The 143,484-nt window shown below is 46.5% G+C and overlaps 8 protein-coding genes across 8 annotated transcripts in view; 2 read left to right on the top strand and 6 right to left on the bottom strand.

Moving 5' to 3' along the window:
• The window catches only part of LOC123065811 (probable F-box protein At5g04010), a 1,391-nt gene extending 87 nt beyond the window's left edge, over positions 1-1,304 (bottom strand). Inside the window, exon 1 of the mRNA XM_044489023.1 lies at positions 1-1,304. This exon is cut by the window's left edge and continues 87 nt beyond it. Within this exon, the coding sequence (XP_044344958.1) occupies positions 65-871 (807 nt within the window). The 5' untranslated portion in view covers positions 872-1,304 and the 3' untranslated portion in view covers positions 1-64.
• A 71,687-nt stretch (positions 1,305-72,991) lies between these two features.
• LOC123065810 (protein LIM3-like) lies at positions 72,992-73,651 on the bottom strand. Its single transcript, XM_044489022.1, has 2 exons — positions 73,301-73,651; positions 72,992-73,208 (listed from the first exon to the last, which is right to left on the bottom strand). The coding sequence occupies exons 1-2, from the start codon at positions 73,593-73,595 to the stop codon at positions 73,180-73,182; spliced, it is 324 nt and encodes a 107-aa protein (XP_044344957.1). The 5' UTR covers positions 73,596-73,651; the 3' UTR covers positions 72,992-73,179.
• A 1,256-nt stretch (positions 73,652-74,907) lies between these two features.
• Positions 74,908-75,747, bottom strand: LOC123065809 (uncharacterized). Its single transcript, XM_044489021.1, has 2 exons — positions 75,255-75,747; positions 74,908-75,111 (listed from the first exon to the last, which is right to left on the bottom strand). The coding sequence occupies exons 1-2, from the start codon at positions 75,667-75,669 to the stop codon at positions 75,083-75,085; spliced, it is 444 nt and encodes a 147-aa protein (XP_044344956.1). The 5' UTR covers positions 75,670-75,747; the 3' UTR covers positions 74,908-75,082.
• Positions 75,748-84,160: 8,413 nt separating this feature from the next.
• Positions 84,161-88,353, bottom strand: LOC123065808 (nucleotide pyrophosphatase/phosphodiesterase). Its single transcript, XM_044489020.1, has 13 exons — positions 87,826-88,353; positions 87,496-87,583; positions 86,626-86,895; positions 86,423-86,531; positions 86,216-86,333; positions 85,974-86,106; positions 85,688-85,875; positions 85,397-85,583; positions 85,223-85,290; positions 85,028-85,121; positions 84,763-84,951; positions 84,533-84,613; positions 84,161-84,420 (listed from the first exon to the last, which is right to left on the bottom strand). The coding sequence occupies exons 1-13, from the start codon at positions 88,134-88,136 to the stop codon at positions 84,358-84,360; spliced, it is 1,899 nt and encodes a 632-aa protein (XP_044344955.1). The 5' UTR covers positions 88,137-88,353; the 3' UTR covers positions 84,161-84,357.
• Positions 88,354-88,997: 644 nt separating this feature from the next.
• LOC123071082 (pentatricopeptide repeat-containing protein At1g33350) lies at positions 88,998-91,261 on the bottom strand. The gene is made up of 2 exons (XM_044494560.1): positions 89,628-91,261; positions 88,998-89,448 (listed from the first exon to the last, which is right to left on the bottom strand). The coding sequence occupies exon 1, from the start codon at positions 91,136-91,138 to the stop codon at positions 89,819-89,821; it is 1,320 nt and encodes a 439-aa protein (XP_044350495.1). The 5' UTR covers positions 91,139-91,261; the 3' UTR covers positions 88,998-89,448; positions 89,628-89,818.
• Positions 91,262-118,314: 27,053 nt separating this feature from the next.
• Positions 118,315-123,157, top strand: LOC123065807 (protein MICRORCHIDIA 6). The gene is made up of 17 exons (XM_044489019.1): positions 118,315-118,845; positions 118,941-119,015; positions 119,119-119,153; positions 119,259-119,337; positions 119,594-119,683; positions 119,773-119,848; positions 119,945-120,023; positions 120,107-120,241; positions 120,525-120,623; positions 120,727-120,828; positions 120,907-121,056; positions 121,224-121,316; positions 121,501-121,664; positions 121,755-122,112; positions 122,280-122,356; positions 122,438-122,480; positions 122,574-123,157. Exons 1-17 carry the CDS (start codon positions 118,488-118,490, stop codon positions 122,673-122,675), a joined length of 2,115 nt encoding a protein of 704 aa, XP_044344954.1. The 5' UTR covers positions 118,315-118,487; the 3' UTR covers positions 122,676-123,157.
• A 2,948-nt stretch (positions 123,158-126,105) lies between these two features.
• LOC123071081 (uncharacterized) lies at positions 126,106-127,549 on the top strand. The gene has a single exon (XM_044494559.1). It carries the CDS (start codon positions 126,336-126,338, stop codon positions 127,317-127,319), a length of 984 nt encoding a protein of 327 aa, XP_044350494.1. The 5' UTR covers positions 126,106-126,335; the 3' UTR covers positions 127,320-127,549.
• A 3,072-nt stretch (positions 127,550-130,621) lies between these two features.
• LOC123071080 (serine carboxypeptidase-like 18) lies at positions 130,622-134,721 on the bottom strand. The gene is made up of 11 exons (XM_044494558.1): positions 134,439-134,721; positions 134,199-134,338; positions 134,029-134,105; positions 133,695-133,920; positions 133,502-133,539; positions 133,305-133,406; positions 133,125-133,208; positions 132,898-133,059; positions 132,032-132,342; positions 131,897-131,942; positions 130,622-131,825 (listed from the first exon to the last, which is right to left on the bottom strand). The coding sequence occupies exons 1-11, from the start codon at positions 134,576-134,578 to the stop codon at positions 131,742-131,744; spliced, it is 1,410 nt and encodes a 469-aa protein (XP_044350493.1). The 5' UTR covers positions 134,579-134,721; the 3' UTR covers positions 130,622-131,741.
• Between the last annotated feature and the right edge of the window lie 8,763 nt (positions 134,722-143,484).

Here is a 143,484-nt window from a genome sequence, read left to right as displayed (position 1 = left end):
CTAAAACAAAACCATGGCCAGCAGCCCATCTTCACGAAGTACTCTTCCGCAGCACATACACGCATTACAAGAGGAAATGCTGCAAGTATCGTAGCCCCTCGTCGACGCTCACGTACCTGCAATCCAACAACACCCCGAGCCTAACCTTCTCCACCAGCCTCTCCTCTCCGCTCACCTCGACCACGACCTCAGCCTCCAGCTTCCCCCCGCCACATCCCGGCGCGGGCAGCGCCTCGGTGGCCCAAGCCTCCCCCCTCACGCCAGAGCCGAGCGCTCCGGCCCTCGATGCCGGCACCTTGGCGTCCATCATCACGATCGCCGCAGGCGCGACCCCGAGCCCCGTCCGAACGGCCGTCCACCGCACGCTCCAGTGCTCGCCCGGCCCGGCCACAGCGTTACGGTCACTCACGTCCACCGCGAACTGGAACACGCCGCCGGTGGCCTTCTTGACGCCGGCGTCGCACGCAGCGACGGCGAACGAGAGCGTGTTCTTTCCGCCTGCCGCGAAGAGGTCGATGGCGAATGTGACGTCCGCGAGGGACAGGCGAGGCGCTGGGAGCGAGCGGCCACGGGAGGCGGCGGAGTGGAACAGCGCGAAGAAGCCGCGGTGCGGCGAGGAGCATCGGTCGCCGGCATTGACGCTGCTGTCGGACAAGGGGAGGAGGCCGATGGCGGAGGGGTATTGGCAGCGGCAGAGCCGCGCCCAGAGGTGGTCGTCGGAGAAGGCGGCGTGCCAGGAGGTGGAGACGCAGGAAGCCGCGGCAAGGGACGCGGCATCAAGGAAGTTGGCCACGAGGGAGAGCGCCTCCCACGGAGGAGGCCGAGATGGCGCCGGCCGTGGCGGCATTGTCGTCGCTCCGTCGTCGCGCATGTGTTCGACGTTGTCGTTATGGGTATAGAGATTCAAGGTCGGAGATCGATGCGTGCACGACAGTCCGCGCTCGAACGCTTATATCGATCGGGGCGCGCGTACGATTCAGGAGAGGGAGAGGACTCCAGAGTTTGCTATTGGGGGGAGACGCTGCCACGCTGGGCGGTGTGTGGGCGCGAGCGGAGCCCACGTGGTTGGGGAGGACTGCTGTGGCGGGGCGTGAGCATGGCGCGTGGCCACCGAGGGACAGAGCGTGCCGAGACGGCCCCGTGCGCGCGCCGCGGCACGGGTTGCCCTCGAGCAGTGCGCGTGTCCGAGAGGGACACACGGTGGTCATCTGTACCTACGTTTCGGCGAACACCAGATGGCGCGCGTCGCAACGTGCGAGCAGGACCCAGCTTGACACGTGGCGATGGACCGACTCGACCGTACGCCGGTTTCAGTTTTCTTTCAGGAGTACGCGAATGGCGGAACATATATTTATAGGAGACTTGTAACTGTGGATTTGGGGTACTTATCCCCTTTCTTCTATAATAAATGACACGTGCGTATTTGAGAAAGAAAAATATTTATAAAAGACAGAAAGTTTAATTACAAGATGCCTGACCAAAATGTGAACATCTCGACTCGCATAAACCAGACACCAACATCAGCTAAGCAAGGCTAAGTCACTCTCTCACGAAAGAATCTAATCCTTCTACTTCGAAGCCAGCAAGCCTCCAGTCCCAAACATCCAGAAACACCTGCTCAACAAGTTGTGGAGGTGATCTCTTCTCATGAACTCTATTAAACATCCTACCATTCCTCTGCTTCCACAACGAGCAAGCGGTACTAATCACAAACGAGTCGAATCCACACTTGATACGTCCGGTGAAACTTCTTCTCTTGTCAAACCACCAATCTCTGAACATGTGCGTTTGAGTAGATGCCTGGATGTTGATCCGCAGGGTCTCGAAGCATCGATCCCACACTTCTCTAGCATACGAACATTGTGTGAGGATGTGGTCCACGTTATCCTCGTCCTGTAAGCAGGTGAAACAAGGCGATGGCTCATCTTGAAGTCTGTGTCCGTCCCTCCGATCCGGGGTCCACAGTCGATATTGAACGGTGAGCCACGCAAAGATTTTACACCACAAAGGCGCCTAGCTCCTCCAAATGCAACCCGCCGTCGAAGATCTGGTCAAGCCCAGGCATAACCTTGAGTTGACGGACTTCATCGTGTAGGTCCCTTTTTCATCCGCAGGCCAATGAAACAGGTCAGGTTGTTCTTCATTCCTATACATTGTGTTGATCGCATGGCACAGATTGGCCACTTAGATGTGTGCTATAAATGAAATATCTCCGCGAACGTCCTCGGCCCAGGCATTATTGATGAGGCCCTGCTGCACTGTCCTGGTGTTATGGACATGAGTGGTGACAAGCTCAATGATAGCTGGAGTGATCTCTCTGACCGTGAATCCATGTATCCACCTACCTTCCAAAAGAGAATCCTCTCGCCATTTCCCACTTCAATCTTCACCATGCTGCTAAACACTATCCTTGCCTCGCTATCTTCGATCATCGGGATTCCTTGCCATGGCCTACTGGGATCCACCCTTCTCGGCCATTCCCACCTGACCCGTAGGGCCAGCGCTTGTAGCTGTAAATTCTTCACTCCTAGTCCACCGAAGCAAATTGGGCGAGCTATAGTGTCCCACGCGACGAGGCACTGACCACTATTGATTCTCTCCTTCCCAGCCCAAAAGAATGAGCGCATCCACTTCTCTATCTCATCAAAGACCCAATTAAGTGCGTTAAGGACCATGAGCTGATGAATTGGCCTAGCTGCTATCACTGTTTTGGCCAAGATCAATCTCATCGACCTTTGAATAAGTCCTCGTTGCCAAGCTGGGAGTGATTTCCTCGTCTGATCCAACAATGGCTGCCAATCAGCACGGCGTAGCTTCTTGATTGCGAGGGGAATGGCAAGATAACGACAAGGGAATGCTCCCATCCAACAGTGCAATGTGTCCAAGACCCTCTGCATGTCTGCATCCGTACCCTCGATAAGTATCGCTTCTGATTTCGCATAATTTATTCTCAGACTAGAAGCTACTCCAAATAGATGGAGCACCTCTCTAACACATCGCAAATCTTGCTCCGAAGGGTGGATGAAGATTGCACCATCGTCAGCATAGATTGATAATCGTTGCATGGAAGAGATACCACAGAAAGAACTCAGAACCCCAACCTTCGTAGCTCTGCCGATGAGCGTCGTGAGCGCGTACATTGTGATGACGAACAACAATAGGGAGACCGGGTCCCCCTGCCTTGGTCCTTTGGCATGAAAGATTGGCCGTCTGGATACACTGTTGATAATGACTTCGGTACTGGCCATGCCTAGAATTGAAGCAATCCATTTAAACCATCTATGCCCAAATCCCTTTGCTCTCAGTACTTCAAATAAGAACTGCCATGAAAGCGAGTCGAAGGCTCGGGAGATGTCGAGCTTCAGGAAGAGGCCCGACTGCTTAGTGGCATGAATCTTACGGGCCACTTGACAGACCAGGAGGTAGTTATCATGGATGTTCCTCCCTTTGATGAAAGCGGACTGGTTGATAGAGACAATCTCTGGCATCCTCCTATGCACACGGTTGGCCAGCATCTTAGAGAACAACTTGGAGAAACTACGGGTAAGTTGATGGGCCTGTAGTCCCCCACCTCAACCATGTCGGCCTTCTTGGGAATCAGCACGATGTGAGCTTTGTTCAACTTGGCAAACCCTTTGTTGTCACCAATGAAAAGTTTGAGCAGAGCCGCCATGATTTCGTGCTTGATAATAGGCCATGCTTTGTGGTAAAACACTCCGATAAAACCATCTGGTCAGGGCGCACGTTCGGTGGAATCGTCTTAATCACATTCCAAAACCTCCTCCTCAGAGAACATCTCCTCCATATCCGACAGCTCGAGTTGTGCCATGCCGAGCGACTGAAAATTCATTGACAATTCTCTTGCGTGCACTGTACCTACAGGTTGTTGAAAGTCTGATAGAATACATCCTCTTTACGCTGCTGGTCGGTGATGATCTCCGGGTCATGGAAGATGCGAGGAATGAAGTGTTTTGATCTTCTCCCATTTGCCACAGACTGGAATAATTTTTTATTCGCATCTCCTTCTCTTAACCGTCTGATGCAAGATTGTTGACGATCAATTGTTCTCTCCAAGGATGCCAATCCGAGCAAGGCTAACTTCAGAGTTCTCGTAAGCCAAAGTTCCAACTCCGAGAGCCGTCTCATTTCTTGCACTTGATCAAACTTAAATATAACCCAGTTAGCCACTGCCATGAGCACCTTGATATTGCCCGTTTCCGTTGTCCCCAAGCTTGCATGAAGGTCATCGTGTTCCTAAGTAAGGCGTCTAGTCTCTTGAAAGGATCCACAATAGAGTCATCACACACCCAAGCCTCTCGCAGTGCATCATCAAAGCCTACCAACTTCGTCCAGTAAGTCTCGAACCGAAAAAGTTTCTCTAGGTAGAAGTGTGTGTTCGTCGAGAGGTGCAACGGTGCATGGTCCGAGATGTTCGTAGACAGAGCTTGGAGCATGTGGTCAGGGCATGAGAGCTCCCAATCCACTGACGCCAAGACCCTATCAATTTTGGTAAGGGTGGGGGCATCTCTTTCATTGGACCCTGTATACAAATTCCCATGCATATGAGGAGTACAAACATGTTTAAAATCGGAGTACAATATATAGGAGGAGTACAAACATCGATTTTAACATGTTATACATGAAACTTGATTAGAAAAATGTGTAGAATCTAAATATGATGATATTTTTAGCTGTTAAATATTTCTAAAATATTACTTTGGAGTGAACTTAATCTGTAATGTATGATATGTTTTTCTTTCTTACTGATAATGAGGAAAGAAAACATCGGTAACCACGCATGCACACATGTGAAAAACCTCGCGGGGAAAAAAGAACATATTTCTCATTTTATTTTAAGCGAGTGTGCGCGAGACAGAGACGCCTTAGAACTGATCATCCTCAAACATGCTTTCGTTGTGTGAGCACTAAGACCACCATCAACAACACAAATGTGATGCCATGTGAAAATAAAGGACGTGAACACATTAGGGTCTTGAGTCATGGTTATTGGGTTAAGAACGTGTGTTATTTACTCTCCCGTTACAACGCACGGGCTCTTTTGCTAGTACGCGCTATTCGTCACCCTGGGTGAGGAATTCTTATTCCTCACCCCAGCTGAACCACACACTTTAGGGAAGAAACAAAGGTTGTGACATAAATTTACCTCCTGCATGGCCCTGGCAAAAAAAAGACCGGACTTGCAAGGTAAATTTACCTCGCGCGTCTATGTACTGCTAAAATAATCAGGAGAAACCCCACTATGGATCATGGGTCGTGGGACGGTGGGAGGTCTCTGTCATTTTCCAAACCGTCTCCGTCAGACAACATGTCCACCGCCGCTACCCCCGACCTGCTCCGCACTAGCCATGGCGGCTCCTCTTCCCCGGAGTCCAGCAGAGCAGGCCACTCTATCCATGCGGCGGCGAACTAGGAACTGTGATTTTGCATAAGGAGAATAGGTCGCCCGCCAGCGAGATCCAATTCAGCGGATGCGGCGGCGCCAAGTCTGACCTCGACCTCAACGCCAGGGCAACACTCGCCCGTGTCGACGCGCTCTGGGAGCTCAGAGTGTCGGAGTAAATGACCACGGGTAGCCTTATCGGCTCCCCCTGGCTTTTCAAGACATCGGACCGACTGTGCCCCTCAAGCATCCAAGACGAAGGGCCGCCTTCTCGTGGCTGGCTGGTCCAGTGGCCGGCTGCGGGAAGGCGGCGAGGTTTAGTAAGCCGTCCCGAAGTGGGCCGACTCCTAGCAGGCGGCCACCAGAGTGGCTGACTATTAGCAAGCGGCCCGCCATGCACCATCAAAGTTTGCACCCACATAACGGTGATAAGATGGGGCGTGGCTATAGTGAAGCCTGCCGCCCCCGAATCCCGGAGCGAGCGTGGCCACAGTGCAATGTACCGGGCGGTCATCCACCGCTCGGCGCGACACTGTTGCCATGTTGACCATGACACCACCCATGGCAGAACGACCATGCCGCCCACGACGAGCTGTGATGTAGACTCGACTAGATGGCGAGTCGTTCGTCGGCCCGAACTTTCACGGTACTAGCAGCAACAAGAAATTCCGATCGAGCAAAGATACAAGACCGTAATATCAAAAACTGGCGTCGAGTAGATGAATCAACTCCACGCGTAGCAGCGAAAAAATCCGTCACGGATCAGCAAAAGCAAACACGATATTTGGTGTCCCCCGACATGGGACTTTTCTGACTTTTATTCAACTCACGATCTAAACAAAACTTCTCAAATAAAACCTGACCCTGTACACGGCCGTAGCCGGCCCCTTATATAGGCGCACACAACCGACTCTCTAGCTAGCTTAAACTGACTTGGACTCCTACTCTTATCCCAACTAACAAATTAACAAACTTAATTATCCAGCACCGTTGATCACATAGCAACCTATGAAAAACTAGGACTCTTCTTTATTAGACCAAAAGAAATCAACGTGACATATCCTTAAATAAACTAAATCTTGATTTTCATGGTGCCTACCATCACGTATTGGCTTGGTGTTCTAAACCGTGGCTCAACCTTGTCTTGTACTGGTATTTTAATTACCATGTCCCCTATTCGTAACATATGCCCTGCGCTACCTGAAGCTTGCTCCGTCGTTAGCTTGACTGCCCTGCAATCTTTTGGTCCATTGTTCTGCTGCATATCAAGCTCGTGATTTATAGTAACGACAGCACCAGTACACCGTTGAGCCGGAAACATAGCAATGGCACTAGTGGCCACATCAAGCTGTCGGTACAGCATGAAGGCTGTGGGCCCTACCTGTCAGTGAGCTACCAGAAGGTGGCATGACCAAACCAGTCGGCACGAGGAGAGGCTGGCTCCCAACAGCCAGCCTACCCTCATCGTGGAAGTTTGTGCACCATTAACCAGATAAGACAGGGTGATGCTACAATGATCGCCCGCTAGGCAGCAGCACTATAGCCACGCCCGCCCCGACAAAGCCATCATCATCAAGGGCAAGGCTACAGTAATGAGCAGCCGACAGGGCCCACAGGCGGTGGGCCTAGCCTATCGGCCAAGAGGCCGGCAGCCGGCGGGACCCACCAGTCGGCGGGCCGCAGCAGCCAGCGGAGAAGCCGGCGTCTATAGACACTGATGGTCTGGGTCGACACCCAGTCGGATTACCATTGTACCCCTGGAGGATAGGCCTATATAAACCCTCCAGGGCACCCATGCAAAGGGTTGATCTCTTAAAATCACACACACCATATAGAAAGAAGAGGAGATCTAGCCTTGTCCTCCGTCTTCCTCTAGCCAAATAGCTCAAGGAGCCACTTGTAGCTATTTATTGATTTAGTGATCATGCGGAGACCCCGCAGAGCAGGACTAGGGGTGTTATCTTCTAGGAGAGCCCCAAACTTGGGTAAGATTCGCCGGCGTGCATGTCTTTGCCTCATCCCGTTTCCAGGCACCGGTGATGTCTTACTGGCTCCCATTATGATTAGCCATCCTTTGGCATATGTAGCACCTACCACCCGACATTTGGCGCCCACCATGGGGCCAGGTGCACCGTTGTCCGGAGACCTGCTCTGGACAGGAACCCTGTTCCTTCCCGGCGAGCGTAGTCAGCCCGGCACGCCCGATAGCACTTGCCCCGATGCACTGCATGGCGTCGTCGACGCCGCCTGTGCAGCGATCTGCCTTGCGAATCTTCTCGGTGAGGACCGCCTCTCCGACGAGCCCTCGCCAGAGGCGGGTGCGGCTGATGTCTACTACACAACCTTCTTATTGTAGACGTTGTTGGGCCTTCAAGTGTAGAGGTTTGTAGGACAGTAGCAAATTTCTCTCAAGTGGATGACCTAAGGTTTATCAATCCGTGGGGGGCATAGGATGAAGATGGTCTCTCTCAAACAACCCTGCAACCAAATAACAAAGAGTCTCTTGTGTCCCCAACACACCCAATACACAATGATAAATTGTATAGGTGCACTAGTTCAGCGAAGAGATGGTGATACAAGTGCAATATGGATGATAGATATAGGTTTTTGTAATCTGAAAATATAAAAACAGCAAGGTAACTAATGATAAAAGTGAGCGTAAACGGTATTGCAATGGTAGGAAACAAGGCATAGGGTTCATACTTTCACTAGTGCAAGTTCTCTTAACAATAATAACATATTTGGATCATATAACTATCCCTCAACATGCAACAAAGAGTCACTCCAAAGCCACTAATAGCGGAGAACAAACGAAAAGATTATGGTAGGGTACGAAACCACCTCAAAGTTATCCTTTCTGTTCTATCTATTCAAGAGTCCGTAGTAAAATAACATGAAGCTATTCTTTTCGTTCAATCTATCATAGAGTTCATACTAGAATAACACCTTAAGACACAAATCAACCAAAACCCTAATGTCACCTAGATACTCCATTGTCACCTCAAGTATCCGTGGGCATGATTATACGATATGCATCACACAATCTCTGATTCATCTATTCAACCAACACAAAGTACTTCAAAGAGTGCCCCAAAGTTTCTACCGGAGAGTCAAGACGAAAACGTGTGCCAACCCCTATGCATAGGTTCATGGGCGGAACCCGCAAGTTGATCACCAAAACATACATCAAGTGAATCACGTGAATATCCCATTGTCACCATAGATAAACACGGATAAGACATACATCAAGTGTTCTCAAATCCTTAAAGACTCAATCCGATAAGATAACTTCAAAGGGAAAACTCAATTCATTACAAGAGAGTAGAGGGGGCAGAAACATCATAGGATCCAACTATAATAGCAAAGCTCGCGATACATCAAGATCGTGCCATAGAGAGAACACGAGAGAGAGAGAGAGAGAGAGATCAAACACATAGCTACTGGTACATACCCTTAGCCCCGAGGGTGAACTACTCCCTACTCGTCATGGAGAGCGCCGGGATGATGAAGATGGCCACCGGTGAGGGATCCCCCCTCCGGCAGGGTGCCAGAAAGGGCTCTCAAGAGGTTTTTGGTGGCTACAGAGGCTTGCGGCGGCGGAACTCCCGATCTATTGTTTGCTTCGATGTTTTTAGGGTATATGGGAATATATAGGCGAAAGAAATCGGCCGGGGGAGCCACGAGGGGCCCACGAGACAGGGGCGAACCCAGTAGGGGGGGCGCCCCCACCCTCGTGGCCACCTCAAAGCTTCCTTGACTTCAACTCCAAGTCTCCTAGATCACATTCGTTCCAAAAATCACAATCCCGAAGGTTTCATTCCATTTGGACTCCGTTTGATATTCCTTTTCTTCGAAACACTGAAATAGGCAAGAAAACAACAATATGGGTTGGGCCTCCGGTTAATAGGTTAGTCCCAAAAATAATATAAAAGTGTATAATAAAGCCCATAAACATCCAAAATAGATAATAATATAGCATGAATGCTTCATAAATTATAGATACATTGGAGACGTATCAACATCCCCAAGCTTAATTCCTTCTCGTCCTCGAGTACCTAAATGATAAAAGAAAGAATTTATGAAGTGTGAATGCTATAAGGTGCACAAGTTTGATCAATGATAATTTCAATCACCTTTTCTAGCATGATTATATGTCATAACAATAGTTCATCTCATAAAACTCCTCAAGATCAAGTAACAAGCTATTCACATGTTAAAGCATAGACCATAAACTTTTTTGAAAACTAGCAAACTTCATTCTCAGTCATCAAACAATTACAATTCATCTTATTTTTAGGAAGGGTCTATGTCAAAGCTTTGATTTAGCAAACTCCACATACTCAACCATCATATAGTCTTCTACAATTGCTAACACCCACGCAATACTTATGGTTATGGAGTTTTAATCGGACACTAAGAAAGATAGGGGCTTATAGTGTTGCCTCCCGACGTATTTACCTTTGGGTGATGTCAACAATAATAGTTCATGCTAACTTACATCCAATTGGATATATATATCAGGATCTTTCCAACACGAGGTTCTTGCCAAAGGATAAAATGAAAAAGGGAAAGGTGAAGATCACCTTGACTCTTGCATAAAATAAAAGACATAAAGTAAAAGATAGGCCCTTCGCAGAGGGAAGCAGGGATTTGCAGAGGTGCCAGAGCTCGGTTTTTAAATAGAGATAAATAATTTTGAGAGGTATGATCTCATTGTCAACATAACAACCAAGAGTTCCCAATATCTTCCATACTACACACATTATAGGCGGTTCCCAAACAGAATGGTAAAGATTTTACTCCCCCTCCACCAACAATCACACTCCACGGCCATCCGAAACAACGGGGTACCGTCCATACCAACAACAGTCCTGGGGGAGTTTTGTTTGCAATTATTTTGATTTGATTTTGATCTTTTGATCATGGGACTGGGCATCCCGGTTACCAGCCATATTCTCGTGAATGATGAGCGGAGTCCACTCATCTTGAGAATAACCCACCTAGCATGGAAGATACTGACAGCCCCTAGTCACTACATGAGCGATTCGGGCATACAAAACAGATTATTATTTGAAGGTTTGGAGTTTGGCACATGCAAATTTACTTGGAACGGCAAGTAAATACCGCATATAGGTAGGTATGGTGGACACTCATGGCAAAAACTGGGTTTAAGGATATTTGGAAGCACAAGTAGTATCTCTACTTGGTGCAAGGAATTTTGGCTAGCATGAGGGGGAAAGGCAAGCTCAACATGTTTGAATGATCCATGACAATATACTTTAACTGAGATGAGAGAAAACATAACCCATTACGTTGTCTTCCTTGTCCAACATCAACTTTTTAGCATGTCATACTTAATAAGTGCTCACAATTATAAAAGATGTCTAGGATAGTATATTTATATGTGAAATCTCTCTTCCTTCAATATTCTTTCATGAATTGTTTAAATAACCAATACAATGCTTGCTAACCTTCAATAAATTTACAACCTCTACTTCTTGGATATGAAGTCATTACTCCCCGTGGGATAAGCAAATGAAACATATATAATTTCAGATTTATGACATTCAACTCATTCAACCATTTACTCATAGGATATAAGTGAAGCACACGAGTAAATGACAAACTACTCCAAAAAGATATAAGTGAATATCAATGAGTAGCTAAAGAATTGTGTAACTATGTGAAGACTCTTTCTCATTTAGGAATTTCAGATCTTAGTATTTTATTCAAACAGCAAGCAAAACAAAATAAAATGACATTGCAAGGATAGCACAACTCATGCGAAGAAGCAAAAACTTAGGTTCAACCGATACTAACCGATAGTTGTTGAAGAAGAAAGGTGGGATGCCTAACGGGGCATCCCCAAGCTTAGATGCTTCAGACTTCTTGAAATATTATCTTGGGGTGCCTTGGGCATCCCCTAGCTTAAACTTTTGTGTCTCCTTAATTCCTCTCATATCATGGTTTCTCTTTTTATCAAAAGCTTCATCCACACCAAACTCAACAAGAACTCGTGAGATAGGTTAGTATAAACCAATGCAAAACCTTATCATTTTCTACTGTAACAAATCACTAAAATTATTATTCAAAATTGCATACTAAATGCCTCTGCATATTTAATACTCCTATCCTCAAATAGAATCATTAAACAAGCAAACATATGCAAACAATGCAAACATAACAGCAATCTGCCAAAACAGTACAGTCTGTAGAGAATGCAAGATTCATCATACTTCCCTAACTCCAAAAATTATGAGAAAAATACTATGCTATAGAAGATTTATCAGAGCTCATTATGCAAAAAGTTTCAACATATACCATTTTCTGACTTTTCTAGGGAATTTTTGCAACAGCGGTGAACTTTATGTTTTCAAACAGCAACATGTATACTAGCAAAATAAGCAAGGTAAGGGCTATCCTTGACATTTTTATTGAAACTAAAGATGCAAAATATTAATACAAATAACATCAAGCAAATACTAACAAGAGAAAATGACGCTCCAAGAAAAACACATATCATGTGGTGAATAAAAATATAGCTTCAAGTAAAGTTACCGATAAACGAAGATGAAAGAGGGGATGCCTTCCGGGGCATCCCCAAGCTTAGGCTCTTGGTTGTCCTTGAATATTGCCTTGGGGTGCCTTGAGCATCCCCAAGCTTAGGCTCTTGCCACTCCTTATTCCATACTCCATCAAATCTTTACCCAAAACTTGAAAACTTCACAACACAAAACTCAACAGAAAACTCGTAAGCTCCGTTCGTATAAGAAAATAAAACAACCACTTAGGTATTGTAATGAACTCATTATAAATTCATATTGGTGTAATATCTACTGTATTCCAACTTATCTATGGTTCATACACTCTGATACGACTCATAGATTCATCAAAATAAGCAAACAACACATAGAAAACAGAATCTGTCAAAAACAGAACAGTCTGTAGTAATCTATAACAAACGTATACTTCTGGAACTCCACAAATTCTAACAAATTAGGAAGACCTAAGAAATTTGTGTACCAATCCAGAGAAAAACGAATAAGATCAAAATCACGTTTCTGTGAATTATCAAAACTAATTTACTGGATGCAAAAGTTTCTGATTTTCAGCAGGATCAACACAATTATCACCGTAAGCTATCCTAAAGGTCTTACTTGGCACTTTATTGAAATAAAAACTATAAAACATGATTACTACAGTAGAATAATCATGTGGGAACACATAAACAGTAAGGGTAAATATTGGGTTGTCTCCCAACAAGCGCTTTTCTTTAATGCCTTTCTGGCTAGGTATGATGATGACAATGATGCTCACATAAAAGATAAGAATTGAAACATAACGGGAGCATCATGAAGCATGAGACTAGCACATTTAAGCCTAACCCACTTCCTATGCATATGGATTTTGTGAGCAAACAACTTATGGGAACAATAATCAACTAGCATAGGAAGGCAAAACAAGCATAACTTCAAAACTTTAAGCACATCGAGAGGAAACTTGATATTATTGTAATTCCTACAAGCATATGTTCCTCCCTCATAATAATTTTCAGTAGCATCATGAATGAATTCAACAATAAAACCATCACATAAAGCATTATTTTCATGATGCACAAGCATAGAAATTTTACTACTCTCCAAATAAGAAATTTATTCTTATGAATAGAAGTGGGAGCAAACTCAACGAAATAACTATCATGTGATACTTTATTCACATAATCAATTTGATCATTAAAATCATGATGACAAGTTTCATGGATATCATTACTCTTTATAGCATAAATTTCATCACAATAATCACAATTGATAGGAGGCATGCTATCATCATAATATATTTTCTCATCCAAACTTGGGGGACTAAAAATATCATCTTCATCAAACATAGCATCCCCAAGCTTGTAGCTTTGCATATCATTAGCATCATGGATATTCAAGGAATTCATACTAACAACATTGCAATCATGCTCATCATTCAAAGATTTAGTGCCAAACATTTTAATGCATTCTTCCTCTAGCAATTGAGCACAATTATCGGAATCCTTATTTTCACGGAAGACATTAAAAAGATGAAGCATACGAGGCACCCTCAATTCCATTTTTAATTTTATTTCATAGACTAAACTAGTGATAAAACAAGAAACAAAAAGATTCGATTGAAAGATCTAAAGATATACCTTCAAGCACTCACCTCCCCGGCAACGGCGCCAGAAAAGAGCTTGATGTCTACGACACAACCTTCTTCTTGTAGACGTTGTTGGGCCTCCAAGTGCAGAGGATTGTAGGACGGTAGCAAATTTCCCTCAAGTGGATGACCTAAGGTTTATCAATCCATGGGAGGCGTATGATGAAGATGGTCTCTCTCAAAAAACCTTGCAACCAAATAACAAAGAGTCTCTTGTGTCCCCAACACACCCAATACAATGGTAAATTGTATAGGTGCACTAGTTCAGCGAAGAGATGGTGATACAAGTGCAATATGGATGATAGATATAGGTTTTTGAAATCTGAAAATATAAAAACAGCAAGGTAACTAATGATAAAAGTGAGTGTAAACGGTATTGCAATGGTAGGAAACAAGGCATATGGTTCATACTTTCACTAGTGCAAGTTCTCTCAACAATAATAACATACTTGGATAATATAACTATCCCTCAACATGCAACAAAGAGTCACTCCAAAAGCCACTAATAGCGGAGAACAAACAAAGATATTATGGTAGGGTACGAAACCACCTCAAAGTTATCCTTTCTGTTCTATCTATTCAAGAGTCCGTAGTAAAATAACATGAAGCTATTCTTTCCGTTCAATCTATCATAGAGTTCATACTAGAATAACACCTTAAGACACAAATCAACCAAAACCGTAATGTCACCTAGATACTCCATTGTCACCTCAAGTATCCGTGGGCATGATTATACGATATGCATCACACAATCTCAGATTCATCTATTCAACCAACACAAAGTACTTCAAAGATTGCCCCAAAGTTTCTAAGGGAGAGTCGAGACGCAAACGTGTGACAACCCCTATGCATAGGTTCATGGGCGGAACCCGCAAGTTGATCACCAAAACATACATCAAGTGAATCACGTGAATATCCCATTGTCACCACAGATAAACACGGCAAGACATACATCAAGTGTTCTCAAATCCTTAAAGACTCAATCCGATAAGATAACTTCAAAGGGAAAACTCAATCCATTACAAGAGAGTAGAGGGGGGAGAAACATCATAAGATCCAACTATAAAGGCAAAGCTCGCTATACATCAAGATCGTGCCATAGAGAGAACACGAGAGAGAGAGATCAAACACATAGCTACTGGTACATACCCTCAGCCCCGAGGGTGAACTACTCCCTACTCGTCATGGAGAGCGCCGGGATGATGAAGATGGCCACCGGTGAGGGATCCCCCCTCCGGCAGGGTGCCAGAAAGGGCTCTCAAGAGGTTTTTGGTGGCTACAGAGGCTTGCGGCGGTTGAACTCCCGATCTATTGTTCGCTTTGATGTTTTTAGGCTATATGGGAATATATAGGTGAAAGAAGTCGGTCGGGGGAGCCATGAGGGGCCCACGAGACAGGGGGCGCGCCCAGTAGGCGGGGCACCCTCGTGGCCACCTCGAAGCTTCCTTGACTTCAAGTCCAAGTCTCCTGGATCACGTTCATTCCAAAAATCACGCTCCTGAAGGTTTCATTCCGTTTGGACTCCGTTTGATATTCCTTTTCTTCGAAACACTGAAATAGGCAAGAAAACAACAATATGGGCTGGTGTTGGTGTCAAAACCGGAAGATCTCGGGTAGGGGGTCCCGAACTGTGCGTGTAAGGCTAATGGTAACAAGAGACGAGAGACACGATGTTTACCTAGGTTCGGGCCCTCTCGATGGAGGTAATACCCTACTTCCTGCTTGATTGATCTTGATGATATGAGTATTACAAGAGTCGATCTACCACGAGATCGTAGAGGCTAAACCCTAGAAGCTAGCCTATGATTATGACTGTTGTTGTCCTACGGACTAAACCCTCCGGTTTATATAAACACCAGAGGGGGCTAGGGTTACACAGAGTCGGTTACAGAGAAGGAGATATACACATCCGAATTTCCTAGCTTGCCTTCCACGCAAAGGAGAGTCCCATCCGGACACGGGATGAAGTCTTCAATCTTGTATCTTCATAGTCCAACAGTCCAACCAAAGTATATAGTCCGGCTGTCCGAGGACCCCTTAATCCAGGACTCCCTCAGTAGCCCCTGAACCAGGCTTCAATGACGATGAGTCCAGCGCGCAGATTGCCTTCGGCATTGCAAGGCAGGTTCCTTCTCCGAATACTCCATAGAAGATTTTGAACACAAGAATCGTGTCCGACTCTGCAAAACAAACTCCACATACCACCATAGAGAGCACGGTATTCCATGAATCCAATCTGCTGACAGCTTTTTATGACATCACGCCATGGTTCGGTTATTATTCGAACCGTTTTTCACAACCAGCCACCGCACATGTCGCGAGGCAGTTTTATTGGCACGTCTTGTCAAAGCAGAGATCGTGTCCCCTTATCACGGGATTCTCAACCGTGCCATCAATCGTGGCGTTTGGGGAATAAGCGATTTTAGAGGGCAAGTGGGGAGGCGCGGGATCTCCGCTGCCTTTATAAGGGGATAAGAACTTCCTTTTTCACCCACGCCTTCCTCTGCTCATCCATTCCTTTTCGCTTGAGCCCTAGTGCCCAAGCGCTCCTCTTCTCAGCCCAAAAAGGCTTCCCGAAAATGTCCGGATCCGGAGCAGGAGGCAAGTGGATGGCCTCTACCGTTCGGGAGAAGGATATCAAAAAGCTTCGGGGGGGGCAGGTATTTGGCCAAGAGAATTGGCCACCGTCTTCCGACGGCGGGACAGATCATCCCCACCCCGGATCCCCACGAGAGGGTGGTATTCCTCCCTCATTTTGTCCGTGGGCTAGGGTTTCCCCTTCATCCATTCGTTCGCGGCATCATGTATTATTACGGGATTGATTTTCATGATCTATCCCCAAATTCCTTCCTCAACATCTCGACATTCATCGTCGTGTGTGAGGCCTTTCTCCACATCCCGCCACACTTTGGCTTATGGCTGAAAGTTTTTAACGTGAAGCCCAAGGTAGTGAGCGGCGAGCACGCCGAGTGCAGAGGCGCCATGGTGAGCAAGATGCCCAACGTTACATGGCCAACGGGTACTTTTAGTGATTCCGTCAAGGAGTGGCAACAATAGTGGTTTTACATCACTGAGCCACGCGGCAAAGAATGGGCCGCGGCTCCGGAATTCAGATCTGGAGCCCCTCTACGACTCATGTCCTGGCCCAAGAAGGGCCTGAACTGGGCTTCGTCTGACGAACTACCGGTGCTCCAGACGCGTGTCCAAGATATGGAAGACAAAAATATCAAGCTAGTTAATGTAGTCCAGGTGGTGCTAGTTCGCCGGATTCTACCTTGTCAACACCGGGCTTGCAATCTATGGGAGTTTGACCCGGCCAAGCACCAGACCCTGCTAGAGCTCTTTGGCTCCATGCATAAGGATATCTGGAAGGTGCTTTTCAAGTCCGGCAAACCGTGGCCGGACTCCGCCGAGGATCGCGGGTACCAATTGCCCCGCCCTGCAAGTTCGGTGAGTAACTATACATTGACAATTCATATGTTTCATTTGCATATCCTTGGGAAAATGCTTAACGTATTTCCCTTTAATTTCCCAGGGCTTGGCAAAGAAGGCAGGGCGGATCTACTGTCCGGCCCCGCTGCCAGAAGAACCGGCCGGCCCACTGCCCATTCTTCCTCCGAAGAGGACGAGGAGGAGGAGGAGGAAAACAAATCCCCCGCGGGGGGAAGAAAGAAAAGGACGGCCTCCATCTCCTTGGAGGCCGAGTCGCCTAAAAGGGGAAAAACTCCCCTTTTAGAGGAGTCCACTGCCGCCGCCGATAGCAGCCCGGAGTGGGATCCCAGGGCCCAGCCCCTGGTGAACTTGTGAGTATAAAATCCGAACATACTTATGCGTCCATACTTGTCGTGGCATAACATTTTAATCTGAGCCATATTTTTTTAGTCCTGCGAGGCCGAACAGCCCTTGTCAGAGGATTTGCTGGGTTTGGATGCTATGGAGAGCGAGACACCCCCGAAGGCCCCCTCCCCCGGACATGTGAATGACACCGAGGTTTCATCCCAGAAGGGCCCGGGCCACGAAGGGGGAGGGGAGATCGCAAAGGAGACGCCAGGAGGCCACACTTCAGGGTCTGGACACACGGGAGAGAAGGCTCCCGTGGATGCTGACGGCAGGGTTCGTCTTGAATCCGGCCCCCAGCCGGACACGATGCTGGAGATCAATAAGGCCCCAGAATCAGACAAGCCGCCTCTGTCAGCTGAAGGAGGTGAATCTGTTCCACCGACTTCCTCTGTCCAACCAGAGTTGTCGAATACTTTGTTAGCGGCGCTGAGGGGCGCCTCCATCATTGATGAGCACCGTGACCTTATGGGTGCGGTGATTGAGAAGATTCAGTCTACCGAGAGTGGACTGGATAAATCCTGTATCAGCCTCATGAGAGGCTTTGAGGTATGTTTTATGAGGTTTGGAAGAGTGTCATGGTATAGATAGCAGCCCCTGATACACTATTCAGTGAAGGAAAAGACCGGACAGAGGATTAAATTTATGTTCACAGGAGACTTACTTGATGACCTCTACCTCTTTTTTTAATAAGCAGGCGTCTGCCGCGTCCGCCGCTTCTCATGTTGTGGAAGTATCCGGACTGAGTAGGGATGGCAACGGGGCCCCATACGCGCCAAACCCATGAGGATTTCATCTATTAGGGGGTGGGGATGGGCAAAAAACATCCCCGTGGGGGTATTTACCAAACTAGTTTATTCCCCATAGGGTACAATGGGGATGGGGACGATATCTTATTCCCCAGACCCAATACCCATCGGGGACCCGGTTAGTAACCGTGACACTGCGGTCAACCTTAAAATATTCACAAACAAACTTGCGAAAACAAAAAAAGCTATGAAAAAACCTTAAACATGTCTCGCATCCTCACCTCAGCTGCCACCATGACCAAGAAGTCAATACGACCTAGATAGGCATTAGCAGGACAAGGACAACACCATGAATGTATGTTGATTATAGGGTGTCATATTATGTACATGAGTATTTGTTTATGGGGATGGGGACCCTAATGGGGCCCCGTTCCCCAGTGGGGCATGGGTATGGGGAAATTTCATCCCCAGTCATGTAAACAGGGATGGGGATGGGATGATAGGGAATAGATGGGGATGGGGATGTTGTAGGTATCCCCATAGGGGATTGTCCCCATTGCCATTCCTAGGACCGAGGCATAGTCTGGAGCAGGCCGAAGGAGAACTTGGCCGAGTGCAGAAGCAGCTGGAGGATAACCAAGGTATGCAAAAACCTTGTTTTTTTGGGCACAGATGAATAAGTGTGCGTGATGAAAATATTTTTATAATGTGCTCTAGGGGCGACGATCGAAATTGAGGCTCTTAAAAAGGCTGTGGCCGAAGCCGAGAAGAAGGCCGCCGTAGAGCAGGCTCTCCGCGAGAAGCATGAGGCCAAAGTTATTGAAGCTGAGCGAGAGCTTCAAGAGGCTGTGGAGAAATGCGAGACCTTGGAGCAGAGTTTATCAGGGAAAGAATCCGAACTCTCCCAGGCTCGCCAAGCCGCAAGTGATGCCCCGGGGGAAGCCCAAGGTGCCTTGAAGGAAATCCAGGAGGCGAGGAAGATTGCGGCTGGTAAGGCTTTTTATATACAAAGCGGGTAATTTAAAGGAGAAAATCATGTTGATAGTTTAAATTCTAATTTCCCTAGGGGTATTTGCGGAGCTACCACACAGCATCTCTGATGCTGCCCAATTCTACCGAGCCGAAGAGGGGAATACTGCGGATAAGCTCTTCTGGATGCAGTATCTGGCGCCGAATTATCCTGTGCCTTTCTCCGACCAACTGAAGCAGCTGGTCGAACTGCATAAGGCGGTCGAACTAGCCATGAAGGATTTGATTATCCGGCTGTGGCCCGCCGAGCCGATTCCAAGCAGTTACTTTGGGCTCGTGAAGCGGCTTGTGAGTGCCTGCCCTCGACTCGAAGTCATCAAGCGGTCGGTATGCATAGAAGGCGCGCGAATGGCCTTCGCCCATGCAAAGGTGCATTGGGGGAAGATGGATGCGGAAAAGTTGATGACCGAGGGACCGCCAGAGGGAAAGGAGCACCGCAAGCCCGAGTTGTATTATGAGGGTGTCTTGAAAGGAGCCCACCTTGCGGCGGAGCAATGCACCAAGGACGTTATATTTCCATGAATACGGTCATGTTTGTCCTTTGTAATGTCTGAACAAGGTTATTTACATTATTTATGGCTTGTCGTTTGAAAGTTTTTCCTCCTGTGCGGCCGTTTTATATACTAATCCTGAGAGTTGGCCAGTCGTCGGCTTCCGCCCCCACGTAGTAAGTACGGGGGTGTTTGGGATAAACCTGAGCACTCTTTATCCCAGTGTTGGGTCCCTAAAGGAGGTGTTTAGCACAGCGAACCAGGCAATCAGACTATAGGGCTTTATCACTCTCACTTAGCCATAGGAGTGTTTTAAAAGGAAGGTAGGCGCAGCCCCTAGTGTTCGGAAGACCGCACAAGGGGCTCTATAAGCGCCTGATCAGAAAAAAGCTGATCCATCGCACGCTGCATTGGTTATGGCATTATGCGGAAGAAATCCTTAAAGATTTTAGAACCTCTCGAACAACTGCCAGCTCTCGCTGCATCATGACAGTTAGTTTTCGGCTTTCTCTACTGAGGTGCTCGTCCGGAAGAACCGGGACACAATCGCAGTAGTTCTCCCAGTGCTACCTTAGCCGATATAGTGGAACATAAGGTACCAAAACATAGGAGCCGGGCAAACGCAACTATTGACCCAAGACATGATTTGGAGCTGATGCATATAATGCTATAAGTTCGGGGTGCCGAACTGCCGTGAAGGTGTTCGGACTTCTGCGCCGTAGTATGGGTATGATAAAGCCCCTGGCATATTAAGGCATATCGGGAATAGCAGTTGCCTTTTAACAAAAGAGTTGTAAATAAGAAATAGCAACAGATGAGCATCATATAAATCCACATGTTGTATTTGAGTAATGCGTTAATGCGTATGAGTACAGATAATGTGATAAAAAAGAAATATGATTGCGGAACCTGCTGAGGCCAGGCGGGGGGAAGTTGTATTCGGATCCGGAGTGTAGTCGGATTATCATAGAGGGGAATATCTAGATATTCCCTTACGCACTCGAACTGTTTCCGCGTCATCCATCCCTGCCTACGTAATGGTGAACCTGCAAAGAAAATGCAAGAAATGGTTTTGCGCCACAGAGTGGTTGAGCCGCGGTATGTGGCTTGTCTTATCATATTCCAAAGTGTTTTTAATTAAGCTCCCGGCGAGCCGGGCTATCCTGCCGCGCAGTGGTTCGAACTCCTTTGCCGGCGTCCAAAAGCTTGGCCGTCGACTCGAGGTTTGACTGGAAGGTGCCATGCGTTGCTCTTGCTGTTAAAGCGGTGGTAGACTCCTCGGCAGTAAGGGGGAGTTCGGACCTGCCATTAACCGCGATGACGCCGCGTAGACCGGGCATCTTGAATTTACGGTAGGCATAATGTGGCACCGCGTTGAACCGAGCGAATGCGGTTCGTCCGAGCAGTGCCTGATGGTCACTGCTAAATGGGACGATGTTGAAGACTAACTCTTTGGTACGGTGATTTTTCAGAGATCCGAAGACCACGTCCAGTGTGATTGAGCTCGTGCAACAAGCCTCTATACCTGGTATGACACCTTTGAAGGTGGTTTTTGTGGGCTTGATCCTTCAGGGGTCGAGGCCCATTTTGCGCACTGTATCCTGGTATAGCAGGTTCAGGCTACTGCCTCCGTCCTTAAGGACTCGTGTGAGGCGAAATCCGTCAATGATGGGATCGAGGACCAGTGCGGCCGAACTGCCATGACGGATACTGGTAGGATGGTCCCTGTGATCGAAAGTGATCGGGCAAGAGGACCATAGGTTAAACTTTGGGTCGACTGGCTCCATCGCATAGATGTCCCTTAGTGCACGCTTCCACTTGGGAATGTGGCTTGCGTATATCATATTCACCGTTTTCACCTGGGGAGGGAATTTCTTCTGTCCTCCTGTATTCGGTGATCGGGGCTCCTCGTTGTCATCGTCGCTTTGAGACCCCTTCCCCTTGTTTTCGGCATCTGACCAGCCGGCTTGTTTGAAGACCCAGCATTCTCTGTTTGTATGATTGGCTGGTGTTCCCGGGGTGCCATGGATTTGGCATGGACGGTCAAGTATGCCGTCCAAACTGGACGGGCCTGAATTGTTTTTGTTGAATGGCCCTTTCCACTGATCGGACTTGGAGCCACTGAATCCGGCATTGACTGACGTGTCTTTGGCACTATCACCATTTTTGTGGCGCTTGTGTTTGTTGCACCGTGGTTTGTCGTTGCTATCCTTGGCTTTTGATGTGCCATGATTGCTTGTTGTGTTGTTGCTACGAGCCAACCAGCTATCCTTGCTCGCGCAAAAGTGGGTCATGAGTGTTGTGAGGGCTGCCATGGACTTTGGATTTTCTTGGCCGAGATGTCGGGCAAGCCACTCGTCGCGGATGTTATGCTTAAAGGCCGCTAGGGCTTCTGCATCTGGACAGTCAACAATTTGGTTCTTTTTGGTTAGGAACCGGGTCCAAAATTTCCTGGCTGACTCTCCGGGCTGTTGGGTTATGGGACTTAGGTCATCAGCATTCGGTGGACGCACATAGGTGCCCTAGAAGTTGTCAAGGAACGCGTGTCCGTGGTTTTCCCAACTCCCGATGGAGATTGCCGGCAAGCTATTCAGCCAATGCCGAGCCGGTCCATTGAGTTTTAGTGGGAGGTACTTGATAGTGTGTAGATCATCTCCGCGGGTAGGAAAAAATCTTCTATCCATATTGCAGGGTCTGTAGCAGCATCATATGATTCAATGTTCACGGGTTTGAACCCTTCTGGGAATTCATGATCCATTACTTCATCAGTGAAGCATAGGGGGTGTGCGGCCTCTATGCCGGGCTACATTGTATTCGGTCCGGCCGGATTTGTTAGTGTATCTGCTATGACAGTCCTCGTCATGGGTTGGGGCGTGCCCCCGTGATCCGTAGATCGATCTTGGCTGTCCTGCTTTGTTTTTCAATTTGTCTCGCAGGTCATGTGTGGAGCCTCGGGCCTTTGTGTTTTTGCTTGTTTGGCGTCGGGGTGCGGGCTGGACTTCGGGCTGGTATGCCGCTTTGTCGCGGCCACGGGGTAGCCGGTCAGCCGCATCATGCGCTGGTAGCGTGGGCTTTAATGCCTCCTCCTCGAGTTGAGGTAGCAACCTGCACTTTGGGTAACTTTTTGTAGGGCGCTCGAGTCCGTATTCCTCGGCAGCCAGGACCTCGGTCCATCTGTCAGTTAGCAGAACTTGATCAGCTTGAAGCTGTTGCTGCTTTTTCTTCCGGCTTTTGCAGTGTCTATAAGCCGGCGCTTGAAGCGCTCCTGCTCGACGGGATCCTCAGGCACGATGAATTCTTCATTGCCAAGGCTCACTTCGTCTTCGGAGAGAGGCATGTAGTTATCATCCTCTGATTCTCCATCTGTTGCATGTTCTTTAGGGCTACCTTGCCCATCTTCTTGCTCGGCCTGCTTGAAGCCTGGCTGGGCAGGATTGTTTTCGTCTTCGGCACCATCCGGATTGTTATCATCTCTTGTGCCGGTATCGCTATTTTTTCTATGGCGGGGCTTGGAGCGGCGCCTATGACGTCGGTGTCTAGGTTGCTTATCCAAAGGATTATCTTCGATTGCCTCATCGCCATTGCTTTCTTTGGGGGTGTCCACCATATATATATCATACAATGAGGTGGCTGTCCAGCGCCTTATAGGCGGTGGTTCTTGTTCTTCTCCTGCATCGTCGTCCATACCGTCGACGTCTTCGGAGTTGAAGTCAAGCACGTCGGTTAAGTCATCGACAGTGGCTATTAAGTGGGTGGTGGGTGGGTAACGAATTTCTTCGTCGTCCGTTTCCCACTCAAGCCGGACATAGTTTGGCCAAGGATCTCCCGACAAGGAAAGAGACCTTAATGAATTTAGCACATCACCCAAGGGCGAGTGCTGAAAAATATCCGTGGAGGTGAACTCCATGACCGGTGCCCAATCAGATTCGATAGGCACGGATGCACGCGGTTCAGATCCTGTAGCCAGAGATGAGTCCGGGGGTCCGACAACACCGACCTCATAGGAGGTGGGAGCAGTGTTCGGCTCTAAGGCCGATGAGTATGCGGCCTCCGCGGCAGGGTCCATCCACCCGTCCTTGGAGGGCGCGACCTGCTCCGGATTGATTCCTGGCGCTGCCGCAGGCGTGATCTCCCGAATACTGTCCGACGGCAGATCTAAGTCATGCTCGTCGGGACCGTTCGACGCACCTGACATGGGCTCGAATCCGTCGAAGATCAAGTCTCCGCGGATGTCGGTAGTATAGTTCAAGATTCCAAACCTGATCCGATGGCCAGGGGCGTAGCTATCGATCTGCTCCAGATGGCCATTTGAGTTGGCCCGCAGTATGAAGCCGCCGAATACGAAGATCTGTCTGGGGAGGAAAACCTCCCCCTGGACCGCGTCATTGAAGATGATTGAAGGAGCCATCAGGCCTTATCGCGACAGCATAGTGGAACTCTCAATGAAAGCACCAATGTCGGTGTCAAAACCGGTGGATCTCAGGTAGGGGGTCCCGAACTGTGCGTCTAAGGCTAATGGTAACATGAGACAAGGGACACGATGTTTACCCAGGTTCGGGCCCTCTCGATGGAGGTAATACCCTACTTCCTTCTTGATTGATCTTGATGATATGAGTATTACAAGAGTTGATCTACCACGAGATCGTAGAGGCTAAACCCTAGAAGCTAGCCTATGATTATGATTGTTCTTGTCCTACGGACTAAACCCTCCGGTTTATATAGACATCGGAGGGGGCTAGGGTTACACAGAGTCGGTTACAGAGAAGGAGATCTACACATCCGAATTTCCTAGCTTGCCTTCCATGCAAAGGAGAGTCCCATTCGGACATGGGACGAAGTCTTCAATCTTGTATCTTCATAGTCCAATAGTCCGGCCAAAGTATAGTCTGGCTGTCTGAGGACCCCTTAATCCAGGACTCCCTCAGCTGGGCCTCCGGTTAATAGGTCAGTCCCAAAAATAATATAAAAGTGTATAATAAAGCCCATAAACATCCAAAACAGATAATAATATAGGATGAATGCTTCATAAATTATAGATACGTTGGAGACGTATCAGCAGCCAACTCCGAGAGCTGCCTCATTGACCTCCTTGGCAAGCTCGACATCGCTAGCGAGCCCACCTCCGACCTGGAGTCGATCGGCTTCACCGACCCGATGCTTGTCGACTTCGACACGGCATCCCTCGACGCCTTCCCCACCAATGTGGTGGTCATCGACGACCCTCTCCCTCGAGCCGACAGTGACGGCAGTATCGTCACCGAGGTGCTGGTCATCAGCCATGGCGCCGCATCCGGCACGGACGCCCATGACACTCTGCAGGCAGCGATACACGATCTATCTGCACCCATCCCTGCCGACATCGACGCTGGAGGCCCACCGCCTTGCCCTCATTGAGAACGTCAAGAAGATAGCCTCCATGAGACGCCTCACCGAGGCGTATCAACGTGAGGTTGATCGTGTCGCCTCCGGCACGCCGGCTGCTGCCGGGCCTAACAGCATGGCCATCGCTAGTATGTTGGGGGTCGACCGCCCAGTCTACGCCACACCCCTCGAGAACCTGCGAGCTGCCCAGGAGGCAGCAGACGAACTAGAAGGCTTGGACGGTGACGAGCTATGCTGCATGACGAGACGTGTCCAACAGCTCATCGACGCGGCCGCAGAACGGCAAGAAGCCCGCGCTCGCGCAGAGAGTCCCCCCCCCCCCCGCCGAGAGCACGGCCGGACCTCTCGGACGCCAACAGCAGGTGGCGCCTGCGAGCGAAGAGATAAGGAGCCGGCTGCTAGCCGCAGTCGGACGCGCCTCACCATTGAGCACGACGAAGAAGGTCACCCACGAGCCATGGAGCGGTGAGGTGACCACCCGCCTCCTCCTCTGCCCCGCAGGGAGAGATATCCCTCCCCGCTGCCTGTTGAGCACCCAATGCTCAGCGGCCGGCTGGGCCGCCGCGAAGGAATCAACGAGAACGATGCCCGCCACCAGATCAACTGCCTGGCGTGATCCCTAGCGCTAGAAGAGGAGGATGCTGTCGGCCCGCCTTGTTTCGGCCCCCGCATTCGCGACGAGCCATTTTCCAAAGGATTTTTGCTCCCAAGAGACACGCCCAAATACAACGGCTCGGTGAAGCCGGAAGACTGGCTGATAGACTACTCCACTGCAGTCAGCATAGCAAACGGCAACAGGCGCGTTTCCATGAAGTACGTCCCCCTCATGCTTCAAGGCACAACACACACCTGGCTAAACAACCTCAAGCCCTACAACATCAACAGTTGGGTGGATTTCACCGAGGTCTTCATCTGCAACTTCACCAGCACATACAAGCGGGCGCCCAAGCCATGCCAACTCTCTCTGTGCGTCCAAGGCCCAACCGAGTCCAGTCGTGACTACCTGACGCGCTGGGCCGAGCTCCGCAATTCCTGTGAAGGGGTGCACGAGGTGCAAGCTATAGAGTATTTCACCGCCGGGTGTAGAGAAGGAACCCTCCTCAAGCACCGACTCCTCTGCGACAAGCTGGCCACACTCGACGAGCTGCTGATCATAGCGGTCAACTACGCTACTGCCGACTCAATGAAGTCGGAGCTTCGGGTGGACGCCTCTGGAAAGGTGCTCCCACCGGATCCTAGAACGCCGGCTGGCGACACCAATCGGCGCCCGCATCGCGACAACAAGGGCAAGGCCCCGATTCCGACTTCCACCAGCCGGCAAGTGGCAACAGTTGAAGATCAGCAGCCGAAAGGGCAGCCCATACCCAAACGTCAAAAAGGCGGCAAGCCGGCTTGGCAGCCCGCTTTCTCCTACGAGCAAACCCTTGATGCCCCTTGCAAGTTCCATAGCGGCGCGAAGCCGTCCAACCACACAACCCGGAAGTGCCATTGGCTCACCCGAATCTCTAAAGGCAAAGGGCTGCTGCCTCCTCCGCCTGTTGGCCAGCCGCCTCCGGCTCCTCAGTAGCCGGCGGCCCGCCCAGCAGTCAGAGCCATTCGAGACGAGTTCCTCGAAGAGCACGCAGCCTATGTCATCTTCACGAGCCAAGCTGACGACAGGCGCAGCCGACGTCGGCATCACCAAGAGGTCAATGCTGTCGCCTGCAAAGTTCTAGAGTTCCTGCACTGTTTTGAGAAGCCCATCAGCTGGAGCCGAGCTGATCACCCAGAGGTGATGCCTTCTCCGGGCTCTTATGCCATGGTGTTGGATGCCACCTTTGCAACTGAGAGGCAGGCTGCTCGTTTCTCCTGAGTCCTGATTGATGGCGGAAGCAGCATCAACATCCTGTACCGTGACACCGTGGAGAAGCTGAACATCAAGACGAAGCAACTCCTGCCCAGTCAGACCGTCTTCCATGGCATTGTACCCAGCCTTTCATGCTCACCAATCGGCTGTTGGGTTATGTAGTAATTTCAAAAAAAATTCCTACGCGCACACAGGATCATGTGATGCATAGCAACGAGAGGAGAGTGTTGTCTACGTACCCAACGCAGACCGACTGCGGAAGCGATGACACGACGTAGAGGAAGTAGTCGTACGTCTTCACGATCCAACCGATCAAGCACCGAAACTACGGCACCTCCGAGTTCGAGCACACGTTCAGCTCGATGACGATCCCCGGACTCCGATCCAGCAAAGTGTCGGGGAAGAGTTCCGTCAGCACGACGGCGTGGTGACGATCTTGATGAACTACAGCAGCAGGGCTTCGCCTAAACTCCGCTACAGTATTATCGAGGAATATGGTGGCAGGGGGCACCGCACACGGCTAAGGAACAGATCACGTGGATCAACTTGTGTCAACTTGTGTGTTTAGAGGTGCCCCTGCCTCCGTATATAAAGGAGGAGAGGAGGGGAGGCTGGCCGGCCAAGGGGGGGAGGCGCAGGAGAGTCCTACTCCTTCTGGGAGTAGGATTCCCCCTCCAATCCTAGTCCAACTAGGATTCCTCGGAGGGGAAAAGAGGAGGAGGGGGTCGGCCACCTCTCCTAGTCCTAATAGGACTAGGGGAAGGGGGGGCGCGCAGCCCATCTAGGGCAGCCCCTTCTCTTTTCCACTAAGGCCCACTATGGCCCAAATAGCTCCCGGGGGGTTCCGGTAACCCTCTCGGTAACCCGGTAAAATCCCGATTTCACCCGGAACACTTCCGATGTCCAAACATAGGCTTCCAATATATCAATCTTTATGTCTCGGCCATTTCGAGACTCCTCGTCATGTTCGTGATCACATCCGGTACTCCGAACAACCTTCGGTACATCAAAATGCATAAACTCATAATATAACTGTCATCGTAACAACATACGTTGTTCCCTTTGTCATCGGTGTGTTACTTGCCCGAGATTCGATCGTCGGTATCCAATACCTAGTTCAATCTCGTTACCGGCAAGTCTCTTTACTCGTTCCGTAATACATCATCTCACAACTAACATATTAGTTGTAATGCTTGCAAGGCTTATGTGATGTGTATTACCGAGAGGGCCCAGAGATACCTCTCCGACAATCGGAGTGACAAATCCTAATCTCGAAATACGCCAACCCAACATCGACCATTGGAGACACCTGTAGTACTCCTTTATAATCACCCAGTTACGTTGTGACGTTTGGTAGTACCCAAAGTGTTCCTCCGGTAAACGGGAGTTGCATAATCTCATAGTCATAGGAACATGTATAAGTCATGAAGAAAGCAATAGCAACATACTAAACGATCGGGTGCTAAGCTAATGGAATGGGTCATGTGATGGGGTTATGTACCTAGGGTAGGGTCATGGACCTGATCCAAGTAACTTACCCTAGGACATCCTTAGAAGAGGTCGCCTTCCAGTCGACCAACGAGGATTCACTCGACTGGCCTGAAGGACTCGACCACGAAGACTCACTCGACCACCAGGAGGTCAAGAGGCACTCTGCACTGCAACGGCCTGTAATCAAGTAGACTTTATGATAGTAAAGGCACTTTATGTGGGGCGTTACCAGTAACGCCCCAGACTTAACTCATCTTAAACCCTCTCCTACGTGGGCTGGTTGGGGTCCTGGCGCACTCTATATAAGCCACCCCCCTCCACAGGCAGAGGGGTTCGGCACCTTGTAATTCATACATTCATAATCCACTCGACCGCCTCCGGGCTCCGAGACGTAGGGCTGTTACTTCTTCCGAGAAGGGCCTGAACTCGTACATCCTTTGTGCTTACAACCTCTCCATAGCTAGGACCTTGCCTCTCCATACCTACCCCCCACTCTACTGTCAGGCTTAGAACCACGACAGTTGGCGCCCACCGTGGGGCCGGTGTTTTAGCGATTTTGTGGAGAAGTTGCGATTCTTCCGAGTACTTTCATCATGGTGTCTGCTGGAGTTTTGGTCGAGGGTCAAGAGATCCGTCTCGGCACTCTCACCTTCATCGCCGACGACTCCGCATGGCTCCAGGAGGCTCCACTCGACGTAGATGCGCTCCCCGTCCGCGGTGCGACGCATTTTCGCGCATGTGTCCGCGGCGTTCTGCTGCGGCAACCGTCGACCCAGTATCGGTCGGCTCCTCCATCGTCCACCCTCCCGGTCTCCCGCCAGCGCAAGCGCTCAGGCCGGTCGAGGCTTCAGCGATGGGTGAGTCACGCGGTGGCTCGCCAATCGGCCACTACACAAGTTGCGGCAATCGAGCCCAACGAATCTCTCTACGGCTTGTTCGATCAGTCGACTGGCTCCGGAGAGACTGCATCCGAGTGCGGAAGCAGTGATCCAGCGGCGGAAATCTTGATGGTCGACGGGCCCCACAGCCCTCCTGGCTTCGCCCGTGGTGGTGGAGCAGGTGACGGCGGCGACCCTGCACGAGGCTACGAAGAGTACCAGCCCGAGCCACTCGACTCTCTGCAAAGAGAAGAGCTTCGCCGCAGGAACGAGGATCCCCTGCGTATTCCCATCGCAGGAGAAACCCCCGAGGCTCGTGCCTTGGAGGAGGCGCGTCTGGCCAATTTGGCCGAGCGCACTCGACTGGAGAACCTTCAGCGAGCACTCGACGAGCGCGCGCGGCAACGAGTTCCCGACACCAGTCGACGTCAACTCTTCCCGCCGACTCAGGTATATCGAACCCCAATTCAGAATTTAGCAGCTGCGACCCGTATAGCAGAGTCCATTCAGCCTTCGCAGTCGGAAGCTGGCAGAGGTTTGCTGCAGATCAGGGATCTGCTCCGGGCAGCAGGAGATCAGAATTCAGCCGTGTCTCAGTCGCGCAACAGAATTCACAGTCGATCTGTCACTGTGAATACGGTTCAGTCGGCTCACAGCCCCAGATCGCCTCCGCGGCGCGAAGGGCGTGAGAATCGGCGAGATCAATATGGCGACAGACTCGACCGAGATGATAGGCGTCGAGTGCCCTATTCCCCTCCGAGGGGTGGGTCTTACGCTCCTCGGCAGCCAGATGATAGGCGTCAGTACAGTACAGGGCGTAGGGTTCCAGTTGACCCCAGAGAGCCAGGCTTCGACGCGCGATCCATTATCGTGCAAGGGTTGGTCGACCGGAACAGAGCCCATCGAGGCGCACTCGACAGAGATGTACCCACGAGCAGTCGAGTACATGTTTCTGGTCCTGAATGTTTCAGCAGAGCTATCAGAGCCGCAGTTATCCCCCCCAATTTCAGGTTGGCAACAGGAGTCAGCAAGTTCACTGGTGAGTCTAAGCCTGAAACTTGGCTTGAAGACTACCGAGTGGCAGTTCAGATCGGTGGTGGGAACGACGAGGTGGCCATGAAGCATTTGCCCCTCATGTTGGAAGGTTCTGCCAGGGCATGGTTGACTCAATTACCTCCTAGCAGCATTTACACTTGGGAAGATCTGTCCCGAGTGTTCGTCAGAACGTTTGAAGGGACTTGCAAGCGACCAGCGGGATTGACAGAGTTGCAAGTCTGCGTGCAGAAAACTAATGAGACTCTCAGAGAGTATATTCAGAGGTGGATCACTTTGCACCACACTGTGGAAAATGTCTCTGATCATCAGGCAGTATGCGCCTTCAAAGACGGCGTCAAGAACAGAGAACTGAGTTTGAAATTTGGTCGAACCGGTGACATGACCTTGAGTCGGATGATGGAGATTGCTACCAAGTACGCCAACGGCGAAGAAGAAGACCGACTCCGAAGCGGCAAGCACAAGCCGAGTCAGTCGGAAAAAGGAAACACCAGTCGGAAACAGAAGCGGAAGGCTGAACCGGCAGCTCCTGGAGAGGCTCTGGCCGTGACTCAAGGAAAGTTTAAGGGGAAACCAAAAGGATCCTGGAACCCCAAGAAGGTAAAGGATAAAGAAGGGAACGACGTGATGGATATGCCGTGTCACATTCACACGAAGAAAGATGAAGAGGGGAATATCATTTACCCAAAGCACACCACTCGCCAATGTCGACTCCTGATCCAGCAGTTTCAGGGAAAACAGTCTAAGGACAAGGAGAAGGAGTCGGACAAGGCCGAAGACAAAGAGGACAGTGAGGGAGGATATCCGCATATCAACTCCACTCTGATGATCTTTGCAGATGTGGAAAGCAGAAGTCGACTGAAAGTGATTAACCGAGAGGTGAACATGGTTGCCCCAGCAAAGGCAAATTATCTGAAGTGGTCTCAAACACCCATCACATTCGACCAATCTGATCACCCGACTCATATTGCCACCCCCGGGAGGCAAGCTTTGGTGGTCGATCCAGTTGTCGAAGGCACTCGACTGACAAAGGTGCTGATGGATGGTGGAAGTGGGCTGAACTTATTGTATGCAGACACATTGAAAGGTATGGGCATTCCGATGTCCCGACTGAGCACTAGTAACATGAGCTTCCATGGAGTTATACCAGGGAAGAAGGCCGAGTCACTCGGCCAGATAGCTTTGGACGTAGTGTTTGGTGATTCGAAGCATTTTCGCAAAGAAAAGTTGACGTTTGAGGTCGTGGATTTTCAAAGTGCATATCATGCCATTTTGGGGAGACCAGCCTATGCACGGTTCATGGCTCGACCATGTTACGTGTACCTCAAATTGAAGATGCCCGGTCCCAAAGGTGTGATCACTGTCACCGGTGATAGGAAAAAGGCAGAGGAGTGCTTTCAGAAGGGCTCCAAGATTGCCGATTCCCAAGTGACAGCGGTCGAGTTCGAAGAATACAAGCAAAACGCAGATCCGAGTGACTTGCTGCGATCCAAGAAGCCCGCCACAGAGTCTGCATTCCAGTCGTCCGGTGAGACGAAGCCTGTTCACATTCACCCGACCGACCCCGAAGCAGCTCCGACCCGCATCTCCACAACACTCGACCCAAAATAGGAAGAAGCGCTCATCCAGTTCCTCCGTGAGAACTGGGACATTTTTGCATGGAAGCCCGCTGACATGCCAGGTGTTCCCAGGGGACTGGCTGAGCATCGCCTAAGAGTCGACTCGTCTGCAAAACCAGTCAAAGAGCATCTTCGGCGGTCCGCCGTCCAGAAGAGAAAGGCCATCGGTGAAGAAGTGGCTCGACTGTTGGCGGCAGGATTTATCCGAGAGATATACCACTCCGAGTGGCTCGCTAATGTCGTCATGGTTCCTAAGAAGGACAAGTCGCTCCGAATGTGCATTGATTTCAAGCACATCAACCGGGCCTGCCCGAAAGATCACTTTCCTCTCCCTCGCATAGATCAAATTGTTGACTCGACCGCGGGATGCGAGAGGTTGTCTTTTTTAGATGCTTACTCCGGGTACCACCAGATCCGTCTGTACGGGCCCGATGAGGTAAAAACAGCTTTCATCACTCCATTCGGGTGCTTCTGCTATATCACCATGCCATTCGGCCTCAAGAATGCCGGAGCCACATTTATGCGAATGATTCAGAAGTGTCTACTCACCCAAATCAGTCGGAATGTGGAAGCTTATATGGATGATATTGTTGTCAAGTCACGAAAAGGTTCCGACCTGCTCGCTGACCTCGCCGAAACATTTGCCAACCTCAGAAGGTATGATATCAAGCTCAATCCATCAAAGTGCACATTTGGAGTTCCTGGTGGCAAGTTACTCGGTTTTCTCGTTTCCGAACGGGGAATCGACGCTAACCCAGAGAAGATTGGCACTATTCTCCGAATGAAACGCCCTGTGCGAGTGCACGATGTCCAGAAGCTTACTGGATGCTTGGCCGCATTAAGTCGATTCATCTCACGACTCGGTGAAAAGGCACTGCCTCTTTACCGACTGATGAAGAAGGCTGACAAGTTCGAGTGGACTCCAGAAGCTGATGCAGCGTTTGCCGAGCTAAAAGCTCTGCTCTCCACCCAGCCGGTGCTTGCTGCTCCAATCAGCAAAGAGCCTCTGTTGCTCTACATCGCAGCCACAGGACAAGTCGTCAGTACTGTGCTAACGGTCGAGCGGGAAGAAGAAGGAAAAGCTCTCAAAGTTCAGCGCCCAGTGTATTATTTGTCTGAAGTCTTGACTCCATCCAAGCAGAGATATCCTCATTATCAGAAGCTTGTGTATGGAATATACATGACCACAAAGAAGGTTGCTCATTATTTCTCTGACCATTCCATCACAGTCGTCAGCGACGCTCCACTATCAGAGATTTTGCACAACAGAGATGCAACTGGTCGAGTGGCCAAATGGGCGATTGAACTTCTTCCCCTTGATATCAAGTTTGAGGCAAAGAAAGCCATTAAGTCCCAGGCGATAGCAGATTTCCTCGCCGAGTGGATTGAACAACAGCAGCCGACTGAAGTTCACTCGGAGCATTGGACCATGTTTTTCGATGGCTCTAAGATGTTGAATGGTTCCGGTGCTGGGGTTGTCCTGGTTTCCCCCAGAGGAGATAAGCTCAGATATGTGCTCCAGATTCACTTTGATTCCTCCAACAATGAGGCAGAATATGAGGCCCTCCTATATGGGTTGCGCATGGCCATTTCACTCGGCGTCCGTCGCCTAATGGTCTATGGCGACTCGGATTTAGTGGTCAATCAGGTGATGAAAGAGTGGGACGTGAGAAGCCCAGCCATGACTGGATACTGCAGTGCAGTGAGGAAGCTGGAGAAGAAGTTCGAGGGGTTGGAGCTCCATCATATACCCCGACTGAAAAATCAAGCAGCTGATGATCTAGCAAAGATAGGTTCCAAGAGAGAAGCCATTCCGAGTGGTGTGTTCTTGGAGCATATACACACTCCGTCAGTCAAAGAAGATCCTTTCACCGAAGAAACTCCGCAGCCCAAGAGCGCCACAGATCCGACTGAAGTTGAAGTCCCAGCGGTGGTCGACTTGATCATGGAGGTTTTGGTGGTCATTCCCGACTGGACGATTCCGTATGTCGCATATATCTTGAGGAAAGAGCTTCCGGAGGATGAGGAAGAGGCTCGACAGATCGTCCGTCGATCTAAGGCCTTTACCGTAATCAAAGGACAATTATACAGAGAAAGCGCGACTGGAGTCGGTCAGAAGTGCATAACACCAGAAGAAGGTCGACTCATCCTCAATGATATTCACTCGGGGACCTGTGGTCATCATGCGTCCTCTCGGACCATCGTGGCCAAAGCATACCGAGCCGGATTTTACTGGCCCAAGGCGAATGAGATGGCAAAAGAGATAGTAGATAAGTGCGAGGGATGTCAGTTCTACTCGAATATGTCGCACAAGCCTGCGTCAGCTTTGAAGACCATCCCACTCGTCTGGCCTTTTGCAGTTTGGGGGCTGGACATGATCGGTCCTTTGAGAACAGGACGAAGTGGCTTCACGCATGTACTGGTGGCAGTCGACAAGTTCACCAAGTGGATCGAGGCTAAACCAATCAAGAGCCTTGACACCGGTACTGCTGTTAGCTTCATCAGGGAACTAATATTCAGATATGGAGTCCCGCACAGCATCATTACGGATAATGGGTCGAACTTTGACTCAGAGGAATTCAGAGCTTTCTGCGACTCCCAGGGCACACGGGTCGACTACGCATCAGTCGCCCATCCGCAGTCGAATGGACAAGCAGAGCGAGCTAATGGACTGATTCTTAAGGGATTGAAGCCTCGACTGATGCGTGATCTCAAACACGCGGCTGGAGCTTGGGTCGACGAACTTCCATCTGTACTCTGGGGACTGCGGACCACGCCTAATCGGTCGACCGGAAGAACTCCATTCTTCTTGGTCTATGGAGCTGAAGCAGTCTTGCCGAGTGATCTTCTCCACAATGCTCCTCGAGTTGAAATCTACAACGAAGCAGAAGCTGAACAAGCGCGGCAGGACGCAGTCGACCTTTTAGAGGAAGAAAGGGAGATGGCTCTGATCCGGTCGACCATCTACCAACAAGATCTGCGCCGTTTCCACGCCCGAAATGTGAGAGGTCGAGCCTTCCAGGAAGGGGATTTGGTTCTCCGAGTGGATCAGCACAAACCACACAAGCTTGCTCCTTCTTGGGAAGGCCCCTTCATCGTCACCAAGGTTCTCCACAACGGGGCGTACCGTCTTTACAACGTCGAGCATAATATCGACGAGCCCCGAGCTTGGAACGCGGAGCTACTCCGCCCATTTTACACTTAAGTTTTATCACTCGGATGAGTTGCAATAAAGTACTTCTGTAGTTCATGGACCTCAAAATAATAGTGTCATAGTTCCTCCATAATTCTGTCACTTTTTATTTTTGTCCAATAAAATTCCCCTCAGTGGGTGACTTAGCCGCGAATCCGTTTCGCCTAAGTTTGTAAAAATCCTACCGAGTGGTGAGCCAGACTCCCACTCGGAGGCTTAGCCGCGAATCCGTTTCGCCTAAGTTATCAAAATCCTACCGAGTGGTGAGCCAGACTCCCACTCGGAGGCTTAGCTGCGAATCCGTTTCGCCTAAGTTATCAAAATCCTACCAAGTGGTAAGCCAGCCTTCCACTCGGAGGCTTAGCTGCAGTCCAAGCACTCGCCTAAGTTATAAAAATCCTACCGAGTGAAGAGCAACCCTCTCACCCGGAGGCTTAGCTGCAATCCAAGCACTCGCCTAAGGTATAAAAATCCTACCGAGTGAAGAGCAACCCTCTCACTCGGGGGCTTAGCTGCAGTCCAAGCACTCGCCTAAGTTGTGAAAATCCTACCGAGTGAAGAGCAATCCTCTCACTCGGAGGCTTAGCTGCAGCCTCGTGCTCGCCTAAGTTATCAAAATCCTACCGAGTGGTAAGCCAGCCTTCCACTCGGAGGCTTAGCTGCAGCCGCGCGCTCGCCTAAGTTATAAAAATCCTACCGAGTGAAGAGCAACCCTCTCACTCGGGGGCTTAGCTGCAGTCCAAGCACTCGCCTAAGTTGTGAAAATCCTACCGAGTGAAGAGCAATCCTCTCACTCGGAGGCTTAGCTGCAGCCTCGTGCTCGCCTAAGTTATCAAAATCCTACCGAGTGGTAAGCCAGCCTTCCACTCGGAGGCTTAGCTGCAGCCGCGTGCTCGCCTAAGTTATAAAAATCCTACCGAGTGAAGAGCAACCCTCTCACTCGGGGGCTTAGCTGCAGTCCAAGCACTCGCCTAAGTTGTGAAAATCCTACCGAGTGAAGAGCAATCCTCTCACTCGGAGGCTTAGCTGCAGCCTCGTGCTCGCCTAAGTTATCAAAATCCTACCGAGTGGTAAGCCAGCCTTCCACTCGGAGGCTTAGCTGCAGCCGCGTGCTCGCCTAAGTTATAAAAATCCTACCGAGTGAAGAGCAACCCTCTCACTCGGGGGCTTAGCTGCAGTCCAAGCACTCGCCTAAGTTGTGAAAATCCTACCGAGTGAAGAGCAATCCTCTCACTCGGAGGCTTAGCTGCAGCCTCGTGCTCGCCTAAGTTATCAAAATCCTACCGAGTGGTAAGCCAGCCTTCCACTCGGAGGCTTAGCTGCAGCCGCGCGCTCGCCTAAGTTATAAAAATCCTACCGAGTGAAGAGCAACCCTCTCACTCGGGGGCTTAGCTGCAGTCCAAGCACTCGCCTAAGTTGTGAAAATCCTACCGAGTGAAGAGCAATCCTCTCACTCGGAGGCTTAGCTGCAGCCTCGTACTCGCCTAAGTTATCAAAATCCTACCGAGTGGTAAGCCAGCCTTCCACTCGGAGGCTTAGCTGCAGCCGCGTGCTCGCCTAAGTTATAAAAATCCTACCGAGTGAAGAGCAACCCTCTCACTCGGGGGCTTAGCTGCAGTCCAAGCACTCGCCTAAGTTGTGAAAATCCTACCGAGTGAAGAGCAACCCTCTCACTCGGGGGCTTAGCTGCAGCCCTGTGCTCGCCTAAGTTACAAAAATCCTACCGAGTGAAGAGCAACCCTCTCACTCGGGGGCTTAGCTGCAGCCCAGTGCTCGCCTAAGTGGACTAAAGAATAAGTCGATTGCAGCACAGGCACCTTGCTTTGAACCTGCAAAAGACATTCCGAGCCGAAGGCAATCGTATTCAAGCACCAAATCCAAGTTTGAATCGACATCTAAAGGAACCGAAAGTGCTCAGGCGTCAAGCCTGTTAAGGTTTGTCGGTTACAATTTCACTCGGCATACCGAGGCAAATTTAAAGCGTCGAGCCAGAAGAAGTTTTTTACCCCTCCTGTGGAGGGCTGGAAGGTGCAACAAATTCATCAAGGTCAATCCCGTCGGCGATCCGAGTGGCAGCTGCAAGGAAAGTTTCCATAAAGGATCTGAAGTCGTGCTTCTTGGTATTGGCCACCCGAAGGGCCGCCAGCTTCTCTTCTCGCGCATCTTTGCAGTGGACTCGGGCCAGACACAGAGCGACATCTGCACCACACCGAGCCGAGGACTTCTTCCACTCCTGCACTCGACCAGGGATCGTGTTCAAGCGGGCCATCAGCGACTCAAGGTCATTCTGAAGTGTCTCCTCAGGCCAGAGCGTCGAGTCGATGCGAGATGTGGCGGCCTTCAGCCTTGCGAGATAGTCCACGACAGCTGCAACACGAGACTCCAGTCGGAAAACATCCATGGCAACTTCGTCGTTCACCGGAGAATTGACGGGGTCAAGGTTTGGCTCCAGTCGGCTGGTTTCTTCTTCAAAGTTTTGACAAAATTCTGCAAGGGTGATCACTAAGTCAAGGAGATAGTCGAATGGAAAAAGCCACAATTGGAAATATTTGCCAAACATGGAGGTTTACCTTCAAGCATAAGGAACAGCTTCTTGGCAAGGCCACTCAGGAAGGCCTCCAGTTCAGTTTTCTTCTCAGTCAATTTGCTGACTTGGTCGGTCAGGGCAGCTTTGTCAGTTTTCAGTCGACTGACCTCCTTGTTGGCAATCCCAAGAGCAGCTTTCAGATTGGTATTGTCTTGTTCGAGCTTGGTGACTGAAGCTAACTTCTCGTCAGCAAGCTTGATCTTCTCAGCTAGCTCAAGGTCTTTCTTCTGCTGGGCCTCCCTTACCTTACCTGCAAGTTACAGCAAGATCAGATGCTGAAACAAGCAAGGGGAAAAGCAGTCGTCAGGGTCTCACCAAACATACCTTCGGTCTCCTCCTTTGCCTTTGTCAGCTTCTCCTGAACCAGCTTCAAGCTCAGCTCGACTTGAGTATGTTTTTGTTCCAGCTCTGAGTAGCGAGCCACAAGATCACAAGAGTTCTGCGAAGAACCAATCGACTAAATGTCAAATATAATTCACTTCCGAGTGAAAAAGGGAAAAACACACGTTTCTAAGACTACAGCCGAATACAAGCATTCGACCGTAGTCTCGGGGACTACACCCAGTGGGTGCACTCAGCGTGCCCCCACTAATCCTGTTGAAGACAAAGTCGACCAGTCGACCTCAAAAAAAAAGTGGAGATGCATTCTCTAAGACTGTGATCAACTGCAAGCAGTCGACCACAGTCTCGGGGACTACACCCAGTGGGTGCACTCAGCGTGCCCCCACCGGTTTGTGAAATCCAGTCGACCAGTCGACTGACAGAAAGATTGACATCATAAAGCCTAAGGCCGACTGCCAGCAGTCGACCTTAGCCTTGGGGACTACACCCAGCGGGTGCACTCAGCGTGCCCCCGCTAACACGGAGTTTATTCGACACACCCAGTGGGTGACTACTATAAATTCCGGAAAAGAAAAGTTTTTGGTAGCATATCCAACAGAACAAACAGCGGTCGACTGACCTGGACATTGCTTTGGAGGGCAGAGCTGGCGTCATAAGCTGCCTGGCTCGCGTCCCGGATGGTCTTCAGCTGCTCCATCATGAGTCCCGCCTGGCGTATTGCCTCCTTCGCTGCGCCAGCTTGGTCCTCTGGGACGTGGTGCGTCGTGAAGAGGGAGGGCTGCTGAGCACTCGTCAGTGGATTTGCGAAGGACACCGTGTGTCGAGTGGTGTTCTCTTCCTCCACAGTCAGAATCTCAGGCGCCGTCACATCCTGAGGCACCTTACTGGCGGACGCTTTCCGACTCCTCCTGCGTGTCAGTGGTTCTTCATCCTCGTCGTCGTCAGGGAGATTGATAACAGTGTTGGGTGGAGCTGCGGAGAAGGATCAGGATCAGAGATCGCGAGTCAGTCGACTAAGAACGGTGTTAAGAACACAGTACCTGGATTCGAAGTTGCTGCATCCTCCATCTCGTGGTCATCAGCCCGGGCCGAGGTCTCAGAAGTAGCAGCACTGCAACTCCAAAGGATCAGTCGACTAACTTCAGCGTCGACCAGAGATAAAGTTCACACAGAATAAGAAAATATGAGCAGCACGGTTACCCTGATATGGTAGGGATGGACACCTTCATCTTCGGCAAGAGTTTGATCGGCTTCGACGAGGCCGCCCTGGGCTGCTTCGGCGCCTTTTCAGTCGGCGCTGGAGAGGTGGTCCTAGGGCGCTTGGTCGACTGCGTCGCAACCCCCTTGCCACGTTCAGTCGAAGGGTCGTGGACGAGCTTCGACCGCCTTTCCGAGCGCGGTGGCACGACCTCCTCCTCCTTCCTTCCTCGTCCTCGACGTCGTCTTCATCACCGTCATCATCATCATCGTCGTCATCGTCCCCTGCAACATCCGAGTCCCATTCCTCCTCTTCCTGGCTCTCGCCCCCACTCGCCTCACCCTCCTCAGTCGGAGTTTGTGCCCCATTGGGCATCGAGTACAGCTCGGTGAGGGCCTAGCAGATATCAAGACAATGATCAGTCGACCAGTCGGCAGAGTAAACAGAGATGAATGCGACAAGAATGCAGTGGAGAGCAGGGCAAGTGTACCTTATTTGGATCACTGTTGTGGTCGAGTGGAGGAATCCTTCTGGCTCCGCGTGGGTTGTCCTTGTTTCCGGTGACGGCTACCATCCATCTTTCCAGAGTGACATCGTCGACTGCTTCTGGATGGACTCTAGTCTCGTCTTCGGTCCCACAGTACAACCACATGCAGTGGCTCCGGAACTGGAGAGGCTGGATGCGACGCCTGAGGAAAACCTCCAGAGGTCCATGCCTGTCACTCCCTCCCGAACCAACTGCACCACGCGCTCCATCAACATCTTCACGTCGGCTCTCTCCTCCGGAATCAGCTTCAGAGGGGAAGGCTTGCTCACTCGGTCCATGGTGAACGGAGGGAGTCCACTCGACTGCCCTGGCGTCGACTGGACCTGGCAGTAGAACCAAGTCGACTGCCAGCCTCTAACGGACTCGGGAAAGGTCATGGGCGGGAAGGTGCTCTTATTCCTCACCTGAATCCCCAGGCCCCCGCACATTTGGACGACTCGGGTTCTCTCATCACCGGGGCTCGCCTTCTTCACGGTCTGAGATCGACACGTGAATATATGTTTGAACAAACCCCAGTGCGGTCGACAGCCCAAGAAACCCTCACACATGGACACGAACGCAGCAAGATAGGCAATGGAGTTTGGGGTAAAGTGGTGGAGCTGCGCTCCGAAGAAATTCAAGAAGCCACGAAAGAAAATACTCGGCGGCAAGGAAAACCCACGATCAACATGAGTGGCCAAAAGCACACACTCACCCTCTTCTGGCTGTGGCTGCCACTCCTTCCCCGGCAAGCCTCGCAGCTCCGTGAGGGATCAAGCCCTCGTTGGCCATGTCGAGGAGGTCCTTCTCTGTGATGGTCGACTGGATCCAGTCTCCTTGGACCCAGCCTTCGGCAGGCGGGATCTGGACGAGGACCCTCCGCGGCTGGTGGATCTCCCCTTCGCCTTCTCCGACGCCGACGCCTTCTTTGCACGCTCCAGCGCCGCCGTCTTCTCCTTGGCCATGGTCGCCGGCGAGATGCGCGAAGGGAAGTGGTGCGGGGGCGAGAGCGAGCACGCTGAGCAGGGAGGAAGGAAGCAGAGAGAGGGGGAGAATGCTAAGGCGCAGCACAGAAATCCTCGCCGGGCACATTTATAAGGTCCCTTCCGAGTGGATGACAGGTGGGCCCGGTCGATCTAATCATATCTGGAACAGTTATGCAGACGGGATACGTGGCGAAAAAGGCGGCGCGGAGATCGAGGCGTCCATGCCCCGTCCCATCCGAACGCCGCGGTCCGCCCCGCTTCGCGCGCGCCCCAAAATTTCGCATCCCGCGGAATCCGCGAGCAACAAATCAGTCTGTCAGGCGCGGTGTTTCCGGCGATCCGTCGCTCGGAGATCGTCGAAGCCTGAAAGATCACTCGACGCAAAAACAGAATGGATCAAGTCGACTGAAGGCAAGTTGTTTCCTGTCGACAAAGGGATTCTTTGGTCCAGAACAGCGCACAACCGGAGCACAAAGATTAATCGGAAACGACATCAACTCCTTCTTCACTCGAAGCCTCAATCCATTCGGGGGCTAATGATGGGGTTATGTACCTAGGGTAGGGTCATGGACCTGATCCAAGTAACTTACCCCAGGACATCCTTAGAAGAGGTCGCCTTCCAGTCGACCAACGAGGATTCACTCGACTGGCCTGAAGGACTCGACCACGAAGACTCACTCGACCACCAGGAGGTCAAGAGGCACTCTGCACTGCAACGGCCTGTAATCAAGTAGACTTTATGATAGTAAAGGCCTTTATGTGGGGCGTTACCAGTAACGCCCCAGACTTAACTCACCTTAAACCCTCTCCTACGTGGGCTGGCTGGGGTCCTGGCGCACTCTATATAAGCCACCCCCCTCCACAGGCAGAGGGGTTCGGCACCTTGTAATTCATACATTCATAATCCACTCGACCGCCTCCGGGCTCCGAGACGTAGGGCTGTTACTTCTTCCGAGAAGGGCCTGAACTCGTACATCCTTTGTGCTTACAACCTCTCCATAGCTAGGACCTTGCCTCTCCATACCTACCCCCCACTCTACTGTCAGGCTTAGAACCACGACATCATGTCAATCAGATCATTCTACTAATGATGTGACCTCGTTAATCAAATAACAACTCATTGTTCATGGTTAGGAAACATAACCATCTTTGATTAACGAGCTAGTCAAGTAGAGGCATAACAGGGACACTCTGTTTGTCTATGTATTCACACATGTACTAAAGTTTCTGATTTGATACAATCCTAGCATGAATAATAAACACTTATCATGATATAAGGAAATATAAATAACTAACTTTATTATTGCCTCTAGCATATTTCCTTCAGTCTCCCACTTGCACTAGAGTCAATAATCTAGATTGCATAGTAATGATTCTAACACCCATGGAGTAATTGGTGTTGATCATGTTTTGCTCGTGAGAGAGGCTTAGTCAATGGGTCTGCAACATTCAGATCCATATGTATCTTGCAAATCTCTATGTCTCCCTCCTTGACTTGATCACGGATGAATTGAAGCGTCTTTTGATGTGCTTGGTTCTCTTGTGAAATCTGTATTCCTTTGCCAAGGCAATTGCACCAGTATTGTCACAAAAGATTTTCATTAGACCCGATGCACTAGGTATGACACCTAGATCGGATATGAACTCCTTCATCCAGACTCCTTCATTTGCTGCTTCCGAAGCAGCTATGTATTCCGCTTCACATGTAGATCCCGCTTCGACGCTTTGTTTAGAACTGCACCAACTGACAGCTCCACCGTTTAATGTAAACACGTATCCGGTTTGCGATTTAGAATCGTCCGGATCAGTGTCAAAGCTTGCATCAACGTAACCTTTTACGATGAGCTCTTTGTCACTTCCATATACGAGAAACATATCCTTAGTCCTTTTCAGGTATTTCAGGATGTTCTTGACCGCTGTCCAGTGATCCATTCCTGGATTACTTTGGTACCTCCCTGCTAAACTTATAGCAAGGCACACATCAGGTCTGGTCCACAGCATTGCATACATGATAGAGCCTATGGCTGATGCATAGGGAACATCTTTCATATTCTCTCTATCTTCTGCAGTGGTCGGGCATTGAGTCTTACTCAATTTCACACCTTGTAACACAGGCAAGAACCCTTTCTTTGCTTGATCCATTTTGAATTTCTTCAAAATTTTGTCAAGGTATGTGCTTTGTGAAAGTCCAATTAAGCGTCTTGATCTATCTCTATAGATCTTAATGCCTAATATGTAAGCAGCTTCACCGAGATCTTTCATTGAAAAAACTTTTATTCAAGTATCCCTTTATGCTATCCAGAAATTCTATATCATTTCCAATCAGTAATATGTCATCCACATATAATATCAGAAATGCTACAGAGCTCCCACTCACTTTCTTGTAAATACAGGCTTCTCCGAAAGTCTGTATAAAACCAAATGCTTTGATCACACTATCAAAACGTTTATTCCAACTCCGAGAGGCTTGCACCAGTCCATAAATGGATCGCTGGAGCTTGCACACTTTGTTAGCTCCCTTTGGATCGACAAAACCTTCTGGTTGCATCATATACAACTCTTCTTCCAGAAATCCATTCAGGAATGCAGTTTTGACATCCATTTGCCAAATTTCATAATCATAAAATGCGGCAATTGCTAACATGATTCGGACGGACTTAAGCATCGCTACGGGTGAGAAGGTCTCATCGTAGTCAATCCCTTGAACTTGCCGAAAACCTTTTGCGACAAGTCGAGCTTTGTAGACAGTAACATTACCATCAACGTCAGTCTTCTTCTTAAAGATCCATTTATTCTCAATTGCTTGCCGATCATCGGGCAAGTCAACCAAAGTCCATACTTTGTTCTCATACATGGATCCCATCTCAGATTTCATGGCTTCAAGCCACTTTGCGGAATCTGGGCTCACCATCGCTTCTTCATAGTTCGTAGGTTCATCATGATCTAGTAGCATGACCTCCAGAACAGGATTACCGTACCACTCTGGTGCGGATCTTACTCTGGTTGATCTACGAGGTTCAGTAGTATCTTGATCTGAAGTTTCATGATCATTATCATTGGCTTCCTCACTAACCGGTGTAAGTGTCACTGAAACAGTTTTCTGTGATGAACTACTCTCCAGTAAGGGAGCAGGTACAGTTACCTCGTCAAGTTCTACTTTCCTCCCACTCGCTTCTTTCGAGAGAAACTCCTTCTCTAGAAATGATCCATTCTTAGCAACGAATGTCTTGCCTTCGGATCTGTGATAGAAGGTGTACCCAATTGTCTCCTTTGGGTATCCTATGAAGACGCACTTCTCCGATTTGAGTTTGAGCTTATCAGGATGAAACTTTTTCATATAAGCATCGCAACCCCAAATTTAAGAAATGACAGCTTAGGTTTCTTGCCAAACCATAATTCACACGGTGTCGTCTCAACGGATTTAGATGGTGCCCTATTTAACGTGAATGCAGCTGTCTCTAATGCATAACCCCAAAACGATAGTGGTAGATCGGTATAGATCGCACCATATCTAATAAAGTATGGTTATGACGTTCGGACACACCATTACATTGTGGTGTTCTAGGTGGCATGAGTAGTGAAACTATTTTACATTGCTTTTAACTGAAGGCCAAACTCGTAACTCAAATACTCTTCTCTACGATCAGATCGTAGAAACTTTATTTTCTTGTTACGATGATTTTTCACTTCACTCTGAAATTCTTTGAACTTTTCAAATGTTTCAGACTTATGTTTCATCAAGTAGATATACTCATATTTGCTCAAATCATCTTGTGAAGATCAGAAAATAATGATACCTGTCGCGAGCCTCAATATTCATCGGACCACATACATCAGTATGTATGATTTCCAACAAATCTATTGCTCGCTTCATTGTTCCGAAGAACAGAGTCTTAGTCATCTTGCCCATGAGGCATGGTTCGCAAGCATCAACTGATTCATAATCAAGTGATTCCAAAAGCCCATCAGTATGGAGTTTCTTCATGCGCTTTACACCAATATGACCTAAACGGCAGTGCTACAAACAAGTTGCACTTATCATTATTAACTTTGCATCTTTTGGTTTCAATATTGTGATTAATGTGTATCACTACGATCGAGATCCAACGAAACTATTTTCATTGGGTGTGTAACCATATAAGGTTTCATTCATGTAAACAGAACAACAATTTATTCTCTTACTTAAATGAATAACCGTATTACAATAAACATGATCAAATCATATTCATGCTCAACGCAAACACCGAATAACACTTATTCAGGTTCAACACTAATCCCGAAAGTATAGGGAGTGTGCGATGATGATCATATCAATCTTGGAACCACTTCCAACACACATCGTCACTTCACCCTTAACTAGTCTCTGTTTATTCTGCAACTCCCGTTTCGAGTTACTAATCTTAGCAATTGAACTAGTATCAAATACTTAGGGTTTGCTATAAACACTAGTAAAGTATACATCAATAACATGTATATCAAATATACTTATGTTCACTTTGCCATCCTTCTTATCCGCCAATCACTTGGGGTGATTCCGTTTCCGGTGACCAGTCCCTTTGCAGTAGAAGTACTTAGTCTCAGGCTTAGGACCAGACTTGGGCTTCTTCACTTGAGCAGCAACTTTCTTGCCATTCTTCTTGAAGTTCCCCTTCTTCCCTTTGCCTTTTTTTTTGAAACTAGTGGTCTTATCAACCATCAACACTTGATGTTTTTCTTGATTTCTACCTTCATTGATTTCATCATCACGAAGAGCTTGGGAGTTGTTTCCGTTATCCCTTGCATATTATAGTTCATCACGAAGTTCTACTAACTTGGTGATGGTGACTAGAGAATTCTGTCAATCACTATCTTATCTGGAAGATTAACTCCCACTTGATTCAAGCGATTGAAGTACCCAGACAATCTAAGTACATGCTCACTAGTTGAGCGATTCTCCTCCATCTTTTAGCTATAGAACTTGTTGGGGACTTCATATCTCTCAACTCGGGTATTTGCTTGAAATATTAACTTCAATTCCTGGAACATCTTATATGGTCCATGACGTTCAAAACGTCTTTGAAGTCCCGATTCTAAGCCAAAGAGCATGGTGCACAAAACTATCAAGTAGTCATCATATTGAGCTAGCCAAACGTTCATAACGTCTGCATCTGCTCCTGCAATAGGTCTGTCACCTAGCGGTGCATTAAGGACATAATTCTTCTGTGCAGCAATGAGGATTAACCTCAGATCACGGATCAAATCCGCAACATTGCTACTAACATTTTTCAACACAGTTTTCTCTAGGAACATATCAAAATAAACATATGAAAGCAACAACGCGAGCTATTGATCTACAACATAATTTGCAAACTACTACTAGGACTAAGTTCATGATAAATTAAAGTTCAATTAATCATATTACTTAAGAACTCCCACTTAGATAGACATCCCTCTAATCCTCTAAGTGATTACGTGATCCAAATCAACTAAACCATAACCGATCATCACGTGAGATGGAGTAGTTTTCAATGGTGAACATCGTTATGTTGATCATATCTACTATATGATTCACGCTCGACCTTTCGGTCTCCGTGTTCCGAGGCCATATCTGCATATGCTAGGCTCGTCAAGTTTAACCTGAGTATTCTGCGTGTGCAAAACTGGCTTGCACCCGTTGTAGATGGACGTAGAGCTTATCACACCCGATCATCACGTGGTGTCTGGGCACGACGAACTTTGGCAACGGTGCATACTCAGGGAGAATACTTCTTGATAATTTAGTGAGAGATCATCTTATAATGCTACCGTCAATCAAAGCAAGATAAGATGCATAAAAAGATAAACATCACATGCAATCAATATAAGTGATATGATATGGCCATCATCATCTTGTGCTTGTGATCTCCATCTCCGAAGCACCGTCATGATTACCATCGTCACCGGCGCGACACCTTGATCTCCATCGTAGCATCGTTGTCGTCTCGCCAATCTTATGCTTCCACGACTATCACTACCGTTTAGTAATAAAGTAAAGCATTACATCGCGATTGCATTGCATACAATAAAGCGACAACCATATGGCTCCAGCCAGTTGCCGATAACTCGGTAACAAAACATGATCATCTCATACAATAAAATTCAGCATCATGCCTTGACCATATCACATCACAACATGCCCTGCAAAAACAAGTTAGACGTCCTCTACTTTGTTGTTGCATGTTTTACGTGGCTGCTACGGGCTTAAGTAAGAACCAATCTCACCTACGCATCAAAACCACAACGATAGTTTGTCAAATAGACTCCGTTTTAACCTTCGCAAGGACCGGGCGTAGCCATACTTGGTTCAACTAAAGTTGGAGAGGCAGTCGCCCGCAAGCCATCTCTGTGCAAAGCACGTCGAGGGAACTGGTCTCGCGTAAGCGTACGCGTAAGGTTGGTCCGGGTCGTCTCGTCCAACAATACCGCCAAACCAAAATATGACATGCTGGTAGGCAGTATGACTTGTATCGTCCACAACTCACTTGTGTTCTACTCGTGCAGATAACATCAACATCAATAACCTAGGCTCGGATGCCACTGTTGGGTTATGTAGTAATTTCAAAAAAAATTCCTACGCGCACACAGGATCATGTGATGCATAGCAACGAGAGGAGAGTGTTGTCTACGTACCCAACGTAGACCGACTGCGGAAGCGATGACACGACGTAGAGGAAGTAGTCGTACGTCTTCACGATCCAACCGATCAAGCACCGAAACTATGGCACCTCCGAGTTCGAGCACACGTTCAGCTCGATGACGATCCCCGGACTCCGATCCAGCAAAGTGTCGGGGAAGAGTTCCGTCAGCACGACGGCGTGGTGACGATCTTGATGAACTACAGCAGCAGGGCTTCGCCTAAACTCCGCTACAGTATTATCGAGGAATATGGTGGCAGGGGGCACCGCACACGGCTAAGGAACAGATCACGTGGATCAACTTGTGTCAACTTGTGTGTTTAGAGGTGCCCCTGCCTCCGTATATAAAGGAGGAGAGGAGGGGAGGCTGGCCGGCCAAGGGGGGGAGGCGCAGGAGAGTCCTACTCCTTCTGGGAGTAGGATTCCCCCTCCAATCCTAGTCCAACTAGGATTCCTCGGAGGGGAAAAGAGGAGGAGGGGGCCGGCCACCTCTCCTAGTCCTAATAGGACTAGGGGAAGGGGGGGGGGCGCGCAGCCCATCTAGGGCAGCCCCTTCTCTTTTCCACTAAGGCCCACTATGGCCCAAATAGCTCCCGGGGGGTTCCGGTAACCCTCTCGGTAACCCGGTAAAATCCCGATTTCACCCGGAACACTTCCGATGTCCAAACATAGGCTTCCAATATATCAATCTTTATGTCTCGACCATTTCGAGACTCCTCGTCATGTCCGTGATCACATCCGGGACTCCGAACAACCTTCGGTACATCAAAATGCATAAACTCATAATATAACTGTCATCGTAACCTTAAGCGTGCGGACCCTACGGGTTCGAGAACAATGTAGACATGACCGAGACACGTCTCCGGTCAATAACCAATAGCGGGACCTGGATGCCCATATTGGCTCCTACATATTCTACGAAGATCTTTATCGGTCAGACCGCATAACAACATACGTTGTTCCCTTTGTCATCGGTATGTTACTTGCCCGAGATTCGATCGTCGGTATCCAATACCTAGTTCAATCTCGTTACCGGCAAGTCTCTTTACTCGTTCCGTAATACATCATCTCACAACTAACATATTAGTTGTAATGCTTGCAAGGCTTATGTGATGTGTATTACCGAGAGGGCCCAGAGATACCTCTCCGACAATCGGAGTGACAAATCCTAATCTCGAAATACGCCAACCCAACATCGACCATTGGAGACACCTGTAGTACTCCTTTATAATCACCCAGTTACGTTGTGACGTTTGGTAGTACCCAAAGTGTTCCTCCGGTAAGCGGGAGTTGCATAATCTCATAGTCATAGGAACATGTATAAGTCATGAAGAAAGCAATAGCAACATACTAAACGATCGGGTGCTAAGCTAATGGAATGGGTCATGTCAATCAGATCATTCTACTAATGATGTGACCTCGTTAATCAAATAACAACTCATTGTTCATGGTTAGGAAACATAACCATCTTTGATTAACGAGCTAGTCAAGTAGAGGCATACTAGTGACACTCTGTTTGTCTATGTATTCACACATGTATTATGTTTCCGGTAAATACAATTCTAGCATGAATAATAAACATTTATCATGATTATAAGGAAATAAATAATAACTTTATTATTGCCTCTAGGGCATATTTCCTTCATCGGCAAGATCAAGATAGACGTTCTCTTCGGAGACAAAGACCACTTCCGCCGTGGAGCAGTTTGGTTTGAGGTGTTGGATCTGGAGAGCCCCTATCACGCTTTACTTGGCCGGCCCGCTCTGGCCAAGTTCATGGTTGTACCCCACTATGCCTACCTCAAGATGAAGATGCCAAGCACCAAGGGCATCATCACCATAGTCGGAGACTACAAGAATCATCCGCCTGCGCTGCAGCCAGTAGTCGGCTGGCCGAGTCCCTCGTTATTGCTGCTGAGAAAAAGATCCTTGACCGGGTTGTGGCCATGGCTGGCAAGCAGCCGGACCTGTCGCCCGATCCCAAGGAGTTGGAAGCTCAGGGCCCTTTCCAGCCGGCCAAGGAAACAAAGAAGATACCTCTGGATCCGGAGCACCCGGAGAGGTTCGTCCTTGTGGGAACAAACCTGGACAGTAAATAAGAAAGCGAGCTCGTCGATTTCCTCCGTGAGAATCGGGATATCTTTGCATGGTCCCCCAAGGACATGTCAGGTGTTCCGACGGATTTCGCCGAGCACAAGCTACATGTCCGAGCAGATGCAAAACCAGTCAAGCAACCCCTCCGCCGACTGTCGGAGGAGAAGAGAAGAACTGTTGGTGAAGAGATAGCCCGGCTTCTGGCAGTCGGCTTATTATGGAAGTGTTCTTTCCAGAGTGGCTTGCCAACCCAGTCCTTGTACTAAAGAAGAACAAGAAGTGGTGCATGTGTATACCGGCTTCATTATGGAAGTGTTCTTTCTAGAATGGCTTCATTATGGAAGTACTAAGCAGCCGGCCGGTCGGCTTCCCACTTACCTTGCCACGACCTGAGAAGGCTAAAGTACTTGCCCTCCCAAACAGCTAAGTGTTTTTCCCAGCCACAGACTGCAAAGCAGCTGTTCGGCTGGGAAGGTGGCAGCCAAGGGAGGGCAGCAAAGGAAAAAGACTGAAAGGATCAAAAGCAAGAAAATTCGGAACCCGACACAAGCATAGCACATGCGAGATAATATTTACATGAAGAAAGGCTTTTTAAATCCGGAATTTGACATAGTTTGAATACACCCCCAGTGGGTGGAACTGCGCAAATTTAACAAATATTGTTCAAAAGATTACTGGGCAGGAAGATAAAGATAAAAGTGGCTACTTAGGCCAAGGGAGAAACAGGTGAGCCCGGTAGGTCGGTGGAGATGGCAACGCTGGCTGGTGGAGTGTCCGGGTGGCGAGTCTCGGCTTGGTCATCGCCAGCAGCAGTCGGCGTTTTCGCATGTGCCTTGTTGCTGGAGGCACGGTCAGGTCGAGGTTGGCCGTCTTCTCCACCGTCGGGCGTAGCATCTTCATTGTCCTCGTCCTCCTCGTCCTCGCCCTCGTCGCTGGAGTTGATCTCCTCCGCCGAGTCCTTGCCGTCCTCCAGGTTCAGCCTGAACCAGTCCACCAGCACCTCGACATCGTCTTCATTCAAGTCAGGGATGAAGACGCTGGTGTCAGTGTAGTCGGCGATCACCGTTGCGCGATGAACGATAGCGGGCCTCACCGCCACCAACTCCTCATTGGCCTCCTGCCGAAACGTGGCCAACTGGGCTAGATCCAGCCCAGGGTACCACACCCTAACAAACTCCAACGCCCGCCTGGCGCCTGCCCGAGCCGAAGAAGCCTTCCACGCCTCGAAGTGGCCGACTGCCATTTCCAGCCAGTTGACAGTTTGACTTGGGGTACGCGTCGCCGGCATGTCGGGCTAGAGGGCGGAAAGCACCTGGGCTCTGACATGTTGAAGGCGGTGGAGCATCCGGTCGGCCGGCTGGAGACGGGCCTAGATGGCCAGGAGCTGCTCCTCAAGTGCCCGGCGAGCATTCGGTTCAATCTTAGCACCAGCCTGCTTCCGCGCTTCACGGTGGGCCTCGATGGCCTGGCTGGCGGCGGCGAAGTAGCCAGGGAAGTACTCTGCGCAAAGAAGCAAAAGGGAACATGAAGTCAGAGACCGGACCAGATAACAGGCGGCAGGCGAAAGAAAGAGGAGGAAGGCAACTTACCGTCGACCATGTCCTCAACTTGGCCGTAGCCATCACTCAGCGCTTGCTCCGACTCGGCCCAGTTTGCCGCCTGGGTCTCGTACTCGGCTTGAAAGGCGGTCTCGCTGTCCTTCACCACCTGGAGGGCTGCCTGGTGATGCTTCTCTTGGTCAGCTAGCTGCTTGGCCAGGCGGTCGCGCTCCTGGGCCACCGTGCTGCACTCCACCTCCTTGGCGCGCAGCGCGGTTTGGACCTCACCCAGTTGCTGCTGCAAGGCGGCTTTAGCCTCTGCAAAGACAACAAAGAAGAATGATCGATAAGCAAGAAGTCGCCAGAAGAGATCTTGCCCAACTGCTTAGCAGTCGGCCCGAATCTCGGGGACTACACCCAGTGGGTGCACTAACGCACCCCCACGAGAGAAAGAAGGTGGAATACTTACTTCCGCTTTCAGGCAAGTCGGCGGTCCGTTGAGTCAGCTCCCGCACTTGGGAATTGAAGGCGGCCGCATGGATGTTATGATAGTCCTGCAAAAAGGACAAGAAAAAACAAGTCAACACCCGAGCCTACTTAGAAGTTCCAGGCCGCCTGCTCAGCAGCCGAGCCGGAACTCGGGGATTACACCCAGTGGGTGTGCTGGCGCGCCCCCATAGAAGAATCCAAGAATAAAAAAGCAAGGGGATTACCTGGATGGCCGTCCGCATCGCCAGGAACTCCTGGTTGTAGCTGCAGAGGGCGGTGGCCTGAGCCTGGCGCGGGGCTCGGACGCCGTGTGCTGCTTCGTTCAACATGGCCGTCCCGCCCCCAGGCGTCCAGTCCGACAAGTTGATGCTGGTCACCTCCAACTCCTAGGTCGATGAGCCGGCACACCTGGCCCCCTACGGATGCGGCGCCGAGGCCGCCGTCCTCGCACGCTGGCGTGCCGGAGATAAGACCACGAGGTCCGCTCCTGCCGCCGGCCCACCACCAGCCGGCGATGTGGGTGGCGCGTTGGGTTGGCCGCCTTGGTCTGCCGCAGTCGGCGCCGATGGAGTCACCTCTGTCCCCGGGGCAATGCCATCGCCCCCTCCCTCTCCATGACCGGCTAGTCGCCGCCGGCTCCTTCAGGCGGCACCACCGAGGCTTTGGGCGCGGGCGCCACGGCACGAAAGGGGATGAAGAGCTGTGGGGGTTAGCCGCGTGTGGCCTCTCCCGCCTGCGCTTCGGCTACAGCGTCCGCCTGGGCCTTGGCAGCGGCGTCGGCTTGAGCCTTCGCGGCCTCGTCCGCCTCCTCCAGCGCCGCCTTCTGCCGCTCTGCCTCTTGTTCCTCGCGTGCCTCCCACGCGTTCCTCTCCGTCGCCGCCTGGAACTCGGCACGTGGGTCCACGCGGTGGGCGCTGGCGGAGCCCCCCCCCCCGTCCCAACTATGGAGGTGGCGGCCGACCGCTCAAGAGAGAGCGGGGCCCTGTTTAAGCAAGAAGAAGAAAACTCAGAAGAGCATTTGCAAGAAAAGTAGAAAGAATGCGTTAAGGAGCCAGCACTCACGCAGAAACCATTTGGGTCTCCTTCATAACCTTGCGGAAGCGGTTCGCCTTCCGCCTCCTCCCGCTTGGTCGCCGCGGCCGAGCTCTTAGGCTTCTTCGGTCGGCTGCCGTACATCGATGGCGCGGCCCGACGCTTTTGCGCACTGCCTCGGGCAGCTGGCGCGGCAGATGAGCTCGCGCCCACTTGGTCGGACGCCGGCTGGCGGCGCGGGACAGCCTCTTCGTCATCATCATCAGGCAAGTCCTCGAGGCCGCCTCCAGCTCTAGAGCCGCCTGCCTCGCCGCCTCCGCCTGCGGCGTCGTCCTCCAGGGCGGCTGCCCCCAAGTCCGGGTCGTCCATGACGCTCTCTGACCGGTCGGGGAGAAACTCGCAGGCCGGCCCCGAGGTGCCGGCTGCCGGCTGGGCGAGGGAGCCCTGTTTCATAGATGATTGGTCAAGACGGCCAAAGAGAACCCGACAACTAAAAAGAAGGTAAAAGAAGAAATGAAGACTTACCGCATGCCGTGGATGCGCACGCGAGTACAACTCCTTGCCAAACCGCCACTCCGCCTCCGGGAGCTTGCAGTTTGAGATGTAGTTCACCAAGTGAGCCACCTCCGCATGCGGCATCTCCTTGGTGCACATCCAGCTTGGGTCCCGGTGCCCGCTCATTTGGCATATCAGGTGCGTCGGCCTTGGAAGGGGAGCACCCGGCGTGCCACAAAGGCGGTCAGCAAGTCAGGCCCGGTGAGGCCCTCCGACTTCACCATTACCTTGAGCCACGTAATGGCAGCAACACCGGCGACCGACAGCGTCCTGGGCTGGTACGACCAGTTGGCCCGCGTTCCAGTCGGCGGGCCAGCTGCGTAAGCCGGCAGGTTGACCCAGTCGCCCTCCGAGTGGACGCTCTTCACATAGAAGTACGACTCCTGCCACTCCGTCACCGACTGTATCAGCGTGATGGGCAGGAACGGGTTGTCGGCAGCCGGCCTCCGCACTGCGACGAAGGCACCGCTCTGTGCCGCCACTCTCTTGACGACTGTGCCGAGTTTCGAGTAAAAGAACTCGCCCCAGAGTTCAAGGATGGGGAGGACGCCGAGAAAGCCTTTGCAGAGGGTGACGAAGGCAGATAGCAGCACCACCATGCTCGGCGTAAGGTGGTGCGGCTGGAGGCCGTAGAAGTCGAGGAAGGAGCAGAGGAAGCCACTCGCCGGCAGGCCGAAGCCACACAGGCAGTGCGACCGGAAGATGACGCGCTCGCCCTCCTCCGGCGCCGGCGAGATCTCCCTTTCGGGCGCTAGGCGAATCTTCACGTAGTCCTCGTCGGGCAGCCGCAGCATCCGGCGGAGGAAATTGATGTGGTCTTCATGGACAATTGATCCGTCCCAGGCTATGGCACGCGCCATGGGCCCGAGAAGCTTGACGGAGGGGCGGCGCGGCGACGTGTGCACGGCTCTACGGCGACGAGCTGCGGCGCAGTAGGTTGGCTAGAAACGCGGTGCAGCGGTGGACAACAGCAACAGAAGGAGGAAGAAGAAGAGAATGGCGAAGGAGGAGGTAAGCGTGCGTGCGTCTGCCACTCCCCTTCTCCCCCTATTTATAGCCCCAAAACGGCGAAGCCGAGGGGACGGGGGGTGGGGGACGTGGGATTAACTGCGCCCACTCACCCATGACCAACTGCGACAGGAATGCCAACCGCCCGCCTCGGCCGCAGTGGATCTGCGCATGCGCCAAGGCATGGTAGTGGCGGGCCCCAGCCTGCGGCGACGTCCCGTCGCGCGAGTGGGTTGGCAGGCTGGTCTAGCTGGCTAGTGCCGCGTGGCACGCGGCCGGCCGGCAGCCGGCCCGGCGCCCGTCGCGCGTTCCACCTAGTTCCTGCCTTCGGACTTTGAAATCTTCCAGATGGCGCATCTGGCTGTGGCCGACTCCTAGCTGTCGGCTCTTCATAGTATGAAGCTGCTTGGGCTTCTCGCTCTCCTTTCAACCGCGATGTCCCACCAGCTTCGGGGACTACTGTTGGAGTAAATGACCACGGGTAGCCTTATCGGCTTCCCCTGGCTTTTCAAGACATCAGGCCGACTGCACCCCTCAAGCATCCAAGACGAAAGGCCGCCTTCTCGTGGCCGGCTACGGGAAGGCGGCGAGGTTCAGTAAGCCGTCCCAAAGTGGGCCGACACCTAGCAGGCGGCCACCAGAGTGGCCGACTCCTAGCAGGCGGCCCGCCATGCACCATCAAAGTTTTCACCCACATAACGGCGATAAGACGGGGCGTGGCTATAGTGAAACCTGCCACCCCCGAATCCCGGAGCGAGCATGGCCACAGTGCAACATACCAGGTGGTCATCCCCCGCCCGGCGCGACACTGTTGCCATGTTAACCATGACATCACCCATGGCAGAATGACCATGCCGCCCATGATGAGCTGTCGGTATGGCACACAGGCGGCTGGCCCTACCTGTCAGTGAACTACCAGAAGGCGGCATGACCAAACCAGTCGGCATGAGGAGAGGCCGGCACCCAACAGCCGGCCAACCCTCACCCTAGAAGTTTGTGCACCATTAACCAGATAAGACGGGGTGAGGCTACAGTGAACGCCCGCCAGGGGTGGCACTGTAGCCACGTCCGCCCCGACAAAGCCATCGTCATCAGGGGCAATGCTACAGTAATGAGCAGCCGACAGGGCCCATAGGCGGTGGGCCCAGCCTTTCGGCCAAGAGGTCGGCAGCCGGCGGGACCCACCAGTCGACGGGCCCCAGCGGCCAGCGGAGAAGCCGGCGTCTATAAACACTGACGGTCTGGGTCCACACCCAGCCGGATTACCATTGTACCCCTGGAGGGTAGGCCTATATAACCCCCCAGGCACCCATGCAAAGGGTTGATCTCTTAAAATCACACACACCATATAGAGAGAAGAGGAGAGCTAGCCTTGCCCTCCTTCTTCCTCTAGCCGAACAGCTCAAGGAGCCACTTGTAGCTACTTACTGATTTAGTGATCATGCGGAGACCCCGCAGAGCAGGACTAGGGGTGTTATCTCCTAGGAGAGCCCCAAACCTGGGTAAGATTCGTCGGCGTGCATGTCTTCACCTCATCCCGTTTTCGGGCACCGGCGATGTGATACTGGCTCCCACTATGATTAGCCATCCATTGGCATATGTCGCACCTACCACCCGACACAGGGACTATGTTTCTCTCATCTGCCATCATCATCTCCTTGGTTGAAAGGATCCGAAGATCTCGCTAGCCGTCGTTGACTCATCATGGTAATATGTATCATCGACCTCCTCTTCAATTTTGTTCACTTCTCCTAATTCATGCGCCCATGCGCTCAAGCTCCGCCCCTTGACTCTCGAACATGGCCGCTTCCATCCCCTTGGTGACTTTCCTACCTATTTTTGATAGACTAATCTTTTTTGTGTCAAGAGTGCATCAGATTATTTGTGTTATGAGTTTGGCATCTAAACGGGGTTGGTAAGTTGTGATGGGGCAATCACTTGTCAAGAAGTAACTCGTGCCTGCTGTGATGATAGCAGGACGAAATTAACATGCTATGTGAAATTTAAAATGCTTATGCTACTAGTTATGAGAATTTGTCCTGCGGCATCTGCCACAAAGCTAGCATGGCTGCAACCTCAACATCTAGTTACTTGCAACAGATTTAGTTTGGGTACTAGCTACTCCCTCCGTCCCAAAATATAAGAACGTTTTTGACACTATGATATTTTGGGACAGAGGGAGTAGATGGTAATTTTTTTGTCTAAGTTCTTCTATTGTTTCCTTATTTTCAGGGATATGCTAATATCCAATCCCAAAGAAAGGTATTTGTCTCCAACTAGTGTAGTTTCTTCATGTTGTATCCTTAAATTTAAGCACAACTAATTCTTTAGCTGAAGAGTTCAATATTTTTGTTGTGGGGATCCAGGTGAGGTCTCACCTTGTAAGTTTGCTCTACCTGCTGTCATCAATGACGATGAACTCCATCAAAAAATACTAAATTTTTCTCTGCGGAATTCCTTTTTTGTCAGTCAACTTTGGTTCTATGGCCTGGTTGCCTTATCAAACTCATTGGATTTTCCTTGCCCTTTTTTAGGGAAGCTATGGGAGAAAGAATTTGCTCTAGAATATAGGTTTGTACCACATTACATGATGTGCAAATCTCACTGCAAATAACTTGTATTGTTCAGAAAAGTTCTTGTTCTGTTACTTAGAGCCATACCTATAGAGCTAGTGCTCCTCCAAGCATTCTTGTAATGTTAGTACTTAATTTAGATCCTAGAGGTGCTTGATATGTCTCCAACGTATCTATAATTTATGAAGTCTTCATGCTATTATATTATTTGTTTTGGATGTTTATGGGCTTTACTAAGCACTTTTATATTGTTTTTGGGACTAACCTATTAATCGGAGGCCCAGCCCAAATTGTTGTTTTCTTGCCTATTTCATTGTTTCGAAGAAAAGAAATATCAAACGGAGTCCAAACAGAATGAAACCTTTGGGAGAGTTATTTTTGGAACGGAAGCAATCCAGGAGACTTGGAGTGGAAGTCGGGGAAGCTTCGAGGTGGCCACGAGGCAGGGAGGCGCCCCCTACCCCCCTGGGCGCGCCACCACCCTCGTGGGCCCCTCGTGGCTCCCCTGACCGACTTCTTTTGCCTATATATATCCATATACCCTAAAAACATTGGGAGCACAATAGATCGGGAGTTCCGCCGCCAGCCTCTATAGCCACCAAAAACCTCTTGGGAGCCTGTTCCGGCACCCTGCCGGAGGGGGGATCCCTCACCGGTGGCCATCTTCATCATCTCGGCGCTCTCCATGATGAGGAGGGAGTAGTTCACCCTCGGGGCTGAGGGTATGTACCAGTAGCTATGTGTTTGATCGCTCTCTCTCGTGTTCTTGAGGTGATACGATCTTGATGTATCGCGAGCTTTGCTATTATAGTTGGATCTTATGATGTTTCTCCCCCTCTACTCTCTTGTAATGGATTGAGTTTTCCCTTTGAAGTTATCTTATCGGATTGAGGCTTTAAGGATTTGAGAACACTTGATGTATGTCTTGCATGTGCTTATCTGTGGTGACAATGGGATATCACGTGATCTACTTGATGTATGTTTTGGTGATCAACTTGCGGGTTCCGCCCATGAACCTATGCATAGGGGTTGGCACATGTTTTTGTCTTGACTCTCTGGTAGAAACTTTGGGGCACTCTTTGAAGTACTTTTTGTTGGTTGAATAGATGAATCTGAGATTATGTGATGCATATCGTATAATCATGCCCACGCATACTTGAGGCGACATTGGAGTATCTAGGTGACATTAGGGTTTTGGTTGATTTGTGTCTTAAGGTGTTATTCTAGTACAAACTCTATGATAGATCGAATGGAAAGAATAGCTTCGTGTTATTTTACTACGAACTCTTGAATAGATCGATCAGAAAGGATAACTTTGAGGTGGTTTCGTACCCTACCATAATCTCTTCGTTTGTTCTCCGCTATTAGTGACTTTGGAGTGACTATTTGTTGCATGCTGAGGATAGTTATATGATCCAATTATGTTATTATTGTTGAGAGAACTTGCACTAGTGAAAGTCTGAACCCTAGGCCATGTTTCCTAGCATTGCAATACCGTTTTGCGCTCACTTTTGCTATTAGTTACCTTGCTGTTTTTATATTTTCAGATTACAAATACTTATATCTTCCATCCATATTGCACTTGTATCACCATCTCTTCGCCGAACTAGTGCACCTATACAATTTACCATTGTATTGGGTGTGTTGGGGACACAAGAGACTATTTGTTATTTGGTTGCAGGGTTGTTTGAGAGAGACCATCTTCATCCTACGCCTCCCACGGATTGATAAACCTTAGGTCATCCACTTGAGGGAAATTTGCTACTGTCCTACAAACCTCTGCACTTGGAGGCCCAACAATGTCTACAAGAAGAAGGTTGTGTAGTAGACATCAGTGCTGCTAAAATTTCCTACTAGAGATAGAAGAAATGATTTCTGGGATTTTTGTCTGTTTAGAGTGCATATGTGACTTTCCTATCATCCAGGTATGGATTTAAAGTAGATATACCTCATGTTGGAGTTGAACTAAATACTTGACATACTTCTTGTAGAGTTTCCTATCAATTTTGAGCTGCTTGGGTGCCACCATTGATTTTCACATAAAAATTATGAAATTATGTCATTAATTTTCAGGTAGAAATTATATCACCAAAGGCATCCCAAGCATGCCACTTTTCACAGTTGAAAAAAGATGATAATCTTTGAGTCCTCAACAAATGTATTGATGAATTTCCACAATTAGTAATGCAAATTAGTGGCTGATTCACTGTTCTTGTTTCCAAGGAAATCAAAAGACAGTTGTACATTTGCTCACCTGCATCATGGTCCATATATTGTTTGGGCAATGTAGAACGTCAGAACTTGCAGTTTTTGTATAGGTTTGGATAGAAATTCATCAATACATTTTTTGAGGAGTAAAATCTTATCAATCAATTGGATGCTAAATTTTGTAATACAGGAATAGATGACTCTCTCCATGCAAAATAAAGTGTAGTTAGCTCTCATATGAAGGTGTTTCTATATCTTCTGCCTCTGTTATGCATGGATCTAACAAGAAGCTTCAATTAGTTGATAGGCCATTGTCTTCAGTTTGAGATTCATGATGTTACTACTTGTTCTATAGAGATAAAAGAAATTTATGTGTATATGGGTATTTCCAGTTTTTACCTTAAATATTACTCCCTCCATTCGTAAATGTAAGTCTTTTTAGTGATTCCAATAATGGACTACATAAATCTTGAAAAAGACTTATATTTAGAAACAAAGGGAGTAGTTTTCTTTTCAACCTTAGATGTTGGTACTTAGAATAATTCTTATTTCCATTTTTCCGGCTGGGTTGTTGTCTTCAGAATACCATTTTCTGCCTAGAATGTTTTCACTGAAGGAAATTTTAATGGAAAACCCCACAATTTCATTTCTTACTCCTATTATTATGTGTTGATTTCTTGCTTGAAATTGTTGGGCATTCATATTACCAAAGCTTCAGATGTTTGACCCGTCAACATTGTGCTATAGGGCTTTCATGCATGTTACTTAGCATAAGATGAGATAAGCACCCTTTCATTTTAGGTGGTAACTAAAGAAAGTGATTCAGTATGAACTAATATAGTGCATGGGAGTTCTGCAGATGCGGCAGCATCAAGGACTATGCTGGGAGGAAGCACATAGTGTTGTATTGTGGTAATGCCGGGATCATACATGTCACCTATGAGAACAAGCACAACCACAAGCACGTGCAGCTGCTCAACCTATTGATGATCGCCGCGAATTCAGAAGCCCAACTGAAGCTGCCACTGCCATAAGAAGTTGAAGAACTCTAAATTGTTTTGCCATGAATTGAACATGTCATTCATCTCTTCTTTGGTTATTCAGTCTGAAAAATAGCAAAAATTATAATAATAAGGCAAAGGTTTCACCGTCATCTTCTTCATGATGTATAGTGAATACTTGATTGGGGTGCAATGCATTTACCTTTTGAAATATTCTATCGATAAAATTGTTCCATGTGAGAGCTTGTCGAATTTCCTTGTAGAAGTACCACTGGAAATTTGTTCTAATTTGTGTATGTTTTTCAGCAGATTGTGATAGGCTTGTCAACAAGTATCTTTGTTGAGTGTATTCGAGAAAAATCGTGTTTATTTCTTGGATTAAGATATTCTTCCTGTTTGTATCTTCCTCTAGTATTCTGCCTGATGGTTGTCTACTGGATCATCTTGATAGTTATAGACCACAAACAAAAAGATTGATGATATGCCCATTCAGAATGCACTATATTCTCTTAATACTATCAATGTTAAGGAGCTCCTTTCTTCTCAGTTCATGTCTTCAACATTCTCCATGAGGTGGTTCTATTGGCGTAATTAGAATATGATAGTATGTGTCTTGATTCAGCTATGATATGATAGTATGTGTCTTGGTAAATACGTATCTATGAATCTTGAAACTCTAAAATTCTCGGATTACAGTGAAAATTTAGCAAAACACAGTGCAAGACAAAAATAAGATGCAATACACTATAATAAGAAGGAAAGTTCATGCATACACCAAAATCCAACCAAATAAAATCAGAAATTCTCTGAATTTTTAGTATACCACATACACCACTTCTATAACAAATTTCTTTGAGTTGCAAAATAACTCAACTAATCAAGATTTCCCCTAGCTCAGAAACAGAATCATCTCCAGCCCCAATATCAATCACCTCTTCTATCCTGGTGGGATCATCTTCGGAATTCTTCGCTCCTCTAGGGGTCATCTTTAGTCTTTTCACATATAGACGTAGTAGGGTTGCATAGAATTCGCCTCTTATAGTATGACTTCCATGGAATGTCCCATAGATCCTTTTCGGACTACTCACACCTGTGATGAGAATTCATCCCATGACATAGATCCCATGTTTGTAAATATGGTGTAGAGTTGTTTAACATTTTATTGTGACCAATATATCTCATGCGGAAAGCAGTGTCATAATTCACAATGAACTAAGAGATATAGCCAACAGGGATGTGTGCAACGAAACAATAGAAGCATCAGAGCATCACCTTGGTCCAGCAATAACAAGTATTCTGGCCATGTTGCCATTTTTGTCAGAATCAATTCCATCGCAGAAAATGAAATCGATTGAAGTCATGAGAGATGAGTGTGGCAAAAATAGAGTCAACTCATCTTTACTTGACAATGATCCTTCTGTATGGAAATATGAATAGAGCACTTTGTGGACTGGTAAAGTATCTTCTCCACCTCGCTACAAGCAGCATAAATATGGACATTGCTTCCGTGGCCTAATGCTCCCAACAATAGCCCTACCTCGTTAGGAGTTAGTGGGCACATACCTTGCCTTCTTCCTCTCTCTTGGTTATTTATCTCAGATCTGAACACAAAAAGTTGGCGGTAGGTAGCTTTATGTCACTATCAAAGTATTGAGACCTGAAATTGCTCATACATGCAAGGTTTGCATCACTTCCAAATGGCACCTTGATCTCAGTGGAAAATATTTTGGGGTGACCACAAATAGCATATGATAAGAAACAAAATATTGAGACAGAGTCCATGTCTATTTGGATGAACTAATAAGTCAAACATTATTTATAAAATCGACTAGTGCATACAAGTAGTTGAACACTTTTTATACGATTATTCACATATCATTTTAACCTTCAACTGCAAAATAATGACCCCGAACTTAAAAGCAAATTTTTTAATTATGCTTCCAGATTATAGTACATATGAAAGAACATACAGTCAAGGGATGGGTGGTATTTTAGCCAAAAATAAGACAAAAATAGTATTGAATTAATTTTGACAGTGCATCAACATATACCTGGCCAAACGTCGGGCCGGGCCGAGCTTCGGGCCGGGCCAAACAAAGCCCATTGCAAAAAACCTGGGCCCGAGCCCGGCCCGGCCCGGCCGTCAGGCCTAGATTTCAGGCCCGAGCCCGACCCATCAGTCAAAAAGCCCGACGGGCCTCGAGCCACGGGCCGGGCCTCTTCGTTAAATGGCAAATATGGCAGGCCCGAGCCCGGCCCGGCCCGGCCATCGGGCCTAAAATCAGGCCCAAGCCCGACCCATGGGCAAGGTCGGGCCGGGCCGGGTCGGGCTTTTTTAGATCGGGTCGGGCCAGGCCGTCCGGGCCGGGTTTCCCATGGCCAGGTCTACATCAACATGAGGTAGATTGAGATGTAATCCCATGGAAACCCATAGTCAAATAGTTTAGGATCAGTCCAACAGTACATATGCTTCTGAAACCAAAGAGAAACAATCATACGACAACAATTAAGTAGTAAGTTAATGCCAAAACTCATGTAAATTCTCATTGGTAGCAGAAAGCTGAATACCTTGCATCACTTTATTTGTTGCAATGTAGACAGTTGGTGCATTTAAACACTTTCTACTCATTTGACAAAATTTCTATTTCTCCATTAGCAATCCACTTCTTCACCATGAAAACACTATTTCAGAGCTGCAATAATACTGAACTTTGACACCCCAAAACAAAGATATCTGAAGGTTTTTCAAACAAAGATCTCATGTTTTCCGTACTCTTAACTACATTTACACATTTTGCAGAAAAAGGAGGGGGCAATATTGAAGTTACTACAATAATCTTAGCAGTGGCATGGTGCCTAAACAAAAATATTTTTTTTACCAAAAACTCTTGTCAATTTTACAAACATCTAACATAACCCGATAAAAGAATCAGGAGGAGGGGAGCCTGAGAGAGATAGAAATCTCAGAACCTATATTTTCAAACGAGGAAGAGGAAGAGAAATAAGAGGATGATGGAGGAATACTTATAGGAGAGAACCAAGCAGTCGTCGTCGTTGATGCAGGTGCCACTAGTGATCGTGTATGGAGAGGGGAAGGTAGCGACAAGATCATCTCGGCTTGAAACGAGCATTTAGCTTGTAGGATAGCTATGCCCTAATAAACAAATAAATACGGGGCTGAGATCAAAATAAAAAATACAATGCTTCACCTCTGCATATGGGCAATCTATCTAAATTCTTAGTATGTCATGCTATTTTATAGAAACCCCCCTGTTGTTTTTGACAATAAAAGCCGCAGAACATATCAAATGTTTTTTAAAATACTCATATTTTCTAAACCGTAACTTCAAATTTAACATGTTATATATGAAATTTGATTAGAAAAATATGTAGAATCTGAATATGATATTATTTTACCTGTTAACCATTAAAAAAAATACTGCCTAGGGTGCAATCTTAAACAATAATGCATTATCCATCTTTCTTTCATAATAGTACTGATCCAGATTGGAGATAAACACCTCAAACTCAGGATTGGAGGCGAAATTGAAGATCACTTGTCCGTTTCATTGTACGTATTAAATCTACATGCAATCCGTGTTCAAATAGGAGACCTGTGAAATCTTGAACTGTGCTTTTCTAGGCTAAGACCATCTTTATCGGGGGTCGTGGCTACAAATTCTCATATTATAGACCATTTTTATAAATTAAGAGCATGTGGTATTCTTTTCTCCCGTTGCAATGCAAGGGCCCTTTTGCATTATATAATGAATCTAAGAATATTGATTTGACATTGCAAATGTTGGTACTTTTTTCTATAAATTTAGTCAAACCAGAGATACTTTGACTTCGAACAAAACTTATACGTAGATTTAAAAGGACCTCAGGGAGTACTTTACACTATGAAGATACTTAGCTAATAATAAATGAAGCCATGCATGACCTAGGCTAAGCCAGAGTATCTTCATAGTGCAAAGTAACATAGTCGTAGTGCCATGGATGGCTTCATTTGTTAGCTTGCAGACTCATCTTTTCACAGAAAGCGCTATGTTACAGTAACATATTATGTTACTCTAATTTTCTAAACACCTCTCTACTCATTAACTACATGACACATAATCAAATATGTCTTGAAATGTGCTATGTTACTAGTTAAGTTACTCGCACTATGATCAGTCTAAAGATAGAGTCTGATTGTACCATCTCACACTCTAATCTCCCATGAAATGTTGCTTCCTGTCGCAACTTTGGTTTTGAGGGCAAATGTGTCGTGTTGTCAGCGTGTGGTCGTAGGGGACTAAACGGGTTGGTGCATTTTGCCGTCCTTTCGCATCTCACTCTTCCTTTTCATCAAGAAAAAAAATGAAAGAAGACTATTTTTCACCCTCAAATGTGCGTCAATGAACAAATACCCCTCTAAAGTTGATTTTGGTACAGTTTTAACCCTGAAATCTCTGAAACTAGGTAAATTCCCCCTGTGGAAGTTTTGCTATTATTGTGGTGGTTTTTGGGAAATGATGTTGTCTTCCACCTCTCTCCACTAAAGATAAGTCCCACGTGTTAGAATAAAGTTTGGGTTTAAAGATAGAGATAAGGAGTAGATCGAATAGGTTTAAACCATGGATTACTTATCTTGTACTCCAAGACTCTACCCCCTCGTGTATTCTATATATACCCCATATGAGGGTCAGATCAATACAACAGATACAACACAATATTAGCATCCTACATTTTTCACATGGTATCAGAGCCAAGAGGTCTTGAGTTCAAGACCCTACCAACGCAGTATTAAATAAAACGATTCTGCGGCCTACATCGATCCCACGTCTAAGGACTAAAATAGCCTAGACATGAGGGGGAGTGTTGAAATATGTTGCCCGCCTCCCTCCATCAGTTCGGACTTTTGGATGAGTTGGCTGATGCATGAATTCAATATGGTATCAGAGCCATCTCCAAGCCTGCTACGCCGACTCCAGCACCAACCGAGGATCTTCAGCCATGCGCGCCGAGGACATCTGCATCACCCGTCTTCACCGAGCGAACAAGTCGTGCATCGATCACGGGAGGGTCAACGCCCACACGCATCCACATGTGGGGTTTGCATGGGTTATTCTGCATCAAGCCACCGATCTGCAACTGCAAGGACTTCTTCTAAGCCCAACAACATCAAGCTGTACGAGACTACACCGGGCAACATGTCAACATACTTCTTCGGCACGGTACGGTGTCGACACTTCCTTGTCGCGGAGGGAAGCCTTCAAGCGACGCATCATCGTCGACACGCCGCTGCGACACCATCGCCGACACTTCATCGCCAAGGTCTTCATCAACGTGGTCTTCATGAACATCTTCGTCAACACCGCCACTGCCTTGTCCACAAGATGGACACCTAGCGTCCTATGATAGACTTTTCTGCAAGACGCGACCTCGACGACGGCAATGACCGTGTCACGACGACGACATCGACCGCGTCATCCACGATGGCACGACTGCATCGACATGGCGTCACTACAGTGACGACCCTACACGACCACATGGTTCTGGCAAAACCGATGTGTGCTCGATGGGCTTCCTTCGGTCTTGGCAAACCGGTGGACTCATCGCTGACGACACCCTCTGACATCCGTAAGGTGCATCGTCCACGTTTGTAGCTCCGTCATAGCACATTTTTTTGCACGTCCGTCTTTGTGCGGCTTTATCATCCACGACGACTACATCATCGACCACGACTACCTCGACCACGGCTAGATCATGATCGGCTACATCGACATCGACATACAGGGCTACGTCTACAACAACTCATTGGCAACAACTCCAGTCAACAGCGTCCGAGTCGTCACTAGCATCCATGCCTCTCCCGCTGTGACTGCGGGAGGGAATAGAGGAGAGACAAGGAAGGCACCGGAAGGGGACGCAGTTACCGCCCCAGGTGTCGACCCATCAGAGATGCAGGTGATGATGGTGAAGTGGAGAAGATGACATGAGCACGATATACTTCAAATCCAGTTGCAAACGTCCATTTCATTCCTGCTACGACTGAGGGGGAATGTTAGAATATAGTTTGGGTTTAAAGATAGAGATAAGGAGTAGATCGAATAGGTTTAAACCATGGATTTCTTATCTTGTACTCCAAGACTCTACCCTCTCGTGTATTCTATATATACCCCATATGAGTGTCAGATCAATACAACAGATACAACACAATATTAGCATCCTACATTTTCCACACCACGCAGACCCAAACACAAAAACATGTTGAGCATGGTGCGACTGTAATTGAAGTGGGTGGAAGCGACAAGGAAGAAAGAGAGCGGCGGACGGAGCCGTAGCGTACATGGAATGGGCATGATTAGGACCAGAGTGGGGACATGGATGAGCTTTATGGTCGTAGGGGTGGGCGGCCACAGGAGGACGTAGGCGTTGGATGGAGCCGCCAAGTGCCAACCTGATGACAGCAGGCACCGTGTCCACTCTGATCCCCTCTTCCTATTGGGTGGCCATCGATGGATCAATCACATTCGTGGCTCATTAGCGAGAGGCAGGGAAACAGAATCGATTAGCAATATAAGAAAATTATAAAAACGCTCTTGTTGAAGAAGAGCGAGACAGGAGCACATGGGTTTTCGCATCTATTGTTGTCGTGCGCGTCCCCAACTACTAGGCTAGGGGATCTCATTGCAACGAGAGATGAGCTAACCTCGGCTCACGCGACTGGTTGGGGAGGACGACAATGACACCATGCATGGCCGCCACGACTACCGGAGCACCATGTCATGAAGGAAGGAGCTCAGGTCGATGGGCTTGTCGGTTGGCGCCAGGAGTGTTAGGAACACCAAAGGGATCTCAGCGAAGGCGTTAGAGGCACTAGAGCTCATTGGAACTAGGGAATCATGCATGAAGACAATGAACCAAAGATAGGAATACGACGTTCAGGCTGTAATTTGGGGGGAACTTGCTCCAATCGCTTTGGTAGAGTAAACGACGGTGGCGCGAGGAAACTTCTTGACATGGCAGCGCAATTCAAGGTGGTCGGTGGCCGTGTGGACGCCGACGATGGTCATGGTGACCGCACCACAGACATGTGTGGGGCACGCAATTCATGCCGCGAGAGACAGAGAGGAGGGGCAGGGGAAGGTGAGAGAGGGGGATAGGGCACCCGAGGGCCGAGAGCGAGCTATATGGCCACGAGGTAGCGTTGTAGCACCTCGATGGCAAGCATCTGCGTCCATGGCGGTCGGATGAACTACACACACGAGTGAGGGAGAGAGAGCAGGAAGATGAAATCATGTAAAAAATCACCTAAATCATAGCAAAAATGCTCAGGGTTAAAATTGTACCAAAATTGACTTCAGGGGGTTATTTGTCCATCGAGGCACATTTGGGGGGGGGGGAGGGAATGAACTTCTTTCATGAAAAAGTCAATCTCGCTCCTTCCTCATTACGTGTTGGGCTGGGTGAGTTTTGGAGCGAGGGATTGGAGTTCTGGAGCTTGTGAGCGTAGCGGCACAACGCTTTGTTGTTTTCAACGTCCGCATGGTGGCCTTGGTTAGTTTAGGGAATCGACAGTGGGCTGCTGATCCGCGTTCTCTGCCTCCTCCTTGAGTATCCGCATCATCTTCGTTTGTTGTGGTGTGTACTCAGTGCGGGGCGGTTGTTTTGGGGATGGATTCGCGAGCGGCGCCTCTGTTTGCTCTCTGCATAATTTTTGTCCGACCTGGTCCATAGTTTGCACTTTTCCCCTCTGTTTACAGATCCTATTTGTTGTTTCTATGATTGTTAGTTTTTTGCTACTCTGTGGCTCGTTGAGAATAGTTATGGGAGTTTTCATGTAGGGTTTGATCGGCTTGTTCGATGTGCGTCTGTTGCTTACTAGGTTATTGCGGATTTGGCGTTTGATTGGGACGACTGTTAATTAATTTTTGTTGTGTGTTTGAGCGGGCTTGCCTTTTGGAGATGATGGTGTGGATGTTGTTGTTATGTGGGGTTAGGTGGTCGGTTTGGACTTTCAAGTTGTACCATGCATTGTTGTTTCTCAAGTTAATTGCATTGCATATTCATGTTCAGACATGTTACTGTTTGAGTGATTATTTTGTTAACAAATCTTGATTTTGTTGAGGTGATGTTCATGGCCAACAAAATATGGGCTTGGCCATTAGGTGTTGTTCGTGTGGGAGAGAAAGCTTTAATCTTGTGTTCTAATCATAATGTAATTGGCTAATTTGTGAGTGCTATACTTAGAAATCTTTAAGGTTTAGGATAGAAGAGGTTGTTTCTTTTAGTGTGCTCGGTTGTGATAAAAGAAGATGTGATCAAAGTATTGTGATGTTTTGTTTGTTACATCTTTAGATTATTGAGGTGCTATGTATTGTTTACCATTATGGTTTCCCCTATTGTAATAGTTCTCTTATGGTTCTCCTGTTGAATGTGTTAAAACTCTAGTATGTGATCACATTGGAAGATGCATCCATACGATGACCTAGAATTTATTGTCAGGAGGTAGTGTCATTGGAGTTTCCATGGAAAAATTAGTGTTTTGCACCATGTCAGCATCGACTCACACTGGTTCCACACATGTTCTTTCACATGACAGTAGTATTGTGTAGGTATTTTGGTAGACTACCTTCTCTCCTAGGGATGAGGGTGCGTGTGAGATTTCATCTATGCAGTGATTTAGAAAATTAAATTGAATTAAGGAAGCTCACAACTAATTGAGAAAATCAAACTAAACTAAAAGAAAATTAAGAGTGGATTGATAACTTTTTATGTATTTATTTGCATATTCTTATAATCTAGGTATTGCTAAATTTGATTTTTGAACCTTATCATGTATTCTTTTGTTGAATTTAGAGGTGGGGAGATTAAAATGTTTCTATAAGGGATGTTCGGATCCCACCTTTTAGTAAACACAACTTCTCGTTTGTAATGCCTTTTTGAGGTTTGTGTAGTTATCCCCTTTTACCTCAATTTTCTAATTTCTACACCTATCCACAATAGGTTTTAGATTTTCTTTAGAATGGTAGTTATGCTTAGAAAGTTAGAATCGATATGTAGTCAGGAGTTTAGAAAATATACATGTGTATCGAAGAAGATTATGCCAAGGAATTGTTTAAAAAGTGTGAAGGGCATATTTATATCAAAGATTACATGTCCCAAAATGGCCTTGTTAGAGCAACATCAAGAATGTCAATCTATCAACAATGCCCTCGTAGACTAGTAGGAAAAATTTGAAGCTGTCAAGAATGCCACGGAAGAGAAAATTTTGGACTTTGAGAAGAGACAAAAAGATATTGATGGGATGCTTTATTTCATCATCAGGACGTTGTTGCAAGCATCCCATATCAGCCTCTAAAAACAACCTATCATACTGGTGCATTGTTCGATGGTCATGAAACTGCATCATGTGTCTTATTTTCTTGTGGGATTCTCTGTCCCATGGTTGATAAGTAATGTCTCATATAGTTCATGCGTCAATTTCTAGGTTATCTTTTAATAAAAGTTGTGATAGCTATTTTGCATTAAAATTCAAATTTTGCACAAATTCATATTAAAAAATAAAAAATAATTTTATTCAAATTTGTCTGCAAATTGTAATAAAAAATAGACGACATCTACAAACTATGAAGGTAATGCATGTCATCACTAGTGGACCCACATGTAAGAAACCATGTCACCCACATTAGGGCCCACCTACGTAAGCAGCCACACCAGCATCTCTTTGTCTCTTGGTCCATATGTCAATAACGTTGACCGGCCAAACCTAACGAACATAGTTGTTAGTGAAGGCCCATTGTCACCAAAAAATACTAGGGGACTCGCATGTAAGCAGCCAAGTCAGCATCTACTGTGCCCATATGTTAGAATCGTCCGCCGGTCAGACCTAGCGCACCGACTTAGTGATATATTATCGTCACCAAAAGTGGTAGTGATAAATCGGCCGAACCAAGATGACAATACTAGCCGTCACCCACAATGCACCTTCATGACAAACTCATAACCTTCACCTAAGCTACAATCTTAGGTGACAGAAAAAGAGGCTATCATAGGAATTTGTTTTTGTGACGGCGCTTCTCTGACGGCCTGGGTGATGGTCGAAAACCATCACTAGCACATTTCTGGTGACCAAAATCGGTTTTACGTCACACAAGTGGCACGTCACAAACAAACATCATTTTGTAGACAAATCATTCATGCAATAAAAATTAAAATACCAAACCTTGACAAGGTTTATCTGGATTATGAGAAGGCACGATCAATCGAACATCAACAATAGTCAATTGAATCCTCTAGGAGTCAGAAAAAAACCCTACTCAAGCATTAGGGATGAGACCACATGCATTTCATCAAATAGACCACACGAAAGGACCAAGGAAATATTTGCGAGATGGAGGGAGTGAAGAAAAGGGCCACAGAAGGAAGAAAAATGATATGGTGAAGCTGGCGGGCTAAAGGGAATGACACCATGTTGGCAAGTGAAACGATAAAACCCACCACACGAAGTGGCACACGCGTACATGAAACCAGTAGCAGGGGTTAAAAGGAAGGTAAAAGAAGCGTCAGTGCCCACCCGTCCGTTCATGTAAAGGAAACCAAGTTCAAATTCGGCACAAAGAATACCAGGCATCACATAAGAACACTATCCAACAGAGAAAAGGCACTAGCTGACATAGATATAAATAGCTCAAAGGACCATTGATGAGTGTTCTTTTTACACTCATCACACCATAGTTTAAACCTTTTGATTTCATAAAAACCGAGATACCCGCTTTGGTATTACTACCAATGACTAATGAATGCAGAGTATTTCAAAATCCTCTCTTTATTTTGTTTCCATATGAAAATGGGCTAAACATGGACCAAATCAAGCATATATATGGAAAGGAGCAAATTGGAGATAAGATAGATCAAGTGGGAGGCGCACCAGAGCGCAAGACGGCGTCTGGTACGAGCGCAAGCGCTTGTACCATGCACATCCAACTCCATGGGCCCAACCTGACAACTATTATAAAGGGACCTTTTTCATATTCGCAGCAGAGCAACCACTAGAACCTAATCTCCGCACCAGAAGCCATTCTTCAATCCTAGCCTCCACCATTAGCCACCACTATCACCATCACCATCATCGCAGCAAACCATCTCCAAGTTAGTCATACTTGTAATCTTGTATCGCATCCGACAACCATTGTAAGACATATTATCAATAAAGCATTCATCTTGACGTGTTCTTCAATGATTTCTTCTCGCAATCCGGTCACCGTGTGTGAGTAACTTGATAAAGGTCATGGGTTGAGGCATAGTCTTGCAACCTGATGTATTTGTTTGAGGGATCGATGGAATGAATTTAAACTAACATCATGCATGTGTGAAATAAAATTGCATCGTAGTTGTCCCTTGTCTCTCTTGTGTTCTTTGTCCCTGCAGGTACCCAGGATCATGGAGTTCGATCCGCGAGGAGGCTAAGGGCAAGGCGAATGTGAAGTGCTATTCTGAACACCAGTGACAGAATGGTTTAGTATGGTAGTGTGGATCGAATCTCTGGGGATACATGAGGTGTAGTCATTAAACGCTCAATGCTTTTGTCTGATTTATCCTAATAATCAAGGTAATCTCGTGCCACGGAAAGGTATATAGTTAGTGACTCTTGATGCAGGGCGCATTCTGATCAAGATATAATTTTGACACATCCGCACTTAGATATATTGCAAGCACATCTTAACTGTTGCCTTCCAGAGCACAAATTAAGATCATATTGATCCCGATCATAAAAATATGGTTATAAGAATCAAGTCAGCATACCCATGACTATTTTTTTATTACAAGTGTTCTTTGTTCCAACTTGATTACGATCTAGTATAAAAACTGCAATTTAATTCTCTCACAAAAGCTTGGTAGAAACCCTTGTCACAAGTGCACGCCCTCTCGTGGGTTCAATAACTCAGGGTCACTCCTTGGGGAAAGAGGTTGGGAACCTTTCTGGTATCCATTACCTATTCACCAAAGGTATTCATCAACCACCCCCGCCTGCCACGGGACCTCTTCGTATACCAGAAGTGAACGTTGGTCTTCGCTCCTCAACCACTCCTAGCATGTGGAAAACACGTCATATAACCAACCGAAAATAAAACCCAGACACAAACAGACACGCAAGACAGAAAGGATAACACTGGGTACTAATGGCTTGATATTTTGTCACTTTTATAAGAGGGCTTTGATATGTTTTTCACAGGGTTTTAGATATTTCTCGCGTCTTTCTAACACTAATCCTTCGAGAAAGAAGAAAGCTTGTTGGTACTATTGATGTGCAGGAATGAACATATGGAAGAAAACCAATCAACATCTTATCAAATGAAGTCATTTGGAGCTACTTCCATTTTGGGCGAAAATTCAACAGAGCAACCAAAGCGTTTATGATGCATGGTCCGAGTGCTCCCGGTCATACCTATGGTCATACCACGTGGTGCCAACACCACTTCATCAACACTAGCAATGGAGCGCTCGTACCAATGGTTGCACCACGTGGCGCCAACACCAATTCACAACCATACTAATGGTCCATTGGGTTTGTCTTGTAGTCAACTATGAGCACTTACTTTTGTTGTATTGAAAGATCTCAATGAATGTAGTTATTTATTGAATACATTTATTCATCCAGACACATCCAGGCTGGATACATGTAACATATTAATTCACACTATTAATAAAGATCGAGGCATTTGTAGCATATATCTCATTAATTATATGTTTAGTATATACTTCTGAGATATTTAGAGTGTATATTAGTCCATTATGATGTGTACCGAAGCACCAATCCAGTTTAGCCAATATTTACTTCTATGTTTATTTTTCACATGTCCAAGTTCCACCTCTGAATTTTAACATTTGCAAGCATATACTTACCGTACACTTTCACAAAGGACTTATCATCGAATAGTGAGACAAAAAAAAGCTTCTGACAAAGATTTCCTTTTCTTGTTTTCAATCCCCATTCACATTCAAAGGAATCAAAAACCAGAAAAGGACCAAACAAAAACAAAATAGAGGAAGCATGTAATTTGAGGAGAAATATTTATTAATACTCATACATTGATGGATCTTCCACCGCACAACCGGCCACATTCCCTAGGAATTACTCAACATAAACTTAACCTATCACATATCATAAAAGCGGAACCAGTCAACATAGAGGCCTAGGAACTAAATCAACATTTCTCCTTTGATTACCAGATACGAAACATCCATCTATCGTCTTTGAGATGGGACATGGTAACCTGCGAAAATATTAGAAAACAAAAGCATGTCATGCATAGTTCATGACAAGTATTAGTGGTACATAATACGTGGCTCAAAATATAACACTTACTGCCACAGTCGGAGCCAGGTTTGAGTGGATTCTTGTAGTAATCAGCGACATACACAACCTTATCCATGCATACCACCTTCTCGATCTCCTTGGTGACCTTGGAGCACAGGCACGGTGAATTGACCTTCTGAACCACACTACAACATGCACTCGAAGGAGTTATCTTTGGGCTCGCGGGAAACATCACATATTGTTTGCACTCCCGAATAAGCCCTTTTAGGTCGACGGTACAATCTTCAGCCGTCACAACAAGAACAAAGGCAAGAACCAAGAGCAAACCAAAGTGTTTTGCCATAACTACTACTACTAGTAATCGGTTGGCTACCTCTCTCTTAGATGTTAAGTCTAGAGTTGTGTTCTTTGGTGTGGTTGTCCTCTGTTGGATGCTTGGGTTTATATAGGCGCATGGATGGGAATGAATTCACCCGAGGGAAAATAATTACTTCAATCAAGGTGTGGGTGGTGATTGACAAGTGTCACGACTTCTGTTTCTCGTGTAGACAGATGTACACACATGCGTTTGTTGCACTGACAAGTGTCAACACCTGGTTCCTATGTAGACACGTGTCTACACTTCTGTTGCTTTGTTCCGTTGCATATATATTCCAAAATATAATGTTTTCTACGAAATTTCAACCGTCCATTCTGTTTGTCTTATAGTCAACTGCGAGCACTTATGTTTGTTGTACTGACTCATCTCAACAAATGCAGCTATTTAATGAATACATCCATGCACAGCCAGGTTGGATACATGTATGATGTATCATATTAATGCAAACTATGAATACAGATCGAGGCATTTGCAGCATATATTTCACTGATTATATGTTTAGTATATATTTGTGAGATAATTATGAGACCATTTATTATGATGTGTATTGAAGCATTAATCCATTTCAACAAATATTGACCTAAATGATAAGTGACACACGTCAGGTGTGTGGCACTCCGGCACTGACATTATTCGATAGCAATTCCAGTCATGCAAAGATGACAAATTTCAGTAACACACGACAAGTTTCGGTCGAAAAATAAACTGAAGCACAAAGTTGCCATGCTTGCCAACTAAATCGCCATCCTCACGTAGCTAAACTTACCATAAAAAAGGTTCGAAGTTGGCATGTGCTCGTATCTTACGTGTGGTACTTACCGGAGTCCAATATTTACTTCTACAGTGGAGTACATATTTGTATTTCTGACTCATCTGGGCAGTGAGATTAGCATTTCTCGTCGTGTGTACGCAATGGCAATATTTGGTGCCAGGTTCTTCAGGTCTATTCAAGGATTCAAGGGCGACGACTGTGGCTTCGGGGCGCTGGTCTTTAGGGGTACATGCACGCAGACTTTCCAGCTGTTATTGACAAGGTCAGGCCGGCTTCGGTATGGGAACGGCAACAGCGGCGCATCGGTGGCTCGTTTTGACGGCACAATGGTCATTCGGCGGTTCATGGACCTCGATGCAATTTTTATTATGTTGTGTTTTGTACTTCCCATGAATCTTTATAACAGATTTGATCCTCTTCGAAAAAACAAGCGTCCACAAAATTAACTGTCTTTTAAAGAAACGCAAGTACACGTACATAGCCAACTGCTTTTTTTAACTGGCAATCAATACATTTGCCGTCAACTTTATACTTATCATAAAGTATCTGGATTTATCTAGGGGATAATCCAGCAACTTATCTCTCAGCAAATATGCAAGTCACAAGCACTAGTACAATGGTGAAAGCTGAAAATAGCATCTGCGGTCTTCGTGATCATCCAATCAGAAGATATGCTGCACTACACGATCAGACCAGGAACGGGGTAGCCTGCAAAACAACAGAAAAAAGCAACCATAATAAAACCTACATTGGCATTCCCTTTGTCCAACTTTCAGAAATTTTTAGTTGATCCAACATATGTTTGGAAATTTTGGAAACTGCTCGTAACCTGCATATGATCTAACACTTACTTCCGCAGTTGGAGCCAGGCTGCAAGGGCCTCTTGCAGTACTTGGCGACGAACACGACCTTGTCCATGCAGACGACCTTCTCGACCGCCGGGGTGACCTTGGCGCACAGGCACGGCATGTCCGCCCTCTGGATCACGGCGCAGCAGGCCGGCGACGGCGGTATCTTCGGCTCGGCCGGGAACATGACGTAGTTCTGGCAGTTGGCAACCAGGTCCTGCAGGTCGCTGTTGCAGTCGCCCGCGTCCGCCGCCATCGGGGCCATCATCGGCGCCATCATCGGCGCCATATCTGCCGCCATCGGGGCCATCATCGGCGCCATATCTGCCGCCATCGGGGCCATCATCGGCGCCATATCTGCCGACACGGCCATGGCGAAGGCGAGCAGAACCAAGCACACAGCATAGAGCCTTGCCATGGTAAGAAGTTTCAGTTCCTACGTATGCGTGCGGTAGCTGTTGCTGTGTAAAGACTGGTTGGCTGGCTGGCTGGGTGGCTCTTGTAGCTTCGTGTGTGGGTTTGACATGGCATGGCTGGGTTTATATATGTAGGGATCTTGGTTTGGTAAAGGACGGGTGCTTTGGATTTACACATGGCTTAGTGTTTTTAATGGCCCAGCTCATGTTCACACATGCCTTGTTTTTGCCAAGCTCAAGCGCACCGTCAATATATTTGACAAAACTAAATTGGAGATTACTACGGCGCGACGGCCGTAACAGGTCGCGCGTTAGCCCTGACATCATCATCACCTTCAAGCATGCTGCATCACCACTCGATCGGACGGTGCAGGGTAGCGTCGTGCCGTGGCATGTTGCGGTGAACGTCCGCGCTATACATTCTGTTTCTTAGTAGATGAAGAACATCTATGTGCAAGTAAGCACCTTCTACCAAAATCTGTAGTTCTCTTAACTGACACTAACTTGCTTTTATGTTTTCCGTGCATGATCACCAAGGCAGTAATTAAAGCCAAAACGTTGCCAGAGCGAGATGACAGCATATCCTGAACATTTACGGGGCGCGGCGCCTAGTAACACCTTCAGTAAAGTTTTCAGGTGTTGGTTTCCTTTCAATTTTCCCAACACAGAACAAGAAAACTTCACTGGTACTATGTTAAATATGCTGTGCTTATTCCCGCAATAAAAAAAATTATGTGCTTACATATCGCACATTGGCTTAGCACACTGCACACTTGATATCTAGACAAAGTGACAAACTTGGCAGCACCACTCTCAATGGCATTTCGATGGCGATCGATTCATCGTTTAATGATTTGTGAATCTGTGACCGCTGCATACGGCGGATGCACCAAGCCATCAATACAAAATTGCCTACACATCACGTCTATCTCAAAAAACTTCTGATATCTAAACCCAATCAGCCAAAATTTCAAGAGTAAGTTTGTGTCTATGGATCGGACTTCAATCTTTTTTACTATCCCCTTGTACATTGACAAGGAAAATATCAAGTTCCTACATACTCTCTCCGTCCCATAATATAGTCTACATTGGGGTTGGGCGAACCAATCTGTGGTTGGATGGTTAGGAGGACAGTGGTATCCCCTGTCCACCAGGATTCAAGTCCTGATGCTCTCATTTATTTCTGGATTTATTTCAGAATTTCTGGCAATACGCGTTTAGTGAGAGACGTTCTCGTCAAATACGGGGTGCTTTTGGTGACTTCGTCAATCTTAAGATAATATGAACGCTCAGTTTTTTGGAGGTGCTCATAGTGTGTGTGTTTGTGTTCATAGGGATAAGTGTGTGTGCATATATGAACGCATGCGTCTGTACTATGTTAAAAAAAATAGTCCTCATTGATTTTCTTAAAATTTGATCTTCATAATTTTTTTACCAAGTTTTAAGAAAAAAAGTATCAGTATCTATAAATATCAAATAAACGCTACTGGAAAAGGCCTTATAGGTGAACTCACCACAGCTAGTTAGGAGAAGCAGCAATGGCGGGTAACAAAACACGACCGCCAGAGCTAGGGGCCCTCCAGTGACGGGCGGAATACTTCACCCGCCACAAAAAAGTACTGTTGTGGCCATGTTATGAATGTTTTTTGTGGCGAGCAGCTAGACTTACCCGCCACAGCTGTTACAGGCGGGACGAAGTCCCCGCCACAGCTAAAAGCCTCCAACCGGTTATATATATTTGCATTAATCCATATACTAACTGTGGTGGGCAGCTGGCCGTGCCCGCCACACGTTGGTTAGCGACAGACTGTCCAAATTCAATTCACGGATTGCCGCCCGCCACCCCCAAATTAGCACTGGTGGGTGGAATGGAGTGCCCGTTGCACGTTATGAGCACTATCTGCACCCATGCGCCCCCTCCACCTCCCCTACCCCACTCTCACCCTCTCCCCCATCTCGCTCTCGTCGTCGTGCTCGCCCTCCACCGCGGCCCTGTCGCCGTCCGCTGTCGTCGTCGTCCTCGCTCTCCATCGTGTCGCCCTTGCCCTCGATCTGTCGCCCCATCTCCCTCCACTCCAGGTGGTATAAGGTCGTCGTCCCCGCTTGTATTTCTGGTCGTCCTCGTCGCCACCCGCGGCCGCGGCCGCCACGCACACAGACAGCCGCGGCAACAGCCACGTTCGACTAGGGTTAGGGTTAGGGGTTTCATCATTGTAGTTTTAATTTTTAGTTTCTAGGTACTTGTAGTTTCTAGCTAGTTTTAGTTTGATAGTAGTAGTTTCTAGTTGTATAGTTTTTAATGCACACCTTAAAATAAATCATAGTTGTACTTTATAGTTGTAGTTTGATATTTCTAGTTGTAGTTCGATAGTTTTAGTTTATAGTTGTAGCAATCAAAACTGGCCGTATATATGAACTCAACAGCCATATAGTTGTAGTTTATAGTTCTTTATAGGGATTCATACTATAAGCGCTAAAGTTTTGATGAAATATTGATTTATTTCCGTTTCGCCAAATTTCTAGTTCTTAAAGTGCCCATTTTTATGCAGAGGTTATGCCAATTTTTTTGTTTGTTTTTCATTCATATTGTGTTGTAATATATGCATTCATTTCTTTACAGGATTCATACTATAAGCGCTAAAGTTTTGGCAAAACCTTGATTTATTTCCGTTTCGCCAAATTTCTAGCTCTTAATGTGTCCATTTTTATGCAGAGGACATGCCAATTTTTTTGTTTGTTTTAATTTCATATTATGTTGTTGAAGATTTCTTCAGTTCTTTTGCCATATTTATTTATCTGCATGTTCTAGGTCATTTTTTCCAAAATGGCGGACAACAGCAGGTACCGTCGTGTTTTCCAGCAGCCCTGGGGGAAGTGGGAAGCCTAAATCCAAAACCCCATCACTGGTAAGGAACAATGGCTCGGCACACGTTCGACTTCGCCGAGGAAGCGGCACGCGCTTACGATACGAAGGTGCTCATGTACCAGGGGCGAAGGGCTCAACTCAACTTTACTCGGGATGCTTGGCGCGCGAGTGAGATAGCGCCTCCTAGCATGAGGATAGTCTCCAAGGCCGCAGAGCAGGAGCACCTGAAGGCCGAGGCGCTCATCAGGGCCCATGAACGTCAGAGCATCAATCCCATGGTGGAACGACATCTTCGGGAGGATCCGCAACTGTACTCCATTAACGAGGTGTTGCTGATGACCGCACGCAACTAGAAGGATGTCGAGGATGACCCGATAGACTGGGACGATTTCGCCGAGGAGTCCGACGAGGATGACGATGACTTCTGCTCTAATGTTGACTTAGATTAGGAGATGATCACTCCACCGTGCCTAGTCATAGAACTCCGTGCTTATGATGTTTGAACCTTTAATGTAGTACTTATGACACTTGTTACAACATACTATATATGTCAGTGACTTCGTGATAAACCTGCTTATATATATAGTCGTACTACCTAGTTGGTGCAGTGTTGGCAATCTGTGATCGCACCTCATATTGATGACATTTTTAACTTTTGAAGGAGGGGATCATGGTGCTTAAGGTCTGCAATGTCTGCAAAAATCCCTGTAGGGATATTTTATCCCATGCAATACAATGCAGGCTCTTCTTGAGGGATGGATTCGAAAAATTTGTGTTAACAATGTACATCATTCACTTCTAACCATTTATTGAATTCTTGTACTATGCATATCATTAATTATTAACTGCATTATTCTTATTTATTACATAGTGTATCCCATGCAACTTAAGGGTCCAATTCAATAATTTAATTGGTGACAGTTTCAACTTTTCGGATAGTCAAGGGCGATCGTACAAAAATGACGTTTGTAAACAAAAGGATAAAAACATCATCAGAGTTGATGGATGGAACAAGTACATTTCAAATAATAAGCTCAGCGGGGGAGAGTACATAGGCTTTTAGTTGAAGAAAGCGGTCAACAAGTTAAGGATTAAGTATTTTTCTGACCAAGATCATGAGCTTGATGAAGATGATGCTGAGGATTCCCAGGATGATGAGGATGAGTATGAGGATGATGATGAAAGTAAGGATGATGATGATGCTGGTGAGGATGATGATAGCCAGGAGCATGCAGATGAGGATGAGGATGAGGAAGATGATGAGGGTACCGGAGATGATGACTATGATGATCCATACAATTATGCAATTTTCTCTCAAAGAATGAAAGAGCTTAAAGAGGATGAGAAGGCCAATCTCATCGCGACCCTACCATCAAGTGTGCACAACTTGGGGAGGCCATTTGTGCACCGTTTTACCAAAACGAACATCGTGAAGGACACCATGGTATGTTTTGTATCTTTTTTTGTTCATAACACTACATGGCAAGATTTCTAACATTGTGTGCTCTATTTTGCTTTTAATCACGGGGATCATAGAAATTACGTATGAAGATGATTTCTGCCGAGGACATTCCTGCTGCCGCCACGGCTGGAGTATGCCTTGGAGTAGTAGGTCCTGCACCAACGTTCAATACAAGACAGACACAGACGATCGCATATTGTTCTATGAGGTCGGCTGGCGGGAATTCCTGAAGAGAAAGAGACGACGACTAACAATTGACACAGCAGTGGTCATCACGATAAGGAACAACTTGAACAATAGCTTTCAGATGATGGTTGTTATAGATCTTATTTGGAAATAAGGTCCAGTCGAATATCTCCAAGCCGATGAACTCTTAGTTAGTTAAGATGCCAGTGGTACTTTGATGTTGGTTTGTTAACTGGAATAAATTTGAAGTGTTAGTAGTTGTTATGAAGAATACTAATTACGTAGTGAACTTGCATGCCTAAGCTTACAATGTGTGCTTTATTTGCTTCTACTATTGAATTTATTATATTGGATTTATGCAAAATGCATCCATGGCAGCATAATTGGTGTCATGGCTGTAAAATTTTAATTCACATGAATAAGCTTGTAGTGGAGGGCGCTCTAGTACGCCCGCCATTGCGACATGAATAAATAATGGCGGGCAAGAACGCATCGCCTGCCACTGAAGACACACAACTAGTGATGGGCAAGCACGCATCGCCCACCGCTGCAGGGCTCTACCAGTGGTGGGCGTGCGCCCGCCACTGATGGGGTACTAGCAGTCGTAGGAGGTCAGTGATGAGCGCCTCTGGCAGCCTGGCCCAGCACTGCTAGCATTTTTGCGTACGTCACTGCTAGGTATTCCTCTAGTAGTGATAATACCATATGAAAATATATTTCATGAGGAATATACTAATATTGACTTAATATTCTAGGGATGCGTTTAGTTACCTGCATTAGGTCCATCCAATCCCGTGGGTGTAGTTTTGACCTGTTTGGTAGCCTAGATTGCATCAAAATGTTGGCCCACGTGAACCTTAAAGCACCTTCGGGCAGGCCTGTTTTGAACACTCGATTTGACTTTTTCTAACAAGACATGCTCTAGGAATGCAAACGAGCCCACTTGGTGGCTCCACCGATGCAACGTGGTGTGTTCTGATAAGTAATGTATCTCATGTTGTGCGTGTTCTGCGTGTTTAACTTCTAATATTCTTCACTTATTATCCCCTTCTAATCTACATAATGATACTTCAATTTGAAATAATGTCTAAATAGAAAAGAAGCGCATTGATGTTGTGGTTCCATTCAAATGATTGGCTCATAGTTTCGCTCAACGTAAATGTTTAATTTTGTGTTCATGTTTGAAGCAGTTTTGGATGAATTCTGACAAATTTGCCACACATGGTCGACCATTTGAAATTTCCTTTGACTAGTAGCTTCATCTCGCAGTTTCACATGAATTTGTGTTGCACATTTTGTGTTTTGACGATAGTAGATGAGTAGATTTACATCTCCCTTGTGGAGTGTACATATGCATATGTGTGGTATGTTTTACTGACACTCCTTAATCTTGTCTAGCTATGTGTGATGTTACTTATACTATGAGTAACTAGCTATGTTACCACATGTCTCTCTTTCTTCATTAATTACTTGCCACATCATCTATTTTGTCTAGATATGTGTGATGTTACCACCTATGTTACTCCCACTATGGGTATTCTCACAGTCTAACTTGGTTGATAAGATTTTTCAGATTTGGGCCATCTAGACCGGAAAGGAGGGAGTATGAAATATACTTAGTATGAAAGGAACACATTTTGATATATAAATCTTACAGGGTTTTTTTTAACTGAAAGGGGTTTCCCCCCGCCCCGACTTTTTTATTAAAGCCAAGGCAAAACCAAAGCAAAGACTGTTTAACAGCGCTCGACGGCAACCGGAGAGTAGCTGCCACAGACGGGAACCACCAGTGTTTTAAGGACTACCCTATTACATCATAGTTTTAAGAGGTTCGAGGGGAGATACAAAGCCAGGAAAGCATACACGCTAGCTCACAAACAGATCAAAGATGGTAAACTAGCAATTTTTGCAGGAACCCAGAGATGCTCCAGGGTTCAGCGCCAGGCGATCCTACGCAATTCCTCTCTTTGATGGGCCAACAGTCTTAAGCACCGAAGAAGAAGTGCACCCTGAGCCTCTGACCATAGGATTTTCCATTGCCTGATCGTTGCACCCAACGGATCCAAAGCACAGCATATACTTCGACATCTTCACCCCTGGAAAACAAAGTCATTTCGCAAACGCCATAAGCTCCACAAGGTAGCAGCAGTAGTTATGTTTAGAGCTTCACAGTGTTTCCTTTTCTTCCAAAAGGAAGATAACATAGCAAAAGAGTCGGGTATATTAATGCTAAAACTTTCAGCCACCAGCTCCCACACTTGTGTAGCAACAATACAATCAAAAAAGAGATGTTGAATTGTTTCTGGTTCATTACAAAATACATAGGTCTTATCTTCTACATGTCTACGCTTGGCCAGATTATCTCTGGTCAAGCTTTTATTGTAGTAAATGAACCATAGGAAAACATGTATATTGGGAGGGATCTTAATTTTCCATATATCATCTTTAATCTCAGAAGGTATCCCCCCAAAGTTGATCATTTTATAAAAAGACTTGACAGAGTACTTGCTGGAAGAATCCAGCATCCACACAGGTTGGTCTGGGGAGCCAGACAGCACAACCTGTTTAACTAAATTAATTAGCTCATCCCATCTAGCCAGAGCCCTTTCATCCACACACCTCCTAAAAGTGAGGTGGAGTTCACCTCCTACCCAGACCTGTGCAAGAGTGGCCTCTTATTGTTGACAAATGTCAAACAGACCCCAAAATGCAGTTTTTAGGGAACAGTCCCCCATCCAAATGTCATGCCAGAAGGCAATATTCTTACCATCTCCAGGGATCCACCTATAAAAGTTTTTAGATGCTGCAAGTGCCCAAGATAGACTTTGCATGAATGGGGACCCCAATGTAGTCTTAGTGCTGAAGAAATTGGAATTGTTAGTATTATATTTGTAGGCCATAATTTTTTTTCAATCACCATCTCTAACATCATAGAATCTTTTCCCCCACAAAGCCAAAAGGGCCATATTGAACTCTCTAAGGTTGGGAACCCCCATACCACCAAATTATTTCTTCCTGGAAATCAGTCCCCAGCTAGCAAGATGATATTTGTGATTATCACCCACATTACCCCAAAAGAAGTGAGACATTTGAGATGTAATCATATCAACAGGTCATTTGGGAAATTTAACAATAGACATTAAGTAGGCAGGAATACTGGCAATACAAGTGGTAAGAAGGATCAATTTGCCCCTGTAGGAGAGAAATCTCCCCAGCCAACCAGCTATATTCTTAATAATCCTGTCTATAATGGGTTGAAGATCTTCCCTTCTTAGTTTTTAAAATGTAAAGGCACCCCTAAATATTTAAAGGGAAAATCCCTAAGCTGACAACAGAAAACTTGAGCAAAGTCTTTTGATAGTTGATCAGAAACATTAATTGTATGCAAATCACTCTTGTGAAAATTAATCTTCAAACCAGAAAGTTTCTCAAATCATTTTAGAATCCATTTCAAATTTTTAGCACAATCTAGAGAATTATCTAGGAAAAGGATAGTATCATCAGCATACTGTAGACTGACCACCCCTCCAGGAATGGCATGGGGCAGCAGCCCACAGATCAAGTTTCTATTGACAACTTTCTGGAGCATCTTAGAAAAGACATCAGCCACCAAATTAAACAGCAAAGATGAGTGAGGATCACCTTGCTTCAAGCCTTTTCCCCTAGCAAAGTGGGGGCCATTTGTGTCATTAATTCCAACCTGAAAAGTTCCTTGGTGAATAGTAGACATAACCCAACCAACTCATTTACTGCCAAAACCTCTAGACAGAAGCATTTTCTTTAGAAAATTTCAACTCACTCTATCATAGGCTTTCTCATAATCAAGTTTAAGAATCAACCCACTAGATCTAGACCTGTGTGTCTCATGAATAACCTCATGGGCCATAACCACACTTTCTAAAATAAATCTCTCTTTAATAAAGGCAGTTTGATTAGTAGAAATAAGCTTGTCACACAGAGACACCCTAGTGGTCATAGCTTTAGAGAAAATCTTGACGGCACAATTACTCAAACTGATAAATCTTACAGTAACCGTACACAGCTATACACTGACATGTTAATTGCAATTCAGCGTTCGTCTTTCATCAGTATTTACAGTACATCACAAGTGAGAAAAAACCAGTTATATATTCCCTTCATATCTGCCTCGAGCTGTAGGCCGTAACTGCACTTGGATCATCTGCCTCCCTTCACAATTCTAAACTGGTCCCGGATCTCCATTGTGCCTGAGCTTACAAACTGAAGAAAACAGAGCATCAGCTGTTGTTTTCCGTTGAGGAAACCGAGCATCAATTGTTAACTTCGTATGCAAAACTCCCCAGGAGAAGAAGAAAAAAGATGTGAAGCTTACCTGAACCAACACACTGGTCTTAGTGGCGTGCACCCTGGCATAACCAAACTCTGAAATTCTTGACAAGCTCCAGCTCTGCGGCTGAATATTTGGGCAGCAGCAAGACAAGGTTGTCAGAGAACGACATATCATGTACAGTAGTAATGCAGGATTTTCACCAATTAAAAATTACAAAGTATTTGCTGCTTTGGAAAACAAAACACACAAATACTTATTGCTAGAGCTCTTACAATCAGAGAGAATCCGTCCAGGCTGAACCCTCCTGCTCCAACGATGGCATGGACTGGCGCAGTGTAGTTGCTATTATCGTAGGTGTCGATGCCACTGGCATCCTTCCTCGGCATGCCTCTGCACTTGCCCTTGTAAACTGCGCAGGTCCTCTCGTAGTTGTGCACATGGCCGAAGAAAACCAAATCCACCTGTTACCAAAATACGTCAAGCAAACAGCTTCTTGCCTGCTGAATATGATGCGTTGCAGTGTGATCTTCTACTTACCTTGTTGTTGAGCAAGAGTGGCTCCACAGAGGCCACAAAGTCCGGGTCCACGCTGGGAATTATGCCCACATTCGATGAGTACATTGGTCTATGCCTGCAATGGTCATCAAAATGCCAGGTGTTACTTGCAGTTGCAGGGACGTCAACAAGGCAAGAACCAGAACAACTATTTGGTTTTGATCTTCAGAAGCTCACCCAATGAAGATCACCCATGGGGTTCTGGATCGATCAACCGAAGACAAATCCTTTTCCATCCAGTTGTACTATTCACACAAGGCATTGAAGTTACACAGAAACATCAGCATGCAAACAGCTGCAAAGTCTGAAACAGGAAGGCGCGACTGATGTCTGCTGGTAAAAAGAACATACTTGCTCCGACTTCTCCGACCAGGCATGCTCCGTGGACATGACGATGAAGTGGATGCTACCTTGCTCGATGGCATACCACGGCTTGTCCTTGCCAGCAGTGGGCATGGGGAAGTAGGACTCGTAGGCGACGCCGCATTCGCCGCCCGAATCCGGGGTCACGTACACAGACCCAGACCCTGCATAATCCCTGGAAAGGGACACATAACATTTCCTTCATCAGCTATTGTTAGCTCGAGATCAATTGGCGGTGAAGAGTGCAAGGTCAGCGTTCTGCGTTCAGAAACCAATCACCTCTCGTGGTTGCCAATGGCGGTCATGTAGGAGACCTGAGAAGCGAGCGGCCTGATGAGGTGAAGGAAGAAGTCCCACTCGACCAGAAACCCCGTGGCGTAGCTGATGTCTCCTATGTGGAAGATGGAGTCGACCTTCCCGGTTTGCATCTCTTTGGCCACCGCTCCGGTCACAGCGATCGATCCAGGCTGCATATCATGGGTGTGATGAGATGGAAATTTACATCCGAAGGGTGCATCACGTATAGAAAGGTTTTACACCGAGGCAATTTTGGCGCTCCTACTACCTGAATATAGTGCTCCACTGACGGGTCTAGTGGAGCCTTCCCCATGTCGCCATAGATCACGAAGGACGTCTCGTCTGACCCCGCAGCGGGAGGGGTTCTGAACTTGGTAGTGTCACTCCAACCCACGGAGTCACTGCACAGACAATGTATGTATACCAACGCATCAACGATTCATGTAGGCTGCATCTCAATTACACAGCTTTATCTTCCTTTTTAGCCATAAATGATGGTATGAGCTTCACCTTCCGTAACGGTAGTCGTAGGACTGAGAAGGCTGGAGGCCGGTCATGACGGCCGAATGGATGTAGCCGGGATCATGCCACCCGAAATCCTTGGCCGGACTGGGCAACACCGAAAAACCTGCGCAGAACATGGCAACTAAGTAATTTTGTTCTACTACTCCAATATACTCTGAGCTCGGTGCGATCGAGGAGCATTCGACCACTCACTGCACATGTCCTTGCGTGTGAACGTCGTGGCCACGGAGGCAGCAGCCCTGCCCCCCGCGTACTGAACCTGCTGCGGCCTCCCGTCGCCGCTCACCCAGGTGATCCTCATCTGACAACACAAACCAGCACCATGCATGAAAAATCACAATCAAGATGCTCTCCGTCTGCTCTTAGCGTCGGTGGGCACTCGATCACGTTCGTACCGAGGTGGCGGAGGAGTCGGTGCTGGAGAGGTGGCCGCTGAGCGGCTTGGCCGGGTTGGCGAAGCGGAGGACGCCCGAGCGCTTGAGCAGGCACGGCGTCTGGAACCCGCCGGCGAAGAAGACGAACTCCACGTCCGTGCGGAAGTTGATGACGTGGAACGTCAGCGTGGCGCCGCACGTCCGGACCTGGCAGCCGCCCGACGCGTCGCGCTTCTGGCACGTCGCCTTCTTGCACCCGAGGTAGCCCGGGTCGCTCTTCGCCCGCTGGGCCTGCATCCAGGCTCGTCGTGTCAAGTACTCCATCCGTTCCGATCTACTCGTCGTGGTTTTAGTTAAATTTGAACTAAAACCACGACGAGTAAATCGGAACAGAAGGAGTATCTATCACAGCCCGCTAAGCAGGCATTGACAATTAATAGGGCCTACATGCGCTTGAATTTATTTTCTTTCGAAAAGGAGGTTCATGTCATGCTCTGATCCATGCAACAGCACACGCCGTGCGTTCATGTGCGCCCATACGGATATAGCCGGCGTAGCACGCTTGAGAGCTTGGCATGCTTCATGGATGGCCATTTCCGGCGAGGCTAACGGACATGACTGGACCGGTTAACGAATCATAGCACTGCCTTCCCGTAAACATAACAACCTCTTAATGAAGGCGGGAAATCTGAGCAATGGTGCATGTACAGGAGTTGTTCACGTGACGGCACTCCGTACGTGGTGCTACATATCGAGCACTGATGGTTGCCGCTAAAACATATGATAGCATGTACGATCCTGTGGCAACCTAGATAGATTCTACTGTGGCGAAGCGGTAGCTAACGGTCAGTTGGCAAGTAGTGCATGGGAAAGGCAAAGCAAAAGGCTCACCTTGACAGGGTAGTGGCACAGAAGAGGGAGCTTCGCCGTGTCGCCGGTCTCCAAATAGTTCACGCCGCTCAGTGGACATCCGGAAACACTGCACCCGACCGCATGCACACACACTATTGTTAGTAAATGATTCACATGCATGTCCATCGAGAGGCAAAAGTAAACCTGTTGTGAACACTACGTACGTCCTGGAAAACGAATCAAATCACTTTTTTTTCCAAGCTTAGATATGTAGGAGGATAAACCAAAACATCACATCATTTTAAGTTTCGAGAAGAAAACAGCAGGTGAATGTTAATCTTTTGTTTAAAGTTGTACAGTAGTACGTACCTGGAGTTTGAAGGCGTGATCATGGCGACCCAGTGCGAGCCGCGGGGCATGAAGACGCCGCCGACGGTGACGTTGACGAACGCCTCGTCGGGCAGCGGGCCGGCGGTGCTGGCATTGATGGACAGGTACGGGCTCGGGTTCCGGCACGACTCCAGCGGCCTACGGTTGACCGTCCTGAACTCCGACTTCCCCGCGAAGCTCTCGTGCAGCATCGCCGGCGGCGCCGGCGGCGGGAGCTGCGCCGAGCACGCGGCGCAGAGACCAAGAAGCACTAGAAGGACACCAACACGCCGGGAAGGAGCGAAACCCATTGCCTGGAATGGAACCGCCCCCTCCCCGCGTACGCACAGTGAGTGATACGCTCTACGCCGCGCGCAAACTGCACGGACGAAGAAGCCTGCAGCTTATAGTGGCGACGTACTATGGCGGCGGGGAAGGGGGGAGGCCAAGGGGGCTACGGCCACACCAACGATACACGAGCACTGTGGCCTGTGGGGACGAGAATGAAGAGGGCGGGGGCATTGGGATATCAGCACAGCAGCGTCGTCCCCGAAAGCGACCGAGACGGGAGGAGGAAGCTATAGCGGCACGCCTGCACGTACGCCGCGGCGGGGAGGGAACGGGCGGGGGCAGCCAAGCCAAGCGCTTTCGTCTGTTTGTCCGCGATCGCTCGCAAGGCCTCCGATCGAGACCCGACCGCGTCGGGCGCCCGCGGCCGCCGCGCTGTCGCTTGGGCCGAATGGCCACCGTTATGGCGACGTCTGGCTGACAGCGAGAGCTGTGGAGCACAGCGGACACGGAACTTTCAGAGAGCTCAGGAAGCACGGTATATGCTCTTGGATCGCGCGGGGCGGTACAAATTGCCCTGATGATCTCCAAGATACTTCGGCCAGTGGTACAGTATATCCTTCTGGTGATGTTGGGAACTTTCAGGCACCTGGTAACATCAAGATTAAAAGTGTCACTTGGCGTGAAAGTCTTCCGTCGGCTCTTGTCAACTGTCCCGCTCACGCGTCAGCTGGGCCGCGGCGAAGACTAGGGCGTCACGCCATAGTGCAAGCCATATCTATGTGTGTACTAGTATGAGGTAAACATTCAAATGGTTCAGACGACGCTTTCCCGTAAAGCTAATTAATCACCGATGTGCAGGCGAATTAAATACTACAGCAAGGCAATGGCAATCAGAAGTACGGGTAATGGCAAAACATTATCTTCTTTTTCACAGAAATCAGTTCCATGATCCCGGCAATATCATCTTTTGAATAGAAGGCCTTTTTACATTACAGCACAGTTTCTCACTGGAATACAACAGTCTTTAAAAGAGTTTGTGACAGGACGAACCAGCACCGCCGTATGTATGCACTGCAAAGATTTCACCTGCCATACTGTTGGGCAAAAGAACAGATGATCGACAAAGTTGACAGGACCCGATGTTGTAGAATTTATTCGAAACACTTAGAGCTGCACATTGTTAGCAACAGACCGCCTGACAAGAACTAGTATAGAATCAAATGGCTTTTTCGGCCGCTGACCTGACACCCCATTGTTAGTCTGCATTCGGTTCTCTCTGAAAGGCCGAAATGGCAATGTACTCAAAGAAATCTTTATCTGTTATCTCCAGTCCTATGGGCACAATGAAAGCGGAAATCAGTACATGACCACGAGGATATCCAGCGATGAGCTCGGTTTGCTCATAACACATATGCGTGTGAATCGCCTGTATGAGTTCGGTTCTTCTAATATCTCAACTCATAATCCCCAATGAGACTAAATCCAAATAGCGATGATTTGCACTGATTTACCTCAATGCAATATTGCAGGAGAATAGACCAGGAATTTGTATTCATTCCGCTGATTCCCACAAGGCCTCAGCTGGATTTCATCAAGCAACATGTAGAGCTATCCGCTGAATACATCTGTGGTGAGTCTAACAAAAAAAAGTATCGTCCTACAATTCAACCAAGACTTTGCAGGTGTTGAACAATGTGAAAGATCAACTGACTGCAGGATCAATCAAGCCAGGTGGTTTGCCCGCTCTAACGGATCTCGACCATCTGTTCTTCCGCACATTATGTTCCTCCATCAATCTCCTAACCTTCAACACATCATCCCACCGCCCAGCCATGACATACAGGTCAGATATAAGAGTATATAATCCACCATTTTCATCAGATATCTCCATTGCCAATACTTCATCTAGTACCTCCATTGCAATGTCAAAATTCTTAAGCCTCTTGCAAGCCGCTAGCAACGAAGTCCAGATGATGATATTTGGCTCCACTCTCATGGTCTTGATAACATCATAAGCATCTTCCAACTGACCTGCCTTTGCAAAGATATCAACCATGCACCCGTAGTGATGTACAGTTGGCTCAAGGTCATATTCCTCAACCATAAGTTTAAAGAACTCTCTCCCTTGCTCCACCAGTCCAGCATGCCCGCATACACTGAGCACAGCAGTGAATGTCATCTCATTTGGTCGCACTCCTTGCCGGCGCATCTCCTCAAACAGCTGGATAGCCTCGTCATAATGCAGATGCATAGCCATCCCACAAATCATTGCAGTCCAGTGCATCACATTCCTAGAGGGCACCCGCACAAAGACACGGGAAGCATAATCGAGGCGGCCAACCTTTGCATAGCAATCAATAAGCGATGTCCCGAGGTGCATACTGACTGCCTGGCGCCGCACAATATACCCGTGAATGGATCTGCAGAACGGCTGCAGCAAGCCAGCCGACGCACATCCTGTGAGGACGGTGACGAGCATTACATAATCTGGAGCAAGTGTGGTGGTGAATGTCATTGTGCGGAAGAAGGCAAGGCCGTCAGCTACGCTCTTATTGGAGAAATAGCAAGCGAGCATGGTCGACCAAGAGACGATGTCCTTGTCGGGGATGTCGTTAAAGAATAGGCGTGCGGAGGCGAGGTCAGAGGAACGGCACAGGGACGAAAGCATTACGTTGACAACAAACAGGTTGCAGGTGGCAGGGGGTATTTGATCGAACAGGTGGTGGGCGGCCGCGGGGGAGAGAAGTGAATAGGAACGCAGGAGGGATGAGGCGACCTGGGGGTACGCGAGGAGGTTGGACCTGATGAGGTGCGCGTGGAAGTGGGAGAGGAGAGGGAGGGAGCCGGCGGAGGAGAGGGGCTTGAGGGCGAAGGCGGCGGCGCGCCCGGCGAAGGAGGAGGGGTCTGAGGGAGGGAGGCGGATGCGGAGGAGGGAGTACAATCGGAGGGCCGAGGAGGCGCAAGAGGCGCCGCGGAGGGCGGTGAGGAGTTCGCCGGCGGCGAGTTGGTGGGGAAGGGACATGGGGAGTAGGGGTGCGGCGCACGCCGCGATGTGAGCGGCGTGCGACGCCGGCGCGGCCGCTTCGGTTTGGAATTGGGGCGGGACTGCTGGACCGTGAAACTTCCTGCTTCGGCAAAGCGTCGGGGCAAGTTGGGCTGAATCGGATCACGTAGTGAAGCAGGCTGTACTGCTGAAAGCCTGCTCGATTCTTTCATGGGTTCTTTTACTAAGAAGAATCATCAATGAGATGCTACTTAATTGAGGTATGTCGGTTTTCAAAATTCTAAAACAGATTTGTAAAGACACGATGTCCCGTTATTGATGGGGTGACGGTGACAATCAGAGAAGAATGCACTGGTTTGTGTGGTGAAAATTGTGTGTGCCAAAGAAAAAAGGTGGAATGGATTTCGGGATATTCATTGTTTTAACCTAGCCCTACTTGCAAAACAGTCTTGGAGATTAATTGATAATCCAGATTCCTTTTGTGCTCGTGTTCTCAAAGCCAAATATTATTCAGATTGTGATATTTTGAATGCAACTCTGAAAAAGAGAGCCTCATTCACATGGCAAATTATTATGTCGGGGTGCCGACACTAAAAAGAGAGGTCATATATGGAAGGTCGGTGATGGTAGTCGAATCAATATTTGGGATGATGAATGGATTCCTAACCCACCTACCAGTAAAGTGGTCACGGCTCGTGGAGGCAATTTACCATTTAAAGTAAGTGATTCTATTGACCCTATTATAGGTCGTTGGGATGAAGAGTTGGTTTCTCAAACATTCTGGCAGTTTGATGTGGCGCAAATCCTTGCGATTCCGTTGCCTGGATTTGATATGTCAGACTTCGTAGCATGGAATTTGTGCAAGAACAGGAGATTCTCAGTTAGATCGGGATATTTTGCGTAGTGGCAGAACCAATATGGACATAAAATATCAGGAGAAAATACAGTTGGGTCCTCACGGAATTCACCAATATGAGGGACGATCTGGAGCTTAAGTTGTCGTGCCAAGATTAAATTTTTCCTCTGGCAACCTTTGTTAGGCTTGCTACCATGTCGGGTGACTTTGGCTAACAGACATATAAAAGTCAATGAGCAATGTCCTAGATGCGGTATAGGAGCGGAGGATACCAAGCACCTGTTATTCATTTGTGCAAAGGAGAAAGACGTATGACAGTTCCGGGGTTTGGACTTTGCTATTGATAAAGCATGTGTCGTGGATCATGAGGGAGAAGTTGTGCTAGAATATTTATTGTTGCGACCAGCTGAAGAATGTGTGGTCCTCGGTCTGGAAAATTCAACGTAAGCAATTGCTATTGGTTTCTGATATTTATGATGGGGGAGGAGAAAGTTAGCGCATAATGAAAAGCTATAGGAACCTAAGTTCATAGCAATGGCAATCAGAGCTTTGCTTGCTAATTATACTATGGCGGGTGATGCAAAGACGACGATCAAGCGACATGGTTAGGAAAGACCAAGGAGCAATTATGTGAAGGTAAAGGTGGGTGGGGCTTTTGACCCAGACTTACTCATGGGCTCGTATGATGCTGTCATCAGAGACTCAAATGGCAAATTCGTCGTGGCGGGAAACGGAGATTCGCCTAGCAGTTTGGTCTCAGTGTGGCAACTATAGTCGGGTATAATCGCATAGAGGTGAACTCGAGCAACATCGAGGTGATAGAGACAATGGTCTCAGCGGTAATTTTTGATGATATATTCACCATGCATGTGATTTCACATATTATTTTTAGCATGCTCCTAGAGAGACTAATTATGATGTCCATGATTTAATCAAACTAGCTAGAAGTAAGGTGTGTGCGGGATGGATGAAAGATCCATCTATAGAAATTGTTGATACTCTTATAAAACATACTATGGTGATCATCATGAAATAATAAGTACTCTAACATCTAAAAAAAGTACCCTTGCAAGTCACTCCCACCTTTGCAACCCGGGAGTTTTTCTAGTTTTGATTATTTAAAACATTTTATCTTTTAACATAGTGGGTCTAAATCTTGAACCATTTTCATTGTTGGATTTCTCAAGTCAAGATCATCAAAACTAGATCTCACGAACTTTCTTTCATGAAAAAAAGAGAACTGGAAACAAGGTTTGTTTTCTTCAGTTTTTTTGTTTCCGAGAGGCATATTTGTTCCTCTCACAGAAAAAAAGGTTTATGCCTCCACGAGAAACAATCAGTGTCTCTCGCGGAAGCAAAAAAAAATTTTGTCCTTTCTGAGAGGGTGCCTCTCTTGGAAGCAAACCGTGCCTCCATGAAAAGCAAAAATGTGCCTCTCCCGGAGGCAAACAAAATAAAGAAAACACATTTTTTTCCCTTGTTGATAGGCACATCTATGCCTCTCGTGAAAGCAAATCTGTGCCTTCATGAGAAGTAAATCTGTGTCTCTCATTGAAGCAAAAAAATGTGTTTTTTCCATGCATTTTTCTTTGTCAAAAACCTTGGGGAAAACGTGCAGAAACCGAAAAGCCAAGAAAACCTCTAAAATTCGAAAACACATACAAAAAATAAAAAAAGTCATAGGGAGTGCCCAGCACGTGACACGTGGCGGCGGCTGAGAGCGTGCCACTTGGTGCGCTTCCAGCCCACCAAAAATGACCCTTGTGGGGCTCCCGCAAGGGGGTACCCCTTGGATAGTTGCTCCCTACTATTTAGCAAAATCTCTAAGACGATGTAAAATTGGGACGGACTATTTGTGCTTTTACTTTTGAAGATCATGCTATGAACTATGAAGCATATAGTCTAGCCAAATTTTTGCTTACTCTAGGTCAGAGACGCCACTTGTGGTTTAGCCAACCCCATGACCTGGACTGTAGCCCACATTTCATGGTTTTCGATCAATAAACTTGGCTTTACCCTCAAAGAAAATTTTAGCGACATTTCCAAGATGATATCACATAGGGACTGACTAGCTAGTAGGTACCCCCGCATTGGCCACCTAGTGCACGGCGCAAGGCACATGGGGAGATGCCGTGTGGTGCGTCCAGTCATCGACACATATCGCACGCATGGCACATCCATGGGAGCATTTTGTCTTTTTCTGCATGCGTTTTTTTGGCAGGGGATCCTGGTTTTTCCGACTTTTTGGAATTTGCTTGGCTTTTGTGTTCAAAAAAGGATTTTGCTTAGCACTTTCTAAGTCTTTAAAAAGAATACTTTTCACATGTGTAAGTGCATCTAGTGCCCCTTAGTAATTTTGGTGTATTGAAGACTTATAGGTTAAGGGACTAATGCGTTTGTAAGTGTACATAGGTCTATAAGTCTATGAGGAGTTTGATACTTACCGGGGAAGTCGACCCCTAAAAATGAATATCTTTGACTGAAGATTTTGGTATTTCTGAAGACTTTCATGAAGACTTTGAAAGTGAAGAAATTTGTGTTACTGTGAAGACTTGATATTCATGCGAGGAATATGAAGCTTGAAGACTTTCGTTTTCATAGTTTTGTTTTTCTCTTTCTTGAGTCAAAGGAAACACCGTACTGTTAAAGGGGGTCGAGGAAATACTAAGGAAAAATTTCCAAGTGATGCTCAACTCAAAATCCTATACCTACCAAACCCTTCGAGTGAAGCCTTTGGAAATCTCATACAGTTCAGTCAATTTCTTCAGTGACAGAGACGAAGTTCTTCTGGTCGCTGAGGAATTTGTTCTGACTGAGGAGTTAGGAATTCGCCAGTGCGGATTGCCTACACAGTGAGGATCATGATAGCCCTGAGGAATTTGATAGTCAAATTTCCGACCGTTGATGTGCTACGCGTGAGCTGTCCCAAAATATCTTATTCACCTAACGGTCATATCAGACAAGGGCATTTATGTCTTATCATATCGGGCTGCTCCCTAGGCTATAAATAGCCGCCCCCTACAACCACTAGTTGGTTGGCTGCTCCGAGAGAAACTAACACTTGTCATTTGAGAGCAACCCATCCTCCGAGGACTTTGAGCGAAAATCATCGAGTGAGGAAAAACCCCCAAACCCAAACACCTACAAATCCAAAGTGATTGAGCATCACTGAAGAGATTGATCCTGCGTGGATCCGACGCTTGTTACCTTTGAAGACTGTGCTTCTTCCAGACGGTTAGGTGTCATGGTCTAGAGCATCCAAGAGGAATTGTGGATCGTCGAGTGACCGAGTCTGTGAAGGTTTGGAAGTCGCCTGAAGACTTACCACGAGTGATTGGATGAGGTCTGTGTGACCTTAGTTCAAGGAGAATACAGTGAGGACTTGGTGTCCTGAGCTACATGCTCAGCGACTGGGTGTCCGGGACTGAGTGTCCTCGAGTTTAAATAGTCAGCCGCTCCAACCAGACGTACAACTGAGACAACAGTTGGAACTGGTCTACCAAATCATTGTCTTCACCAACCTTACTGGTTCTATTTCCTCAACTCTTTTATTTCCTCATTACTGTGTTGAGTGATTGTTCATATCTGTGTTTGAAGACTTTGACTGAAGACTTTCTTGATTTTTTCAGTTCAATTTCTTCAGTCTGTTTGTCTTCATCTTGTGTTATCCTGTGTTTACGCTTTCTGTACTCTGTGCTTGTCTTCATTTCATCATGATGACTCTGTATGTATCTTGTTATGTTTACTTCTGAGTACTTATTCCGCTGCTAGTAGTTCTTCGCTAAGGAATTTTCTCACCGGCAAATTCCTCAGTGAAGAATTTATAAAAATCACCTATTCATCCCTCCTCTAGTCGATATAATGCACTTTCAATTGGTATCAGAGCAAGGTACTCCCTTGTTCTATGTGATTTTGGTTTAACCACCTGGAGTTCTAGTTATGTCGACTGCAGGATTGAGGAATGTTTCCTACCCCATCTTTGACGGTCATGAGTATCCTCGGTGGAAGGCCATGATGAAGAAGCGACTCATGGCTATGGATAGCGAACTATGGACCGTCACCGAGATCGGTCTTACCGATCTTTGCAAGATGGCTAAAGTTGATGACATTCGCAAGTACACTCTCCTCAACCTCACAGCAAAGGATGTCATCTGCACAAGTCTGTCCCGAAATCAATCCAGGAATGTCATGCATCTCAATCACGCGAAGCTAATCTGGAACCGTCTCCCTGAGGTCTATGATGGACATTTAAATCGTAATGATCCTTGGCTTGATGATTACAAGGAATCTCTCAAAGAGATGACATTCGAACCAGAATCATCATCGTCCAACCCCTGCCTTATGGCAAAAAGTGCTAAGGTAAACGAATGCTACCTATCCGAGTCCAGTGATGATGAATCTGGCGATGAATTTGGACCTAGCTATGATAAACTTGCTTCCCTTGCCACTAAACAACAAAGAGCCTTGGAAAAAGTTTATTACATGCTAAATAAGAGCGATGATATGTTGGGTGAAGAAATGGATCAGTCAAAAGCCTTGGCTGAAAGTCTTCAGGGACTCCATTCCAAGTTTGACGATCTTCAAGGTCATCATAACGCTCTCTTATCTGATCACGAGAAACTTTCTCTTGAACTTCTTTAAAGAAAGCAAGATCTTGAGAAGCTAAGAGTGAGTTATGAAGATCTTCAGAAGGATCGCGATTCATTACTTGCTCAACAAATCAGCGCTACTCAAGAAGAATTTTTTCCTCCATGCTTAAAGTGCATTGAACGTGAATCTGCTAATTCTTCACCTGAATGTTCAAATGCTTCAACTGTTACAAATTCTTCACCTACCTCGGCTATCACTAATTCCTTGTCTGAGGACATTGCTAGTATCACTAACGATGCAGGGCTGAAGGAATTGTACACGACAGGCATGTACAAAAGCCTCAAAGGGCATCAGATTCTTTGTGATGTGCTCAAAAAGCAGATCCTCAACAGAAACGCTAGGAAAGAGGGTATTGCCTTTGAGAGGAAACTCAATACTGATGGAACTTATTGGAAGCCTGAGCAGTACCCCAAAACCTCATGGGTTGCTGCAAAGGTACCTCCAGTTGATCCATCTAACTTATCTGGCTTTGCATGTGAATCTTCTCATTCTTCTGATGAGTCATTTGACTCCAACTATAAACTGTTTAAAAATCAGAATGGTGAAGTATTTGCTAGATATGTTGGGACTAACTACAGGAACGGTTCCCCTATGAAGAAAATCTGGGTTCCCAAAAGTTACGTTGAAAGTCTTCAGGTGAATGTTCTCATGACACCACCTGTGAAGAACAGGAACCCCAGATCAAATTCTTCATATGGACCTAATTCTTCACATGGATCAAATTCCTCAAATGGGTCAAAGTCCTCATATGATCATCATCGTGCTAACCCCTCTGTTTCGCAGGGTAGAGCTAAGTGCTATGAATATGCGCATTATTCTTCAAATCATTATGTTCATAAGTCCTCGAAGAATTTCTCTACTTATTCATATGCTTACCCTAACGCCTCTTATGTGAAACGAAATGGATTGGCCTCTATGCCACCTTTCTCATATGGTGCTCGTAGAGCGATGAACTCTTTGCCACCCCTTCAGATGTGGGTGGTGAAGAAAAAGAACTAATCCTTTATGCAGGGTCAGGTCTCCAGACGTGCTTTAAACGTCTGAAGAATTTGCTGGAGGCCTGACAAAAATGCCTGAAAGGACGCAGGCGAATCATGATGAAATGAACTTTCATTTCACACGTCCTCATACTGAAATATCTGTTTTACTGTTTGATGAAATTCATCTGATGAACTATCATATTCTTCATTGATGAAGTATATGAGATCGTAAGTTGCACTAATTCATCTGCAGGATAATCAGCCCAAAGCCAACGAGTGGGTTCTAGATGGTGGATGTACAAATCACATGACTGGTGACAAGAGTCTATTGATGGATGCTCCCTTAACACCGTCACATCTGAAGCACATCATCTTCGCTGACAAAGGCAAAAGTCAGGTATTGGGTCTAGGAAATCTTCAAACGATTTTCCTTGAGGGCTTCAACCAACTTTGGTGCGAAGATCAAGCACATCAGAACTGACAATGGGACTGAGTTCAAGAATTCCGGTCTTGATGGCTATCTTGATGAACTTGGTATTACTCATGAGTTATCTGCTCCTTATACTCCTTAGCAGAATGGCGTCGTGGAGCGCAAGAACAGAACCCTCGCTGAAATGGCTCGCACTATGCTTGATGAATATAAAACGCCTCGTCGTTTTTGGATTGATGCAATTGATACTGCGTGCCACATCATCAATCGGGTATATCTTCACAAATTCTTCAAGAAGACTGCCTATGAACTCCTCACTGACAAGAAACCTAATGTGAGTTACTTCAAAGTCTTCGGTGCTAAATGTTGGATTCGAGATCCTCATCACAATGCTAAATTTGCACCGAAAGCACATGAAGGTTTTATGCTTGGTTACGGAAAGGACTCGCACACCTACAGAGTCTTCAACAACGTTCTTTACAAGGTTGTTGAAACTGTAGATGTGCGGTTCGATGAAACTAATGGCTCGCAAAGAGAGCGCCTACCTTCTGTGATAGATGAACCAGAACCTGAGGATTCTATCAAGTTCAAGGCTACTGAGGATGTTATTCCTACCAAAGAATCTGTTGAAGAATTCATTCCAGAACGTGAAGAAAATCGAGCTAGTGCACCTGATGCAAATGTTGAAGAAAATGGTGCTGAAAAAAATGCTGATCAAAATTCCTCAACGACAACCAGCTCATCCTCGCATTGCAAAAGAAGTGCAAGTGGAAAAGATCATCGATGACATTCGAGCGCCAGGTCCTCTCATACGCTCAAAAGCTTCACATTTATCTAACTTTTGTGGGCACTATGCTTTTGTCCCTATTACAGAGCCCACTAAGGTAGATGAAGCTTTTCTGGAGCCTGAGTGGATTCAGGCCATGCAAGAAGAATTACATCAGTTCGAGCTCAACAATGTCTGGGAACTGGTCAAACATCCAGATCCTCGCAAGCATAATATCATCGGCACAAAGTGGATCTACCGCAACAAGCAAGATGAAAATGGCCTTGTGGTGAGGAATAAGGCACGACTTGTAGCTCAAGGCTACACACAGGTTGAAGGAATTGATTTTGATGAAACTTTTGCACCTGTTGCTAGACTTGAGGCTATTCGCATATTAATTTCTTATGCTAACCATCATAATATTATCTTACAACAAATGGATGTGAAAAGTACATTCCTCAATGGTAAGCTTAAGGAAGAAGTATATGTCTCAACCCCCAGGTTTTGAAGATCCAAAGAATCCTGACAAAGTCTTCAGACTCAACAAGGCCCTGTATGGCCTCAAGCAGGCCCCTCGGGCGTGGTATGTCACTTTGAAGGAATTCTTCATGAAGAATGGCTTCACACCCGGTTCACTCGACCCTACTCTCTTTACTAAATCTTATGATGGTGAACTGTTTGTGTGCCAAATATACGTTGATGATATTATCTTTGGCTGTACTGACCAACGTTATAGTGATGAATTTGCCTATATGATGAGTGAAGAATATCAAATGTCTATGATGGGAGAGTTGAAATTCTTTTTAGGTCTGCAAATTCATCAACAGCACAATGGTATATTCATATCTCAGGAGAAATACCTCGAGGAAGTTCTGAGGAAATTCGGCATGCAAGACTGCAAAGGCGTCAAAATTCCTATGCCCACAAATGGCCATCTATGCACTGATGAAAATGGTATTGATTTCGATCACAAGGTATACCTCTCCATGATTGGCTCGTTATTGTCCTTATGTGCATCTAGGCCAGATATAATGCTTAGTGTTTGCATGTGTGCCCGATTTCAAGCTGCACCGAAGGAATCACATCATAAGGCTATGAAGCATATTCTTTGATATCTAGCTCACACACCAACACTAGGATTATGGTACCCCAAGGGCTCTAGTTTTGATCTCATTGAATATTCTGACTCTGACTATGCTGGTGATCGTGTGGACCGCAAGTCAACATCTGGTACTTGTCATTTCCTTGGACGATCTTTGGTCTGTTGGTCCTCGAAGAAACAGAACTGCGTATCACTGTCTACTGCAGAGGCTGAGTACATTGCTGCTGGTTCTTGTTGTGCTCAACTGCTATGGATGAAGCAAACTCTCAAGGACTACGGCATCAACATGAAGAATGTGCCTCTCCTTTGTGACAATGAGAGTGCCATCAAGATTGCTCACAACCCAGTTTAGCACTCGAAGACAAAGCACATTCAGATTCGTCATCACTTTCTTCGTGATCATGTGTTGAAGGGCGACATCTCCATCGAGCACGTGAAGACTGAAGAACAACTAGCCGATATCTTCACAAAGCCCTTGGATGAGAAGAGATTTAGCAAGTTGCGGTGTGAGCTAAATATCTTAGAATCTTCGAATATTCTCTAAAAAGGACACACATCCTGACACTTATGCAAAATTAATGACTTAGATGTGCAACACATGAAGAAACGTTTTTCTTCAATCAATGAAGAGTAACACTCTAAGTGTGAAGAAATTAATGAAGAATTTGATTCTCAGAACCCTACGACAATTGTACGCGGTGTCTGAAATCATCATTCTTATATGGTGGGTCACGCCACCACCAAAGTTGAAAATCTTCATTTTTGAAATTCCTCAATTTTTCAAATTCTTCAACTTTGCAAAATCTTCAATGTTTCCAACGTTTTTCTTCATTGGCTATATATTTATATATGAGTTTATGTCCTCTACAGCATTCACTTATGGCTATTTCTTCAAGTTGCATTTTCTGCTAAGTGAATGTGATCGGACCCTTCCCTCTCTATGCTATACTCAACCCAATCTATTCACAAATTCTTTATGTGCGTTCTTTTTTAAACTCGTTCAAAGTCTTCACTGTGTCCTTGTCAGCTGAAGAATTTGCGAACGAACTTTAAAATTAATCTTATCAAAATTTTCGGTTTTACCGCTCAATCTGTTCCGGATCCCTCGATAGACTTATCTATTCACCCACGATCTAACACGATCTCCACTCCTCAGTATGTGGGTGACACATGTCAAGCGAAGGAGAAGGGTCAGGGGCAGGTTCGTCCTAAATCTTCGGGTGAACAGTTTTTCACTACGACTATAAATACCCCCTCATCCCTTCCTCACTTCCTTTACTCCGCTCGACCGCTCTCTCTCTCTCGCTCGAGCTCCTCAAACCCTAGCGCCGCCGCTACTCCATCATCGCCGGTGAGGAAGAGCTTCACTGCCTCAACCTCGTCGCCGTCGTACTCGCGCCGACCGCGGAAATCTTCACTCCGCCGCCGCCGTAGTTGTCTTCCTCCGCCAAGTTAGGGCGTGGAAGATCTACACCGACGAACTTCACTGTTCTTCTTCACAGTTCATCGTGTTCTTCATCAAGGGTAATTAAAAGTTACATTTACTACCCCTTTTGATTCGAAATTTCACAATAAAATCTTCAAAGGTGTTTTATTCTTCAAATCCTCACACACAAAACACCTCACTAGTCATCTGTTCTTGATTCGTTTCTCTAAGCATCATTTTTTCTTCAAGATTCCTCAATTGTGTGGATCCTCGGTCTATACAACTCTGGAACCTAAGACAAAGAACGCTTAGTGAAATTCTTCAAGGCTCATCTGGTCAAATTCCTCAAACTTGTTCTTTTTGAAAAACCTTCTGAGAATGCATATGACCTCTCCAAATTCCTCGCAACTATACTATGTTCACAGGTACTCATGTCCGCTGCTGAATCACTAGGTTCTCATCAACTTAACTCATTTGCAGCGTTCCTCGAAGAAAAGTTGCATACTTCTTCAGAAAATTTGATTGTTCAAATTCCTCATCTGAAGAATATGGCTGATGGTAAGAGGCCGCAGAAAGGAGGAAAGAAGCCTGAGGTCATGACTGCCTTTGAAATACCTGAGGACATATATGCTGATTATTGCACACCTGATGAGGCTAAGTACGGAAAAGAAACTAAAACTCAGCGCAAGGTGCGCATACAGAAGATTGAATGGAGATGGGCAAGAGAATGGAGGGAGTACAGATATGTAACTCCAAAGTATATGAAGAAATTCGCACTTAATTCTCCATGCCCAAGAACTCCATTGGCACCTGGCCAAAAAGCTGACCCCACCAGCATCAAGCGTGGTGAGGATTTTCCTGAAGAATGGGCCAAGTGCCAAGCTAAGTTGGCGAGACAAGCTAAAGAAGCAGTGAGGAAATTCAATGAAGACTCTGATGCTGCTACTGCCACTGAGGCCTCTGTTAAGCCAAGAAAATCAATGGCAAAGAAGCCTGCTCACAAGCCAAGTGCTTCACCAACTATGCCCTCACGGCCAACTTCCTCAGCAATGCCCTCACGGTTAGATTCTTCAAAGCCCTCACAGCCAGATTCTTCAAAGCCCTCACGGCCAATACCAACTACTGCTCCTCCTCCAAAGTCCTCAGCTACTCCGGCAAAGTCCTCAACACCTGTACATCTGGCTACATGCCAAAGGACAACAGGCATCTCTATTGCCTCTGGTGCCTCAGCAAGTTCCTCAGCTGCACCAAAATCTTCATCAGGCCCCACTCTGTTGAAGACTAAGGCAACGGCTGGTCGAGATACTCGGCCTAGTTCGAAGAAGAAACAGGTCGCTTTCCATGTGCCATCTGACGATGAAGCTGATGATGATGAACTTGCAGAAATCATCAGAGACTGACAAGAAAGGGCCGCTAGAGCCAAAGGCACAAATGTGCCACTTCTTTTGGATCCAAGGGCGATCCTTGATTACATTGATCTCTGGCACAAGGATCCAAATACTCCTATGCCTGATTTCAAGCTGACTCCTGGTCAAAGTCACATGCTGACCCATTTCATCACTGAAGAGAAATGGAAATTTGAGAAGGCCAGGCAGATCAAGAAGACTCAGTTCAGAAAGGAGAAGTTCCTGAAGAATAACATTGTCAATATGACACCTGATGAAATCCTCAAGATCCAAGCTGAAATTAAAACCCTCGGCAATGACTTCAATGCTTACTATGCTGATTGGCAAGGAGCCAAAGTCAGGTTTGTGAAACTGACTGAGAAATTCACAAATGTTGCATCCCCATCGCAACAAGAAATTCCTCATGCTGAAGCATCTGCTTAGCCAACTGAAGAACATGCCAGCACTACTGATGACATTCAGGCTGCTGAAGAAAATGCTAGTTCCAGGGCTGATGACTCCATTCCAGCCGCTGAAGAAATTGTCAGGGCATCCACTAGTGGTGCGCCTGAAGAAACTGAAAATGTCAGGGCAACTGCATCAGTTGCGCCTGAGGAAATTCAACCAGAAACTTCAGTTCCATCTGCGCCTACACCAACTCCAATTCTTTCATGTGCATTCGATGTGAAGAAGACCAAGGCTGCAGAGCGAGCTGCGGTGAAGAAAAGGAAAGCATCCAGTGCTTCAGAATCTTCACCTCCAAAGAAGATGAAGCCTCTGACAAGCTCTATTGAGAATCCAATTGATGTTGTTCCAATTTCCACCATGTCATCAAAGGACCTTGTCCCTTTTGGTGAGGAATATGTGATCCCAAGAGGATCTAATGAAGAACCTCAATCTGCTGCTTCGTCAGAGCAGGTTGATGAAGAAATTGAAGTGGATGCGATCCCTTCAACGACTGTTACTTCCTCGCCAATGCCTCAGTTCACAGCTGAAGAGGCTGGCGTTGAAGAAATTGAAGATGAAGACGTGGACATTGGCTGCACAACGCCCATGATGAATGATGACTTTTGGGAAAGTCAGCACCCCAATACTCCACTCTTCACCCCACTTCAACAAATACCTCAGTGCCCTGCACCAACTGTTCAAATGGACTATGAAGAAACTCATCCCACCTCGTCTATGCAAGAAGACATTCCAGCCGCTAGTGCTGAAGAAGTTGCTGTTGTTGAATCCTTGAACACACAACCTGCTACTGAAGAGGAACCAGAAATTTCTCAGTCTGAAGAACCTGAGATTGCGATTCCTGAGGTTGTGATGCAACTCACTGAGGGCATGTACAATGGTCGATAAGGTAGCCTTATCTTAAATATTGCATGTAATTTAGAGATGACAAAAAACATGTCTATAATGGGTCATCTCTTAGCCTTATCTTCAAAAATTAGTTATTCCTAAAAATGTGGTGAGACATATTGTGCTAAGAGATCATCTCTTGCCTTCTCTTAATTAAGAGAAGACAAGCCTTCTCTTATGATTTCTCTCTCATCCACCTCATCATTTATCCTACGTGGCATTGCTAAGATAGAACATTGTACATGCCCTGACACTCCAGTGCCCAAGCCAACGGATCCATTCTCAAAGAAGCAAAAGTTCAAGGCTGAAGATTTCTTCAGCGAGCATGTGTTCTTCACTGACTATAACCCCTATGACTCTGCTCGCATAAGGAAGAGGCGTTTCTGGACTGCAAGTCAAGCAAATTTCTATTCCTCAGTACTGTTCAACAAAGACAAAGTCTTCGATCATGAACACATTCCTCATGTAGACATGGGGTCTCTGCCATGCTTCGAGCTAGTCCTCAGTGTTCTTCACGATGCTGGATTGCTAAATTTCTGCACTGACATCTGTGACTGGAATGAAGAACTCATTCTTCAATTCTAACGCTGCACATCACAGGGAACTCTGAAGATGTGAATTCATGGGTGTTGGACTAGATGTCTGAAAATACTCACTACAAGGCACCCGCAACTGAATTGCTTCGTGCCCTCCCACTCAGTCCTCCCCTTGACGGTGCTCATTGTGTCTACAGTGAACCTGAACTTTCAAATCATTTCATGCAAGTGCTGATGAAGCCTTTGAAGCCAGGGCAGGCCCCTCGAACCAAATTCCTCGTCAAGGAATTACTATATGTGTCTAGGACTGTCTATCGCATTCTGTCGAAGACAATGAGTCCTATCAAAGGCCACGACTCAAATGATGAAGAGGTCGTTGGCATCATGAAGAACATGCTTTTCAATATCATTCATGGCATTCCCATCAACTTCCATGATTTCTTCATGAGGACTCTAGCGAATATTGCTATGTCACCATTTGAGCTGAAGCCTTATGCACCATGGATTATGAGATTCATCAGAACAAGGGCTTCACTAAATTACAAAGCTGACACTTTGAACCATGGCAGCTACTTGCCCCCGATTGAAGTCCTTAAACAGACATATTCCTTAGTTGATGACAAAGGCAAGGCATCTGCTGTGATAGCTGAAGGCATTCGTCCATTGGATGGTCAATTTCGCAAGGCTGCATCCTACTCCACCAATGATGACTCTGCCACACATGACTCTGCCGCCAAGCAAAATCCTCAAGCCACAGCTCCCAGGGTGATGACTGATCGTGAGTTACTCCTCAGTCTTCATCAGAAGGTTGATCGCAATCATAAATGGGTCAAGCGTCGGTTTGGTTCAATTCTTCACAACATGACCTCAACACACAATGCAGTGAAGAAAAACCAATACTACCTCCATGAAACCTTCAACCGTACCTGGGCTGTTCTATCTCATGTCTACAGCGCTACAGATCTGAAGAATATGGGTCTCAAGGAAGAATTTGACTGGTCTGCACCCCCCCCCCCGAAGAAGTTCAAGAAGGTCAAAGTTCCTTCCTTGGTGGCCAGCTCCTATTCTTCATCACGCGAGACTGATGAAAATGAAGATTTGGACGACACTGCGGCAGGACCTACTACAACAACCGACCCCAACAACGCTGGCGCTCCTCCATCAACTTGATATTCTTCAGGGGCGTTAGTCCTCAGTTTCGATCCTTTTGGTCATTTGATGACAAAGGGGGAGAAATTTGAGTTAGTCTTCAAGCGGGTCTTTTATATGGGCGTTTTTGTTGTTGTTAAGTTACAACTCTCATTCTTCTGAAACTTTATTGGATCGAGTTGTAATCTTAAACCCGATGGTGCCCTGATACTTTTGATGCACTGTGCTTTGACACTCTTGCTATGTTATTCTGCATGCTTGTTCCTCATTAATGTTACTGCACGCATGCTGAATTTCATCAGGCACCATATTTCATCATGCATTTCAAATTCTTCATATCACATGTCAAATGCGTGTATGAATTACAAGATATAGGGGGAGATCTCCATGATTCAACTCTTCAAGTGTGCATTGCTTCAAAAGCAAATTCCTCACTATGCACATCTTCAGGGGGAGTTCTTCTATATCTTGCAATCAAATTCCTCAATATCAGTACTTACACTTCACATGTTTATCCCCGTTGAAAACTTAACCTATGTTATCATCAATCACCAAAAAGGGGGAGATTGTAAGTGCATCTAGTGCCCCTTAGTGATTTTGGTGTATTGAAGACTTATAGGTTAAGGGACTAATGCGTTTGTGAGTGTACACAGGTCTATAAGTCTATGAGGAGTTTGATACTTACCGGGAAAGTCGACCCCTAAAAATTAATATCTTCGACTGAAGATTTTGGTATTTCTGAAGACTTTCATGAATACTTTGAAAGTGAAGAAATTTGTGTTACCATGAAGACTTGATATTCATGCAAGGAATATGAAGCTTGAAGACTTTTGTTTTCATAGTTTTGTTTTTCTCTTTCTTGAGTCAAAGGAAACACCGTACTATTAAAGGGGGTTGAGGAAATACTAAGGAAAAATTCCCAAGTGATGCTCAACTCAAAATCCTACACCTACCAAACCCTTCGAGTGAAGCCTTTGGAAATCTCATACAGTTCAGTCAATTTCTTCAGTGACAGAGACAAAGTTCTTCTAGTCGCTGAGGAATTTGTTCTGACTGAGGAGTTAGGAATTCGCCAGTGCGGATTGCCTACACAGTGAGGATCATGATAGCCCTGAGGAATTTGATAGTCAAATTTCCGACCGTTGATGTGCTACGCGCGAGCTGTCCCAAAATATCTTATTCACCTAACGGTCATATCAGACAAGGGCATTTATGTGTTATCATGTCGGGCTGCTCCCTAGGCTATAAATAGCCGCCCCCTACGACCACTAGTTGGTTGGCTGCTCCGAGAGAAACTGACACTTGTCATTTGAGAGCAACCCATCCTCCGAGGACTTTGAGCGAAAATCATCGAGTGAGGAAAAACCCCAAACCCAAACACCTACAAACCCAAAGTGATTGAGCATCACTGAAGAGATTGATACTGCGTGGATCCGACGCTTGTTACCTTTGAAGACTGTGCTTCTTCCAGACGGTTAGGCGTCATGGTCTAGAGCATCCAAGAGGAATTGTGGATCGCCGAGTGACCGAGTCTGTGAAGGTTTGGAAGTCGCCTGAAGTCTTACCACGAGTGATTGGACGAGGTCTGTGTGACCTTAGTTCAAGGAGAATACAGTGAGGACTTGGTGTCCTGAGCTGCGTGCTCAGCGACTGGGTGTCCGGGACTGCGTGTCCTCGAGTTTAAATAGTCAGCCGCTCCAACCAGACGTACAACTGAGACAACAGTTGGAACTGGTCTACCAAATCATTGTCTTCACCAACCTTACTGATTTTATTTCCTCAACTCTTTCATTTCCTCAATACTGTGTTCAGTGATTGTTCATATCTGTGTTTGAAGACTTTGACTGAAGACTTTCTTGATTTTCTCAGTTCAATTTCTTCAGTCTGTTTGTCTTCATCTTGTGTTATCATGTGTTTACGCTTTCTGTACTCTGTGCTTGTCTTCATTTCATCATGATGACTCTGTCTGTATCCTGTTATGTTTACTTCTGAGTATTTATTCCGCTGCTAATAGTTCTTCGCTAAGGAATTTCCCCACCGGCAAAAATCCTCAGTGAAGAATTTATAAAAATCGCATATTCACTCCCCCTCTAGTCGATATAACGCACTTTCAACATGTGAAGCACACCCTGTAAAAAATTGTTTAATACCACGTTTTTTTCATGATTTTGCCGGTGGAGTGACCATGCATGGGTTACCCTCGTATTAGTTGCTCCCTTATTTAGCGCTTAAGGCACCAAAAATACCTCTAAAGCGCACACTGGGCCTCGAACCATGAAAGCTTGTTCACTCATTGCTAGTCCGCTCGATTGGCTCGTTTGATTTTTTTTTTCATGTCTTGCATCCTAATTCAGAAAAAAAAACAGTTGTCATTCTTTTGAATATTTAAACCAGTAACTTCAATATTTTTAATAATTTTTTGGATATCTAGATATGTTGACAAATTTTTAAAATTATTTACATTTCAAAAAAGTGAACTTTTAAAAACAATTTCCACAATTTTTTCAAAAATTATTTGTAAACTAAAATGTTCACGGATTTAAATCTATTCATGATTTTGAAAAAAATGTTAGTGAAACTTTAAGAAACTCATGAATATAAAAATACTCATGAATTTCATAAAATATTCACGCATTTGAAAAATATTCTCAAATTAAAAGAAGAAAAAATAAAAAAGGAAAATAATAGGAAAAAAATGAAAAGGCGTCGTTAAACAGGTAGATAAAAAACATAAAAAAAGGATGAAGGAACGTTGGAATGTTCCCGAAACTAGGAAACCTGAACTATTTGCTTGTTACATGGGCCGGCCAGAATGTGCGTCTCAAGTGTGCGTTTTCCACCAAATGACTAATACATGGCGCCTAAATTGTTGAATAACATTTTCCTCATCGACGGCCTTACATGTAAGTATCTAACACCTCTTCCTTCCTTGTATACTCTGCTTGATTGTTTCCTCATAAAAGAACAGCTTGGCCAGAAAATAGGAAAAAGAAATGGCGCACTCTCATACAAAGGAAAAAGGAAAAAGATAGAATAACATATGAATTTATGGCAATTGCCATCTAGGCTCAGTGGCGGACCTAGCCCATTGCGCAGGGTGGGCTTGAGTGAGCTATTTCCATATATCATGGTGGGCCATGGCCCACCCTGGCCATCCTTTACCTCCGCCACTTGCTAGGCTAGATCCAAAGATGGGATACCATAGTCATCCACATGACTTTGAAGGCGTTCTCGTCACACTCGACTGTCATCTTTCTTTCAAATTCAACACTGACGTCGTCTCAGTCTTATCTTCGCCAAATCATTGATATAAGATTCCTTCCTGCCGCCCCGGCACCTAACCCACTAGTCATGCGCATGGCCGCCTCCTTGATCCACCCACCGCTTGCGACTGTTGTCCACCCCAAATCTCGGGTCTAGAATACTAATAGATCTAGATCTAAGGGCCTCATAGATTCAAAGGGACTAAGGAATTGTAGAGGATTTTAATCCTTCGAAAATTTCCCAACGAAGGTTGTTTGATTCGTATGATTACAATCCGTATGATTTTTCTCCACTTATGATACCGCACCAGATTTCATAGAAATTATATCCATCCATTCCATCCCGTTGTGAATCCAATGTTTTTTCTTTGCACAATCAGGCATTCATGCAATTCCTGTTTTTGTGTATGTAGAATCAAAGAAGCGCTCAATTTGGTTACTTCGGTCTCTGCATCACCTTGGAGTAAGAGCATGGATTGCGGCTTGGATGCAAAGGTAAGGCATTACAATGTGGTTTGGCATAATTTTATACTTGCGATGTTTACCAGTTTGAGAATCTTGAGATTCCAATTGTATGTATTGTTGAGATTGCAATCATTTACAACAAATTATGTTGGTACATAGAGGATTCTCATACTAAACTGCAGATTCTTATTTCACCTACCTGTGGGTTTGATGTCTTTACATTATGTTGTATCCTTTCCATTGAAATCCATATCGAGGACTCATTGTTGTGGCTTCATCAAAACTAACACACCACAATTGCTTCTGCTACACAATGTGCTCCACCTTCAATAACACCCTTCCACCCTCGTCCTCGTCAATATCTTTCTCGTTTTTTACTATAGATCTTTCCTACCACTACCTAAACACTGTGAGTTCAACCCATTGTTTCCATTGCACACACCTAACAGTGGCGAACGACGATAACAGATGCCAACACAACATTATCAGGACTAAATGTTGGATTGGGTTGCGACCCAATACTGGAGAGATGATACGTCTCCGTCGTATCTACTTTTCTAAACACGTTTGCCCTTGTTTTGGACTCTAACTTGTATGATTTGAATGGAACTAACCCGGACTGACGCTGTTTTTAGCAGAACTGCCATGGTGTTGTTTTTTGTGCAGAAAATAAAAGTTCTCGGAATGACCTGAAACTCCACGGAACACCTTAGAAAAACAATAAAAAATCCTCGCAAAAGATGAAGACCAAGGGGCCCACACCCTGTCCACGAGGGTGGGGGCGCCCCCCCTGGGCACGCCCCCTACCTCGTGGGCCCCCTGGTGGCCCTCCGACGCCAACTCCAACTCCATATATTGGCTTTCGGGGAGAAAAAATCAGAGAGAAGAAATCATCGCGTTTTACGGTACGGAGCCGCCGCCAAGCCCTAATCTCTCTCGGGAGGGCTGATCTGGAGTCCGTTTGGGCTCCGGAGAGGGGGATTCGTCACCGTCGTCATCATCAACCATCCTCCATCACCAATTTCATGATGCTCACCGCCATGTGTGAGTAATTGCATCGTAGGCTTGTTGGACGGTGATGGGTTGGATGAGATTTATCATGTAATCGAGTTAGTTTTGTTAGGGTTTGATCCCTAATATCCATTATGTTATGAGATTGATGTTGCTATGACTTTGCTATGCTTAATGCTTGTCACTAGGGCCCGAGTGCCATGATTTCAGATCTGAACCTATTATGTTTTCATGAATATATGTGTGTTCTTGATCCTATCTTGCAAGTCTATAGTCACCTACTATGTGTTATGATCCGGCAACCCCGAAGTGACAATAATCGGGACCACTCCCGGTGATGACCATAGTTTGAGGAGTTCATGTATTCACTTTGTGCTAATGCTTTACTCCGGTTCTCTATTAAAAGGAGGCATTAATATCCCTTAGTTTCTAATAGGACCCCGTTGCCCTGGGAGGGTAGGACAAAAGATGTCATGCAAGTTCTTTTCCCTAAGCACGTATGACTATATACGGAATACATGCCTACATTACATTGATGAACTGGAGCTAGTTCTGTGTCACCCTATGTTATGACTGTTACATGACGAACCACGTCCGGCATAATTATCCATCGCTAATCCAGTGCCTACGAGTTTTCCATATACTGGTTCTCTCTTATTTACTTTTCCGTTGCTGCTGTTACAATCACTACAAAATATCAAAAACATTACTTTTAGTGTCTTTACTTTTTTTACCGCTACCACTACTATCATATTTCTTTGCTACTAAACACTTTGCTGCAGATACTAAGTTTTCAGGTATGGTTGAATTGACAACTCAGCTGCTAATACTTGAGAATATTCTTTGGCTCCCCTTGTGTCAAATCAACAAATTTGGATTGAATACTCTACCCTCGAAAACTGTTGCGATCCCCTATACTTGTGGGTTATCAAGAGACCAATGGGCAAAAGACAACACAATGACTAGATGTGGATTAAACAAATCTTGATGAGGTGGCAATAACACTTGTCATGTATATTTTTCATGATAACTATATAGATAATAAACTTACCAAGAAATATGTTAAATAAAAACAGTTTTGCTAAAGCACATCTAGATGTGCCATAAGTATCGCACATATAAGTCCTATATCATTGATCTTAGGCGGAGATTTGTATGTGTATTTTCTTTTTCTATTATGCTTGATTAAATCACTTAGATGTGCAATGACTAGAGCACATCTAGATGTGTACTGGGGAAAAAAGCAAGAAGCTAGCAAGCCAACCCTCTAAAACCGGAATAAGGATGCTCTTTTCACTCTATGGTGCCCTCCCATCTCCGGTCCTCCGGAGTATGAGTGCTATGGATCAGTGTGCCCTCCATGAGAAGGAGAGGATGAGGGTGAACGAGGCCCGCCTCGCTGTCGACTTGGCGGATGCAGCGGCCTGTGCTACCACGAAGGAGAAATTCATTTGGGCCCGCATCGTAAAGAAGCGACAGAGAAGTAAGGTGCACGCCCTTTCTCGAGAGCAAAATCGGGCGGTCTGTGCCATGGTCAGACTGCCACGAAAGAGGAGGAGGACAGTGACGGGTCGGACAGCTTTGGTGAAGAGCAGATCCGTCTTGATCCATTTTGCGTTTTCGAGCACTACTTTGACGGGAAAGACGGGAAAGGAAAGGTCAACCATGGATGATCTTTCTCCATAGTAGTATGTAGGTAGAACATGCCAAAATTTGGTAGTCTGATGGCATGTGCTGATGTAGTAGCCGCACGATGTGTGTTGTATTGTTTATATTGCATGTGTTCGTATGAATTTGAGGTTTGCTAATTGAGGTGTCCAGTTGTGCGAAGGAAAATTTGAGGTGTGACAGGTCACTGCCCGCGGACACGTGCATCCATGGGCATTTGAGGGCCCGAGTTTGGCGTCCTCTATCGTAGATGCTCTGAGCTGTTCGTTTCTGGTTTCTCTAGTTGTCGATTATGTTCGGTTTCGAGTCTAGAGGCCTCCACATACGAGTCAGATTCTTTCTAACTTTCAGTTCATTTTTGAGTACGTACGGAACTGATTAGCCTTAGAGATATCACGGACCTTTATAGTACGTTTACAATTCGCGAAAAACATGTTTTGCGAGCTGGCGAGGGCTTTGTACACCCCAAATATCGGGTCTAGAATACTAATAGATCTAGATCTAAGGGCCTCATAGATTCAAAGGGACTACGGAATTGTAGATGATTTTAATCCTTCAAAAATTTCCTAGTGAAGGTTGTTTGATTCGTATGATTAGAATCCATATGATTTTTCTTCACTCATGATTCCGCACCAGATTTCATAGAAATATATCCATCCATTCCATCTCGTTGAGAATCCAATGTTCTTGCTTTGCACAATCAGGCATTCATGCAATTCCTATTTTTATGTATGTAGGACCAAAGAGGCGCTCAATTTGGTTACTTCGTTCTCTGCATCACCTTGGAGTAAGAGCACGGACTGCGGCTTGGATGCAAAGGTAAGGCATTACAATGTGGTTTGGCATAATTTTGTATTTGTGATGTTTATCAGTTTGAGGATGTTGGGATTCCAATTGTATGTATTGTTGAGATTGCAATCATTTACCACAAATTATGTTGGTACATAGAGGATTCTCGTACTAAACTATAGATTCTTATGTCACCTACCTGTGGGTTTGATGTCTTTACATTATGTTGTATCCTTTCCACTGAAATCCATGTCGAGGACTCATTGTCGTGGCTTCATTAAAACCAACACACCACAATTGCTTCTGCAACACAATGTGCTCCAGCTTCAATAACACCCTTCCACCCTCGTCCTCCTCGTCAATATCTTTCTCGTTTTTTTACTATAGATCTTTCCTATGACTGCCTAAACAATGCGAGTTCAACCCCTTGTTTCCATTGCACACACCTAACGGTGGCGAACGATGATAACAGATGGCAACACAACATTATCAGGACTGAATGTTGTATTGGGTTGCAACCCAATACTGAGACCAATGGGCAAAAAGAAAGACAACACAATGACTAGACGTGGATTAAACCAATCTTGATGAGGTGGTAATAACACTTGTCATGTATTTTTTTCATGATAACTATATAGATAATAATCTTACCAAGAAATATGTTAAATAAAAATAGTTTTGCTAAAGCACATCTAGATGTGCCATATGTATCGCACACATAAATCCTATGCCATATCTTCTTTCCCATTTCCTTTTTCTATTATGCTTGATTAAGTCACTTAGATGTACAATAACTAGAGCACATCTAGATGTGTACAGGGAAGAAAAAGAAAAAAATACAAGAAGCTAGCAAGCCGACCCTCTAAACCGGAATAACGATGCTCTTTTCACTCTATGGTGGCCCCCCATCTTCGGTCCGCCGGAGTATGAGTGCTACATGGATCGATGTGCCCGCCATGAGAAGGAGAGGATGAGGGTGACAGAGCCCCCCCCCCTTGCTGCCGACCTGGCGGAGGCGGATGCAGTGGCGTGTGCTGCCACGGAGGAGAAAGTCATTTGTGCCCACAACCTAAAGAAGCAATAGAGAAGTAAGACGCGCGCCCTTTCTCGAGAGCAAAATCAGGCGGTCTGTGCCATGGTCGGACTGCCCTGAAAGAGGAGGGGGACAGCGACGGGTCGGACAGCTCCGGTGAAGAGCAGATCTGACTTGATCCATATTGCGTTTTTGAGCGCTACTTCGGCGAGAAAGACGGGAAAGGAAAACTCAACCATGGATGATCTTTCTCCATAGTAGTACGTAGGTAGAACATGCCAAATTTCGGTAGTCCGATGGCATGTGTTGATGTAGTAGCCGCATGATGCGTGTTGTATCGTTTACATTGCATGTGTTTGTATGAATTTGAGGTCTGCTAATTGAGGTGTCTAGTTGTGCGAAGGAAAATTTGAGGTGTGACCGGTCACTGCCCGCGGACGCACGCATCCACGGGTGTTTAAGGACCCGAGTTTGGCGTCCTCTGTCGTAGATGATCTGACCTGTTCATTTCTGGTTTCTCTAGTTGTCGATTATGGTCGATTTCGGATTTGGTGTCCTCCACATACGAGTCACTTCATTTCCGAGTACGTAGGGAACCGACTAGCCTTAGAGCATCTCTAGCATACCCCTTATATCGTGGACCCTTATAGTACGTTAACAATTCACGAAAAACAAGTTTTGCGGGCTGGCGAGAGGGTTGCGGCCAAACAGACCCTGCATAGCGGGACTGTAAAACATCTGCATGCGGGGTCTGTTCGGCAAAAACCCTCGCCATCCCGCAAAACACGTGGTTTTTTCTGAATTTGTCACATATATCACATATTACACAATTATGGATTCAATATAAGGTAAGATGGGAATATTATAATACAACAATCATCCAAATTACAATAATTATTCAAATTACCGAATTAAACTAATAATTCAATACAAGAATTGTCCCGAATACAACAATGATACAATGATACAAATCACACATGAATTAAATGAAATGGATGCAAAATGGCAGGTTTTACTGCCCATGCCTCTACGTCCGAGTCGTCGGACAAGGACGAATCCTCGAGCAAAAATTTATCGCAAGGGCTCAAATCCATCTACAAGTTGCACCTGAGCTCGCATGAACGGAAATTCATCTACAAATCGTTCGCTAAGTCAAACCAGAAGGGGCAGAAAAGGACTCGCCGGTGGCGGTCGGCCTGGGGGCGGCTCGGCTCGGCGAATTCGGTGCAGGCAGCGACTGGCGGCCATCGATCCGGGGTGGCCGCGACCCGAGGGCGACTTGGCTCGACGGATCCGAGGCGCCCGAAGCGGCGCGGTGGAACCGGGTCTGGAGCAGCCCGGCGACGTGATTCCGTCGGTGGATATTGCCGGAATCGAAGGCGGCGGGCGGACGGCGATGGTGTCGGGTGGCTGCGGGGTGGGGGTGGGGAACGCGCGCGGGCTGAAATGCCCCTTCCACCAACCGCTTTCGTGAGATACAGGGCACCGACGGGGTGGGGGTGAAAACTATGTTTCCGCGGATCGGAGGGGGCAATTCACCGGGTCCCTCAAAAAAATTGAAGGGTCAGACGTGTTTACTGTGTTTGTTCGGACCACTTTTTTCGTGCAAAACCGTAAACTGGCGGTTATTTTGCGGGTCGACGCGATATAAGGGGTCTGCTAGAGATGCTCTTATTAATATTTGATGACTTATTACAACTCAATACTCCCTCCTTCTTTTACTCTGCATATAATATTCGTTTGAAATTAAAGTTTCATAAAATTTGACCAACTTCATATGAAGAAATATCAACACTCACAAGACAGAAGTAATATCATTAGATACATCATGAAATTAGTTTTCATACCATATAACTATAACGTTGTAGATGTTGATAATTTTAAATGTAAATTTGATCAAACTTTACGAAGTTCGACTTTAGACAAATCTTATATGTGGAGTAAAAAGGACGGAGGGAGTACAAAGTTGTACTAAATCAACCACAATTAATATTAATTGGAGGGAGTATCTATTCTAATATCTGTCTTTTTCTTTTTTGAGCAAATATGATATCCCTACCTTCTTAACTTTTTTTTGCTATATTACGTTCTAATCTCTAGTTTATGCTGGTCCAACTCAAGTAGGTCTAGGTACCATAAATTAGAGTTATATACTATTAATAGGCATGGACATTTGGAATATAAAACAAAGGAAGGCTTGTTCTACAAGGATTCTGCTCTGACCGAAGGATTTTGTTTTGATAATGACGTGTTGGAGTAGGACTTCTACCTGGGTACCTGGCCCAGTATATGTTCCTGGACATGTTTCCTTCCTTAAAAATATGTATAGGACTCTGTTTTGGACCAAAGCCTAAAGGTTCATGTATATTCTCTTGGCATATAAATATGTGTGGAAGGGCTTCATTGTACTAACACCTTAGATTGCAGATCCCTAATTGCTAGGGTTTGGCACTGTCATCAAGGGCAGGGCAAAAGCTTCTGAAGTTGAAGGAACTTCCAATAGAAGTTATTGACAAATTAAGAGGCCTCATCAATTGGCAAAAGCATCAAAACATTGAGGTTTCTTGATCTGATCCAAGAAGACCACCGCGGAAGTGGATAGGCGACAAGAGAACAACAGTTTGACTTGTGAATCCACAGGCACACGTAAGTATATTGAGAACAACAGTTTTCCTCTTCCTGTGTTGTACTATCCAAAGGATTTTCTAGGTGAGTTACTTTTTCTGCTTTTGTATTGTTGTACATCAGGCAATTCAATTTTCTCAAGAAAGAAAATGATTTTTGGATCTATATCACTAGGGTCTTATTTGTTTTTTTGCATCTAGATCGATTATGGACTTGTTCGGATATTTTTGGAGATTGCCCATCAAAAAGATTTTGTGTTTTTCTATGCCAGTCAAAAGTCTTGTCCTAATCTCTTTTTATTAAAAGTATATACAAGGCCCTGTCTCGGGTTCTTTCTTTCGTTCGCTCGCTCTCTTTTTCTTCTCAGCCCCTCCCATATTGTTTTCAGATCTATTAATTTTGTCTGACAACTTTACCTTGAAAACCACCTCAATTACCCCATGCCTTAATTTTGTCTGACTCAGTAAGTAGCTAAAATATATTTTTATGGTACACAACCATATTATTAATAAAATGGTTGGTAATTGCATAGAAAATATGCATCCCGCAGTTATAACAAGTAAGGTTAAATATTCACTCTTGGTTGTCAGGGGTTTAACCTAGCCTCCGATGGCTTTTACTGTGTTACTAGCTCATTGTGCGTGCGTTTCAAGGGGTGCATACATATTTTAGTGGTTCAACATCAATCGTATTTGACATAAATCTTAATCGCATAATATGTTATGTTTTGATAAGATTTGATTTGATTTAGTATGGGTAGAGGAAGGCAAGCAAAGTTTTGATTTAGTTGCACGCCTTGTTAAAATTTGGATATGAGTAGAGGAAGGTAAAACTAAAAAAAGATTTAGTTAATGTTTTAGTAAGATTTGATTTGATTTGATTGAGTCAGTAGAAAAAAAATGCAGGGGCGACAAAAGGAGCTGAGGAGAACATAGCAATTCTCTTTTAGTAGTAAAGATAGTCAATTCAATATAAATCGACACAGAGTAATTAATTGAGAGAGAGACTATTCGCATAACAGGGCATTTTTCTGTGAATAAGATAATTAAGGATTTGTCTAGGGTACATGATGTGCCGTAGTTATTGCACATCTAAGTGACTCAATTAGAATAGAGAAAAAAATGCTTACACAAATCTTAGCGCAAAATCAATTACATAGGATTTAGGTGTACAATACTTAGAGCACATCTAGATGTGCGTTAACAAAACTGGATAATTAATTGAGTGGACTTGATGTGTTGATCTCAACTCGGATGTGGGATATAAGTTATTTTTTTTTACAGTGAGGGTGAGTTTCCTAGCATTGACAAAAAAAATCAGTATAACAAGAAAAGCATAAAGATGAAATTTGTTAGAGATTAGTTTGCTTTGTCCTATTCACTTGGTATAGATCTTTGAAGGAGTCCTCTCCAATTTTTTTTCTTCCTAAAAAGGTGAAAGGATAACTAACAACACCAAATCTAAACTACTAGTTGTCTCCTAAAAGCTAGGGATACCCAAGGGGTAGGCATACAAATAGGAATAGATTGGTTTCCTCCTCTGATTCAACAAACAAGTCTTGTACAAATCGGACTCTTTCCCTCCCCTCCCCCACTTAAGTATATATACCCATGAAGATAGCCTAAAGGGGCACATACACTTCAGATTGAATCTGTGGTGTTTCAAAAGGTATTAAAATTAGGTTTACAAAACTCTCCTTGCCTTAAACCTTTCATCATCAGGGCTGAAAATTACTTTTGCTATATTTTCTCTGCCCACACTTCTTTTCTTGTTTTCTGCTGTGGAGAATTTGTTGGTTTCCCTCGGTTAATCAGGGACGTGATCTCGCAACTGCACGGCCATATCGCGCCACTGATCCATCGCCATCCGTCGTGTCTGACATGTGCACAGGGAACCGCCACACCGGGACGACGACGGACCCCATGGACACGCGGCGGGACGTGAAGCCATTCTTGGCCCCGGTCACCAGCCAGCGAGGCGTCCCCGGGTTCGGCGTCTGCCAGGCGGCGCCGACGCCGCTGGGCCGCGGCGCGCGCGTCTCCGCGGCCCCGCAGCAGGCCGCCTCCCTCGAGCCCGAAGGCGGCTTCAGCCGCGACGGGAGGCTCGACGTCGAGGCGGCGGGCGCCCCGGCTCGCCGCCCCGCTCCTCCTCCTCTCCCCGCCGCGCGCGTCAGCAGGAAGTTCTGGAGCGCCGGCGACTACGACGCGGCCGGCGGGAGCCCCGCGCAACCGCCTCGAAGTAAGTACGCCGCAATGTCCCGGTTCTTTCCTGCCAATTTCGCCGTTTCGCATGCTTTCTCACCGTCCCTTCTTCTTGCTTGCCCTCCTCGGCAGATGTGGGAAGCCGAATGTGCGTCCACCCGAAATTCCTCCACTCGAACGCGACCTCGCACAAATGGCCATTTGGAGGTGAGCGGTTACGCGGTTGCTGTAATTTCTCCATCTGCTGCCAAAAGTTAATATTTTGCTTGTGCATTTGCGTCTTTACACCTTCTTTCTGCCTTAATTGCAGCCGTTGCAGAGTTGCTGGATAACGCGGTCGACGAGGTAATTCAGTAGCTTCATTGTTTCCGTTGCGTTTCCGGTATGAACAGGAGCGCATTTTGTACGTAATTTGGGCTCGTATGTCTGATTGGATTTGTTTGATGGCAGATCAAAACTGGAGCTACTAGAATCATGGTGGACAAAATCGTTAACAAGCGAAACGGCTCGCCAGCTTTACTTGTTCAAGGTAACCCTGTTAATCTTGTAGTAGCACTATGTTTTCTTTCTTCAGAATGGCAAGCGATATCCTGACGAAACGGACATAAAACGATCTGAAAAGATTTCTTATAAATTGTACATCTGACACTATATTCAGATATAACTACTAAAAGAAATATTGGAAAATCTTGCATTACATTGAGTTCGAACACCAGAGTATCCTAACTCATAAATGCTGCAGAAAACTAAAATAGTTTTTATGAACTTGCTTTTTGTTACAAAAGATGATGGCGGAGGCATGGACCCCGATTCCATGAGGCGTTGCATGAGCTTTGGATTTTCCGACAAGCAATCGGGTTCTTCAATTGGACAATGTATGTTATACTAGCTCAGTTTCATACTTAATTATCCTGTCCCAAAAACTATATAACTTCTCATGTATTGGCAATTGGCTTCCTGACAGATGGCAACGGTTTCAAGACTAGCACAATGCGGCTAGGGGCAGACGCTATCGTCTTCAGTCGTTGCATGAAGGGCAGGTATAGAGTCACTTCTATTTGCTTTAGTGCAATAACTTGTTATCTTTGTGCCTTACTTTGTATTGAGTTAATGCCAAACTACTGCTGGTTTTGCAGTGGACCTACACAATCGGTGGGTCTTCTCTCTTACACCTTCTTGGCGGAAACCGGTCAAAAGGATGTCGTAGTTCCCATGGTATGCTATGTGAACCGATTTCTTTGGCACGGCACTGATAAAAATATGTTGATGGTTCTGATGATATTTTTTGTTTTCATTAGGTGGACTACAAGTACGATTTATTGACAGGGGACGCTATACAGTATGAGCGACATGGTGCAGATCAGTTCTTCTCAAATCTGTCCGTGTTATTAAAATGGTCCCCTTTTGCAACAGAAGAAGAGCTGATGGGTAATGTAAGTTAGACGTCCTTCCTATTGGCTGCTGTTCTGTAGATACTATGTTTTTATTACACCCTTAGAAGACAATGATTTTACCAAACATGCAAATCTTAGACCTTTCAAAGCTAGAAGTATCATCTGCTTGTCTTCGAGATAAACGGCACAATTGGTTGCAAAGGGGGGAACAATCAAGCTCAAACAAAACATGTAGCTAGTACTATTTCGTTTAGTAATTACTAGTAGCTTATCACCAGTTCAGTGTACTAATGATTCTTTTAATTTTATGGTTGAGGAACAGTTCAGTGACATTGGTCCACATGGCACAAAGATTATAGTGTTCAATTTGTGGTCTAATGATGATGGTGTTCTGGAGCTCGATTTTGACAACAAGGAGGAAGTAAGCATCAGATGCTTATATTATTTCTTCAATGACTTTGTATAATTTTTTGTGTTGTTGAAGTGGCATCAGTAGTCATGAAGTTCTCTTTCATTTTCACCAGGATATTATGATTAGTGGTGCACCAAATCCAGCAGAAACAACTAATGCTGTCAAAAGAACGAACGAAAACCATCTGTCAAATCAACTGCGCTATTCTCTTAGGGTGAGTACATCACACGGCTAATCATTTACCTCCTATACTCATGATTTCATGAAAGATTGCTGAATTAGCGTTTTGCAGGTGTATGCTTCTGTCCTATATTTGCAGCTGCCCGGGTACTTCAAGATCATACTTCGGGGACAAGAAGTTCAGCGCCATAGCATTGCGACTGACCTCATATACCGTCAAGCTGTTGCTTATACACCCCTAGAATTCCTACGAAAAAAGGAGGTTTGTCTTGAAATACACCATTTTTTTCCAGGTTTCACGTCTTTCACCCACATTGCCTGTTCACTTAGTATAATCAGGTCAACATGGAATTACTAAACTTATTCGATGCTCCTTTTTGCATCCACATGTTTGCATTGCTCATTTTTGCGTCCACTTGCTTAATTCAGGGTGAGGTTGTTACAAGTATTGGATTCTTAAACGGTGCTCCAACAATTAGTGTGCATGGATTTAATATCTACCACAGGAATCGCCTTATATTGGTGAGCCTCACTTTCTCTCCGTGTTTACTTTGTTTCAAGATGATCAGTGGGCATATTAATATCAAAACAAGCTCAACTTAATCACATTTTGATTATATTTTTTATCTGATTGTTTGGAAAGGGGTCGAGCCCTGTTCAACAAAATATTTATCTGATTGTTTACATTAAAATTAACTCTGTTCAGCCTTTCCATCGAGTATTGAGTTCTGCAAGCAGTAAAGGTAGAAGCGTCGCCGGGGTGCTGGAGGCGAACTTTATCAAGCCCACTCATGACAAGCAAGACTTTGAGAAGTCACAGCTGTATCAGAAGCTGATCATTCGCTTGAAAGACATGACAACTGAGTACTGGTAACTCCTGTTTTTGCTTCTGTTTCGTCCAAATCCACAACCACCAAAGTCTGCTTCTGTTCTGTAATCAGTATTTCCACTTGCTTTCAGGGATTTACATAGTCACCTGATTGGATACCAAAAGAAACCCTGTGCATCCATTTCTCCCACCCCTCCTGGAATGCTTACAGGATCAGACACCGTTGCTGAACCGTCCGAGAGGAATGCAGCCGGTGCCGTTCTCTCTATGGCGCCCTGGAGAGGCGGCACCCGTGATAACCCCTCATGTGCTATTCCGATCGCGTTTGCTCCTCCGCACCTATCGGTTCCTGCCGGAACCAGCGTGCCAGGTGCGCAGATGGCGCCTGACACTGATTCAACGGAGACAAGAAAAAGGAGAAACGAGGATGCTGTCCAGATGGATCCGTGCAAGAGGCAGGCCATACAAAGTTTGGAGGTCGATAATCAGGTTAGTCTATCTTCCATTGCTAGGTTTATACAGGCTTACAGCATTGGTCGATCCTGTGGCTCTGTGGATGATCCATCTTGACAGAGGTGTCCTCCGCCTACCACTGCAACAGCACTTGATTAACTTACAACTTTGTACTTAAGAGTTGCTGCCTTTGAATGCCACAGGTTTGCCAACACATGACAGAAGGAGATCTGAATGAGTACACGCACTTGAAGGTAGAGAATCAGCAGCTCCATGAAGAGTGAGTTCGAAAACCACCTGCCGCCTTTTTTAGCAAACACCGGTAATTTTGGCTAAATTTCATGAAATTTGTTGTTTCTAGGTGCTTGGAGTTGGAGGTGGCTGGGAAGGAGCTTTTGCTCAAGGTATTGCCATGGTCATCAGTAGTACACACATTTTTGCTTAAACCGCACTTTGCTGATGGAAGTTGCGAACTTATAATTTTCTTGCGTGTCCAGGAGCAACAGTTGAGGCTCCAAATTCAGCAGGCGGAGGCGCAATACAAGAGTTTACTGAACGAGTACATTTCCGCCACTCCTGTGAGGACGCGTATGCAGTAGATGTCACTGGCCTTGGTTTTCTTCCACAAAACGAAGACGAAGAACCGCAAACACTTCAGAGGAAGTTGAACCTGAACTTACAATGGCTAGCAACTTAGCATGATGAAGGATACGCCCGTTACGAGGAACGCTGTAAGATCGGTCGGACTGGTGTTTCATCTCCCCTGTTTGTCATATGCCGACCACAGTGGGTTTTGTAATGTGTACCCGTGTACACTGTGTACATGCAGTTTTAAATTGATTCGTTCAACTCTGGCAGACTCTTTAGAAGGGCACCCTCTAGAGGAGAGTGGTCTTGCACTCGGATCTCTAAAACTGTTTTAGGCCTTGTTCGTTTAAACCTCCTCTCAAGAGGATTGGAGTGGATTGGAGGGGATTTTGGCTTGCAGGGGATCTAATCCCCCTCAATCCCTGCCAATCCCCTTCCAAAACCGCCTCAACCGAACAAGGCCTTAGAGGTTTTGTAGCCCTTTGCTATTTCAGATTAGTGTCTAGTATATATTTTCCTCTTAGTTTTCCAGTAGGTATCTTATATGCATTTGAACTCTATTTCAACTCCAAATTGACATTAATGTGTTTCAATGTCACACAATTCAACAACATTTCAAAATGTATATTTAAAAAAAAATCAGACCTAACATGGAGTCAAAGGCATGATAAGCATAATTTCAATGTCACACAATTCAACAACATTTCAAAATGTATATTTAAAAAAAAAATTAAAATTCAGACCTAACATGGAGTCAAAGGCATGATAAGCATAATTTTCTAGTCAAACCATGGTACCCTACTTAATCTTTAGCTCGAACGAGTCGAGCCACCTCTTCTGTTCCTTAGTCGTATTGTCCCCCGTATTAGCCGCCTGGAATGTGATTTTGTCCCCTTCCCTTCTCTTCATTAACCCAATAAAATCTTATCAAAATCAACTCAATCAAATAAAATAAAATCTTACCATAATCTCAATAAAAACCAAAACTTTCCTTGCATTCTCCCGCCCATACCCAAATCAAATTAAACCTCAGCTACATCAAAATTTTCCTTGATTTTCCTTCCTCATAACCAAATCAAATCAAATCTCACGCAAACCTAAACTAAATTAAAACTTTCCTTGCCTTCCCACCCATACTCAAATCAAATCTCACAAAAAATCCCAAATATGATGGTTGTAACGTACACGTTGGACACGATTGATGTTGAACCATGAGAATATGTATGGTCGCCATTGCAGCAATTAGCTAGCAATGATAGCTTGGGTCGCTGGCAGTGTCGAAGGAGAAAATCTCCATGACGGCCTTTCCCTTCACGGCCTCGACAATGTCCTCCTCGTCTATCCCAGCCTTTAACTCAGCGAGTGTGGCATGCGCCTCCTTCTTCCAAGCCTCGGCCTCAAGTGGCAAGAAGCTATGAGACGGGGTGCCGACATGGAGAGACAGGCGGAGACAAAGGTGGACAAGCGATGTGTTTCGGGGACATATATGTGCACTATTAGGAACCATGATGTGGCGTCAGGGATAGCGATTAGGTCAGTGATGGGGCGGGGAGGCATGAGGGAATGTTGGCGCGGGTGGCAAACATCATGGGTGGCGATGGGGCAGCTTCACTTTGCGAATCTCGCCCGTTCGACACCGAGCACAACTTCTTCCAACGCCACCATTAGCTAGCAACCTAGCTGGGGAAATTGTTGGCCTGTTGGAACCAGCCCAATTTAGGATGTTGCTCTTGGATCGTGTTTGATGGGGCTCGGGCGTCAATGTTGTCGCCACATCGGGGGTGGGCTTCTCCTTTAGGTGAGCTCGATGCTCCTGGCTGGCAGCGAGAGAATTGCACTAAAGGGACAATATCCGGCGGGGGAGAGACTGGGATGGCCCTATCTGCCGACCGAGAGGCTCACATGCCGGCGACGGGGGGTAGCTGGGCGTGGTGGCGGGGACCGACGTAGCTGAACGAGGGGTAGGGTTACGAGAGGGAGAGCTGCTGAGGGAGATGGGTGTAGAGATTCGTGAGAGATGTCAAGGGATGTGTTTCCCCTCTTTTAGAGCCTGTCTGGGACTGCTCCGTGTCACCAAAATTAGCTGCACTCCATGAAATTTACTTTGGAGCTGTTTTATACAAGAGTTATAGCTCCACCAAAGAGCAGTTTATCATGTTTGGCTTTTAGCTTTAAGAATAAGAAATTTGATGGAAATGATCTTTTGATTGGACTAGTAAATATGTACGTGCAATGCACGTTGATATTAGGTAATATATTAATTACATGTAAATATTAGGTAGGATATTATTTACGTATTAATTATGTGATTAGCATGTGCATTAATATTTGGTATGATATTAGCTGCACACTAAACATGTTGAGCGCTCACCATTGGAGCAGCCTGAGTCGTTGGATTGACCTAATTTGATGGCCGGGATTTGTTGGATCTGCCCATTTTGATCTTTTTATATTGGTATAGATATAAATGATATGGGGAAAACAATCCACTTACTGGTGGTAGTGGTTGGTGATTCCATCCAACTCCAACTTCTAGAGTTTTTGGAGCACCCTTGAGGCCCCGATTGGATTGTTGTTTATTTCCTACACCCGTAAATTCCTACGTCTGGATTTTACTGGTCCCCAACGAAATACATTCCATGAGTGGTATTTGCAAAACGGATGGGCTGAGGAGTGTATCAGAAACCAGCCCACTACAGATACGGGCGTAATAATTACGTTCTGGAAACAACATTCCAAGCGCGCGGACTGCTCATCCATCGTTTTCTTAACAAAGGTGTATTTTACAAGTGTAACCAGCTGGAAAACGACACTCCAAACGCGGCCTGAAGAGTTTTAGAAAAAAAACGGGGAGTTCTAGTTCTTTTTGTGGGGTTAGCCCGTTTGGTTTGTATTTTCTTGTGCAGAGCTAAATTTTATAGTGCAGAAACTCCCCAAAAAAGCTCTTAAGGTAGGGTAGAAGGCACCGATTGATGGAGTTCGAGTCGGCTGCGCACGTGGAGTTTGTTGAGGTGGAAGCTGAAGAGGATCCGGACAATGCCCTTACCCCACCTTTCTCTAAATATAAATACTACTCCCCCTGTAAAGAAATATAAGAGCATTCCGTGATCTAAATGCTTTTATATTTCTTTACGGAGGGAGTGGGAGGGGTCCTTTCTCTAAATATAAATACAAGGAGGGGCCCATTCTCTAAATATAAATACAAGGAGGGGCCTTAGGGAATCTTTTTGAGTAGTATTTCTTCAATTTATTTTGACATTTTTTCAGGTAGGGGGCCATAGAAAGTCGTAGAGCGCCCCCTCGTGGTTCCCGTTTGGTGATACTTGGCGTCGAAGTCACCCGCGGCCGTCACCTTTTTTTTTTCTGCCGCGGCCCTCACTCGTGGTCCGTCGCGCAGCGCGGGCGATTACCACATGAGCCCAAGCCCTGCCGCCTCCCGTGCGCCTCGCGGATCTTCATCCATCCCGGACCGCCTGCCCTCGTCGCCTGGCGCCACGCGCGCCCACAAGAACCCTCTCGACACGGGGCCGGGCACCCCCCTATCCCTTCCCCGATTCGAGCGAGCCCGACGCCCCCCACCGACCGCGCCTTCCCCACCACACCGCAGCTCCGGCGGGCCCAAACCAAATCAATCGCCGGATCCCCCTCCCCCTTCTCCCTCTCCACCGCCCATGGAGCTGGCGACGCGCGATCTCGCGGCGCTCGGCGCGGCGGACCTGGTGCGGGTCTCCGCGGCGATCCCGCGCGCCGCGCCGCGCACCTTCGCGCTGCTCACCGCCTGCCTCGTCTTCCCGCTCTCCTTCGCCGTGCTCGCGCACTCCCTCTTCACCCACCCCATCCTCCGCCGCATCCGGACCTCCGACTACACCGCCACCTCCGCGCAGTGGGTCGCCCTCTTCGCCTACCAGTTCCTCTACCTCATCTTCCTCTTCACCTTCTCGCTCCTCTCCACCGCCGCCGCCGTCTTCACCGTCGCCTCCCTCTACGCCGCCAAGCCGGCCTCCATCGCCTCCTCGCTCTCCGCGCTGCCGCCCATCCTGCCCCGCCTCCTCCGCACCTTCCTCTGGGTCTCGCTCCTCATGCTCGCCTACCACGTCGGCTTCGTCATCACCGTCGTCCTCCTCATCCTCCTCTTCGACCCGCCCATGACCGCCTCCACCCCGCCCCCGCTCTCCTTCCTCCTCGCCCTCCTCGCCGTCGCCTTCCTCTTCCTCGCCATCCACGTCTACATCTCCGCGCTCTGGCACCTCGCCAGCGTCATCTCCGTGCTCGAGCCCCTCTGCGGCCTCGCCGCCATGTCCAAGAGCAAGCAGCTCCTTCAGGGCCGCACTCGCACGGCCGCCGTCCTCGTTTTCTCCTACTTCGCCATCTGCGGGCTCATCACGGGGATGTTCCGTTCGGCTGTCGTCAAGGCGCGGGGCGAGGAGGGGAGCCTCGACATGAGCTTGGCCGGCCGGATAGGCGTCGGCGCTCTGCTCGTCTCTGTTCTCGTCTGTGTCAATCTCTTGGGGCTGCTCGCGCAGAGCGTCTTCTACTACGCCTGCAAGGCCTACCACAACCAGGAGATCGACAGGACCGCGCTGTACGAGCACCTCGGCGGCTACCTTGGCGAGTACGTGCCGCTCAAGAGCAATATCCAGATGGAGAACCTGTGAGATTCGTAAGCTGCTCACTCGCCTGCTCCTTCCAAATACTAGCTGTGCTGTTGGATCCTGCTCTAAAGAAGAGCGTGGCATTGCCAGGACTTCATTTAGTTTTCTTGTTTCTAGTTTATTGTGCTTGCCTGTTGTAATCTGTAATTAATAATAATGCGCAGTATGGACTGATCTGTGGTATGCAACATAAAGGAAGTTCTCATTCTGCTGCAAAATCATGTTCTTCTTTACTGTGTTTGTTACTTATCATTCTTGGCTCATGGTTAGTTGATTTAGTGGTAAGAGTGGAGGTTAGCATTGTGATATTGAGTTATTATTCTCTTTGCCAGCTTGAGGAGTTCATGATTGTTGATGCTCTTACTCTTTCCCTGTCGTGACACTTAGAAAAGCAAGCAACCGTGTAGAATTGATGATGACTGTCGTGACATTTAGAAAAGCAATCGCGCAGATGCAGTTTTGATTTCTTAAGCATGGTTGGAGTGGAGATGACCAGTTTTTTGTGGGAGTTTGGGAGATAAACTGCACTATTATTTTCATGTTACAGGACTGGTCCTGTTATGCACATCTATAGTTTAGGCAGAGAACTATCTAATAAATGTGCACAATAGTTTCAACGAAATAAATGTGCACAATTAGCTTTGTTGTTAGAGAAAGAGATGGGTAAAATTTGAGGAGTATTACTGATGCATTCCTTTCAGCTTCTATACTCAGTTGTGTTGGAATATGTTTCTGAAGTACTTGTCAAAATCAGTATGTTCCTGTTTTGTCATAACATTGTGCAGTTTATCTTATTATTTAGCAGTGATCTTGTTGTTTTTAATTTGGTTTATACTTGTAGCAAGTTGCAACCATCAGAATTCATCCTTGTTATGTTTTTTATCACCGTGCTACGAAGCAAAGCTTGTTGAAATGAATGCACGCTCTCTTGTACTGTGCTAGTAAAATATGCCATGTTTCCAGTTTGTTGCTTACTCGATTGAATTGAATCAATTTTAAGTTTAGATATATGCTATTTCAAGGATTGCTTTGATCTGTCGAAACTTCTGAAGAAATCTCAATTTGTTTCTCACCTTAGGTTGCAGAAATTTACTTGGTTACATGGTATTCAAAACTCTATAATTTTGTAAGATCTGTATGTGTCATTAGAGCCTTGTCATTTTCATTTCACCAAGTCTGATTGGGATGACAATGGGACAAATCCTAAGCATGGTTTTCGAGTCGCGCGACTAGTCGATGAGTCACAAAAAAATGTCGACTCGAGTCGCGAGTCGCGACTAGTCGCAACTGCAGGCTCCACTTTTTCCGAGTCGCTAGCGACTCGAAAACCATGATCCTAAGGCAAAAAACCGCTATCTAGGGATGAGTGAAGATGTTTTATCTAAGAGGGTACCAGGAACTTGTAAGTTGTAACTATGCTTAATTGGAACTGGGCTTTTCATGAAACCAACAATAACGGTTTATTTTGGTTCCCTCAATTCTTCATGTTCGATTCATTTTGTTAAGATAAGTGAACTTACCTTAAAATCCTATCCATAAAGTTGTGTAGATTGGAGAGTGGTTTGTAAGATTAATTCTCCATCATGATGGTGGTAGGAGTATCGTGCACGACCATTGTGATACCTTTTGTTTCTTCTATATACCATGTTTGTGGAGTATTTTGGGAGCCATTTTGGTAGCAGGACTAACATATATACCATGTTTGTGGAGTATGGAGAACTATGGATTGTGATGATGCCCAGTCAGAGTGCACTTTGACATGTGAGTGGCGACCTACTATGATACCATCTCTTTGGCCTGAAGTAGTATTATGATCAATGCACTTCCTCCGTGTCACGCAACTTCTCCATTTGAATAAACAGCGAAGCTTTTTTCTGCTCGCTTGCCTAGATGCTGATGGATGGTGATGCTTGATAATTTCTTCCTTTTATACTAGGATCTTCCTTTTATACTCGTTCACTCGTCTGCTGCGTGCCATTATATTTCTGTCTATTGGTCATGTTACTTTCATCCTAACTTACTTAGCACGAATTGTCCTGTTTGTTTGTAATACGATGATTTTGCTGGCCGGATTTGCTTGTCTTTCTGGAAGGACTGCTTTACCGAGCGATCCTGACCAAGTTGGCCCTCGTCAGCTATTCGCGTCGTAGCGATAGATTAACGACTCAACCGCTCGGTGCTGGTGTCTGAAACATTACATCGGTGTTCTGGAAACTCACTCCTATCTGTACTTTTAATTTTTTGGAACCGTTCAGTAACGGAGCAACTTGAAAGGAACCATGTCGCTCCAGCTCAGGACCTCAAGTCAAGCCCTTAGGAAATTGATAGACAAAATGCTCTTTGATCTGAATAAGAAAGCCGTGAGGCCTCGTTAACGTGACCTGAAGTCGTGTCTGTCAATTTAAATATGGGCAGTAATCTGCGCCGGTGCTCCGGCTTAAACTTTCGGCCGGTCCGACCTTGACCGTCAGATGTGATGCATAGAAACCGTTCAGATTGAAGCGTCTCGTCCCCACTTCCGCATCCCTCGCACGCAGGACTCTCTCTTTCCCACCTTATCGCTAGTCAACGCAGACGCCCACGAACGCACTGTCCCAGGCCGCCGCTTGTCCCTAGAACAAGACGCCATCCATGGCGCCGCTCGCTTCCCCTGCTACTGCATCTGCCCCCAACTCGAATCGCCGACGAGCCTACTCGCAGCGTTGCTCGAAGTCTTGGGGAAAAATCCCCACCTCTGCTAGCCGTAGGGTGATGCTTCGCCGACGAGGCTACTCGCAGCGGCAACGCCGCGCGTCGTCTCTGGCGCCGGTGGGTGCCGCTTGCAACACGTCGTGCTACTCGTCTCCATCATTTGCATGTGTTGAATCCAGCAAAAATCACCGCCGGATGTAGCATTCACCATCACTGTTGTAGCAAAATCAAAGGACAGGCGGACACAGACAGATAAACTCCGATGGTTGGTTCAACAAATTCCAACACCGTTTCCAGCAAAACTTGTCACCGATTGCAGCAAAAAAAGCAAATAAATTGTCGCAGCAAAGATCACAACTTACGCGGATTCCCCAACAAATTCAGACAAAGGTTCCAGCAAAAGTTGTAGCCGGTTCCAGCAAAAATTGTAGTCGGTTCCAGCAGAAATCCGATGAATGTCGCAGAAAAGATCACAACTTACGCAGGTTCCACAACAAATTCAGACAACAGTTCCAGCAAAAGTTGTAGCTGGTTCCAGCAAAAATTGTAGCGAGTTCCAGCAAAAATCTGATGAATGTCACAGAAAAGATCAACACTTACGCGGGTTCTCAAGCAAGTTCAGACAACGGTTTCAGCAAATTTCATTGCCGGTTCCAGTAAAAATTGTAGCTAGTTCCAGCAAAAAGGTAGCAGCATAATAATGACAGCATGTGCTTGATCGCCAGCAAAATAAATACACTAGTTCCAGCAAAAATCATTGCCGGTCCCAGCAAACAATCTGGCTGGTTGAAGCAGAGGTACTGGTTGGGCATGAAAGGAGAGCATGCCTCATCTTCCTGGCCATAGCCCACAGCCGCCGGCGCCCCTGCTTCCAACAACGCCTCGAGGGCATTCCTTCGGGCAAGGCGGAACCGCCAGCAGACCCATGCATCAACCACCGGGGTGCGGTGGAGTGTGTGACGCCCTCTGTACATGCAGCAGCTAGAGGGCAGCTTCGAAGCAAGAGAAGGGGAGAGATGCTTGCATCAATGGGGGAGGGAGGTCTCACGGCAGTAGGCGGTCTGGCCGTCAACGACGGCAAGCTCCGCATGAAGTGTTGAGGGGGCAGGCATTGGGCGCCATGGCAAGAGCAGAAAAAAGAAAGCAGCAGAGGAGAAGAATAGAGATGAGAGAATAAGGGATGGGTGGTTGGCCTACTAGCAGCAACAGGAAACCGAGTGCACCGGTGCGGCCGGCGCCGCCGGCGCCCCGGCGTGAAACGTTTTCCTTTAAATATGGCGTACAAGGAGGCGGCATTGAAATTGGACAAGCAATGGCCATAAGGCATGTGTCAATTTCATTGAAATTTGAAAAGCAATAGCCATAGCCATGTGTCAATCTAATGTGAGATCATTGTATCTTTAGTTGGAGAGTAGCTGTATGTAAACGTAAGCATGGCGACAAGTTGTATATATCGTTGGTGTGATCCCTCTGAACCTGCATTTGTAAAATCTTTGTCTCCTGCACCAATGCAGATTTATTTTTTCTTGCTAGAATTTTCTTTGTCTCGTAGTATATCTATACCGCACCTAGCAAGATATTTGAGGTATCTATATTTTCTAAAATATTTTAAGTGTTTTTCCTCCAATATAGACGGGCGTGGCATCACGCACCTATATGTTGTAGCAGGAACCATTGATTAGTGGAGTGGTGTCGCTTTCCCCCTTCTCTACTTGGTCGTTGCTGTTAGGAGTACTAGAGTGGTTCGCCGAGTATCCATCGGCTAAACATGGCGAAGCACCTCTCGGGCTCGTACTCCGGCGCGGTGTGCCCGCCGCCCTGCATCAACCGAATGGAACTTGATCAGCACCAGCTTGTGCATCCAGGCAGATTAAGAAGGCAAGTGTTACCTTAATGGTTGCGAATGTCATGTTGTTGGAGTAAGTTAAGGTGAACCTGCAACAAATACATGCATCAACAAGAATATGCAGTAAGCGTGAAGCAAGTAGTAGTAGCTAGCAACAATGATGTGCGTGTGGGGGTACCCAGCAGACTGGCCATGGAGATGCCACGCCCTCCAATGGTGGGCGATGGGGAAGCCAAGTGACCTTATCCACGCCTGTGTCCCCAGGTGCGGCACCATCGCGTCATGGTCGCCGCTGTATACAAGCGCACGGTAGCCACCATTGGCCGTGACGTTCCGGTGGTACTCAATGCTGCTCCTGAGGTCGATTGTGTAGGGCAGATCGCCGTTGTGGCACCTCACCCACTCCTCCACGCTCCCCTCCTTGATCCCAAGAGCATTTCGGGCCACCTCCGCATTTGCCCAGAAATACGATAGGTAGTACCCATAGGTCTGCCACAATATTGGTATATATAGCACTAATAAGTTACTTTTAAAGAGAGTGTTTTTTTGGAGCCTGAGCTTCACCACAACTTTCCCTACTTTTATTCTCGTTTAAGTACTTATAAGTTGTTAAAAGCGATGGAAAAATACAATAGGCAGTATTACCCATAAGTCTGCCACAATATTGGTTAGTTTGTTCTACATAGGGCACTATTAAGTTGCTTTTTCCTTAGCTAAGTACTACTCGCTTCATCCCATAATATAAGATGTTATTGCAACTAATATATTAGTACATTAGTTGTAATAAAGTTTTATACTCCCTCCGTTCCTAAATATTTGTCTTTTTAGAGATTTCAAATGGACTACCACATATGGATGTATATAGACATATTTTAGAGTGTAGATTCACTCATTTTGCTCCGTATGTAGTCACTTGTTGAAATCTCTAGAAAGACAAATATTTAGGAACGGAGGGAGTATTATATAGTAATAAATTGTTAAAAGCGATGGACGGCTATCTAACTTGCATTGTACTGCATGAAGAATGGAGACATTGCTACTTACGATACATCCAAATGGAGGGCGAGGTGGCGGATTTCCAACTAGGATCCTCCTACCAGAGCCACCCGAGTACTCGGTCCCACTATCAGCTTCTGGTCGGGCTGGAACGGACGCAAAAACGCAGGTGTCCAACAAAATTTGGGCCTGCTGAACTTCGGACAAAAGCTGCAAAATCGCATGGCGAACAGTCAAATCAATTCTACCATAAGATGTTTCTTTGTTCTTCTTACATGATTGAAATCATCCAGAGCTTGGGCGCACAAATCATTTGTTGGAAACATGTAGTCCTGTCCTTGGCAATGCCCCAATATGGTCTACATATATTATCAACAAAGAACGTATTAATGCCCACCCTGATCGCGATAGAATGGACTATATACATGGCTGCAAGGAGGCTCGAGTCTAGTTACCTCGTATAATTGATCTGATATTATACCAACTCCGTGAGCATATGGCACTTTAGAGCTTATATCGATGCTTTCACCAGTCGACGGGTTACCTACTAGATATCCCTGAAATCAATAGACATACATATATAATAATCATTTATGATACTTACTGTTATCGCTAAAACAACTAAGTAGTAATGATTATGTCATTATGGTACCTTAAGATTAATGCGGGGACTATTTCCTGCTTCAATACCTGAAGAGGGAAGCTAGTGAGCATGAATTCATATACAGTTCAGAACTTCAGATAGAGCTTATAATGAATTGAAACAATTGATCATACTAGTTTGCACACAGATTTACGCAGATGGACTTGCAAAACAGGGCACATGGTATATACTATAAATGTACCTTGTGAAATGATGTGCACGATATATGGCACAAGTTTTCCAGCATAGGAATCTCCACCGATATAGAAAGGATTTTTCAGGTATTTGGGGTGGTCGCTGAACCACTTGATGAGGAAGTCATGGAGCTGCAATGAGGAGGACACATCCCCGACCTCGTACCCCTTGGGTTGCTTGGAAAAGGAAAATCCAGCACCCACCGGTGAGTCGACGAACAGGATGTGTGCCACCTGCACATTCCCTTGGTACTATTAGGGTGCAAGCGCAAGCAGCATGCGTACATATACATTACAGGCAGCGAGCTGCTTCAGATGGAACAAGAAGCTGGCTAGGAAGACCTTTGTCCATGAGTTTGGATTGATGTGCAGGCGTGGTAAGCTGCCATTGTAGGGCTCCAGGACGAACCTGATGGGACCTGTACTATACATGAATGATAATATGATCATGCTGCAGATGGAGAGACGGCCCCGCAATCAGTAATAGTAGTTGATTGGATGAAAAGAGAGACCGATCTCGTAGGCGAGCCCGCTGAAGACGGAGCAGTGGTCGCCGCCGGTGAGCCAGAGAAGGAAAGGGTCCCCCTCGCCGCCGGCCTCCGACTCGACAAAGTAGTAGAAGAGTTCCGTGCCCTGGTCCACCTCCACGTACCTTGCGATTCAATTCATTCATGGACATGTCGATTTATAAGAATGCAAGAAGTAGATAGACTTTAGCTCGTGGAGATTGAGATGGAGACGAAGGTACCCACCCAGTGTGGAGGCGGAAGGGGAGGCGGCCGTCGAAGCCAGGGAGGGTGGTCACCAGCTTGGAATCGATCGTGCGCGGGGCGACGGCGATGAAGATGAACCACAGCAAGTAGCAGCAGCAGAGCAGCCGCGTCGGGATCATCTCTGTACTCGTACTCGGACTAGCGGCGGCAACGGCGGCAGAGCAGAGCAGAGCACGGGCAGCGGATCAACTGCTGGCATAGTTTTGGCCGGAACTGTCTAAAGGCGGAGGAGATTTTCTGCCGGTCTCAACTGCTCTACCACACGTGTCATGCCCCTTAGCCAGACGTGTCACGGCAGGACGACTGGCAACATCCGCCGCTTGGAAACGAATCTAATCACCGAAACTCATCACGTCAGCTCGGTGAATCCCAATCAGTGCCACGCCTCCGCGCATAGTGGGAGTAACTTAGTAACATAGAACTTTTTTTTCCGAAACGGAAGCAAAATTTTTGCCTCATCTATTAAAATAGAGAAGGATAGAGTTTTAGAGTTAGACAAGACCGTAGTACGGCATGACAATTACTCGCGCAATACAATTTTTCCTAATTGTTTAGCCCCTGCAGTAACCCATAGGTTGACCTCATCTATAATAATGGCCTTATCTATAATAGCACATTTCAAGACATAAAAGAGAGCAGCATAATGAAAGTAAAAAAAATTACGAGAAATATTTTCGCTCTATTCATCAATTGTCAAGACAGTACAAATAACACTAGAAGTAAAAATTACATCCAGATCCGCAAACCACCTAACAAATACTACAATCACCGGAGCAAGCTGAAGGCACAGCACCATCATCGTCCCTTCATCATTAGAGCCAGACCAACCTTGTTATAGTAAACAGTCGAAAGTCGTTGTGCTAAGTCTCGAGAGGACCAGCGCGCCAGAACAACAGCCGCCGATGAAGAGAAGCGTAGACCGGAAGGATCTAATCTGAAGACACACGAACACGTACGAACGAAGATCACATTCAAGTGGATCCAGACAAACGCCGACCGAATCATGTGAGCTCTGTTGAAGTCAAATCTCCACACGCCCTCTGATGATGCTAAACGCACCACCAGAACGGGGCTTAGACGGAAAAAACCTTATTTCAAATTCAAAGAGCCACCCCCGCATCGTCTTCCTAAATAAAACACAAATCTAGACAAACACAAAAAATATCTAAAAATGATGTATGAGCCCTTCCGCCGGCAAGGCCGAGATCCACTGCACTTCTATGCCTAACACCACGGAAGACGAAGCCGATCTACGGCGGCGCCAGCGGGAGGCGTGGTTCCTGATCGCCCTCGCGTTAGCGCACGAGGCGAAGGCCAGGGGATCGTCTCTGTACTATGACTACTCTTTTCGTCGGGTTTGGACTTCAGGGAGCAAGTTAATCACGGTAAACTTAATTTAATACATAAATTCTACTAGTCGATACAAGAGAGAGAAAAGAAAGAAAGAAAGAAAGAAAGAACGAGAAAAAAATGTGTATGGCACATGTACATCGAAGGTCATTTTCAAACTTTTTCCTAGCTTTTCCATTTTTTTGTCTCTTTCTACATAGATAGGAATTTACGGTTCCACACTTTCACATATATGTCCAACATGCACTAATGAAGAGGAGTTGGCCCCTATGACACCGCTTGCTGCCAAGGCATCGGCCCCGGTCGCCCTGACCGCTGCCCAGCCGAGTGTGGGATGTGTAACAGAGGCGTGCGGGGGATGGAAAGAGGTGTTGCCCCGGCGTGGTCCGCGTAGCCCAATGTTGCCAGCCCCGACAATGGCTCCTCGTCCCATCCCTGCCTGGATGCATGGCCGGTGCTGCAGATGCCTCGTTCGTGGGCACCGTGCGGCTGAGTGTAGAGATCTGTTTCGGTGCTCCCGTTGCTTGGAGAACGGTCACCGTGCACGTGGATGTCGCAATCCATGGCGTCCTCTAAGCTCGCTGTCATGCCTTGCCGTACAACCAATTATGGGTATCGTGCATCGTAGTGCTAAAGCTTCATGTGAGAGTTCAATGAAATCCGCGCTACCATCCAAGGCGTTTCGTCATGGGTCTTGGGCGTCTGTCGTCTCTGCTACCGGTGGCTCGGCCACCCAGCCTGATGTGCAGTCTGTTCTGGCTGATCAAATCGCGCAGCTGCAAGGTTGGATGACGCGGGTTGGGAGCTTTCTGGAGAGGGCGGAGGCTGCTCTGGACAAGCTCTCCTTAGGGACGGCTATGTTGTCAACCAGTCTGATGTCATGCCCTCTGATGTCATGCCCTCCTGGTGTGGCCGGTGCTGCCACCATGGAGGAAGGAAGCCAAGAGCTATATGGATGTTTCTCTCCTCGTGTTGGGGACAACACATCGTCACTATCGACCTTGTCTCCTATGCTGCCTACCATTGAGGGCGAGCCCAGCGCCGTGCTCGAGTCTCCGGTTCTACAGATCATGCCCGACCTACAGGAGCTATGTCTGAGCCCTGTTTTGCCTTTGTCTGTGGAGCGCTTGGAGGTGGACTCATTAGTGATCTTGTGTGAGGGGCATGTTTCGCCTCTGTCACGTGAGCAAGTGGAGGTGCCTGAGGCAATTGTGTCAGTGGTTCCTGTGGGCGATGTTGTCGTCTCAGTGGTTTCTGTGGCTGATGATGTTGAGGCGGTCGGTATGTTGGCGTCTGACCCTTTGGAGCCCAGCCAGTCGCTCGCCTTTGTGGACGACGTAGGTTCCGATGTTCCGGTCACCAACTCACACGTGACCGTTGGGCACGTGATGTCTGTGCGTGAAAAGGTCGATGAGATTCTCTTCGAGTTAGAGATTCACAGTTTGCTCAAACGTTTAGAGGCGGCTAGCCCTGGATCTGGCAAGGCGATTGTGGAGGAGGCTATCAGAAACCAAAGAAAGAAGAGTGGCGCCACAGGAAAGGCGTCCGCAGCTGCTTGATGGCAGTCTTTTGATTGTCCTTATTGCGTGGCTTGTCTTGGTGGTCTTGGTGGTCCTCGTGGTCTTCGACTGAGATTCTCTCGTTGGATGGTTCTTTGCGATGTTGTTGTGTGGGGGTTGGTAGTCGTTATGTTTGGGTTGTCGGGCTGATCATGCACTTATGGGGTTGCTTGCTCTATGAGTTAGTCCTCGAGTGGTAGGTTTGTATTGGTTTTCGCCCGGTTTTCCAGTAATTAACCGGGCAACTCTCTTCTGCTTAATTAATCAATGAGACAAATCTTTTGCCTCCGTTTCAAAAAAAAACATGCACTAATTTCATCTTTCCTCTATCCTTTCACTTGTACGCATACCATTAATTTACTTCAATACCATTTTAACTGATAATTCATTGAATACGTACACTAGAAACAAACGCCTCTATAATAGGTTGTATTTTCTTGTGTAGATGTGAAAGGACATACCTATATAGTATGTATTTCGTTTGCAAAATATATGTATAGTATGTACTTTTTTGCAAATGTATAGGAGCATATGTTGTAGAAGATTTTGTGGCCACAACAAAGTGATTTGCATCGGCGGCCTCGTGGAGCATGATCGGCTTCTATGTGTTACTGGTTTCGTGTTACTGGTGCATCATGTCCATGCTGGTGATTTTAACACATCAAACACAATACGAGCATAGAGGAGGGGGCCTTCTCACAATGTCCACGTAAGTGCAAAGCACCGATCGATTTATTGTGGCCAGGAGATAAGGGTTTGTCCTGTAACTGCCTTCACTACCCCCGCCTCGAGCCCCACTCCTCTCTCCTTTTTTTCCCTTTCCTCTCCCCTTTCTCTCCCCAACAGGCAACCTCATTCCCACGATCTGGTCCTTCCTATTCACGACCATTGGCAGGAGGGTCCCGTCGGACCACGCCCGCCCCCAAGCGGAGGAGGAAAGTGTCCTAGGAGGGGCGTCCCACGGCTAGCTCGATGGTCATGGTGTTGTTTCGTGGCTGGTTTGCCTTTGGGTCGGCGGGGCAGATGAGGTCCGCCGCTACGCCCTTGCCCTCACCGCCGTGCGTGACCACCATAGTGGCAACGGACTACAACGCCAAGATGAAGGGCCTCTTCAAGTCGAAGTCGCGGACGCTGACCGACGTCGTGCGACAGATGCCCGAGCCTCATGTCTGTGATCTCATACTGGACTCCGAACAACCTTCGATCACCAAAACACATAACTCATATAATACATATCGTCATCGAACGTTAAGCGTGCGGATGAAAGGATCGAGAAGAGGTGTCTAGAGGGGAGGTGATTAGACACTAAGTGAGAAAAATAGTAGTTTTTAATTTCCTTAAGTTTGAGTGGAGTTTTGGCACAAGTTTAACATTCACAATACATAACAAGCAAGCAAGCGAAGAGTATATGAGCAGCGGAAAGTAAAGCATGCAACTTGCAAGAATATAAAGGGATGGGATTGGAGTGTGCAAACGCAATTTGGAGACACGGAGATTTTTGAGACGTGGTTCCGATAGGTGGTGCTATCGTACATCCACGTTGATGGAGACTTCAACCCACGAAGGGTAACGGCTGCGCGAGTCCACAGAGGGCTCCACCCACAAAGGGTCCATGAAGAAGCAACCTTGTCTATCCCATCGTGGCCGTCGCCCACGAAGGACTTGCCTCACTAGGGTAGATCTTCATGAAGTAGGCGATCTCCTTGCCCTTACAAACTCCTTGGTTCAACTCCACAATCTTGTCGGAGGCTCCCAAGTGACACCTAGCCAATCTAGGAGACACCACTCTCCAAGAAGTAACAAATGGTGTGCTTTGATATTTAGCCAATCCTTTGTCCTTAGTGTCCTGAAGGGGTTCCACATCCTCTAGTCCATGCCACTCCATTGTTGAACTTATATGAAACATACTAGGTAAAGGTATTAGTCCAACAAGAGATATGTTGACATAAATTACCAAAATCACCCAGGGAGCACTTGTGCTTTCAATCTCCCCCTTTTTGGTAATTGAAGACAACATACATTAAAGCTTTAGATAGAGATATATAGAGAATAACAAGTAAAGCTTTGGAAAGACATGTAACATGCATAGGCTCCCCCTATGTGTATGCAATCATGTAAATATGGAATATAGGAGCATGTGAATGCATAAGCATTACAGAGTAAGCAATGTGTTACATGTATCTTGGCTGTATGCATCAGAGCAAAAGATGTTAATATGGGAAATGTACCTTCATGTTCATGAGTCCTTCTTGCAAACAGTATGTATATCAGCAAGAGATCCTCATACACATGACTGTGATGCATATACTTACCTTGTGGTCTTGAGTTGTCTTAGGATGGAATGAACCTGCGTAAACAAGGTTAGATAACACAGATGCGCCTACTAGCAAGAGCAAACAAAAGAAACCACAAGAGTACCAAGACTGGGATGACATGTAGAGAGTGAGTACCGAGTACTCCATTGGATATAGACATGTCCCCAAAGGTAAAGCTGTGCAAAGAATTCAAGGATATCCTTCCCTTAGATGTCTTGCTCCCCCTAAATCTAGCATGGGATACTGGGAGAAGATAGGGAACAGAAAATCAAAGCTCAAGAAAAAGAGACAGAGCTAATGCAGACAAACACATATGAACATGTCTTTCCCCTCTTAAAGGCATGTGACTTCTCTCCTCTTAAACACCAAGCATCTGGGGTCCTGGAAGATTACTCTCTCTCCCTTGAGTATTCTCTCCCCCTATAGATATGATTAAGCTTTGATGTGATCTCTCTCTCCCCCTTTGACATCAATTTCCAAGAAGGGTTCTTCTGGATTTTTGTTACAAATGGGTTTGGTCCTCGAGGCACAAAACAAAGCAGTAAGGCTAAAGTGATGCTGGTAGAGGACACGATTCATTGAGTGGAGCTGGAACAAAAGAATTCAGTAATAAGTGGCGAGGTGTTTTTCGTGTTGTGAAATCGGTGACACCGATTTGTGTGCTTCGGTTGCACCGAAAGATTTCGGTTGGACCGAACACATCAGACCGGTGTGAACGAGTTCATGACAGAGAGAACACATGTCACCTCAGCTCACTAGACAAGTAAGATCTCACAAGGATGTGCAAGGAATTCACTGAAGGATTTGCAAAGAATTGGATGCAGGGAATGCAGAACACAAAGAGAAAAGAAAAGAAATCTAAATGAAGTTATGCAAGAGCACAGAAGAACACGGGAGAACTTCATCTAAAATTGGTCGGCGACAAAGTCACCTATGTTAGAGTATATTGACATACGAGTCAAGTGAGATCACTTGATCATAGGTCATACTCATCGTTTAAGCTCAAAATGGGGTTACTATTTTTGTTTAAGCATTTTGATGTATTCACATCTTGTTGAGTTGCTTTGACTCATGACTTGGAGTAAAGCTTCTCTAAGATGGAATAACATACCTTGGGTGGTGGTGTTGATCGTGGACATGTAGTTGAACTTGTGTGGATTGCTCAAAGTTGATGTAGCTCATCAAGAATTGGGAGCACCACTTGGAGTGTGAGTTCATCTACCTACATGTGTTAGTTTTGCAAGGAAGAGCACTTGTGTATCCAAAATGACAATTATAAAGTTCGAAACTGAATATGTCATAGGATATGTTGAAGGGTTTCGTGTTTCCTTGTCTTCATCCACCGTTGTGTAGAGACTTGGTGATGTAGAGATTTGCTCAAGATGTGAGTGTGTTGCAATATCATAGATTTAGATTCATCCAAGTTCCTACAAGGGTTAGATAGCATGCAAGGGTGCAAATATATCCAAGGCATTTAAATACCAACATGAGAAGAATATCAAGGATTAGTCATAGGCTCATGCCTTGCATGTATCCAAATGGAGTTCCTACTCCAACTTTGAAGCATCAATGATGTTCAATTCACCTCTTAACTTGCAAAACACTTTCTCATCAAGTGGTTTAGTGAATATATCCGCTAATTGTTTATCGGTGCAAACATGCTTAAGATTAATGTCCCCTTTGGCAACATGATCTCGAATGAAATGATGATGAACTTCAATATGCTTAGTTCAAGAATGTTGCATGGGATTGTGAGCAATCATGATAGCACTTTCATTGTCGCAAAGTAATGGCACATGTTTCACATATATCCCATAATCCTTAAGAGTTTGGGTCATCCAAAGTAATTGACCACAACATGATCCAGCAGCAATGTATTCCGCTTCGGCAGTGGATAAGGATACCGAGTTTTGTTTCTTGGAAGACCAAGACACAAGAGATCTACCAAGAAATTGACAAGTACCCGAAGTGGACTTTCTATCAATCTTTTCACCAGCATAGTCCGAGTCGGAGTAGCCAACAAGATCGAAAGAGGCCCTCTTTGGATACCAAATGCCAAAATTTGGTGTATGAATTAAGTATCTCACTATCCTTTTCACGGCCTTAAGATGACATTCTTTAGGTGCCGCTTGATATCGTGGACACATGCACACACTTAGCATAATATCGGGACGTGAAGCACATAGATATAACAATGAACCAATCATAGAGGAATAAACCTTTTGATCAACCGGTTCACCATCTTTGGTGAAATCAAGATGTCCACTAGTAGGCATGGGTGTACTCATACCTTTGCATTCTTGCATATTGAACTTCTTGAACAAGTCCTTGGTGTACTTCGTTTGAGAGACAAAAGTGCCTTCCTTAGTTTGCTTAATTTGCAAACCAAGAAAGAACTTGAGTTCACTCATCATAGACATCTCAAACTTCTCTGACATTAGCTTCCCAAACTTCTCACTAAAATGAGGGTTAGTCAAACCAAATATAATATCATCAACATAGATTTGGCACACAAATAGTTATCCATTAACCCTTTTATTAAAAAGAGTAGAATCAATTTTTCCAATTTCAAAGCCTTTTTCAATAAGGAACTTGGTTAAGCATTTATACAAAGCTCTAGGAGCTTGTTTAAGACCATAAAGAGCTTTGTGAAGTTTGTACACATGACTAGGTTTCTTAGGATTGACAAAGCCGGGAGGTTGCTTAACATAAACTTCCTCCTCTATTTCACCATTTAGAAAAGCACTTTTAATGTCCATTTGGTACAAGGTGATATCATGGTGATTAGCATAGGCAAGTAAGATGCGAATGGACTCAAGTCTAGAAACGGGGGCGTATCTCTCACCATAGTCCATACCTTCGACTTGAGTGTAGCCTTGGGCGACGAGACGTGCTTTGTTGCGAACTACTTGTCCATCTTCATCTTGCTTGTTGCGAAACACCCATTTTGTACCGATGATCTTGTGGTTGCTGTCAGGCTTCTCAACCAATGTCCAAACTTGATTTCTCTCAAAGTTGTGTAGCTCTTCATGCATGGCGTTTATCCAATCCGGATCTTGCAATGCTTCTTCAACCTTCATAGGTTCAATGCTAGAGATGAACGAATAATGTTCACAAAAGTTAGCTAAACGAGTTTTAGAGCGACTGATTCTCCCGGTCTCGATATCATTGTAGATTTGCTCGACGAGATGGTCTGTGGCAACTCTTGCTCGAACTCGTGAAAGCTTTTGCTTGGATCTTGGTGGAACATCTTCGTCATCTTGTTCTTCTTCTTGGCCATCTTCATTGTCGTTGACATTGTCGTTTTCTTGTCGTGGTGGAGAAGGAGGTTGTTGATGTTCATCTTGGTGTACTTCCTCGTTTTCTTCGTCTTGGTGTGTCCCACTTAGGGATGCTTCCGTATCAGTTCTTGGTTCACCTTGTCGTGAGGTAGAAGCTTCCACTTGGACGGACGAGGTACTCTCCTTCACCTCCGTTGGACGAATCTTGCCAATAGACAAGTCTTGGATTGCTTCTGAAGGATCTTTGTCTCCTACATCAATTGGCAATTGCTCTACTTGCGAGCCGTTAGATTCATCAAACTTCACATCTACCGTCTCTTCAAGCTTTCGGGTGAAATTATTGTAGACACGGTAAGTGTGAGAGTTTGAGCCATAACCAAGTAGGAAACCTTCATGAGATTTAGGAGCAAATTTAGAGCGGCGATGCTTATCAAGAATGTAGCACTTTGAGCCAAATACTCGAAAGTATCCAACTTAGGGTTTGTTACCGGTGAGGAGCTCGTATGCCATCTTTCCGAGT

The sequence above is a fragment of the Triticum aestivum genome, chromosome 3B (genome assembly GCF_018294505.1).
Source record: "Triticum aestivum cultivar Chinese Spring chromosome 3B, IWGSC CS RefSeq v2.1, whole genome shotgun sequence".
NCBI classification, from domain to species: Eukaryota; Viridiplantae; Streptophyta; class Magnoliopsida; order Poales; family Poaceae; genus Triticum; species Triticum aestivum.
This window is presented reverse-complemented; position numbering and strand designations above follow the sequence as displayed.

What these genes read in the sequence shown, in the direction of transcription:
- LOC123065810 (XM_044489022.1), bottom strand. Translation starts at nt 73,595, where the DNA reads ATGGCAAAACACTTTGGTTTGCTCTTGGTTCTTGCCTTTGTTCTTGTT. An exon ending in ACCTGGCTCCGACTGTGGCA is followed by an intron (nt 73,209 to 73,300) that starts GTAAGTGTTATA and finishes ATATTTTCGCAG; the next exon opens with GTTACCATGTCCCATCTCAA.
- LOC123065808 (XM_044489020.1), bottom strand. Translation starts at nt 88,136, where the DNA reads ATGGGTTTCGCTCCTTCCCGGCGTGTTGGTGTCCTTCTAGTGCTTCTT. An exon ending in CCGACTCCTCCGCCACCTCG is followed by an intron (nt 86,532 to 86,625) that starts GTACGAACGTGA and finishes TTGTGTTGTCAG; the next exon opens with ATGAGGATCACCTGGGTGAG. An exon ending in CACACGCAAGGACATGTGCA is followed by an intron (nt 86,334 to 86,422) that starts GTGAGTGGTCGA and finishes TGTTCTGCGCAG; the next exon opens with GTTTTTCGGTGTTGCCCAGT.
- LOC123071082 (XM_044494560.1), bottom strand. Translation starts at nt 91,138, where the DNA reads ATGTCCCTTCCCCACCAACTCGCCGCCGGCGAACTCCTCACCGCCCTC.
- LOC123071081 (XM_044494559.1), top strand. Translation starts at nt 126,336, where the DNA reads ATGGAGCTGGCGACGCGCGATCTCGCGGCGCTCGGCGCGGCGGACCTG.
- LOC123065809 (XM_044489021.1), bottom strand. Translation starts at nt 75,669, where the DNA reads ATGGCAAGGCTCTATGCTGTGTGCTTGGTTCTGCTCGCCTTCGCCATG. An exon ending in GCCTGGCTCCAACTGCGGAA is followed by an intron (nt 75,112 to 75,254) that starts GTAAGTGTTAGA and finishes GTTGTTTTGCAG; the next exon opens with GCTACCCCGTTCCTGGTCTG.
- LOC123065807 (XM_044489019.1), top strand. Translation starts at nt 118,488, where the DNA reads ATGTGCACAGGGAACCGCCACACCGGGACGACGACGGACCCCATGGAC. An exon ending in ATTTTGACAACAAGGAGGAA is followed by an intron (nt 120,624 to 120,726) that starts GTAAGCATCAGA and finishes CATTTTCACCAG; the next exon opens with GATATTATGATTAGTGGTGC. An exon ending in GTTTGGAGGTCGATAATCAG is followed by an intron (nt 122,113 to 122,279) that starts GTTAGTCTATCT and finishes TGAATGCCACAG; the next exon opens with GTTTGCCAACACATGACAGA.
- LOC123071080 (XM_044494558.1), bottom strand. Translation starts at nt 134,578, where the DNA reads ATGATCCCGACGCGGCTGCTCTGCTGCTGCTACTTGCTGTGGTTCATC. An exon ending in CTCTGGATGATTTCAATCAT is followed by an intron (nt 133,060 to 133,124) that starts GTAAGAAGAACA and finishes GCGATTTTGCAG; the next exon opens with CTTTTGTCCGAAGTTCAGCA. An exon ending in CTCCATGGCCAGTCTGCTGG is followed by an intron (nt 131,943 to 132,031) that starts GTACCCCCACAC and finishes TATTTGTTGCAG; the next exon opens with GTTCACCTTAACTTACTCCA.